This window comes from Peromyscus leucopus, chromosome 4 (assembly GCF_004664715.2).
Source record: "Peromyscus leucopus breed LL Stock chromosome 4, UCI_PerLeu_2.1, whole genome shotgun sequence".
Classification (NCBI taxonomy): domain Eukaryota; kingdom Metazoa; phylum Chordata; class Mammalia; order Rodentia; family Cricetidae; genus Peromyscus; species Peromyscus leucopus.
This window is the reverse complement of record NC_051066.1, coordinates 93,797,217-93,940,997: the sequence shown is the minus strand read 5'-3', so window position 1 is coordinate 93,940,997 and position 143,781 is coordinate 93,797,217. Positions and strand designations below refer to the sequence as shown.

General features: G+C 45.8%; 2 protein-coding genes and 1 non-coding gene across 6 annotated transcripts; 2 read left to right on the top strand and 1 right to left on the bottom strand.

The window, feature by feature from the left end:
- The first annotated feature begins 28,405 nt into the window (after positions 1 to 28,405).
- Positions 28,406 to 32,380, top strand: Srp14 (signal recognition particle 14). The gene is made up of 5 exons (XM_028888094.1): positions 28,406 to 28,515; positions 28,662 to 28,734; positions 29,205 to 29,317; positions 31,400 to 31,432; positions 31,865 to 32,380. The coding sequence occupies exons 1-5, from the start codon at positions 28,492 to 28,494 to the stop codon at positions 31,952 to 31,954; spliced, it is 333 nt and encodes a 110-aa protein (XP_028743927.1). The 5' UTR covers positions 28,406 to 28,491; the 3' UTR covers positions 31,955 to 32,380.
- Positions 32,381 to 32,904: 524 nt separating this feature from the next.
- Positions 32,905 to 128,077, bottom strand: Eif2ak4 (eukaryotic translation initiation factor 2 alpha kinase 4). Of its 4 annotated transcripts, XM_028888088.2 has the most exons (39): positions 127,848 to 128,077; positions 113,428 to 113,540; positions 108,547 to 108,649; positions 105,268 to 105,420; positions 102,888 to 102,968; positions 100,153 to 100,301; positions 95,110 to 95,225; positions 92,050 to 92,207; positions 90,191 to 90,726; positions 84,837 to 84,943; positions 83,824 to 83,981; positions 80,589 to 81,016; positions 79,416 to 79,485; positions 76,691 to 76,774; positions 74,845 to 74,967; positions 72,730 to 72,834; positions 70,160 to 70,217; positions 69,307 to 69,386; positions 68,213 to 68,314; positions 66,254 to 66,307; positions 63,684 to 63,920; positions 62,309 to 62,384; positions 61,238 to 61,359; positions 57,201 to 57,250; positions 56,123 to 56,291; positions 54,997 to 55,113; positions 54,333 to 54,398; positions 51,223 to 51,393; positions 50,750 to 50,884; positions 48,824 to 48,931; positions 47,393 to 47,521; positions 45,214 to 45,300; positions 41,618 to 41,730; positions 38,455 to 38,513; positions 37,826 to 37,923; positions 36,208 to 36,276; positions 35,454 to 35,498; positions 34,037 to 34,155; positions 32,905 to 33,147 (listed from the first exon to the last, which is right to left on the bottom strand). In XM_028888088.2, exons 1-39 carry the CDS (start codon positions 127,989 to 127,991, stop codon positions 33,090 to 33,092), a joined length of 4,950 nt encoding a protein of 1,649 aa, XP_028743921.1. In that variant the 5' UTR covers positions 127,992 to 128,077; the 3' UTR covers positions 32,905 to 33,089. The 4 variants fall into 4 exon arrangements, with proteins under 4 accessions (XP_028743921.1, XP_028743922.1, XP_028743926.1 ...); XM_028888089.2 differs by lacking the exon at positions 113,428 to 113,540 and having other exon boundaries at positions 127,848 to 127,955; XM_037205109.1 differs by lacking the exons at positions 32,905 to 33,147; positions 34,037 to 34,155 and adding an exon at positions 34,890 to 34,924 and having other exon boundaries at positions 127,848 to 128,067.
- A 2,788-nt stretch (positions 128,078 to 130,865) lies between these two features.
- Positions 130,866 to 130,938, top strand: Trnak-cuu. The gene has a single exon. It is a non-coding gene; the product is annotated as a tRNA-Lys (tRNA).
- Positions 130,939 to 143,781: the final 12,843 nt, after the last annotated feature.

Sequence of the window (143,781 nt, the reverse complement as noted above, 5' to 3'; positions counted from 1 at the left end):
GCTTCTTCTCCTTTCCAACACTGAGATGGTCCGAGTCATCAGGGACTCCTTGCGGGCACATGCAGAGGTCCATTTCTTGACCTTCTCTCAACAGTCTCTCACTGGCACTGCACAGAAGAACACCAGTTCCTCCGTGCCTTCACTCGGAGGTCAGGACACCATACTGGCCTGCTTTTCTCTCTCCGTGGCAGGTGTATGCCCCCTCCTTCCCTGACTCTCCCTCTTCTTGACCTCTAAATACGAGCATGGCTTGGGAAATTTCTTTCTTATTTAGTCTCTCCCTGATTAGATCCACCTAGGCCTCTACCCTTCAGTGGAATTTGGAAATGGGAATCTTTGCAAGCAACACAGAAGAAAGTAGGTAACGAAACAATGGGCTTTAAAGCTGGGTGGAGGTGTGCACGCCTTTAAACCCCACACTCGGGAGGCAGGTGGATCTCCATGAATCCGAGGCCAGCCAAGACCACACAGAGAAACCCTGCCTCAAACAAAACAAAACAAAACAAAAAACCAATGGGCATCAGCATGCCTGGCCAGTGGGAACCCCACTCCGAACTGAATGAGCTGTGGAGCAGCATTGTCTCGTGCCTCAGTGAGATGGCAATGTCCCTAGTCTCTCCCTTAAGCAGTTTTGAGAAATAGGCTTCATAGAATGAGCAGCTGACTTGGGGATGTGATGCCAGAGCAGGAATGATGGGAGGAAGAGAAACAGGGATATTGGGGCCCTGGTACACGGATATGTTAAGAAGTGAGTTACCTCTATTGGTGGCTGTTCCTTGATCCCTCTGAGATGTAGGCATTCCTGTATGTGTGTGTGTGTGTGTGTGTGTGTGTGTGTGTGTGTGTGTGTGTGTGATGTATGACATATGTGGGGACCATGTATCGAGACGCATATGTGGAGGTCAGAGGATAACTTAGTGGAGTCGTTCTTTTTTTTTTTTTCTTTTTCTGTCTGGCTGTCCTGGAACTCGGTAGACCAGTCTAGCCTTGAACTCAGAGATCCCTCTGCCTCTGCCTCCTGAATGTTGGGATTAAAGGTGCACCACCACCACCACCTGGCTCTTTCTGCCTTTATATGAGTCTCAGAGATGAAGCCATTCACCAGGCTTGTGTGCAACCATTGTTAACCGCTGAGCCATCTTATTGGCCCTTATTCTTGTAATTCTAGGGGGGTCATATGACAGTGTTTAATTACTGCCCCTGCACTGGGTCAGGAGGTGAGAGGCATCATAAAGGTCGAGTCAGGGGGCTGGCAGCAGTGGCGCACGCCTTTAATCCCAGCATTTGGAAAGCAGGCCAGGTGGATCTCTGTGAGTTCAAGGCCAGCCTGGTCTACACAGTGAGTTCCAGGACAGGTACCAAGCACCAAAACTACATAGAGAAACCCTGTCTCAAAAAAACCAAAAAAAGTCTCTGTGTCATGAGCTGGGCAATGGTGGCACAAGCCTTTAATCCCAGCACTTGGGAGGCAGAGGCAGGCGGATCTTCATGAGTTTGAGGCCAGCCTGGTCTACAGAGTGAGATCCAGGAAAGGCACAAAGCTACACAGAGAAACCCTGTCTCCAAAAACAAAACAAAACAAACAAACAAAAAAAGTTGGGTCAGGGTGCATTTATGTGACACTTACCAAGACCTGTGCAAAACTGTTCATTGCAGTAGTGACTAGAACAAGAGGTCGGGAACATTTGTTGGTTTATAAGTAAGGTTTTATGGTTTAGTTTTTCTTTTATTTATGTGTCTGTGTGTCTACCTGCATGAATATACACACCGTGTGATGCTGGTGCTTACCTGGGCCAGAAGAGGGCGCCAGATCCTCTGGAACTGGAATACAGGCATCGGTAAGTTACCTGATGTGGGTACTAAACCATTTCTCCAGCCCAGTTCAAAGACATTTGAACTAGTACATGTGTCTAGCAGAGATGGGAGAGCCCTGTGACATTTGCCTCATAGCATTATTAAGGTGGTTAAATAAATAGATGCGTATTCAGCCTTCAGCAGGGCCCATCTGCATGGTGGAGACCCTTTCCCTGACATCTCCTTTGCCTAGTTAACATCTTGGAGGCCCGTTGTGTCAAAAGTAGGGCTGCATCCCTCCCCTCACCCAGCTCTTCCTTCCACACTTCTGTCATGAGTTAGATGGCCTGGATTCAGCTCTCTTTCCCCGACTCCTTATACTAGCTCATTATCAAACTGTAACTACGAAGTACACCCCAGCCTGACCTCCTCATTAATTCCTATCACAGAGTGGCCAGTCCCAGCCAAGTCTCCATGAAGCTGTGCCTGGCCCCAGGCCATAGCCTCCCAACTGTTTTCCTGCCTCTTCCCCTCCTCTCCATTGCCGTTATAGTTTATTCTCCCACAGTGGCCTGAATGACTAAAGGGACTCTCTAATGGCCCGTGATCCTTCTTAAAATAACAGCTTTATTGAGATATAATTCACACACCATGTAATTCACTTGTTTAAAGTGTACAATTCAATGGTTTTTTGGTATATTCATAGGGCTGTGCAAACATCATCACAATCGGTTTTAGAACATTTCCATTATCCCTTCTCCAAAAGAAACTCAGCATCCATTAACGTTCTCTCCCAGTTTCCTCCCAGCCTCCAGCTCCAGGCAACCATGAGACCCTGTTTCAAAAAGACAAAACAAAAGCAATAAGATAAAATACAGCAGTGAGATGCTTGTCAAAGCTTTTCCCCCAGGTCAAGAAAACCCACCTTGTTATACTTTATAGTCATTCTCTGTTTTTTGTATGTATGTATGTGTGTGTGTATGTATGTGTGTGTATGTGTGTATGTATGTGTATTATGTTTGTTGTATTGTGTGTATGTATGTGTTGTATGTGTGTGTATGTGTGTATGTATGTGTATATGTGTGTATGTATGTATGTATGTGTGTATGTATGTGTGTATGTATGTATGTATGTATTGTGTATGTGTGTCATGTATGTATGTATGATGTGTGTGTATGTGTGTATGTATGTGTGTGTATGTGTATGTATGTATGTATGTATGTATGTATGTATGTATGTATGTATGTGTGTATGTATGTATTGTCCTTGCTCTTGTTAGTACAGAGCTCCGTGTATCCCAGGCCGGCTGGGGCACCAGGCCTCACCTATTCTCCTTATCTGAAAAAGTCTCCCTTGTTTGCTGCCCTGCAGCTCTCCAGGGCTCTGCGGTCTCTGCCTCCCTCCTGCCATAGGAGCACCGGATTACCAATAACTGCTTCCTTGTCCAGCTTTATGGGTGTTCTCAGGATTAGAACTCAGGTCCTCACCCATGCATAGCACATACTTTTACTCATTTGAGGTGTCTAACAGCCTGTGAAACTGATGTATAGCAAAGGTTAGAGCATTAGGAAGAAATTAGAAGAATTGCTTTCTCATTTTTCCCTCATTCTAGATGATCATTATGTATGTACAAAAAGCAAACCAAGTTAAGAAAAAAATCACCATCCTATTTAAGGAATTTATGGTTGTCTGAGCCCTTAGATTCTTTCTTTCCAGAGACTAAGAGCATCAGCAGTCACGCCTGGATGCCGAGTGTAACCCACCTACAACGCTGGCTGTGGCACTTATGGGTGGCCTGTCTGTCAGCTCTCCAAAGACATGGGCCCAGTTTTTTTCTTCAGAGTGTTCCCAGCACTGTCACCACGGATCACCCACAGTAGCCACTCACATAATGCTGTTGAATGAGATATGAATTAATGGATGAGCAAAAACACTTCCTAACTTTGCAATGGAGCCTGGTACCTTGGCAAAGGGCCTGTGCTGATTAAAAAAAAAAAAATAGTGTAAGATGGGTGTCTCTGAGCAAGGAGGGAAAGAGAAAGGCCATTTGGGAAGGCCAAAGAGCGCACTGTAGGTCCGGTCAGTAGCTCTCCCAAAGCAGGCTTTTTGTGTTTTTCTTGGCAGTAAGTTCCCAAGATCATAATGAGTAAACACTGGATAGAGAGCTAAAACAACCAGGAAGCAGGTGTAATCTACTGTGGACAAAGTCACCTCGTCATGGGCACCTGCTTCTCCAGAACTTTTATTTATTCATTTCTATCTGTCTATCTATCTATCTATCTATCTATCTATCTATCTATCTATCTATCTATCTATCTATCTATCTATCTATCTATCTATCTATCTATCTATCTATCTATCTATCTATAAAAGACACATTTGTATTTATGGGTATGCGTGTGTGCCTGAGGGTATGTATACCATGTGCATGCAGTACCTATGAAGGCCAGAAGGAGGTGCCAAATTCCCCCTGGAACTGGAGTTAAAGATAGTTGTAAGCGATCATGTGGGTGCTGGGAATCAAATCCAGGTCCTCTGGAAGAACAGCCAGTGCTCTTAACCACTGAGCCATCTCTCCGGCCCCTCTCTCATACAGCTTTGGCTCTGTACACCTGGAAAGAATCAGAACTTGGTGGTCACTTTTCAGTCAGAACTTTACACTCTTGGTGTACCATGGGGCACTGCTCTGATCGGGCCAGGCATGGTCTGGAGCACACAGTGGTCTCCTGACACTGGCCCTGGTCTGGTACTGGACATTGTTATACCCTGACAGGAAGGTGATATTAGGTAGAAGTCAAGACCAAAGCTTGCCCTGTGTTTACCCAGCATGCACTCTTGCCTCTTCCAGGCCCTGGCTGTCACCTTGCAGCTGGTCTATTCCTGAATTGTAGTTTCTGCCCGGCCTCTCTTTTCCTCCTTCCTACATCTGACCCAGGGGTTACAGAGATAGGCAGCTCTGTTTCCTCTCAAGTCTCCTTTGCCAAATGGGCCCCGCAACTGGGGACCGATGTGGCTCTGGGTCTGAGGCCACTGGGTTTGGTAGGGAAGTGCTGAATGGCAGCAGTCTGCCTGGGGTTGGCTGCCGAAGAAGCCAGAGCCTTGGACCCTGTCACCGTCCAGGTCTGTCACGTTCCTACTGTCCCATCCCTCCACGCCCTCTGGCTTTGGCACTAGGCACACATAGTATTCCTTGGTGGTGCCCTGGAAGGGGCACCCAAGTGTCATCAGCCAGCTGTCCCTGGAATCTGAGTGCGGGTTTTGCAGGCCAGAGATAGGGGTCTGGCGATTAGGCTGGGCTTTGGCTTCAGCTAGTGCTTGGTCCAGGGAGATGTCTCTGCAGGAAAGCTCCCAGCACCTGATCTCATTGTCTCAGCCTGTTTCGGGATATCCCTGGATCAGGGAAGCGGGTGCTTTGCCGGGACCCTATGGCAGGTTGACCTTTCTTTGGGCTAGAGAACAGGCCCTGCCAGAGCCCCAGCTGTGGGGGTTCAAGGCTATTGTGACCAGCTGACATAACTGTGCTTGCCCAGCCTCGCTCTTCCTTCCCACTCATCGGTCACACTCACTTAGCCTCTCTTCTGAAGCTTCATGTCCTCCTACCTCAGGGAACCAGGATGCCAAGCCAACACTAAGGAGGCCAGTCAGCGTCTTCTAGAAGTCAGCAGAGTAGGGCACACTAGGGGCCGAGGGACCTATGGAGAAGGGTTGCAACTATTTTTCCTTGGCAAGAAGCCCCCTCCATTTTCCAAAACAGAATCTCTGCCTTTGGCACCCAATCAGGGACCCCGGATCGGTCACAAAACCAGAACATTCCTTGTGGCAGCTCTCGCGGGCTCCAAGAGCATCCCATACCATCCTCAGCCGCTGAATGGAGGACGAAGAGCCCCTTGCAGGCGCCTCAGACTCTGGGCCTCTCGGGTTCCCTTGGAGGGAGGGGGCTGCTGCCAGCCAGCTGCAGCTGTGGGAAACCACACACCGCAGCCTGCAGGTGCAGGGGGCTGGGGGGAAGGGGAGAAGTTAACTATTTCTTGGGAGCAAGCCCTTTCCATCCCTTCCCCTCCCAAACTGTGGCTCCCCCCTCCGCTCCCCCCCCCCACATACTAGGAAGCACGCGCAACAGGAGCGTGGCGAGGGTAGCCAGCAGTCGAGCCCCAGGGGTGCAAGAGCCAAGCCCCTGCCTCAGCTGCAGGGCAACTTCTGAGCCACCAAGAAACCTCTTCACCATGTCCCTTTGTGTGTCTGGTGACTTCTCTCCTGAGCAATCCCTTGCCACGCAGGGAGGGAAAAGGAAGCCTCGTTTTCAGGGAGTGCTGCTCACTGCCACCTCGGGGCTACCCACTGAGGACTTTCAGAAGGTCCCGCAAGGGCCAGTGGGCCAACTCTCCCAGGGCAGCAGGTGGCTGAGCAGGCTGCTCTTACTCCGCCTGGGCTCCCACAATGCTGCTATCAGTGTGCACCAGCCACTCCAAGCTCGCCAGGACTTCGCTACTGCTCTGGGGCTGTCATGGGCTGGAAGCCACCAGAGGGAGAGTTTTCACACCGCTTCCAGACAGCTCTTTTCAGCTGGGCCGGTCCCCAGAGGCTGGCACGCTGCTTAATGCTGCCAGCTGCCTGCTCCGTTCTCATTGGTCAGATTCCTCATCCTGTCCATCCACCTGCCTGTTGGGGGAGCATCTGCCAAGAGATGGTCCGGAGGCTTAGGTTCCTGCCGGAGAAGGCTAGCCTTGACCTCGTCTTAGTCCTACTGACTCCCAAGTTCGTTTCCATTGTTCCCAGTAGAAACATAACCCACTACTATTCTTTTTTTTTACTCCCCTGAGACAGGGTTTCTTTGTGTAGCCTTGGCTGTCCTGGAACTCACTCTGTAGACCAGGCTGGCCTCCAACTCACAGAGATCCGCCTGCCTCTGCCTCCCAAGTGCCGGGATTAAAGGCGTGCACCGCCGCCGCCACCACCTGGCTAAAATTAAAAAAAATTTAAAACCTTTTTTAAGAGTGTGTGTGATGATGTGGTTGTCTCATTGTTCCCATGATGCAGTAAGGGACTGATTCAATGGCTTTCAGAATTTAGGGCAGGGACCCTTCCCATTGGGGCAATCAGGTAAGACTCCAGTAAGACTGGAGATTGAACCCAGGATTTCACTCATGCTAGGCAAACTCTCTACTGAATCCCCAGCCCCCATCTACCCACAAGGCTAGGGGTACAATGCAATATATTTTTAAAACTATGTTTAATTAATTAGTTATGTGTGGACATGTGCACACACATGCACATGTCATGGTGCTTGTGTGGAGATCAGAAGACACCTTGCAGGAGTCAGTTCTCTCCTCCCTCCATGTGGGTTCCAGGGATTGAATCCAGGTCATTCATTAGACCTGGCCGTGTGAGCCTTTAATGTCTGAGCCATCTTGCTGACCTCCCGACTCTGACTCACTTTTTACTGTTTTATTTTATTTTAGTTTTTGAGACAGGATGTTACTAAATTTCCCAGACTGGCTTTAAACTTGTGATCCTCCTGCCTCAGTTTCTGGAATAGCTGGGATCATAGGCCATTAGACTCTGGCAGTGAAGGTTACCAGAAGGGAAAAGGCCTTTGACTGGGAGCTGTCACTAGAGAGAGCTTAGGAAGGCAGACTTGAGTCATGGGGACCCTGGCACAGATGCAGAGATGAGAAGATGCCTCCTCCCTCTGGGGAGGAGACCGGAATGAAATGTGATTGTTAAGCACTTAAGGTAGATGAATTTTAGAGATGGATGGTTGAAGAACAGACAACGATTTGGGACCAGTTCCTCTGGGCGCTAAGCATGATGATGGCTTTCTGATCTCTTCCCCTGGTTGTTCAATCTTCCTTGATTAATGATGTTTCAGTAAAAAGATGGGAGAATATTGAATTCTTCCTTGGTGTGTCTGGTCTTTGGACAGATAAGGAAACGTCAGAGAAAGTGTTTCTAGGTGTTTAGGAGAGAGAGGATTGAGAGAAGACCTAGGGTGAGCCGGGGAGGTCAGAGGTACCTTAGGGCTTCAGCGTTAGTCATTTTAATTCAGCTCATGTCACGCTGTCGTGCTGTGGAGTGACATTCATTGAGCCTCAATACCATCAATTCTGACCTTATAAATCTGCCCCATTCTGCATTTCTGCCCCCAGGAGCCCTTTTCCCTAAAGAACTGACTAATCCAGTCTATATTCTTGGTCTTTGTCCCCCTTTTTTGGCACAGAGCTTCAAAAATACCTGGAATTTCCCAGTTGATAGGAACCCTTTCTTGTTCATAGGAATCCACCCCCACCCAAATTTTATGCTAACGAGGAGACTCCTGGTAGTCTTAGACTGTTTAAGAGTCTAGCCTTGTCCAAAAGACCAAGAATGTGACCAAAAGGTTAGAACTGTCTCCCTCATCCTGCAGCCAACTACACTCCTAAGCTCCAGGGAGGGCAGGAAGGGTGTTCTAGATTGAGGTCGTCCTGTGGCAATGGTCATCAGTCATGGCCAGCAGAGAGTTGTGAGCATGCAAACTGGCAGGAGCTTCCTGTTGGTGAAGATGGTGATGCTGGTAGGGTGAGCAGTGTATTCTGCAAGGAGGAGCATCCGCTTTGTGCTCTCCATTTGAGATGCTGTCCTGCATGTCTCTTTCCTTTAGCAGTGCCAGAATCTCATACACAATTTTATTTTATTTATTTATACAACTTTTGGCTATGCAGCCTGGGCTGGCTTCCAACTCAAGTGACTCCTGACTCTGCCTCCAGTCAGAGGCAGGCAGATCTCTGTGAGTTCGAGGCCAGCCTGGTCTACAGAGTGAATTCTGGGACAGCCAGGGATACACAGAGAAACGCTGTCTTGGAAAAAAAAATGAGGCGCTAGGGACAGACTCACAATAATTGTAAGGACAACACTTTCAGTGAGTTCTAGAAGTTATTTGAATAAATTGTCTTTTTTATTTTTATTTTATTTTTTTAGTTTTTTTTTTTTTTTTTTTTTTTTGGTTTTTTCGAGACAGGGTTTCTCTGTGTAGCTTTGCACCTTTCCTGGAGCTCACTTGGTAGTCCAGGCTGGCCTCGAACTCACAGAGATCCTCCTGGCTCTGCCTCCCGAGTGCTGGGATTAAAGGCGTGCGCCACCACCGCCCGGCTGTTTGTTTTTGAGACAGTCTTCTGTATCCCAGACTGGTCTCAAACTGGGTAGGTGGCTGAGGTTGGCCTTGAACTCCTGATTGTAGTCAGTCTTTCTTTGGACCACCAGCCCTCAACAATGACACAGAGACTTATTATTAAATTGAAACAAGCCCTTAGCTTGGGCTTGTTCCCAACTAGCTCTTAAGACTTAAATTAACTCATTGATATTAATCTATGTTCTGCCACATGGCTTCATTTCTTCTCCTCCATACTGTACATCCAACTTCCTCCGAGTCTAGCTGGCGAATTCCCCGACTCTCAGACTCTTCCCCAGAGATCCTCTCTCTCCCTGGAAGGTCTGTTTATCCTCTTCTGCCTACCTATTGGCTGTTCAGCTCTTTATTAAACCAATCAGAAGGTGCCATGGCAGAGACACATCTTCACAGTGTACAGAATGGTTATCCCACAACTCTTGATCCTTCTGCCTTAGCATCTAAATACTGGGACAGCAGGCGTGTGCCACGCTACTCAGCTCTGAAAAATATAAGGAAGGTAGTGTGATGTCTCTAGATTTGTAGCCACATCAGAGAGAGTAGAGGTAGCCTCAGGACCCCACTTACATCCAGCATCCGAAGTAAAGATGGAGTTTGCCCTCTGTCTTGTCGACCCAACACTATGAGCTACTGTGAAACAGCCGGCTGATGTCAGAGAATTGTCACTGTGTACAGCGGTGTGCTGGGGATGTGGCTCAGTTGGAAGAGCACCTGCCTAACATTGGCAAAGCCCGAGTTCTATTCTGGCACTGCATAGACCCAGCATGAGGATGCAGGCCTGGAATCCCAGCACTCGGGAGGTAGAGGCAGGAGGACCAGAAGTTCAAGTCCAGGAATTCCGTTCTTTCCTCTCCTCTGTCTACATCCTTCACCACCGGGAAGCAGCCTGTGGAGATCCTGCCTTATACACATCACTCTTGACTCTCCTTGGAGGAAGAAAGTTCTTTTGAGGAAAGAGGCCTGGGACTTGATGAATGTCTAGGACAAAGGAGATGCTCCCAGAGCGCTCTGCCCTGCTTGGCAGACAGAAGGGGAAGGTTGTGTTGGGGTGAGGAGGGCTGCTGGCCTGGCAAAGGTTGGTCCTCCTAGAAGGTCAAGCCCCTCCTTCAGCCTCTCCTCCTCTCTGTTTCCGGCTTGCTGAGATTGGCAGTGCCTGCGATGGGCCAGGGTGGGAGTGGAGCCTCTGATTCTGAGGCTTCCAGCCCCGTTGGCCTTGGTACCTCTGCTGAGGTTGCTGGTGCTCACCCAGGCCGACTAACACACACCCTTTTGTGTACACACGTGTGCACACACTGCGTGGGGCAGGAGCGCGTCCAGCTCCAGGCCTGCCTGACTTTGGGCCGCAGCTGAGAATCACCACACACGGCCCTGGCCTTGCTCTTCCTCCCTACTTCCGCTTTTGGCCAGCACTAGATTTGGCAGGGTGCAGGCCTGCAGACCGAACGCTGTGGAGAACAGCTTGTTCTCTTCTCCTTCCACCTCCAACACTGCACCCTGCCCCGAAGTTGCCTCCCAAGAGCCTAGAATTGTGACTCATTTTGAAACGGCTCTTGGGTCCGTTTGGCCTAAGACACCTGGGTAAGCTGGTGCGAGACTAGAGAGAGTGTGACCCTGTCCCCTCTTGCACACTGGAAAGGAAGCAGGCGCCAGATATTAAGTTGATTCTTCTTCCCAGGGGTTGCGCACACCTAGAAGGATATGCAGAGGACTGCAGAGGGACACAGAAGGTGATTCAGGGGCCGGGGCGGGGCTGCCTCCTCCATCACTACCCACAGTATGGCTCCAAAGAGCTAGCGTGGGGTCTGCTTTGAGAAAATGGTCCCTGTCGTCTCTGTCCCTCCTCTCAGTTCCTACCCCCTCGTAAGCATATCTTAGGATGTAGAAGGACAGAATGTTAGCTGTTTAAATCAGCGTGGGGACTTGAAGGGCAGTGCCAAGTTTTTGTTTGTTTTTCAGCTATAACTGCTGAAGGAGTTCAGGGGGCGCCACCCCTAAAGATTCCACTTTGGGGGCTGGAGAGATGGCTCAGGGGTTAAGAGCACTGGCTGCTCTTCCAGAGGTCCTGAGTTCAATTCCCAGTATCCACATGGCAGCTCACAACCATTTAGGACAGTAGCTCCATGGGATCCAGTGCCTTCTTCTGATGTGCAGACTCTAGACATGCAGACAAAACACCCATATGAATAAAACATACAGATAAATATATATTTTTGAAAAAAGATCCTACTTCGGTGTTCTGATGGCTTCAAACTATAGGACTTGGGAAACAGCTAATGTGTGGGGTGTGGAGGGACTTTCTCAGGACCACGCTTACCTGCCTTAAGACAGGCACTCTAGTAGAAGCCGGAGTGGTGTGAATCCCTGCCTTGAGTCTCTTTAATCAGGAAAGATTGTCATCACTTGAGAGGAGACTGGAGGACCACATCATGCTCGGACAGGCTTTGTCACAGGCTGCCACCTATTCTTCTGAGATCTTCTAGATCTTTCTTTGCTCTTGTTCTCCTCCTGGTCAAACATTGCTCTCCTGTGTGTAACAGATTTGCACACTTTTCTCCCCCTGATCTTTCCATGTCAGTTTAAATTTACTTATCAAATTCTGGGAAGGGAGCGTGGAGTTCTTCCTCTTCTACACTAAATGAAAGTCTTGGAAATTTTAAAGAGATACTCAAGGAGGACATAGCATTGGGAAGTCTGGGGTCTGTCCTTCCCTTTTGCTGTATCCCACTCAAGTGTGTCCCTCCCCCAGTCCTATGTGTGTGACTGAGGACATCAGGCTTCTGGAAACATTCCAGCTCCTCTACACCAAGAGTTTGGGAATTTTCAGTAAAACTGTCCATTGTTTTTTCTTTTCTTCTTTCTTTCTTTTGTTATTGTTGTTGTTGCTGCTTCTTGTTTGTTTGTTTTTGTTTTTCAAGACAGGGTTTCTCTGTGTAGTTTTGGTGCCTGTCCTGGATCTCGCTTTGTAGACTAGGATGGCCTCAAACTCACAGAGATCTGCCTGTTTCTGCCTCCTGAGTGCTGGGATTAAAGTTGTGCACCACCTCCGCCTAGCTTGCTGCTGTTTATTTATTTATTTATTTATTTATTTATTTATTTATTTATTTATTTATTTTATTTTATGGTCTTGCTGTGTAGTCCAGGCTGGGCTTAACTCACAATGTAGCCTAGAATAGACTCAAACTCACAGTGATCCTCCTGCCTCATGCCTCAGCTTCCCAATACTAAGATTATAGGCATGTGCCACCATGACCAGGTATTTCTTTTTTATAATTTAATAGTTATTTTATTGTCGTGTGTATGTGTGCACTATGAGTATGTGTGGGGACACATGTGACGGCACCCGTGTGGAGGTCGAGGACAACTCTGTGGAGTCAGTTCTCTCCTCCCGCCTTTACTTGGGTTCTGGGGGTGAACTCAGGTTGCCAGGCTCACGTGGGAAGCACCTTTACCTGTTGAGTCGTCTTACTGGCCCCTTCTTGGAGAGCTCTTTTTGAGAGAAATTCTCAGGCCGAGAGGTCCAGGTCAGTCTTAGTCTTCTCTCTCTCTTCTTTTTTGAATTTTATTTTTGAAGACATGGTCTTGTGTAGCCCAGTCTGGATTTGAACTCATGACATAGTCAAGACTGGCCTTGAATTTTTGATCCTCCTGCCTCTGGCCTCCAAGGTGCTGGAATTACATATGTGGACCATCATGCTTGGCTTCTTTATCTATTTCTGTTTATTTTTGTTTTATTTTATCTCACACTATAACCTAGGCTGTTCTGGTATTCACTATGTAGCCCAGACTAGCCTTAACCTCACACATCCTTCCCGTCAGTCGCCCGAGAGCTGAGGTTTCAAACATTGCCAACTCCTCTAACCTTCTTTGTCTTTTTACAGTGAAGATAGGAAGGATTCAATTCAAGTCCTGAGTTGAGTTGCTTACTTAAAAATAAGATGTTTGTTATGTTAAATTGTGTGTATATGTAAGTGTCTGTGTGTGGGTGTGCACATGTGAGTGCAGGTGCCCACAGAGTTCAGAAGAGGGTGTCAGATTCCCTGGAGCTGGAGTTATAAATGGTTATGAGTCACCTGATGTGGGTGCTGGGAACTGAACTCAGGTCCTCTGCAAGAGGAGTAAGCCCCTGACCCCTAGAGTGTAAGGGATCCTAACCCCTAAAGCATCTCTCTAGCTCTCCAGCCCATTTCTACTCTGGATCTTAGCGGAAAGCATATCCTGATTTTCCTCTCAGCGATCCCAGCTCCAGTCCCTATGAGCACCCTAAAGTGGCCTTAGAATGTTAGCACTGCACATTTTAATACTGACAGGGACCCTGGAATTCATCGATTCCAACTTCTCACAGTGCAGAGGAAGGAACAGAAGCTAGACATGAAGTGACTGGTCCAATATCACAGGCTGACTAACGACAGCGTGGAACTTAGAACTCAGTATTCTGACTCCTCACCACTGAGCAGCCCCTGCACTTCGGAGTCTGGGGTCTGGAGCCCAGGGCCTTCTTCAGAGAGGCATTGAAAGTCCCAGGAGGAGGCGTGACCGAGGAGGCACTGCCGGTTCCCCCAAGCTCCTGTTCTGGATTTCATCGCCCCCAGGGTACTGTGCTGGGTCTGGGGTGGGAGGAGGTGGGGGGAGAGGAAGGCTGCTGAGCCGAGCCATGGGCTCTGTTGGCTTCTCAGCTTGTGCTCAGGGGGGCTTGTCCAAACAGACCTGGGAGCAGGTGTGAGCCCTCTGTCCCCAGAGTTTCACGAAGAACAGTTTGTTCTGCGGGGGTGGGGGCGGGAGTGGGGGACAACAGTCGGTGGTGTAGGCGAGTGAGAGACATTAGTAGGGCCCTGGAGTCTGTTGCAGCTGCTTCCTGTTGTCAGAGCACTTCCGGGCGATGGAGAGGCTGGTCTCCCTGGCCCTACACACGCACACACACACACACACACACACACACACACACACACACACACACACACATCTCTCTCTCTCTTCTCTCTCTCTCTCTCTCTCTCTCTCTCTCTCAACTGTAACCTGCCTCAAGGACTTCTCAGGGTACGGAGGAGGCAGCCTTAGGAAGCAAGGGCTCACTGAGAAACTTTGGTTCTAGCTTCAAGGCTCACAGCCCCCTTGGGGAAATGGGTCTGTGTCCTGAAATGTGCCCCCCCCCACAGTCCTGTCTCCTCTCCCTCTTCTGTGTGAAAGCTCTCTGTCTTCTCTTCAGCGCCCGACTCTCTCCATTCTCTGTCCTTCTCCCCCGAGCCCCTTCTTCCTGAGGTTGTCCACAGACTGTCTCTCTCAGCTCGCTGGCTCTCCTTGGCGGTGTAGCATGCCAGTGTGGACCCAGCCTCCCCCTGTCTTGTCTTGTGGTTTGACATTTCACCTATTTGTTCTGTCTCTTCCTCAAGACCGACAGACAGGACTCTCTGGGTCCCTAACCACTGCCTCCTCCTTCAAACCAGATGCCGTGTGGAGCCAGCTCAGGGCCTGACCCTGTAACTGAGGGCACAACAAGTCTGCAGCGCAAGTTCTGTCTCTCTCAGGGTTCCTGCCTGAATATTAGTCATCCAAGATCAGTTGCCTCAGACCCTGGCATGTCGAAAATGAAGGGCAGCTTGCTCTCTTCGGTGGCACGTGCTGCTCGGCAGTGACATTGTCTCCTTACAGGAAGCTGACCAAGACTTTGCCTCTCTCCAGGTTTGGGGCCCCACGGCCTTCCAGAAGCCCCTCTGACTCAGCATGGGCGTCAGGGACCACCTGAGCTGACCACTCCTCCCGTGAAAAGATCCCTGCTGTGGAAGTGTTTGCAGATGGTCAGTTATGGAAGGGGGTGGTGGTGGTGGCCCATGCCTGGCTGCCCCTCCGGTGTTTTCCACGGGGAACCTCGAGCCTCGATCTCATTTCTTGCACCGCTCTTCCCTCTAAACCTGCAGCAGGGCCTGGATCCTTCTCCCCAGGGGGCCTGAGAAGGGCTGGAGCAGGGGGTGGGGAGAGCAGTAACCTGGGACTCTCAGCCCAGCACTCTTCCCCCAATTGTGAAATGGCCTTGGGTGAGAGCCAAGCCGGAAGCTGCCTCTAATCTGTGGCCTGGCGCCTGGGGTGTGAGGTCTGAGACGGACTCTTCCCCTCCCCAGTGATGGCTCAGGCTGACACACAGGCCCACCTGCCCGGAGCTGGCCTGAGCCTGCCTGAGCGGCTCTTTGGATAATCAATCAAAAGGAGCCTGAGCCTCCACCCTGCCCTGCTCTAAGCAGGTGGGGACAGTGTATGAGAGCCAGGACAAGGGAAGGCCCGGGGCTCAGGACGCCAGTGTCTACCTTCTCTTCCTGGCCCACTGTTTTCTTACTTGAGACTAACCAGGGGGAAGCTGGGTATAGTAGCTCAAGTCTTTGAATCCCAGCACTCTGGAGGCTGAGGCAGGCGGATCTCTGTGAGTTTGAGGTCAGCCTGGTCTACAGAGGGAGTTCTAGGACAGCCAGGGATACACAGTAAGACTCTGTCTCAAACAAACAAAAAACCAAACCAAACCAAAAAACCCAAAAAAAACCCACTCACCCAACCAATCAACCAACCCACTAAACACACACACACACACACACACACACACACACACACACACACACACGGAAAAAAAAAATAACTAGAAGGTAAAGGGTTGAACTAGAAGATCTGGAGAGGCCTTTGCTTTTCCAGGTCCATATTGTGACTCACTGGTCAGTGATCCCTTGACATAGTTACGAGGCTCGATCAGGTGGGCCGTCCGTTTGTGTGTCCCCCACATAAATCTGTGCCTGCTCATCTCCCAGAGCGGTGGAAAGGCTCCTTGGTCAGTCAAGGATGCGCGGTGACCTGAGAGCATCTCCAGCCTTGGAGGTTAGGACACCTGCTAGGTGGTCTGTGCAATAACTGTCCCTGGATTCTTTCCTAGTCGTTGACTTCCAAGTTTAAACCTGGGACACCCATGCACGGTGGCACACACCCTTAATCTCAACACTCAGGAGGCAGAGGCAGGTGGATCTCTGTGAGTTCCAGGCCAGCCTGGTCTACAGTAGTGAATTCCAGGACAGCCAGGGCTGCATAGTAAGACTCTGTCTTGAAAACCAAAGAAATAAGTTTGGGACCCCTAATCATCCTGAATGAGGGCCATGTCTCCCGCCCACTAAAATTGGAGGGAGAAGGGAGCAGGCAGGAGGAGAATGCCCTTCATATACCAGGACATTCTGGCTGGGACTGTCCTGGAACATCCAGGCATCCCTGTCTTGACCTCAGTGTCCTTTTGTACAGTGCGCATGGGGCCAGGGGCTGCTCATGGGGTACCGTCTATAGAGTACAGGGGATCCCATGTGTCTCTCCCAAAACCCAGCATCGGAAGTGCCACATTAGAGTCTTCCCTTCATTCAACGTTGCCTCAGTTTCCTCCAGAGATGGAGAACCAGGTGTGGTAGAGCATTGCTGTAATCCCAGGACTCAATGGCAGAGGCAGGAGAGTGATAAGTTCAAGGCAAGCTTGGGTGGAGTCCTCGCTCAGCCTCAGGGACTTGACCTGATGGGGACAGCAAAGGAATGAAGGAAAGACAGACACACAGACAGACATACAGGAAGCTGGATAGGGTGGATTGGGCTCTTGGATGGAGAAACCATGGTGCCCTGGAAGCTCAGTGTTGATCATAGAGAAGAGAACAGGGAGGCGGGGTTATTGTACACAGCTGATCTAGGAGGTGGTGTTAATATATACAGATAAAGAAGGAGGCAAGGTAATGTATGCAGCTGGATCAAGGTTTAGCAAATCTTGTTAGGTGTAGTCTCTTTAGGGGAGCAGTCTTCAGGCCCTAAACATGGTGGTCTTGGTGGGCTGAATCTCCGATGGACATTTCTGCATACACTGTCAACATCCACACATGAACCAGCGAGGAAAGCTTTGCCCATTTCTCTGTGGGCCTCACCCCGGCAGGAGATGGGGGAGGTGTTGCCATTTTCCCATGAGTCTGAGGCGATGGTCCTTGACATGGCTGTGCCCCCGTCAGCAGGATACGCTCACTCAGGGTTTCACTCACTTAGGTTTTCCTACAAGCATGAGCTACAAGCTACAAAAAAGAACAAAGAGAGAGAGAGAGAGAGAGAGAGAAGAAGAAGAAGAAGAAGAAGAAGAAGAAGAAGAAGAAGAAGAAGAAGAAGAAGAAGGAAAGGAGCGTGTGAGACACATGGTGAACATGTTAGGGTGAGGTAACTAACAGGCCCAGTGGTGAGGAGGGTGAGGTGCTTGGTCTCCATAGGGTGAGGAGCTGGACTTGGGAAGACTGATTGTTTGTGCTTTGGGTAGGAAGGGGTGAGAACAGTGACCCTGGCTTCTCTGGGTCTCGTTTGTGGAGTGTCTCTGTACAGGATCTCATTTACCTCTCCCCAGCGAGGAAGACCTTCCCATTTTCCAGTTGAGATAGAAGCTCTTAGAAACCAAAGTGACTCTCTTGGGCTGGAGAGATGGCTCATCACTTAAGAGCACTGGCTGTTCTTACAGCAGACCCAGGTTCTATTGCCAGCATCCACATGGCAGCTCACAGCCATCTGTGACTCCGGTTCCAGGGAGCTGATGCTCTCTGCTGGCGTGCAAGGGCGATGCACATGTGTTACACAGACATACGTGCAGACAAAACACTCATGCACAAGAAGGAGATAAACCGTTTTTAAAAGTGACTTTCCTTCAGAAACGTAACTAGAAAGTGCTGACTGGGGCCCAGAACGTAAGGATTCGAGGATCCAGGGATTCTGCCTGGAGTGCAAGGGAGGACAGGAGCTTGGAGCGGGGGTCCAGATCCAGAGACAGGAAAGATGGAAGGAAGAGAGTGGAGTACCAGAGCTGGCCAATTTCCTGCCTCCTCCCCCTTCCACCAGCACTAAGGCCATTTCTGTGGCTATCTAAACGGTCCAGTCTCCAGTGTGAGTTCCCTTTAGACTGGGCTTGTCCATGTGGACACTGGGCTAGAAAGGTCCAGTTCCTCTTGCTGTCATTTAACCTTTTGGTGCTCTAGGGACTGTTAGGAGGACTTGAGGAAGCCTGAGCCTGGCACTTAGTAACTTCTCAGTAAATATGTGCCAAGTTGTTCAATGAAATCGGTCCCTCCACTACAGACAGGTCTGTTTTGACTACCCACACAGTGAGTGTTTGGCACCAGAGGGTGCCTGGTTAGTCCCTGTTCAGGGAATGGATGAAAAATGATTTCCTTGTTTCGCAGAAAGCTCCAGCCCCTCCTGAAGCATGTTTTAAAGATAAAGCCCACAATCTAGTATAATGGCTGTCTAAGGCAGTGGTTCTCAACTTGTGGATCTCGACCCCTTGGGGGTCAAAGGACCTTCTCACAGGAGTTGCATATCAAATATCCTACATATCAGATATTTACATTACACTTCATAACAGTAGTAAAATTACAATTATGAAGTAGCAATGAAAATAATTTTATGGTTGGGAGTCACTACACCATGAAGAACTGTATTAAAGGGCTGCAGCATTAGGGAGACCCATTGGTCTAAGGAAATTATTGTCCAAGCTCTGGGAGCTCCTGGCCACCTAAGGCTACACCTGTCCAATGATGCTATGGCGTCCCCTGCTGGCTGTGAGCAATACTGCAGGTGGGCTTCTTGGAGGCTGAGACTGGGAGATGATGCCTGCCTCAGGGAAGACACTGAGGCCTCCTCAGCTTTATCTGTCTAACTTGCATCTATATTCCTGCCTCTGCCTCCTCACTGCCAGGACAGCAGGAACATCACACCAAGTCCTCTCAGTTCTCGGAAATGGAAGTAACTTTAGTAATCAGTGTAAGTCCTTATAAGAAAGCGGAATTACCTCCTTGCAGCTGGTACACAACCCTTTGGGGTAGGTCCTACGATCAGGATAAGGTCCAATAAATAATTTCCACCAAGTCTCACACAAAATTGACGTACCAAGATGACCACAGACCCTCTGACTCCAAGTTGAAGCTGTTCACATTGTCTCTATAGGGTACTGGGGCTGGGATTAAAATCCACCACTTCATTCTGAGGGCGAGAACAGGGTGGGCAATGAGTCCCCAGAAGTTGGGAGTCTCCCACCTGTACACAACAAACACTTATTGACTGGCTGACCGAGTGAAGCAAAGAGTGTAGGAATTGGCAGCTTCGTGTAGCAGCATGTCCAGAGTGTGTGCTGGCATGCCAATGTGGTTATTCCTTGTAGGAACAGCCGAGCTTCCAGAACACAGTCTCCCCTCCCTCTGGCTTTCACTAGGTTGCCTTTACCACAGCTAGGACTCGGCAGAGATCTAGGTCTCAGGACCTCACCTGTCTCCCTGAACCCAGCTCAGCCCAGCCCGGCCCAGTGTCATTTCTGACTTCTTTTTAGTCACTCTCTCTTCATCTTCTGCTCACTCCAAATTCAGTTCACTGAGCCTGGGTGAGGTAGCTTGGAACCCAAGGCCTGCTCAAACTGAACCTGAAAACGGTTCTCGTGGCCCAGAAGAGTCTCTGTAAGGCACGGAGCATCTGGGGAGGAACACACCACTGTGCTGCTCGTCATCATCTGCTTCTGAGCCTGCATCCGCCTTGACAAGAAGGGAACCAGAGCAGCCGCCTCCAGCCTGTGTGACTGGAGTCATAACGCTGCATGATCAGAGAGACCATTCACTTCTCTCCAGTGAGGCAGGCCCTTTCCTGTTTTATGACACCCCCACTTTGTGGTTGAGGAAATTAAGGTGCAGGGAGATTTAAGCAAAGATGGAATAACAAAAGTGGAAGAGAAATTCAAAGAAGAAAACAGCCTTCACCACACACATACACACACACACACACACACACACACACACACACACACAAGGGAGAGAGAGAATCTAAGAGGCTGGGACTGTAACTCAGTCAGTAAGGTGTTGGGTTTGATTCCCAGCATTGCATAAAACTGGGCATGTATTCAGAGGCAAAAGCTGGAGGGCTGGAAGTTCGAGACCATTCTCCACATTTAAGGAGTTCCAGGCCTGCTCGAGCTCCATGAGATCCTGTTTCTGTTATGCCCAGATCACGGGGACCCCCAAAAGACCATCACAGAAACCAAGTCCCGCATGTAAAAGCAAAGAGCCTTTATTCTCTTCAAGCTCCGAGTTTGGTCCCTCTGTCTGTCCGATACAGTGGTGAGAGCAGAGAGCCCTGAGCTCAGGTGAGGCAGAGTTTTTATCATAGTAGAGTTTGGGGTGAGAGGATTTACAGGGTCCAGGACCCTGATTGGCTGACAATTGTCTAGGGGTATCTGTAAAACAAAAATAGGTGTGTGTGCTAGACTCAAGGACATCTAGCCACCTTATCTAATGATTGGAATGTTGGGGATGTCAGGTGCTTCCTCATCCCTAGGTGGATCCCTGGGTGGTATCAGCTTGAGGCTTTTCCTGGATCTGGGTGTTGCCTGCCAATAAGTCTGTCACAGAAGCTGTGTCTAGGCCCCTAAGCCTGTCATGGCTGCTGTGTGGTCAAGCTGTTTTGGGGCCCCTCCACAGTCTCCATTCTTGCTTCCCTCAGAAAAACATGGAAGCAAGCAAAAGGACAAGATCTACGCCAAAGAATGAGCAATGTAACGCAGATCCTGCGCTCTGGCCAACCAGCAGATCTTGGTTGATTTGTGATCTCTTTGGTGGCTTCCTTTGTAGACATTATTGGCTAGCAGTTTATGACAGCTTCATGCCCTGCTGCATCTTGAATGGTCACACCACATTTGGTTGAGTGGGGGCAGGCATCTTGCTCTATTAGAGCAACCTGACCTAGGAAAGAGAGTGGGTGCTGGTGATGGGCGGTGCACCTGCCGGCAAGGAGTCCTGCGGCACAGCTTTGAGCACCACGAGGTACCTTTAGTGCTCTCCTACTTTTCAGAGAGAAACTTGTAGTATAAGGGGAAAAAGAGTAACTTGTTTCCCTAGTCTCCCCCTCCCCCCCAGACAGGGTTTCTCTGTGTAGCTTTGTGCCTTTTTCCTGGATCTCGCTTCTGTAGACCAGGCTGGCCTCAAACTCACAGAGATCCGCCTGGCTCTGCCTCCCGAGTGCTGGGATTAAAGGTGTGCACCACCACCACCTGGCTCCTAGTTCTTTTATATACAGTTTTGAAAATGTAATAAAAATCCAAAGCAAAACAAAAATTAGTGTGTTTTTTTTTTCAAAGGCTGCCTTGTTTAGAGAGCATACCTTGGGGTAGCTGGTTCTAGCCTGTTGTCTCATTAGGTCAAAGAGGAGCCACGGCAGTCTAGGTGACTCTTGTGCCTGGGTAGACAAACTCTGCTGAGTGGAGGGACAACTCTGGCACCCTCCTGTATAAATTCAACTTTGTTCTCTCTTACAAACTCATTTCTGAACTCCTGGTCTATAAATGTGTCTGGTCTTTATATTTTTTTCTTTGAATGAGTTGTTACATCTACTCAGTTCCCTTATTAATAATAATTTTAACAAAAATATGATCATAATTTCATTTTCTTAAAAAAATACATCTTAACAGGGTTTCTATAATTTGTCTCCAGCCACTTACCCAGGAGAGGTAGACATGAGATACAAATTTCACCAAGTAGGAAGTTGTCACTTGCTGTGGAATAATCCTTCTGTACACTGTGAAGACATCCTGCTCTTATTGTTAATAAAAAGCTGATTGGCCAATAGCTAGGCAGGATATCAAGGCAGAGAGAATGCTGGGAAGAAGAAATGCAGAGTCTGGGGAGTCATGAGCCAGATATGGAAGAAACAACATGGGAAGTTCATAGATGAGGTAAATGAGCCTGGGGTAGCACATAGATGAATAGAAATGGGTTAATTTAAGCTGTAATAGCTAGTTAGTGGCAAGCCTAAGCTACTGGCTGATCAGTTATAATCAATATTAAGTCTTTGCATGGTTATTTGGGTAGCTGCTGGTAAGACAGAAAAGTCTGGCTACAGTCACTATCTTTTTTGTTTTGTTTTTGAGCCAGGGTTTTGCTATGTAGCCCAGTCTGGCTTTAAAGTTGCAATCTCGCCGGGCGGTGGTGGCGCTCGCCTTTAATTTAATCCCAGCACTCGGGAGGCAGAGCCAGGCAAATCTTTGTGAGTTTGAGTCCAGCCTGGTCCACAAAGTGAGATCCAGGACAGGCTCCAAAGCTACACAGAGAAACCCTGTCTCAAAATAAATAAATAAATAAATAAATAAATAAATAAATAAATAAATAAAGTTGCAATCTCCTGAGTCTCCCAAGTGCTGGGATTACAGGCATGTGCCACTGTCATGTGATATTTTGATTGTGTTCTGACAAATAAAGCTTGATTGGAGTCAGAGGGTGGAGCTAGCCACTAGCTGACCACAGAGTTCTGGAGGACTGTAGAGAGAGGAGACAGGAAGTAGTAAGGTGGGGCTGAGAGAGGATCTCAGCCCTTTCGGTTGGAGAAATTATAGATGGATGTTTCTATCCCACCCGGTCCCACAGCTGTTCAGTCCCAAATAAACACACAGAGGTTTACATTAATTATAAACTGTTTGGCCTATTGTTCAGGCTTATAACTAACTAGCTCTTATGCTTAAATTAACCCATACTTCTTATCTATGTTTAGTCATGTGGCTTGGTACCTTTTCTCAGTCCAATATTCTCATCTTATTTCCTCTGCATCTGGCTGGTACTGCCATCTTCTCTTTCCTCTTCCCAGCCTTCTCCTAGTCTGGTCTCCCCACCTACGCTTCCTGCCTGGTTACTGGCCAATCAGCATTTTATTAAACCGATAGGAGTGACAAATCTTTACAGTGTACAAGAGCATTACCCCACAGCATTTCTTTCTTTTCTTTTTTTTTTTTTAATTACAAACTGTTTGGTTTATGACCCAGGCTTATTACTAACTAGCTCACTCATCTTAATTGACCCATTTCTATTCATCTATATTTTGCCATGTGGCCATGATGTTACTGATCTGCTGGCATCTTGTTCTTTGGGCTGCTGGATGGTGTCTCTCTGACTCTGCCCTTCTTCTCCCTGTATCTCTGCTTGGCTTTCCTGCCTGGCTCTTATCCTGCCTTTCCATAAGCCAAAGCAGCTTTATTTATTAACCAATGGGAGCAACACATGTTCAGAGTACAGAAAGGTATCCCACAGCAGTAGGAAGCAACTGTGGTTCCTCCCCTGTTTCTCTGATGTTTCAAGTTTTTACCCCGATAAATCTGACTCTTGATTTTTTATTGTTAAAGATTAATCAGATTAACGCTTCATGCCACCATGCCTGGCTTATGACTGGGCTTTAAAATTATTTTTATTTATGTGTATGAGTGTTTTGCTTGCCTGTGTGTCTATGTATCACATATGTGCATTTGTCCTCAGAAACCAAAAGAAGGCATTGGATCTCCTGGAACTGGAGTTACAGATAGTTGTGAACTGCCATTCAGATGCTGGAACTGAACCCAGGTCCTCTCCAGCCCATGCCTATGATTTTGTTCACCACACTTTCCACGTGCTCCCCTCTTAAGAAGGCAGGACCATTAATTATAGTCAGTAGTAGATATGAGCACGAAAACATGGAGCTTGTATTGATTTGAGAAGAGGCCATTAGCCAAAGAATGCCATTAACAGCTAGAAGGTTTAAGAAACAAATTCTCCCTGGAAGCTTCTATGTGGAAATCATTCTTAATAAATTCTGATCTTCAGAGAGATAAAAGAATAATTTAAAGAAAATTTCATTTAAAAAGGTTTATTCTATTTTATGATTATGAATGTTTTGCCTGTATGCATGTATGTGCACCAAGTATGTGCCTGTTGTATCCTCAGAATCTAGGGTTAAGGATGGTTGTGAGTCACCATGTGGGTGCTTGGGAATCAAACTCATATCCTCTGCAAGAGCAGCAAGTGCTTTCAATCACCAAACCATCTCTCCAACCCCAGACATAAAAGAGTAGATGTATGCTGTGTGAAGCTAGGTCTGTGGTGTTCTGTTAGGAAGCAGATACTGTCCCCTGGTTGGGTTCCCACTTCCCTCCCATTGTTAAACCTGAAAATTGTGAGGAAAAAGACCAAATTCATAATTTTCTAATTAAAGCAAGCTTTATTTAAAACCAGCCAGGATGACGGACACTGGCAAATCCATACCCAGAATTCCCAAAGAATGGTGCTGAAATAGATTAGTCAGGTGCTTATAAAGGCAAACCCACAAGGCTACATACTTCCTGCCTTCCTCCAATTGGGGCAAGCATACATCCTGACATACTTCCTGTCTAAGTACTTCCCTTCTATGTAACACGAATTGCTAAATGGTCTTATTAATAAAAAAATGGAGCTAGATATTGGGGTGAACGCTGAAAGATCAGAGAAGCAGAACAAGCCACAGCCAACCACACCTCGCCAACTCCTCAGCCAATCCTGTTTCCATTAATTCTCAGACCAAAAACCCTTGAGTCCTCACCCCTGAGGGTCTTAGTTGAACTGCTGCTTAGTTCCTGTCTCCTCAAGACTTATATACTGTTCTCCACCCAGCCATGTCACTTCCTGGGATTAAAGACGTGTGTTTTCCAAACAAAGGCATGAGATCTCAAGTGCTGGGATTAAAGGCTTGTGCCACCACTGCCTAACTCTATTACCAGTGTGGCTTTGAGCTCACAGAAATCCAGATGGATCTCTGCCTCCCAAGTGATAGGATTAAGGGTGTGTGCCACCACTGTCTGGCCTCTATGTCTAATCTAGTGGCTGGCTCTGTCCTCTGATCCCCAGATAAGTTTATTAGGGTATACAATATATCACCACGTTTAGGGTACACACCTCTACATGTGATCAAGTGCATCCTGTGCAGTTGGGACAACCAATCTTGTTTGCTGAAGTGAAAACATGTGGTGTGTTATCTTATATAAACAACAGACCCCAGCATTCCAGGAAGCTATCTGTCCTTGGGCCAGTGGGGCTGACAGGTTAGAGGTATTTTTGTTTTCTAGATCTCTTAAGCACAGTCATTTAAACTAAAACAGAACTTTAGCTCTCACATTGTAACCCCCACCACCTATTTTTTGACTGGGTCTCACTATGTAGCCCTGGCTAGTCAAACTTGCTGCATAGACCTGGCTGGCATCCAGTTCACAAACATCTGCCTGCCTTTGCCTCCCACATGCTGGGATTAAAGGCATGTGACATCATACCCAGACCTTTTTTTTTTTTTTTTTTTTTTCTGAGACAGATTTCCTAATGTAGCTGTTCTAGAACTCATTCAGGAGCCCAGGCTGGCCTCGAATTTACACCCACCTTCCTGCCTTAGTCTCCCTAGCCCTGGGATTATAGACATTTACCACCAAACTCAATTCTGCCTTCTTCCTTTGTAGTGCATTCTCCTCCACACCACAGATGGGGGAATCTTCCAAATATAAATAAGACTGTCGTTGTCCTGCTGTTGTGGGATATTTGTACACTATGTGAAGGTGTATTGCTGTGATTAGTCTAATAAAAAGCTGAACAGCCAACAGCTAGGCAGGAGGTATAGGTGGGACTTCCAGGTAGAGAGAGAGAGAGAGGAAGATAGTGTGCAAGGGTGATGCCAGGAGACACAGAGAGGAAACAAGAGGTGCAAGATGGAAGAGAGATAATGCCATTCGATAGAAAGTAGATTGATATAAATGGGTTAATTTAAGTTATAAGAACTAGTTAGGAACAAGCCTAAGCTATAGGCTGAGCTTTCATAATAAGTCTCCATGTTGTTATTTTGGAAGCTGGCTGGCGGGACAGAGAAAGACTTGTTATGTTGTGGAATAGAATATTTGTTTAACTATGTAAAGATGTGTTGTATTTGCTTGTGTTGCAGAATTATTGTTTACCTGTGTAAAGATGTGCTGCTGTTTCCCCTTTCCTGCCTAAAGCATCTGATTGGTCTAATAAAAAGCTGAATGGCCAATAGTTAGGCAGAGGAGGGATAGGCAGGGCTGGTGGGCAGAGAGAATAAGTAGGAGGAGGAATCTAGGCTGGAGAGAATGAAGGAGAAAGAGAGGGAGATGCCACGGGCCAGCCAGACAGGCAGCTGCCAGCCAGCCAGCCAGACACGGAGGAAGCAGGAAAGTAGGACATACAGAATGAAAGAAAGGTAAAATGTAGATGAAGAGAAACAGGTTAAAATAAGTTATAAGAGTTAGTGGGACAAGCCTGAATTAAGGCCAAGCATCTATAACTAGTAAGTCTCTGGGTCATGATTTGGGGGCTGGCAGTCCAAGAAAGCCTGCGCCGTTGTTACATCCTGCTTCAACCTTTCTCATCAAGAGCCTTCTCTTTCTGTTTAAATGTTTAAAGAATGTTGAATCCAGATACTCATGCATGCTGGGCAAATACTCCACCGTCGAGCCACCCCGACCTCTTCTCTTTATATCAGGAACAGAATCCAAATGTGCTAGTTATGGGCCCTGCATGGTCTGGCCGCTGGCTTCTTCTCTGTTCTCCTCCACTCCTCTTTCCACGGGGTTTCCTCTCCCTCTGAATAGGATAGGAAGAAAAAAAAAACCTGGGAGGAGCTGAGAGAGGAAAAAGCACCTTTCCCTGGGGCCAAGAAACTTCCACACCACTGATGAGATCAACGCTGCCTGCACAAGAGACAGTGCTCTTTCTAAAGATACCGCAAACAAGAACTCTGCTGTCTTAGGGTCAGGATGCCTTTTGCCTCTTTTATTCTTAAATGTAAACAATGTAACCCATAAAACCACCTTACAATTTCATTTACAGTAGAAATTTCTAAGCAAAGCAGGTCACTTTGTAAAATTTCTGTTTATTTTTGTTTTTGTTTTGTTTTGTTTCTGAGACAGGGTTTCTCTGTGTAGCTTTGGCTGTTCTGGAACTCACTGTGTAGATCAGGCTGGCCTCAAACTCACAGAGCTCCATTTGTCTCTGCCTCTGGAATGCTGGGATTAAAGGTGTGCACCACCACCTATCGCAAACTTATTTTTAAACCTTTAAAATTTTTAAATTTTGTAAATTATATACTTTGAATGATGTAACTTCAAAAATCACAAAATCATATATATTTTATATATTCATTGTAAAGATGCCCCCCTCCACCACCTGACCTTCCTGACAGAGCAGATGCTTTCCACTTTGGGATTTTTGCTCTAGACATTCATTTGGCCTGAAACACTGTCTCTGGAATCTTGGATGTCTGGTCCCTTTATCCTTCGGCTCACAGTCATCCTCTTCAGGGGAGGCTTCCCTGACCACCATTTGAAGAGGTTCCCGTCACTGCCCCTATAACCCTTCTTAGTGGTCTCTACAGTGTTCGTTATCTGAAACTCAGCCACTCACTTGTTTGGTTATTTCCTCCCTACCTGTAATCCCAAGTTCAAGGAAACCAGAACCTTAGTGTGTCTCTCGCACTGCTGTATCTCCAGACCCTACAAGTACCTAGTACAGGCTAACAAGCACTCACTAAAAGCCCATTGCAAGATTGAATACTTGCTCTTACAAAGGCCCAGGGTTCACGTTGGCTTTCACCAGAGCAGGGTCTAGAACCCTGGCCTCCTAACTAAATCTGGAGGTGGAATTGGACTGGACTTTAGTCATTTTTGTTAGAACTTGGGGTTGGACTTTAGGGCCACCTAGCCTGCTTAGAGGAGTTCACCTTTACTATTTGACTTAGGATGGGGATGTAGCTCACTGGTAAAGTATTTATTTGCCTAGCATACACAAGGCCTGGGGATCTAGGACTGCATAAATAAAATGTATTGTTTGAGAATGGCAATGGAAATAGCAATGATGTGGTGGAAATAAGAAGGGCCACCATAGGCTCATGTATTTGAGTGTTTAGTCACTAGGGAGTGACGCTATTTGAAAGGATTAGAAGGGTTAAGAGGTGTGGCCTTGCTGGAGGAAGTGTGTCACTGGGGTTGGGCTTTGAGGTTTCAAAAGCTCATGCCAGGCAGAGTCTCTCTGTTGCCTAAGCGTCAGGATGTAGAACTCTCAGCTACTTCTGTACCATGTTTGCGTGCGTGCAGCCATGGTCACTGTCGTGGTGATAACCGACTAACCTCTGAAACTGTAAGCAGGCTTCCCGTTAGATGCTTTCTTTTCTAAGAGTTGCCTTGGTCGTGGCGTCTCTTCGCAGCAATGGAACAGTGGCTGAGACAAATGGTTAAAGCTTAGCTAGCACTTGTATGTACCAGACAAGATTCTCTATTTCCATATAAATTCATCTATCTGCTCTTCACAGCCAGATTGTGAAAGGGGACACGGTCATCCTCACGTTAAAAACAAGAAAACCGAGGCAATGGACTCTTGGGTCACTCGAATGTTTCTATCAAGTCTTTCTTTTGCTCTCATTCCCTCCCACGCCCCGGCCTGGAGGAGAAGCAAGGCGTGACGGTCCAAGTTCCCCAAGTGTCATTCCTCATCCTGGACAGGCTGAAGAGGGGTGTGTGTGTGGGAGGGGGCGGGGGAGGAGTGGTGTCCGAGGGCGCATGCCCAAGGGAGAGGGAGCGGGGCAGGGATTGGCGGAAGAAGGGCAACTAGGAGCGGAAGCCCCGCCCATCTCGCAGGCGAGACTTCCGGCCGTAACGGCTTGGGCCGGCTTCTGCTGACGGAGTTGACATCGCGGAGACCGGGATGGTGTTGCTGGAGAGCGAGCAGGTATTCGGCCGCCCGGAGGGCCGGGGACTCAAGCCCGTGGGGTCGGCTCGGGTCGCGCTTCCCCTTTGCGGGCGGGCCGGGGCGTGAGGCGGCGGGCCGGGGCGGGGGCTGGAGGCGGCCGCCTCACCGGGCCTGTTGTGTTGCAGTTCCTGACGGAGCTGACCAGGCTCTTCCAGAAGTGCCGGTCGTCGGGCAGCGTGTTCATCACCCTGAAGAAGTGTAAGCAGCCGCCGGGGCCGCGCGGGAGGAGGGCTGGGAGCGGGCAGCCGGGGGGCCGGCTGCTGTCGGGGAGCACGGGCCACCGCTGGGGCTCCGGGGCGCGGCGGTGCTCGGAGGTGTGCCTGGTGCGGCGGTGCCCCCCGCACCCGCGCCCGCTCACCGTGACAGGGGCCACGAGCGAGCGTGTCAGACGCCCTCGTGCCTGCCAGGCGGCCCAGTCCGCGCTCCTTAGTGAGATCGAGGCTGCCTTGGGGTCGCACTGTCCAGTCGTGGCCCCCGCCTTAGTGACGGCGAGTGTGGGGAGTTGAGAGCAGTTTTGGTGGATTGGGTCACCCCTGTAGCCCGTCTCTGCGTTTTCCACTTTGGACCCAGCAGCAACGCCTGCGGTGGTGTTCACCAGGATGTGTTGTTGTTGTTGTTGTTGTTATTATTATTATTATTATTATTATTATTATTATTATTTTGCTCAGATGATGGTCGCACCAAACCTACTCCACGGAAGAGTTCCGTGGAGGGTCTCGAGCCCGCAGAGAACAAGTGTCTGTTGAGAGCCACGGATGGGAAAAGGAAGATCAGCACTGTGGTGAGCTGGAGTCTTTTCTGCTTTGTTTTCTTTTAAGTCTGTCTGGCCGTGAACTTAATCTTCTTCCAAGTAGCCGAGGTACAGGCGCAACCTATCCCATGGCCAGCTAATAAGCTGAATTTTTTAAAAATACAGGGTCTTGCTGTGTAGCTCAGGCTGACTTTGAACCTGTGATCTAGGAAGATCACAGCAGGAGCTTCAGCCTGTGCCTGGGTCACAGGTGCATGTTATCAGCTGAGATGGGTACAGTGATGATTTTGTGGGACTACAGATTGATGCCAAGTCATCACCCTGTTACCAAGCCCCACCACCGGCGCCCTGAACTGTATCTTAAACCGACATTAACCGATGAGGGGCGTGTCTGAATTAGGCTCCTCCTCCCTTTCATTTTGGCCTGTCACGCCCAGGCTGTTTTGGGATCAGGACCCACTTTTTTTTGGGGTGGAGGGGGTTGTTTCAGATGAGGTCTTGTGTAATTCAGGTTCATTATGTAACCTAGCATGGCCTTGAACTCCCAACTCTGTTGTCTCCAAAGTGGTGGGATCACCTTCCCAATTACTATTCATAATAAACGTTTTTTGTTTTTTTTTTCCCCCAGACAGGGTTTCTCTGTGTAGCTTTGCGCCTTTCCTAAACTTACTCTATAGACCAGGCTGGCCTCGAACTCACAGAGTGCTGGGATTAAAGGCGTGTGCCACCACTGCCCGGCTCATAATAAACTTTTAAAACAAAGTAGAGGCCAAATGCTTGTTCTGCTAAAATTTCTGTGGGAGTAAAATGAGTATATGGGTCCATTCTCCCAGTAGTTGCTATGAAGAATGATTGACGTATTTCTTGTCTGTGCTGGGCCTTCAGTAAATCATTTCTGGGTGTTAGATGACTTATCCGCCTGCCTCTGTCTCCTGAGTGCTGGGATGAAAGGCGTGCGCCACCACTGCCCAGCTCGATGATTATTTTTAAGCTGATTTCCCCTTGTTTTTGTGGTTCATTTAGCAAACATGTAACCACAGGTTAGGCTTGGTATTTGGAATTATAGTCCAGAACTGTGGTCTTTCTATGAGAGGTTGAATATGGCAAAACAAAGATTCCCTGATTCAAAGTGAATACTACTTAATTCTACAGACTGTCTGTGATCACATTAGTTGAGGATACTCATGAAACTGCCGACAATAACTGATGTCTTCCTTTATGAGTTATCTTGAGAAGACTTTTTTTTTTTTGAGACAGGGTTTCTCTGTGTAGTTTTGGTGCCTGTCCTGGAACTCACTCTGTAGACCAGGCTGGCCTCGAACTCACAGAGATCCGCCTGCCTCTGCCTCCCGAGTGCTGGGATTAAAGGCATGCGCCACCACCGCCCGGCTTTGAGAAGACTTTTAAAGTAAAGCAAGTTCATGTGGCTGTCACAGATATGAACCTGAGGATTCTTCCTAGGTATTATTTCTTTTGTGTCAGCTTGAATTGTGTCTATATCAGTCTGAAATAATGGAAAACAAAGTTTTTTTTAAGACAGGTTCTTGCTTATCTAGCCCAGACTGGCTACTCATTATCCTCCACCTCAAGCCTCCTGAGTGCTGGGACTCCAAGCCACTGCCAGCATGCTCAGTTGAGGGAGTTGGTTTAATGTATTTTGCATAAAAAATTCTCTTAGGATCCAAGGAAAAATTCAGGGGCATCTGGATAAGGTTTTTTGTTTTTGTTTTTGTTTTTTCCCACCTTAAATTTAAAGGCTGTCTGCCATCTCTGCCTCACAATTGCTGGGATTGGGATTACCAGAGTGGGCTTGTCTGAGGGATTTTTAAGGGTGAATAGGTTTGGTGCCTTCCCATCCTAGTGCAGCTCTCATGTGTAAGGCGGCACAGAGCTACTTTGCTTGTTGGCAGGGTCTCTCTGCAGTCCTGTAACTTGCTCTGTAGACCAGGCTGGTCTAGAACTCAGAGATCTGTCTGAGATCAGACAGTGCTGAGATCAGAAGGCAGGTGTCCCACTGAACCTGGCCTAGGTGGTGTTTTGATGAAGCATTCTGAGGTCCTATCTGGGTGAAAAGGGTGTCTATGTCTAAGAGGTGATCTTTTGCCTTTCCAGGTGAGTTCCAAAGAAGTGAACAAGTTTCAGATGGTAAGTTCCATTTCCTTGTGTTCTCCACTCCTCCTCAAGAGGGTGGGCCCTGTCCAGGGTGGGACTGTCACTGCTTGCCTTGTGTTTTATTTTCTATTATCCAGCAGTGTTCTCTTCCCTTCAGTTTTTAAGGCCAGTTTTGTCTTAAACTTCAGCTACACTCTATAATATTGTTGAATAGGAAGTTGCATGAAGTTTTCCTTTTTTGCTTAAAAAGAGTGCAAAGCCTGCAGCTCCCTGTGAGGAGTGTCTCAGGAGCTGCTAGCTGCTGAAGGGGTAAAAGCTTTCTGTGGCATACCAGTTCCCAATGCAGGTGTCCCATGATGCCGGAGTAGGCTTCCTGGTGCCATTTATTCTTCAGTGCACTGTGGAAAAGTCAGCTGCTTCCCTAGTTTGTACCTTTTCCTGCTAAGTCCATGTTCTGGCTTCCAGGCCTACTCAAACCTCCTGAGAGCTAACATGGATGGGCTGAAGAAGAGGGACAAGAAGAACAAGAGTAAGAAGACCAAGCCAGCACAGTGACAGCCTGGCCATTGGCAACAGCTGGAGGGCCGTTTCCTGTGTTTGCTGCTTTTGGCGCCCTCTGATGTAACTGTTTTCATGGAAGGGTCGTTCGAGAGAGAAGGGTTGGCTGATCATTGGGTAGTTGTGGTCAGAAGCCGTTTGTCTTAGATCTTCACTGTATGGCTGCATATTCTTTGATTCCAGTCTTAAAGCGTCTAGTCATCTTTGAAGAGCTGCTGTATGTCATTAAGTCCACCCACGCTAGCTGTTTCTTTGCCTACCCTGTTTCAGACAGTAACTACTAACTCTAGAACGATACAGTTACTCAGTGGTTTGTTTTTTTGCCTTGTCTTTGAGAATACTGTAATAGAAATCTGACAGTTTTATTAAAAGTCATGTTATCCTATGGGTGGGTTGTATAATTAAAAAAAATTAATTACATTATTTTTACGTGTGTGCACATAATCAACTTGTATGATTGGTTCTCTCCTACCGCATGGATCCTGGGATTGAACTCATGGTTGTTGGACTTGGCAGCAAGCACCTTTACCACTGAGCCATCTCCCTGGACCTTGTTGTCTAATCTTAAGATTCTTTCAGCAAGTCTGAGTTCTCATACTGAACAGGAGTTCACTTAAGACAACAGAATAAATATTAGAGAATCAAGAATCAAGATTCTGCCTGGTGTGGTGGCACAAGCCTGTAATCTCAATGGTCTGGAGGCAGGCTGAGTTTGAGGCCAGCCTGGGCTGCATAGTGAGACCCTGTTCGGTACTCTTACCCCCAACTAAAGAGGCAAAACAGATCACAAGGGATGATTTTGGATCTCTCTGCCTTTTTATTCACTTGGAAAATGCTAGGGCATTTTCATGTGCTTAGTGTTTAGGAGCAAGGGAAGACAAAGGCTGATCTTCTCCAGCTCCATATAATCTGTAGTGTTGGCAGAATTCCAAGTGGAAAGCAGAATATATATATTTATATATGAAAGCATTTATTATATCCAAAAAGATAAATTTATAATATACATGAAAAACCGACAAAGCTCAACTTTGTAGGACAGCTTATTAGAATTTTAAGTTAAAATAAATTGAATGTACAACATTCCAGTGTACGCCCCTGTCCATTTGAACAGTGCAGCAACACTTCTTCAAGGTCAAAACAGGATTCTGTAGTAGTCATCTCTGTAGCTGTACAGGAACAACACCGACACCCTGCAAAGGAACGGGACAGACAGACTGATGGCAGACTCCACCAGTGGGTAGAGCACTGATACTGAAAACACTAGCTGAGTGTGATGGGAGACTGATGACTGGAAAGAGTGCCCAAGCTTTCCTGGAGCTGTGACTGACAGTTTGCAGTTCAAGGTCTGATGCAGAAGACAGCCATTCACTCCCAGCTTCCCTGACACCTTCAAGTTACATGAGAACATGAATGACTGGCATTTTTACATACACAGCAAAGGCTGTCACTTTTTTTTTTTTTTTATAAAATGTTGTTTTGCTTTTTTGTGATAGAGCCTCGTGTAAGCCAGACTGGCTTCAATTTTGCCTTTAAGGTAAAGGATGACCTTAGTGCTAGGATTATAGGTGTGCGCCACCACCCCTGGCTTCCTTCTTTACACAGTTTCTGGGGCTTGGGAGATGGCCCAATTGGTAAAGGGCACGTCAAACAAGCACTGAGTGTGGACCCCTAGAACCACCATTACAAGCTGGCCAGAATGGTGGAGACAGGTGGGTCGCTAAGCTCCTTGATGCCAAGTCAGCCTAGCTAATCCATTGAGCTTCAGGTTCAGAGAGACCCTACTTCAAAAAGAAAAGGGGGGAGAGTGTTCAAGGAGAGTGACATGAACCTCAGGCCGCCACATGCCACACCCATTTCCTCTCCCCCAACAAGAAGTGAGGTGCCTGGATGGACCTTAATTGGGACAGCTACACTCAGGCCCACAGTGTTTTGTTATGGACAAGATTTTTACTGTGATTCAAGATCTGAGTAGGACTTACTGGCTGTCAATCACATTCTGAATTGTCAAACCTTAAAAGACAAACATGGCACTCGGACCCGTCCCTGCTTTTTAACCACATGAAACCTGCTGTCACTTACTTCTTTTCAACTTTGATGTTATAAATCTCATCGCAGACGAGTTTGAGGTATCTCTGCTTTGGCAGGCGTGACAGCAGCTGCTTCACAGTTGTGTTAAATGCCTGTTCATCAGCATCCCACTAGGAGAGATGAGAGATGACAGGGCAGAGCAGCAGGGTTATTATTGCCTGGCCTTTTCTGGGTCAGAAGAGTGGGTTCTTCCTTTGAAGCATTGATTTTCTTGAAGACCACAGGTGTAGAGGCGTCTTAACCTTGCCACAGGTGTGCTAATGTGATTTTAGGTTGCTTTTCCTCGATACTTACTCTGTTTTAGGTGGAGATTGCTGCCTTTAATGTCTACTCACTGGACTGGATTACAAGTCAGCAAACCGCCAGAGTGGTGTGTGCTTATTATTTGTATGATCAACAGGGAATGATGAGACAGTCTGACTCTCTGGCACTGTCTGGCCCTGAACTGAGGACCCTCCCACTTCCAGTTCTTAGTGCACAGCTTATTTTATTTTTAATCTGTGACTAAACAGTATGGAAAGACAAAAAAGTTATTTGATGTGAAATGTTCTAAAAATTACCTGTAGCCTGTAATCTCTGCTCCTGGGAGCCTGAGGCAGGAGGATTACTACACTTCAAGGCCAACTTGGGTTATGTGCTGATTTTTGTTAACGACACAAACTAACCTGGAAAGAGGAACCATCAATAGAAGAACTGGCTTAGCAGATTGGCCCCTGGAGCATCTGCTTGATTTATGTGGGAGGGCCCAGCCCGCTGTGGGTGGTGCTACCCTGGGCAGGTGGGCCTGAGCTACACCAGCAAGCCAACAGCAGCATTCCTCCATGGTTCTTTCCTGCCCTGGAGTTCCTGTCTTGGCTTCCCTCAATAATGGACTGTAGCCTGTAAGAGTTACGATAAACCTTTTCATCCCCAATTGTTTTTGGTTGATGTTTTATCACAACTACAGAAAACTAACTAGGACAGGCTACCTGGTAAGATCTTGTTTCACAAAAAAAATAAAATCACTCATAGCTATGGTTTTTTTTTACTTCAAATGGGAAACTTCAAGTTTTTAAAAATTGGAAAAAAATGTATAGAAGTATAGACCTATAAACAGACTAACTGAATCTTCGGTGTAGTTGTGCCTCCCTAGCTGGGATGAAGGTTTGCTTGGGAAACAAACACATGGCGCTATGGGTAAGAACCTAGATTATACTAGTCCTCTAAGCTCCAGTCCTGGCTCTGATACTTTGTGGTTGTGTGATTCTGATTCAGGAGTGCCTCTGACACATACTAACAAAAGACCAGTGTTACTGCTAAATTCCCACTGTTGCCAGACAGACATAATTACTAAGGACATTTAAGACCTTTTCCAGTTTTCCTTTGACAAGACTGAAAGTCACAGTGCAGATCAGTTCCCATTGCTTACCTCTAATGATAAAAACTGTAAGATTGTTTCTTTGGGTAGATCCACCTGTTAACACACAGAAACATGTATCATTTACCGAGAACTCTTAAGCAGCACACACAGACTAGGGACCATGTGTCACTGTGTGGATGATGTGAATAGGGCTGTTAATGCTGTGAGTATGTGTGTGTGTGCGCGCGCGCATGTGTTGTAGGCACACATGCGTGTATGAAGGCTCAAGGTTGATACTGGACTTATTTTCAACTGCTGTTCCATCTTTGTCTTTGAGGAAGAGTCTCAGTGAAGTCCAGAGCTGGCTGACGTGCCTAGTCTACAAGCCAACTTGCCGCGAGAATGCCATCCCTGCCTTCTGAGGCTGGCATCGTAGGCCTTTATGTGGACTCAGGGATCTGAACTCTAGTTGTCATGCTTGTGTGGCAAGAGCTTTACCATCCTCCCAGCCCCTAGAGCAGACTTCAAATGGACTGGGCACTAAGAAGCACTTGAGGCCGGATCTCCAGATTTCACACCCATACCCTAGAGGTGCAGACCCCACATGTGCTTAGTAAGGCCTGAAGAAAGAAGAAAAAGGAGAAACACCCCAACCACCTTCTTTCCCCCCAGCTCTGTCTGGCTTCAGGCTGCTTGTCACTCCATCAGGGACGGCCAGGTCTGACTCCAGATACAGCCGATAGCAAAGAAAGCCTTGCATTCTGGGGCCGCACTAGACAATGCAGACAGACGCCAGCTTCAAATTGTTAAGAAAGTGACTTACAGCCAAAATTTCAATTTCACTGCTTTTCTGATGTAAATTGGCAAGGGTAGTCTGAAGTCGGGTCTGTACCTAGTAAGGAAATGGAGTTCAGAGTGTTAAACCAAGCCATCTTATTTCCCACTCCAGAAAACAGCAGGCAACAAAGCCTTCCAAACAGAACATAAGGGTTTGATATACAGTGAAGGGAGTTAGAGGTTGATATACAGTGAGGGAGTTAGAGGTTGATATACAGTGAGGGAGTTAGAGGTTGATAAACAGTGAGGGGGAGATTGGCTTTAGGACTTGTTATGTTGGCCAGGTTAGCCTCACACTTGTGATCTTTCCAAGTAGCAGAGATCACAGGTACACACCACTACATCTGGTTTACAGATGTTCTTAACAGCTTTACTGTGGTGGCACATGGCTTTAATCCCAGCACTGGGGAGGCAGAGGCAGGTGGATCTCTGTGAGTTCTAGGACTTCAGCTTCCATTAAAGCTTTGTAGAGATATAAACAAAATGTAACACCTCAGAGACTTTTGAACATAAAATACTACTTTTCAAACAAATTATTATTATTATTATTGAAAATAAAGTTGTCTGGGTGGTGGTGGTGCATGCCTTTAATCCCAGCACTCAGGAGGCAGAGGCAGGAGGATCTCTGTGAGTTCGAGGCCAGCCTGGTCTACAGAACAAGTTCCAGGACAGCCAAGGCTACAAAGAGAAACCCTGTCTGAAAAACCAAAGGGGGAAAAAAAAACCAAACCAAAAAAACCCCAAACAGCAACAACAAAACCCTCAGATGCGCTTACCATCCTCTCCCATTATGTTCCTGGCCACTCTTATCACTCACATTCAACACACTGAACTGCCATTCTGTCACTTCAGTTCCCTTAACTGCACAGTGCACATGTGTCTAAGGTCACACACACACACACACACACACACACACACACACACACACACACACACACACACACACGGCCTTAGCACAGGCACACAGCAGACACCGAAACCATGTTCAGAATGAGAACCTCACTCTTGTGAGCGGCTAAGATGCTCTTCTTTAGAAGAGATACAAGCCGCTCCAGCTGTCACCGGCCATCTATTGACAGCCACTGCTACACACTAACATCTCTGTGGACAGATGGGCTGAATTACAGCACCAGAGACCTTCTGCTGACATCTTCAGAGGCCACCAGGGGAAGAAATCCTTATATTTCTTTCCTGTTGCTTTCTTCTCTATAGCTCTTATTAGAAAGCCAAGGATGCGGTTGGGGATTTAGCTCAGTGGTAGAGCGTTTGCCTAGCAAGTGCAAGGCCCTGGGTTCAATCCTCAGCTCCAAAAAAAAAGGAAAAAAAAAAAAAAGAAAGCCAAGGGCACAGGGCTGGAGAAGTGGCTCAGTGGTTAAGAGCACTGGCTATTCTTCCAGAGGACCCAGGTTCGATTCCTAGCACCCACACAGCCACTCAAAATCATCTGCAACTTCATTTCCAGGGGATCTCATGTTCTCTTCTGGCCCAAGGGCATGAGGCATACATGTGGTACACAACATACATGCAGGCAAACATCCATACACAAAGTAAAAGCAAGCAAAAAAAGAAAAACGGAAAGCCGAGGAAAGGTGGAGGTGAGGTACCTGAATCTCGTGCCGCCTCCTGGTGCTAGCCGACAGCTTTTCTGGGGATAGAATACTCACGGTGGGAACTACCGTTGTTCCGTGGATTTCAAACAGACCTGAGGCAGAGAATTTCAAGTTACAGCCTTTATCTGGGCCCAGTTTCTAGAACACGCCAACCATAAAGAGCAGTTCATTAGTGTACATCCAGTTATGATTCTTGGGGACAGATCCTGTCTGGGCCTTCTTTTGTCTCTTTGAGACAGGGTTTTGCTATATCAGACTGCACCCTTTTGCCTCAGACTCCCGAGTGCTAGATTACAGGCATGTGCCACCCTATCTGCTTGAGATACATTTCTTCAATCCCTTCTATGAGGGAAATACCCACGTTTCCTATACAGTAAGCCGAGTAAAATGAAGGGTAAATCACATGCATGGATGCAGCAGTGAGGCAGACTCGAATGGAGGGTGTCCCAGCCCAGGCTGCAGTCATGCTTCCAGGACGCTGGGGCACATCTCCTGGGACACAACACTGTTGACACGTTCCTTTACAAGCTATTTTCAGTGTGAGACGGCGTCAGCCTTAGTTCCTAAGTGCTCAGTGCAGACAACATAGCATTCTCAACGCTGATTCCGATTAGTGATTATACCTGAAGCACTAGAAAACGACCCCTTCAGAGCTTGTGCAGCAAGATTATCAGAAGCGTCTCTAAAAACAAGCAAACACACAATTAGGAAACTGTCAAGAGGCAGAAAGCATCTCAGATGAGGATGCCCTCACCACGTGCCACCTTCCTACTAATGTAAAAATATTGTCCTCTTGGTTATTAGTTGGAGGAAAAATCAAAACAGCAGAAAATGCTTTTAGTGATCCTTTTGGTCATGAGCAAGTAAAAAAAAAAAAAAAAAATTAGGAAGGACATGATTCAAGTTAACAAATGCCTAAGAAAACATTCTGATTCATTCAGCTGGGTCTGAAATCCTGGCTCCATATAGGCAGCTATTTTAGTGAAATGTAATGAGTGTTCTTTCAGCTCCCTCATAATACAAAAATTCAAGTCCCAAACTGACCTTGAACTCCTGACCTTCTAAGTGTTGGGAATACAGGCATATGTCAGGATTACAATACTTGGATCTGTTGTTTTGATACGAGAATGTATACAAGATTTGCAAAGATATGTCTAAAAGTAATTACAATTAAACATCTGTACAGTTTTCCAGACAGTTTCTGTATACAGATTGCATAGTTTTGGTTTAAGAAAGTAGGATTACATGATCTATCCTATTTATGGACATCCTTCCACTGAAGCTTTGCAGAGATACAGACAAAATGCAACACCTCGGAGATTTTTGAACATAAAAACACCACTTTTCAAACTGTAATTATTATTTTGGGTTTTTTTGTTTGTTTGTTTTTGTTTTGAAAATAAAGTTGGCCGGGTGGTAGTGGGGCACACTGTTAATCCCAGCACTTGGGAGGCAAAGGCAGGTGGATCTCTGGAGGTTAGAGGCCAGCCTGGTCTACACAGGAAGTTCTAAGACAGCCAGGGCTACACAGAGAAACCTTGTCTTGAAAAACCAAAAAAAGTTGTTTTCCATGAAAATATGTTATCGAGGTCAGCATGACATGGGTTATTACCTTCATTTAAAATGATTAAGTATTTTTAAAAAATGTTTAAGTGTCAATTTCTAATGGATTTTGAAATTTTTGAGATGGGGTTTTAGGGTGTTGCTAAGTTCAGGCTGGCTTAATTTCACTTGGCAGCCCAGACTGGCCTTGAACTTGTGATCTTCCAGCCTCAGTCTGCTAAATGGTGGGAATCACAGACCCATGCCATCATTCCCACCTCAGCTAGAATACACTGATGAATATAACCCACACATTTCTGGGAGCTTCTCAAGTAATTGTGAGGGTACCAGAGGTCTGACACCCCGAGTCTGAGCAGTGGTGTCGTTTGTGTCTTGACAGAGGTTCTGACCCACACACACCACAAGAGGTGGTGCTGTCCACTGGGTGCAGCTGCTGAGTCCACACTTCCTTTCTTTTTAAAATTTTGTTTAGATGTATTTATATGTATGAGTCTTTGCCTGCACACACATATGTGCACCATGTGTGTGCCTGGTGCCCTTGGAGGTCATGCTCTTAACCACTGAGCTATCTCTCCATTCCCCAATTACTTTTAGTTTTAATGATTTTACTTTGCTAAATTAATATCTAGGTGATTGGATCATGTGTATATGAGCTCTTTCCCCAGGACCTATTATTAATGTATCTTTTGATTTGCATAGATAAAATACTGCCAAGAGTCACTCATTAAACAGACTAAATGAGATAGAGGCAGACAGATTTTGACCTTTTAAAATGATTTTTAAATAGCCAAAGGAATGGAAACACATGAACTATGAACCAATGGCTGAGAGCCCCCCCCCCCCCAGGTGGATCAGGCCCTCTGAATAGGTGAGACAGTTGATTGGCTTGATCAGTTTGGGAGGCAACTAGGCAGTGGGTCCAAGTCCTGTGCTCACTGCATGAGTTGGCTGTTTGAAACCTGGAGCTTATGCAGGGACGCTTGGCTCAGTCTGGGAGGAAGAGACTGGACCTGCCTGGACTGAGTCTACCAGGTTGATTGCAGTCCTCGGGGGAGGATTTGCCGTTGAGGAGGTGGGAATGGGGGGTGAGCTGGGGGTAAGGGGAGGGGGTGGGAGGGGGAAGAATAGGGGAACCCGTGGCTGATATGTAGAACTGAATGGTATTGTTAAAAAACAAAAACAAAAACAAAAAACAAAAACAAAAACAAAAAACAAAAAACCAAATAAATGATCAATAATAAAAGAAAAAAAATGATTTTTAAAAATTGTGAAAATACTACTGGTTTGATATATCTTAATAGCTTATAATATTTTGTATTAAACTATTTTATTTTATATATTTATATAAAATTTATATATAAATAGAATGTATTTTAATTAATATAATACTAATGGTTTGATATAATTTAAATGTGTTTCCAAAAGTTCATATGCTGGCAGCTTGATCCCCAGAGTAGAGATATTGAGAGCTGGGGGCCTAGTAGATAATAATTAGGACAGAGATGCATGGCCTTGGCCAAGATTAACAATGGTCCTACGGAGTACTCACAAATTCAGTTTGTTATGAAGTGTTTGTTTTCTTCTGTCTATGGCTGTTTACTGTTCCTCCTCTCTGCCATGTTATGGCATAGACAAAGGAGCCTTCACCAGAAGAGAAAGAGAGGGGTGGGGCCACCCAATCCAGGACTTTTGGCTTCATAGATTGTCAGCTAAATTACTTTCTTTTCCTCTTTCTCTTTCTTGTTCTCTCTCTCTCTCTCTCTCTCTCTCTCTCTCTCTCTCTCTCTCTCTCTCTCTCTCTCTCCTTCCTTCCTTCCTTCCTTTTTTTTTTGAGACAGGGTTTCTCTGTGTAGCCCTAGATGTCCTGGAACTCAATCTGTAGACTAGGCTGCTTTGAGCTCATAGAGATCTCTGTCTCCCGATTGCTGGGATTAAAGGTGCATACTACCACCACCCAGCAACTTTGTTTTCCTTACCCAGGCTTGGGAATTTCATTATGACCAGAAGAACCATCATACAGAAAAACAAATGTTGAAAGCGATATGTGACAAGTCTTGTTCAAGTGACATAATTAAAATGTCGATTGAATTATTCAGAAGCAACAGACTGGTTTAAGTCAATCCAGATTCATCTGTACCTCACGAGAATTGGCTTTAAAACTCAATTTATGTAGGTTCTATGCAGGTAAGTGCAGTTAGTCTTCTGGGATATGTTCTAAGTTACCTGATGTTCCTTTCATCACTGACTTTGGTCCTCAGTTTCTGCATAACATGATCCACAAGATCCGATTCCAATACACGCTTCTCTGTTTGCCTCTCCTTCTCAAAGGACTTGACCTGGAAAAGAATGGAACAGTTATATGGAGGTTTCTGAAGCCAAAAGGGTGGTTCCTTGTGCCCTAGTGAGGGGACTGGGTCAACAGTTTGTAGTCAGTGGGTCTTAACTGGGGGTGGTTCTGTCCTGGAGGACATTTAGCAATTTTTTCTTAAAGTAGCACTTTAAGAAATGTTATATATTTTGTGTGTATATGTGTATGTATATGGGTGCATGCACGCCATGGTGTGTGTGTGGAAGTTAGAGCACAACTTGTAGGAGTGGAGTTTCTCCTTTTACTGTGTGAGTCCTGGGGATGGAACTTAGGTCATCAGGCTTGGTGGTAAGCGCTTGACTCACAGGCTCTGGAGATGCTTTTATGCCACAACTGTGGGGTGTTCCAGCATCTTAACACAGACTATAACAAGGTCAAGGTCAGAGATGCAGCAGTAATGAACCACATGGCTCCAAACATTAAGTGCTGTTGCTGAGATATATTGGTCTGCTCAGGAATGGTTAGAGTTGAAAGAATGAAAACAAACAGCCATGATGGACAGGTCCCATATTCCTCCATTGCTCTCTGAACACCCAGCCAACCCCCTTACAAACCAGCCCCACCACCTCACTTTCCCCAGCTGTGGCCTGGCTAGCCTGATGCTGTCACATTGTTTTCAGTTCCCTCAGTCTGCCCAATAATATCCCTGCAAGTAAACATTTTCCAATTCAGTTCTGATGTACCCTTTGTCCAGATTTTACTGGCTTCCCACTGGCTGCTAAATCACATCCAGACTCCCTGATCTAGCTGAAGGGTTCACAACACGGTTACATTTATCAGGCGGACACTTCCGCCTAGCCATTTCCGCATCAAGAGCGTCCCATAGCTAGGATACCTGATGGGCCCGGATATCTCAGCCTAGCAAGTTCCGGGCCAAGGGGTCTCGCGTGATCAAGAGTCCGTGGCATTGCATGGTTATGTAAGCGCGCAACATGACCATGTGATCTACGCACACGCGTAGAGTAGTGACGTGACCTGGCCACGCCCCCAGCCGGTTTTAAAAGTCCGGCGCGATATTCCCCATTCTCTTCTCCACACACGTGTCTCTCCCACAGGCCTGCACACTTTCTGTCCTTTGTTTTCTAATAAACTCTATAAGCGGATTCTGTCGTGTTTCGTGACGTTTCCTACAGGGTAAGAACACAACGCAGCCAGAAAACTAACACTAGCTATGACCATTCTCGCCTGCTGAAGTAAGTAGCCTTCATCCAAAACAGACTGTTTGGGCATAGTGGCACTCATCCTTGGGCATGTCAGAGCAGCTGATACCTACTCAAGATGCTCACAGGTTTGGGGCTCACAGGGTGGACCTGTTCGCATTCTCAGAAGGGTGCAGAGAGGGTCATCAGATTTTCACTTTCCATTTCCACCCCTCACCCAGCACATGCACTCTGTCCCTGCCGCACGTGCTCCCGGTTGTCAGAGTGCACAGAAGGTGGACGGGCTGGGCCTCCGGAGAAGCCGCTGTCCTGAGCTGTGCCCTGCTGGGCGGGGCTCGATGCAGCGGCCTCTCAGCTACCCGTGCTTTTGTAAGCAATCTCAGTAAACTCATCGCTCTGCCAAGCTGGACTCGAGGGAAATAGTTTGTCTATCTGTCCTCTCTGAGGTATATGAGTACTTCTGTACAACTCCCTGGGAAAAGTCACACATCAGGGTAGAATCATAATCTTTTCTAAGGATGTGTCCCTATCTTTGAGACAACCTACTACTAGAAAACACCCCGTGACCTTTGCTGTGCCCTCATTTATAAGGCCCTTTAGCACACACCTATAGGCTGCCTGTCTGTGCATCCAGAAACCCCACCAGCACTTGAAGATGTCCCCACTACCTGCTACCACCTTCCAGGCTGAGATTGTTCTCTGCAGGATGCTGATTAGCATTTTCTAGCTCATAATCATGCAAAAAAGTTTTATGTCCCCCATAAAATTATATTTGCACATCCATGTTTATTACTGCCCTAAGCACAAACAGCTAAGAAATGGAACCAGCCGGGATTCCATTTCATCATCAGTAGCTGAATGGATAAAGGAAGTGTGGTACATAACACACAAAGCCATTTTTTTTAGCTGTAATAGAAATGGAATCATGACATTTGTAAGAAAATGGATACAACTGGAAATTATGATGCTAAGCAAAATGAGCCAAACACAGAAAGACAAATGCTATGTGTGTTCTTTTATGTGGAATCTAGATGTGTGTGTGTGTACACTCAGGCTCACACACATTTTAGAAAAGGGGAGACATGAGAGAGACAGATCTTAGGGGGTATGGGAAAAGGTAATGGAGTCCAAATGACATGAAAGCAAGAGGAAAGACTATTTAGAGGCAGGAAGGGGGGGACCAAAAAGAAGAGGGTAGGGAGGTGGGGGGGACCATAGAGAAGAGGGTAGGGAGGTGGGGGGAGCCAGGTGGAAGGACACGAATACAACCAAGTACAATGGCAAGAATGTACGAAAATGCCACTTTGAAATCCATCGTTTGTAAAGTTAGTTTAACAATAAAATGATCTGTGAAATTAAATATGCTGTGTTAAAATGAAGAATGCGGGAAGACACAAATTACTAATATCAGGAACCAAAGCAGGACCATCCCCCCAGAGCTTAGAGACAGTGGGAAAAATAACCAAGGAATACCTGAGTGGTCGCAAAGGAAACTATGATGGCAAAGATGCAGTTCCTGGCTCATCCTGAAGGAGCCAGCTCAACCACTATGAATGGAGGCCGCTGTGGGCTTTGTTTACTTGTTTTTTCTTTTTTTTTAATTATGTGTATGTTTGTGTGTAGGTATGTGCACATGAGTGCAGATTGCCTGCAGAGGCGGGAGGTATTACATTCTCATGGAGCTGGAGCTCCAGGTGGTTGAGTCCTTATGTGGGTGCTGGGAATCGAACCTAGGACCTCTGGAAGAGTATTATTATGTGCTTTTATCCACTGAGCTACCTCTTCAGCCTGGCCCGTGTGGTTTTATATGATCATACCACACATTTGAGGTGCAATTCTAATTGTAATCGCATACAAACTCTTACAGAAAACACAAGTCCAATTCAATTTATAAAATTCTGCTATCAAAACCTGATAGCATTACGAGAGAAAATAAAGAGAATGAGGGATATAAAGGTCAATTTTTTCCCTTTAAAAACAGTATTTAAAAAAGGTCATGAGGTGGTAGGTTTATGGACACTTTGTTAGGTACAACAAAGTAAAATTGTTTAGGAAGACTCAGAAGGCATGCTGGTGACAGGTACAGCTCTCCTAAGAAAAGAGCCCAGGGCTGGGGGATGGCTCAGGGGCTCGGCACACGGGCTGTTCTTGTAGAGGACCTGCGTTTGATTTCCATGGTCTCACTGGCGCATGTGTGTGCAGTTTTACTGGGGACTGAATCAAGGGTCTCACCCATGCTGGGCGAGTACTCGGCCACGGAGGTACATCTCCAGTCCTCCTACGATCGTTACCTTAACATGGCTTCCTTCTTTATCAGAGACCAGGGCCACATAGGTGATTTCATGATGTCTGCAGTACTCCTGTAACTCTTCTTGAGACTGAAACAAAAAGTGAGACAAATGAACATGTGTGCCTGGAGTCCCTTCAGGTCATTAAGGACAAAGAAACACTGCTTCCTATTGTAATCGCAAAGTGAGTTACTAAATACGCTGACTTGAGGGGATATGGATGTTAGGGAGAGGGGTACCGAATTCCAGGAAGGAAATCTCATGTGCTTTCTCTGCTCTCATGATTGTTCTGAAGGACAGCGAACGAGCAATGTAGTCGTGACAGGAAGAGATTTTCAATGGCTTCAAGTCTTAACAAAAGGTGCCAAGAACTGTAACACACACACACACACACACACACAGCCTTTTAGGAAAGCCAAGGCATTAGGAAACAGTGAAAGGCAGAAAGTAGAATTAAACTGGGTGTTCTGGCTGTCGCCAGAGGAGGCTAAGAGGATGGGCTACACAGTGAGATCCTGTCTCACAAAACAGAAACAAAACAACAGAATACTTTTCTAACATGAAACAAGCAAACTGATGCTCTTTCTGTCACATGATTAAAAACTGATGGTTGGCATTCTGACAACAGTTTTTATATGAACACACAGCACAGCCGCAGAAGGCTGATGGCCAGAGAGTTGGCCTGTCTGTGTTCCTGGTCATTGCAGAGCCCTGGGGTGCCATTAGTGTGGCATCTAGAAGTACCCTCCCCCCACAATCTGTCTGTGATAGTGCAGACACCGGGTATCTGAAGCTCCCACCCCCAATTCTGAAGGGCAGGCCAGTGTTATGGGGTACCACTTTCCTTACCTCCATACCCGTAGCAGGGACCAGGTCTACACACTGGAGGTCTTAAGACTTACAGAAATCCAGACACACCAAGTCCAGAGTGCCCTCTGCAGTGAGCCAGCCCTGGCCCCATGCAGATGTCCACATCCTAGTCCCTGGAACCTGTCAATGCTTGCCCTGGGCCATCACCGAGCAAGACAGAGCCTCAGTGAAGAGGAAGCCTCGGAGAAGACGCCACACTGCTGAGTTTACAGGGAGGAAGGGACTGAGCCAATGCAGGAGGAAAAGGCAGGAACAGACCCATCCCTGGGCCTCAGGAGGGGCAAGCCCTGCCAATCCAGCCTAACCCAGGCCGCTGACTTCCAGGAACTTAGGCAAACAAAACCACTAAGCCCCGGGCTTGTGGTCATCTGTGACAGCAGCAGTCAGAAGCTAACGCCAGAGGTTAAACTCCATCCGATAGACTCGGTGTAGACTCGCAGGCACATCCAGTCTTTTTTTTCTTTTTAAATGTATTTATATTTTGATGCATATGTGTGTGTGTCTCTGTGTGTATATACCTACATGTGTATAGGTACCTGCGGAGGGCAGGAGGGGTTGGACGCCTGGAGCTGATGTAAACCACCTGACATGGTGCTGGGACCAGAACTTGGGTCCTCTGGGAGAGCAGCAAGGGCTCTCAACCACTGAGGCCTCTGCAGCCCCTGTGTCCAACCTTTGGACACTGCGACGTGAAAGTGGAGTTAGACAGATCCCCGAGGCAGAGAGATGTGGAGATGGCACACTTCCCTTGCTCACACTCCTGAACTGAGACAAAGACCTAACTAAGGCTGGGCAGCTGCTGCTTCTGTCCGAGGCCCGCTGTCATGAGACTGGTCTAAGGAGTTCAAGGCTAGACCAGCACACAGTTACCCCAAGTTTTGGGCCTGTCAGCTTCCCTGTCTTTGTTTAAACTGACCAACCCTAAATACAGGGACAAGGAGGGCTCAAGGACCCCTAAACTCCCAACCCACAAGGAGGCCGGACTTGAGGCTCCGAGTTGCTCTGTTGAGGGTCTGTCTGTCTCTCTATGTGCCTTGCTGTGTCTGGGGTTTTCCCTGCTGCTTCCGGTGTGCTCTTGTGTTTTTCTGCCTTTAACTCTTTACCAATCTTGACCCCTAGACAGTACCATTATCACTACAAAGCTCACCCTTGAGAAACGCCACTGAGTTACAAATGAGAAGTAACAACAAAAGTCTCAGCGTTGTAAGTAAGTTTAGGATTTTGGTTGGGCCCTGTGGTTCCATGTGGCCTGTGAAGGGCTGACTTACCCTCATAACTATTTGCTCTTCATTCACAACTTTCTGTCCCTTACCTGTGACCAGTCATACATGATCTCTGCAGTGATTCCCGCTGTCCAGAGTTTCTGGGTTAGGTTGATGGCTCTGGACATGGACATCTGGCCAACACTGACAACCAGGAGGTCACAGGAGCTTACTGTAACCTGATGAGAAACAGCAGTTACACCAGAGGGGGACACTGCAGCTGTGGGGGAGACAGCAGCACCCCAGAATTGTGAACAGCCACACAGTGCACAGATGGCTTTGGTTTAAAATGACATCATGAAAAACAGAACAACACAGTTAAAAGAACTTTCTATTCATTCTCTCTCTTTAACAGTCCTGGCTGTCCTGGAACTCGCTTTGTAGACCAGGTTGCCCTCGAACTCATAGAGATCCTCCTGCTTCTGCCTCCCAAGTGCTGGGATTAAAGGTGCGTGCCACCATGCCTGGCCAACATTCATCTTTTAACACAGACATTATTTCAGCTATCCTTCATTATTAGGAAGATATACGTTTTCCCCTCTCCTGGAAAATGGATCTTGCCTGAAATAGGGGAAAGCCATTTTTTAGCTTTATAGACTATAGCTGGGTTTTTGAGCAAGAGGCTTGATAAAAGTTGTTAAGAACCAGAATATTTTATCTATACAGTGTATTACAGATGTGGAGCGAGGTGGGACAGGTGTCTGAATCAGCAGCAGCCGGAGAGTAGAGGACCAGCAGCTGTGTGCTCTTGGTCCCCATTTCCTCAAAGAGATGCTTTTTTCTATGCTAATGAGATGAGCTGACACAGAGGCCAGCCCTTGGGTAGACTGAGGCAGGATAAAGGGTTGGGGCCATCAGACACAGCTCCAGTGCCAGGAGTGGGGGGTGGGGGATGGTAAGTGGATCCCTGTCGACATAATCAATCCTGCTATGCAATGGAGCCTCCACCAAGCCACGAATGGTAAGGTTCAGAGTGCTTCCGAGTGGCAGGAAGGAGGCTCCGGGAGGGCAGCCTCAGGCCAGCCTGTAGAGAGCCCAGAGGAAGGTGCATCAGACACGGCAAAGCACCTCAGCGTCCCTTCCTGAAGAGCCTAGACTGCCTTCCTCACCCCTCACTCTAACATCCTTTATATTAAACGGGTCAACACAATGTGTCCTGAGTTCTGCCACTTGCTCTAAGAAACGGATCAAACCCAAGGAGGTTAATGAACGCTGAGCTACAGCGAGTCAGGTGCACAGACAGACAAACGGGGCTTCAGCTGGCACTGGACGTGGAGGGGCAGACTTGGGGACCGAGTTCTCAACCTGTGGGTTCTGCCCTTGTCTCCAGGTGGGTGGCTAGAGTCACAAGTGAGGGAACCGTGCCCAGCTTTGTCTGCTCTGGTGGCACGCCTCACTTGTCACGTGCTGAGCTCCAAAGGTTAGCAGTCACGCTGGGAATGGAGACGGCTCCAGGCATGCTGGAAGGCAGCAGGACTTACAGGCTCTTCCATGTTGAGGACGGCGGCGAATATCTTGTCTATGGCTATGCTGACGCCGACAGCAGTGGGCACCGGCCCCAGAGCCTGGGGACCTCGGAACTTGGGAATCTGTGGATAGACCAGAGGGCTGGTTATAAGACAGAGACATTGCGGAAAGCAATGGTGAAAAAGCAAGCTCGCAAGAGCCTGGCATGATGGTGCATGCCTGTGATCTCAGCACTTGGGGGCAGAGGCAGGAGGAAGATCAAGGGTTCAAGACCAGCCTTAGGTACAGGGAGAGTCTGAGGCCAGCCTGGGCTCATGAGACATTGTATAACAAACAAACAAAAAAGCTCCCATAAACAAACAACAAAACAAACAAAACCAAAAAATCCCATAAATAAAACCAAGTTTTGTGTCAGTAATTAAAGGATCCAACAACAACAAAAAAGTGGAATGTGTATGTATGTGCAGATGGAGAATTGAGTATGCAGTCAAGTGCTTTGTCTAGATCTGCATGGGTCACTGTGCTAGCCACTGGCTACATGGAGCTACCGAGTATCTGAAATTTCCAAATTGAAATGTGCTGTGTGTCTAAAGCACATGCTTGCTGCAGAGACTCAGAATTAAAAAAAAAACAACACAAGTTTTAGAAGTTTCAGTACCTGTTGAAATAATATTTAGGACATAACAGGCTAAATATAAAACTGTTAGTAAAATTAATCCTGCCCATCCTATTTATTTATTTATTTATCTATCCATTCACTTATTTATTTATTAGTTTTTCAAGACAGGATTTCTCTGTGAAGCCTTGGTTGTCCTGAACTTGATCTGTAGACCAGGCTGGCCTCAAACTCACAGAGATCCACTTGCTTCTGCCTCCAGAGTACTTGGATTAAAGGCATGGGCTACCATTGCCCAGATACTCATCTCTATTACTTACCATCCCTAGGTAATTTAACATCACACATGTGGGTTCCAGACTGTGATAGAGTGCATCTCTCTACTGTTTCTACTGAGTATACTGAAAACCCTGACCATCATACAGCATCAAATGAGAAGATCTTGAGAGTGTAATGAATGGCTGTGTCTGACTGTGGTGGCCTACGGGAGTCGACATGATAAACAGTATAACTCAGTGTGCCCATTCCTACTTTTGACAGTCTATGCTAAGTGATATGGATTAGGGAAGAGAATGGGTAAAGGTCCTGCAGACCTATTTGTACCATCTTTGCAGTTTCCTATCAGCCTCAAATTATTATTATTATTACTACTACTATTACTACTATTCTGTAGTGTGTGTATGTGTGGAGGTCAGAGGACAACTTTGTGGAGTCAGATCTCTCCTTCCAACTTTATTATTCACAGAACTCAGTCATCTACATACAAACCTTTACCATCTACAGTCCTATTGGTTTTTTATTGGCCTACATTCATTGTACCTAGTACTGCCTTCCATAAGGACATTTCATACAACTATATAATATACTTTGACCATCTCCTCTTTGCCTCCCTTCTCTCATCTATTTTTTGTTTTTTAAAGACAGAGTTTCATGTAGTCATGGTAACCTTGAGCTTCACGTGTAGCTGAGTCTAGCTCAATCCCGTCCCTGTCCTAAGTGCTAGCATCCCACCTGCACATTCTGTTCTGTTTTTGAGACAGGTGTCCTTATATAGCTCTGGCTGGCCTGCAACTTGCTATGTAGCTCACATTGGTCTTGAATTTGCAGCAATCCTCCTGCCTCTGCCACCCAAGGGCTAGGATTACAGGCGTGCATCACCATGCTTAGCTCCTCAGTCCACTCAGTATTCCTAGATGGATGCTAAGAGGGACTGGATAGGATTTACTGGTTTACCACTTAGCATCACAGCGAAAAAATTCAAAATAGTAAGTTGAAAACTAGAAGCCAGCCAGAGCTAGTCCATACCCAAAGAACACGCTCTCACCAGCAGGTCATATCTGCCGCCAGCTGCCAGGATTTCAGGCACAGCCCTCTGCCTGCGTCTGCTGAATGCCAGGAACTGGAAGATGATGCCAGTGTGCTGCTGCACCTTGTAAACCAAGCCTAGGTTGATGGAGACCTGTGGAGGGAAGGGCAACACGCAGGGTCAGCAGCCTCAGTTGTGGAATGTGGAGTACAACTCTGTTTCAATTATTCTGCATAAACAGAAACTTTTGAGAGATCGGGCAAGAGCTATGTACTGGAGCCTGCCAAGCTCTCTGACAATAATCCCCTCTCTGAGGCATACACCACAGCGTGGGTGTGTGACAGAAACAGTGATGCTTGCAAAGAAATCCCAAGCAGAGTTTTTCTGGAAAAATACAACACTAGCGTTAAGGAAATAACACCCCATCCCCGCCCCCGGAGCTACTGTGGACACTGCTGGCCCGCACCGGCGGCACAGAACAGCCTTCAAACCTGTAACTTCACGCCCAGTTTCTTCAGCAGCCCGACCACTTCCTCTAGGTCTTTCAAGCTATACTTCACCAGCTGGGCCACGCCTGTTTTCTGTTTTATGAGTGAGTTGATCGTTGGGGTTAGGTCTTGCAAGTCCCCCTTCTGCTCGATGAACTTGTAGAGGCGGCAGAGCTGGAAAGCAAAGAGGCCCCGTCAGCTGCCGCCCTGCAGAAGGGCGGTGCACAGACCTTCCACATGCTGGGGACCCATGGAGCCTGGGCAGCCCCAGGACTTTGTGGTCAGGTGATCCCAGACTTTGCTACAATCCTAAAGATTATCCTTTCCCCCCAAACCCCAGTGTGAAGCAGCCCACAGAAGCGTGAGACATACAGTCCACTCATTCAGTGGTGAGCACTGGCCAGAAGTGACCCCGCCCCTGCAGAGCCTCTTGGGCATCTTCCCCTGTAAACCTTGTTTCCCTTGACCTTCCTCATCCTCATCTCCATTACCACAGGGGCACAACTCGTTCAGATAGTCACAGTTAGCCAGAAATCCTCTCTTCTCCCTTTGCTAGAGTAATCCCTCCTGGGAGCCTGGGACTGCCTCCGCCTGCTCCCTCAGCTCACAGTGGATGTTAGATGCACACTGTTTCCATCACTGCCTGCTCCTGAGAAGACCAGTGCAGGGGATGGAGGACTGTGCCTGAGCGCAGTGCCCAGCACACAGCAGAAGGAAGAGGGGGTACCTATGGATGTGGTGCCAGAGGCAGAACTACCAGGAGCCGAGCTGGAAACAAGACCAAAATTATAGCTCGCTCCACTGCAGGCAGAATCAGGCCCACCTCTATACTGGAACACAAAACCAGGAACTCAACGATGACTCAGCTTAATGCAGTCAGTTAAGTATAAGTCACTTGCACCTTAGATCCCAGAGTTAGTTTCTTTCCTTTTCATCTATCTATCACCTTCCTGTCCTGTCCTATGCTATCCATCCACCCACCCATCTACCTATTTATAGCCCTGGAACTCCTTGTGCAGACCTGGCCTCAAACTCAGAGATCTGCTGATTCTCGTCTCTGCCTCCTGAATGCTAGGCCACTGTGCCTGCTTGAGTATTTCTTTTCTTCCTCCCTAGGGCTGGCAATCAAGTCTCCCAATTAAGAACTGCCAGGGGCCATGATGAAGACTTTGCACCCATGTGAATCTGGATGAATCTCAATGTCTCTTGGGTTTCAAGATGTCACTGTGAATTAAGACGGGTTGGACACTGGCACCTGACCTGCTTCTTCCCTCTCTAATGGACCTGGAGCACCATTTAAAAATAACCAAGTACTGAATGTCATTATTAGATCCCATTTTTTCCTTTTAAAACTAGCCAAATACATTTCTTGCTCAGCATCATCACAAAGAAAAGTTGACATTTTAGCAACAGTGTTTAACATCTGTGAGACATTTTCAAATGTGGCATTAGTTTAAAGAGCCTTCTGGGAATGGAGTCACTGATCTGGATGGTTTCAGCCAGATTCTTGGCTCCGTTTTATTCCTGGGGCTATTTCTACACATAGGAAGTGGCTTTGGGCATCTTTAGGGTATGTGTAAATGTGTTCTTCATGCCTGAACCTTAGGCTATTCAGTCACTAATATCTCCTCCAATATTAAATATTTAAGGTTTAACTTGGCTCAGTTTCTAGTGAGCCCTGTGCATCTCATTTACTTTCTACACTGGAAGAGGGACCCTCAGTTGAGGAATTGCCTCCATCAGGCTGAGCAAGCCATGGGGCTGGGGCAAGCCAGTAAGCAGGGTTCCTCATGGTCTTTGCTCCACCTGTCCTGACTTCATGGAAGTGTAAGCCAAATAAACCCTTTCCTCCCAAGTTGCTTTTGGTCTTGGGTGTTCATCTTGGTAACAGAAAGCGAACTAGTATACCTTCCCTAAATGAAAGTGGGCGTTTCTTTCAACCGTGGTGTATGGGTGCCCCGTGAAAGTTGTTTCAAAGAGTTGAGGGCAGACATACGCTGTGAAGGTCCTCTCTCATTCTTCTATGTTCAGCCATGTACCAACCATACAGTAGGTGTCCAGAAGAGTCGGGGGATCTACTTGGCTTATCTACAATCATATTGTAGCCTACTGAACCTGTCAATTTTGCTGACACTGTAGGATCATGTAATGAAGTTTCAGATCAAGGGCTGTAAAGCTTCTGGGAAAGTTTTATTTTTTATTTTTTTAAACTTATTTTTATTTCTCAAGACAGGATTTCCCTGTGTACCCCTGGCTATCCTGGAACTTGCTCTGCAGACCAGGCTGGCCTCTAACTAATGCCTCTGCTCCTGAGTGTGGGATTAATGGTGTCCACTACATGCCCAGTTGTTTCTGGGAAAGTTTTAAACATAAAAAACTCTTTTCTTGGGGCTGGGGCTGTAGTTTAATGGAAGAGTGTGATAGCCTAGCATGTATGAGACCCTAGGTTTAATTTTTAACACTGCAAAAAAAAACTAAAACCAATTTTTCCTTATATACATATGGAGGAAAATACACAAAATTCTGTTTTCTCCTGTTGTCCAGCCATTCAGTTAAATGTGGTCTATTGTGCCAAAGAGCTGGATTAACGGACATCGGTGGAGAAATTACAGCTGACCTGTTTACCATTCAAGAGTCTCCTATTGCTGACTGGATCCAACAGGAGGATTTAGAGGTAGGAATTTTCTAGGGAAGTAGGAGCTCCAACTCAGTGCTAAAGAGGAGAAGACCTGGGGTGAGCATAGCACTATCCAGAAGGATTGTAGAAGTCTGTGCCCTGGTTCCACATGACCTGTTTCAGAAGAGGGCAGCTTGGTGCTGGGCTTGCTCAGCAGGAGGCTGTGCCCAGCACAGGCTTTACAAGGGTGATAAAGAAAGGCCTGGTGCTCAAGGAAGAGTAGGCCAGGCAGCAGGTGGAGGACGCTCAGAAGGGCTCTTGCATCACAGCATTGGGTCCTCTCTTCTAATCTCAGTGGTTGCCATGGCACTAACACTCAGGGGGACGCTGCATCTGTGAGTGGCAGATGTGTGTTGCTTGCTACAAAAATCTGGTGACATTTTCTGACATCATAAAATGACAGACAGTGGCAATCACGCTATCAGAAGGTACTTACGCAATTAGAAGACAACGACAGGTTACAAAATTTAGCTTCCACCTCTCTCCTTGTCAGCTTCTCAGTCTGATGGAGAAGAGAAATGGAACAATGAAAGACACCTAGTTCCTGGGAGGCAAAGGCAGCCTTCTGTGAATTCAAGGTCGGCCTGGTCTACATAGTGAGACCCGGTCTCAAAAAACAAAACAAAACGAAAAACCTCCTAAAAACAAACAAAGAATGAACATCAACCCTCTCTCCCCAGGCCCGGGGCCGCTGCCAGTGCCCCATCTGCATTCTGCTGCACCCCGCACGGCCAAACAGCAGCAGCACTTTGGGAGGAAGAGACAATCTCTAGAGAACAGACAGTAATATTGCAACTCCCAAAGCCAATCTGCCAGATGAATGAAAAGCTGGCCAAGGCCTTCATGTATTGAAAAGTAACAATAATGAATGTCACAATTCATTCTGCATTAACCACAGATTGCCCACACTGTTACCTCCCCTACATACACATAATTAGAAATAATAAAAATAAACCTTAACCACAATTGGTTCTGTCACATTAGAGCAATGAAGAAAGGAGATGAAATTCTCAATGTAGTTTTATGGTTGCATGAGTCAGAGAATAACCATGGGCTATTTATTGTCCTTCAACATCAAGTCAAAGTAAGTAAATGCTCACCACAGCATCATACAAAATAATGTAGACCTGACTAAGTTTATCTTCTGGAATCCCACAGTGTAGGAGAATTGCCTTCAGCAACATTGTATGGTTCAAGTAAATGCTGTAATTTCTTTCCTAGGATATAGAGAAAAATGCAATTATTTTCATTATAAAAGCAATACAGGTATGTGGCCAAATCTGATATCTAGTAATTAATTTATTATCCTAACACCACAGAAGGGCTTAAATGTAGTATCTTCTCTCCTGGTTTATTTTTCATATCCATTATCTTCACAGTGTTATAGTTGAAGGATGTAACACTTTTATAATATGCATAAATACACTGGCTGATCTTTAGCTAAGTTAAAGAGCCTCAAAGAGCTCATGTGATTGTGAAGCAAGAAATCCGTCCAATGGTAACTGACTTGCAAGCAGAAGGTGGTTAGTGGTTATCGTTACTTTTGGCCACAGCAGCCAGTTCCTGAGTTCTTACGGGTGTGCTGGGGCAACTGGAGAATGGCCCAAAGGCTCTACCTCCATAAGTACAAGTGCTTGGAGAAAAAAACTCAAGTGAGCACCAGGATCCTCATATCAAGAGCTGAGGGCTGAGACTAAAAGGTGACCAGCCAGCCAACCCTGAGGGACTTCCTGGGAGAAAGGGTGCAAACCATGGCTGGGTGAGGAAGACGTTCTAACACGTGGGCATCCATGACTGACAGTGGGGGATGGCAGGGACTGTGAGAAGCAGGCAAGCAGTCCCCATCAGTGAGGGAAGAGAACGGGTGAGAAGGGGCATGGGGTGCTGGGGAGGTAATAGACGAGATGAAGAGGGGGCACGGAGGTATGATGAGCAGGTAGGGATGCACGAGAGCGTCATAGGAAGCTTAGCCTCATTCTTGAATTTTCCCAAGAATGGGTAGAGAAACTACATTCACCCAACCCCAACACGCCAGCTCTGTCAGGGGAGAAGCGAGCCTAAGATGAAGCTCAAAGCACCACCCTCAGACTCTTTGCAGTTGGCTTCAGAGAAGCTGTGATCTGCGCCAGCACCAAGCAAGAGGTGGGCAGTGGGTGCGGATTCCTCACCACACTTAGGGAAGGAGGCTAGTGGTGCCATTTAACACGTTAAAGTGCAGAAAGGAACCTGAAGCGCGGGAAACTCCTGGATGATTTCATAGATAGTGTAGATGGTTTCGGCAGTGGGCAGAGAGCTGTTGGTGGTGGACGTGACGATATCAAATGCACATTCCAGGAGTTCTTTGGGGTGAAACCGGTCTAACTTGCGAGGTCTGAACACCCGCTCTATGCAGTATCTGGGGGAAGAAAAGGCTTTCTTAGATGGCTACTTATTGAAAACAAGTATGTATGAGGAATTACTGAGCAAAAGAAATGTAATGAAGATGAAAAAAAAAATCCATATGATACTCAGTGGTTCAAAGTCAGATTTGAAGCAGACCTCATAATCTACACCCCAGTCCTTGCACTGTTAAATGTTTTTGTTGTTGTTGTTTGGTCTGAGAGAGAAAAGTTACACCACTTTTACCTGAAGTGATAGCTTTCTACACAGAACCACCCCCACTTTGTGGCTGAGTGGTAACTGCGGACGTACAGCACTTATTGCTGCGGGTTCACTTGAAGAGAGCGGCTGTGAGGTGGCGTGCCTCACTGACAGCAGTACAGCTCAAACTCATGGAGACCCCGGAGTCTGACCCCTGCGGTAGGTATCAGAGTGGGCACAGAACCTGTCCCTGCTGCCAAGCGCCTGCATCTCAGCGCTGGGTGCTCTTGCTGACTTACCCTGTTCTCTACAGCGGCTTCTGTTCCGTTACCTGCACAAGGAGCTTTCAGAGACCACTGGCCATTTGTCCTTCCAGTTAAACCTTAAAAGGGGCCATCTGAGTTCAAGAACAGCCAGACCCCCTCCCCCCAAGCAACCTTTTGAAAACATCATTGGTTCTGTTGCCTGGGGACATGTAGAAAGCACAGAATAGATGGCAGGCCTGTCACGTGACCTGAGCGCTTCATTTCTTCTAAAGGTAAGATGTCTGGTGACATTCTAGTCATCTGAGGACAAACGGGCCCTGGGGCTGGGCTTCCCAGCACATGCTGCTCAATACTTCAAGCCCAGAATTCTTCCCTCTGTGAAAGTTTCAGAATAAAAAGCCCTCTCTTCTCTTACTTCGTCCCCATGCCTCCCACATGCAGGGAGTAATGTGACTCACCGTTTTAAATTCAGTATGTTATTTCTTGCCACATATCTTGCAAAAGGGACCTGAAAGAAGAAAATTTTAAAGATCCCCGTCAAGAGGCGCCAACTACGATGTTCTTTTAAAACAGCTTTACTGGGCTGGAACTTACACATCATTTTAAGGTGTACAACTCAGTGGTTTTGGGGTAGTCACCTGCTTAACAGTGAGGTCAGAACAGACTGCACCTACAACAGCAGCTCCATAGACTGCTGCCCAGTGATCTTCCAGCCAGCACACTCTATGACGTCAGCACAATGATGAACAGCCTGTTGATGCACTTCTTTAAAACTATCCCCTAACCGTTAAGTGACGCCTGATGGCACCCGAGAGCATTCTCCCCTGACATGGTCATGAGTACTTCAGCAGCAGACGCCACTGCTAGACTCTGGTCACTGTGGCATTTCTGAGGTCGGAGAAAAATTCTTTCTTGTTGAAAATATAGTTGTATTTTATTCCGTCCATTTGAAATCTGCATAGGTTATTGACTACCTATGATTTTTAAGATGTAGTTTATGGGTTAGGGAGATGGCTTAGTGTGTCAAAAGGCTTACCCTGTGTGCTGGCTAGCTTTATGTCAGCCGACACAAGTTAGGGTCATCTGGGAAGAAGGAATATCACTTAAGGAAAGGCCTCCACAGTACTGGCCTACCGACAGGTATATGGGTCATCTCGTGACGACTGGTGTGGGAGGGCGGGCTCAGCCCATTGTGGGTAATGCTCCTATGGGCTGTGGTCCTGAGTGCAATAAGAAAGCAGGTCGAGCAAGCCACTGCGAACAAGCCAGTAAGCAGCACTCTTCCATGGCTGCTGCATCAGCTCCTGCCTCCAGGTTCCTGCCCTGCCTTCCTTTCATGATAGGCTGTGATGTGGAAGTGTAAGCTGAAATAAACCCTTTCCTCCCTAAGGTGCTTCTGGTCATGGTGTTTCATCAAAGCGATAGAAACCCCAAGACACCATGTAAGTCTAATGACATGGGCTGGGAATCCCAGAATTCACAGTAGAAGGAGAGAACCAACTCGCAGAGGTTGGCCCCTGGCCTCTGCACGCACATTTCTCTTTTTCTCTCTCTCACACTCTAATTCAGTTTTCAAAATTCTCATTATTACAGTAAAAGTGAGTACTTTCTCTCAGGGTGAATTTCCCAAGTTCCATATCAGTCTCTTAGAGGAAATTCTTACAAACCACCCACAAATAATCAAACTGGTGTTAGACTGCCCAGAGATGTGACAGTATTCTTAATGGGCCAAACTTGCAAAATAGAGCCTCTCACTTTTTTTTAATTTTTTTTTTTTTTTTTTTTGGGGGAGGAGGGTTTTGAGACAGGGTTTCTCTGTGTAGCTTTGGAGCCTGTCTGGAACTAGCTCTGTAGACCAGGCTGGCCTCGAACTCACAGAGCTCTGTCTGCCTCTGCCTCCTGAGTGCTGGGATTAAAGGTGTGCACCACCACCACCCCGCTGCCTCTCTTATTTTTTGCATTTGAGTATCAGTGTATGGAAAGGGAGGTTAACTATCTGCCCTTACCAATCCTCTAGTAACCAGAGAGTAAGAAATCAGTTGTAAACACAACTGTGTAACCTCTGGACTTCTACTTTTTAACAGGGCCCAAATGGTGATAGGCTGTTTATTCATCTCTATCAGAAAATAATTCCAAACTACTTTACTTCAAAGAAAAATAGAAGCCAAAACTAGAGAAGGAAGGACGGGGAGCGGAGCTCACCGGCGGAACCCTGGCTTCGTATCACTGAGGCCCTGAACTCTACTCCAAGTACGCCCCACCCATGAGCATGTATGTGCACAAGGTCTCTTGGTCTTTCCATCCCCTCACTCCCCCCACCACATACACATAATGATTTGGAAGGAATTTCCTTTTACATCATAAAAACAAAAGTTGTTTTTGAAATAAGCCATAAAAAATAGACATAAAAAAGAAAAGCCAAAAAGTTTTGGTTGTATTCCTCCTCTAAGAAAGTAGGTGGAAGTTTTGAGGTCCTCCTTGACACTTTTCGGGGATGCCAAGACAGGCTGGTGTGCATGGCGGCTCACACATGTAAGAATGTGCTCATCTCACATGTACACCAAGTGCATGCGACACACACAGCACTTCATGAACACGCAAGTTCCTGTTAGAAACCTTTGTAACAAAAGTGGGACTTTAGAGTTCCTTTGGAACTTAATTCTTAAGCTATCAATATGTTTTACATGTTTACAGATAAGATATAGTAACATATATAAATATATATGTATTTAACCTTACATATATGAATATTTAATATATGGACAAGTTTGGCTCTAATTTTTTGTTTTTTGAGACAGGGTTTCTCTGTGTAGTTTTGGTGCCTGTCCTGGATCTCACTCTGTAGACCAGGCTGGCCTCGAACTCACAGAGATCCGCCTGCCTCTGCCTCCCGAGTGCTGGGATTAAAGGCGTGTACTCGCCCCCCCCCAGCTCTAATTTTTAAATAACTTTATTTTACATGTATGTGTGTGTCCCTGAGTGTACACAAAGTTATCATGTACACGCATGTGCCTGCAGAGTTCAGAAGAGGGTGTTAGATATCCTAGAAATGGAATGACAGGCAGTTGTGATCCACTCCGTGTGGATGCTGGGAACTGAACCTGGGTCCTCACCAAGAGTAGTAAGTGCTCTTAACCACTGAGCCACATCTCCAGTCCCTCTAATTTGTCCAAGATGAGTCCAAGCATACAATCTGGACGAGCCTCAAACTTGTAATCCTCTCGCTTTAATCTCCATGTGCTGGGATTCCAGGTGTGGGCCACCATGCCCAACTAAATGTTTTAAATAGCTTAATATTCTTTAATATCAATGACATATATTTAACCACTCTCTTATAGACAAACTAATAGGTTTTAAATCCTTTTAACATTCATAAACTGTGTTATTTAAAAAAAAAAAAAAAAAGCCCTTAAATTATATTGCCATTTCATAGAATATGGAATGTGTATCAGGAACTTAAAATTTGGGGGCTCAGTGGTTAAGAGTACTTTCTGCTCTTCCAGAAGACTGAGTCCTGTTCTCAGCACTCATGATGGATTGCTCACAACTGCTTGTAACTCCAGGTTCAGGGGATCTAATGCCCTCTTCTGGCCTCTGTAGGCATCTGCACACATGTGGCATACACTTACACAGATTTACACACAAACATTAAAATTTTTTTTTAAATGTTTGATTAACTTTCATTACTTTTCTAAAGACTAGCAATTAATATTCTCAACAGCAATTTCCCTGGATTCTGGTCATCTCTGGATAATGTAATTCACACATCTTTGCAGTCTGCGAGTAAAGTTAAGCATGTGTGCACAGCCACATATATCTTGGCATGTCCTCAACACCCTGGGAAATTACCAGTGTTATTCGTTTCCTGTCTACGTATTGCCTGGTTACATGTTTTCTTTATGTCTCTGTATTTTCAAAAATGTTTTTGGTACTGAGGAGCGAACCCAGGTATCACACATGCTATGTACACACTCTCCCCTACATGTTTTTCTGAAGTACCTTCTGTACCTCAGGGATGGGACCCTGTCTGTCTTGCTCACTGCACGTTTCCTTCGAGTTTGTAGTGCAGTTACCAATGGGCTCGTCAGCAGTCAAGGCAGCAGGGGTGAGGGACTGAGGCTGTCGTGGTTAAGGGAGCCCTGGGATCCCATGGAGAAGAACATGGGCAAAACTCAGCACAGCCAATTAGCTGTTCCAAGTAGTAACTGCCTAAAGAGTAACACTGTGGGATTTTATTGAAGATCTAGCTGGGAAGTAAACAATATCCTACATTCGTTTGTCTGAGTTGAGGTTACCTTGCTATAAGGTTACTCTGTGGACCTTAGCACCTGCAACACAGGATCAAACATTTACTACTCTAATGCTTTTACTCTGATTTTTCTTTTCCTTAGGGTGACACCCCAAATATAAGCCTGTAGTGGGGGTGTCTGGAAGGAGCAATTCTTTAACAGAGCAGACATGGCACCCAGGCTGTCAGAGGAGCATCCCAACTCACCCGCAGGTCGAAGGGAAGCATCACCAGCATGCCGCTATGGTCCATGAACACAGCGGCTTCATTGTGCTCATATATTTGCCTATTTCGGGGAAGCAGCAGCGGGGTACACAGCTGGACAGCTCCTACACCAAAATACAGAAAAAGCAGCAACTGAACCTTGGGTTCTTAGACTTCCTAGGAAGAACCCAAAGTGTACGCAAACCCAACAGGTGAATGGCCTGTCCTTGAGATCACCGAAAGCCCATCACCAATTTCCCCTCAGTTTTCCTGATGGAGAACTGAGCTAGGGCTAAGTCTGCCAGTGTAGTCAGATTTCAGACTCACAAGCCAACTGTATTTTAGTAGCAAGGCTGGAATAGTCAAACCAGCTTCTCTTCACAAGCAGAGCTATACAAATAAACAAATTTCATGTCAACTGCTTACAACTGGATTTAATATACAGTCATACTGAAATCCACCAGTAGTAGTTTGTTTTTTTTTTCTCCGCCTTTCCTTCAGACATGACCTCACTATACGCCTCGTCTAGCCTCAAACTCATGATCCTCTTGCCTTAGCCCCTGAGTGTTGAGGTTACAGGTGTGGACACCAATAGCTGGCCTTCCTTTTTCTTCTTTCCTTTGTGTATGTACAGCCATGTGGTATGTTTGTGTTGGTATGTGCACACATGCATGGGTTTGTACATTATGTGTGCAGTTATGCTGGAGGTTGATGCCAGGCCTCTCACTGAGCCTGGAGCTTATTGACTGAGTTGACTGTCTGGCCACAGGGATCCTCCTGTCTCTGGGGCCCCTGGCTCCTGCTTGGGGTTATAGATGCATGCAGTCATATCTGGATTTTTCCCAAGGGTGCTGAGGACCGAACTCAGGTCCTCAGGCTTCTGTGCAGGCACTTTAATGACTGAGCCCTCTTCTCACCCCCTCAAAGTATTTTCTAATGATTTTTTAGAAAATTGTTTGAGAAGGAGTGGTTTTTAGAAAAGCACATACCAGGGGTTGGGGATTTAGCTCAGTGGTAGAGCAAGCTCAAGGCCCTGGGTTAGGTCCTCAGCTCTGGAAAAAAAGAAGAACATACCATGCCTTTTAAAGATGCGGATGATGGTTTCACATACAAGCTGCTGAATCTTGGCTGTACGAATTAGGAAGTTGCCCTAAAATGAGATCAATTTCAATGTCATCACCAAGCCTACTCCAAGAGTTCCTCAAAAATGTTTGCATTTGGCACTGCACAGCTCAGTACCAGGATCATAGCAGAGGTCTCCAACAAGTGTTTCTTTGAGCATATTTAGAGAAGAAACATGTATATATTTCCTTTTCATTCCATTTTATTATAGTAATTTTGGAAATAAAAAGTAAGCAAAAAGACCTGTAGTCTTACAAAGAGATCTTTCTAATATTACCAGACAGTCAATACTCTGCTCTTTATCTCTGAGACAGGGTCTCATTGTGTTGCCCAGGCTAGCCTGGTCACAATCCTCTTCAGCTTCCCAAGGAGTCACAGGTGTGCATGACCATATACACTTAAGATCTATACTGTTTTCCTCTACTATTCTATCATCTAAAATTATACCACAGGTTAACTACATAGAGATACACAGCAAACATAAGCAATATTGGTTAGCTATTTATTCACCCAACTTTTTAAAAATTTCTCTAAATTGTTTCAAGTTCTTCTGTTTTATATTTTTAGAAATGGAATAATAAAGGCTCCTAAAATTGGCTTCTTGACTACTCTTCAGAAGCAATCTGAAAGCTTTTAAAGACTCTTGAGATGCCTCACAGCTGGGGAGCCAGGGAATCTTCATGCCTCACAGCCATGTGCCAGTGCTGGGAACCACTCTGTTACCCGCATGGATCCGACTGCTTGCATGTCCCTGGCTGGGCATCTGGGATGGGCTCTGTCTCTTAGTCTCCTGGGTGGGCGTGGAGTGGGAAGGGTCAAGAATCAAGTTGTTGGTCACCAACACGGCTCTTCCCTGGACTGTGCACAGTCAAACTTCATGCATGTGCTTTTGGGGCTCTTTGGAACTGAAGTCAAGAGCTTCCAGTGGAGGAACAGCTGGGTAAACCCAGTGTATCAAAGTAAAACCCAGACCAACCAGGAAGTGGGTGGCTCAGCAGGTGAAGGTCCTTGTTGCCTTGGGTTCTATCCCCAAGTCACAAGTGTGGGAGGAAAGAACTCCTGCAAGTTGTCCTCCGACCTCTACATGTGCACCATGACGTGTGTGTGCCCCACCCTACAAATAAGTGCAATTAAAAAAAAAACCCTAAAAAACATTAAGTCATGAAGGCTAGATAAGCATTTAGTAGGGGAGAGGGCTTAGGACGGGAGGAGGGTAAGAAAGGGCAGAGGGATGAGTGCGATCAGACTGTATCACAGACATGCATAAAGACTGTCGAGGAATAAATTAAAAAGTCCAGAGAAACACTCTGTGCGAGGCTCAGCCCACCTTCAGGATGTCACTGTCGTAGGTGTAGTCTATGGCAGGGGAGATGCGCTGGGAGAAGATCTGGCCCATCATGGTGCGGTAGGCCTTCCCGTCTATGTTGGCCAGCGTGTGATGCAGCACCTCATGCAGCTCCGACTCCTCCATCTGTGGCGGGGGCAGCAGCTCACTCTTGAGCAGTTCTGTGGCTGTGGGCCGTTTTGCTGGATCATGGTTCAACAGCCAGGAGATGACGGATTTCTGCAGCGTAACAGGCACACAGCTGGTGAGGATGCAGCAGGTCAGACTCAGGAACTTTACACTTGACATTTCTGAGAGCTCTGATTGTGCCATTCATACCTCATGACCACAGACTTGTGGATAACTGTAACTGGAGTATTGCTCAAAAGGGAGAGGCCCTTTTTATATCTCTTGTCAGCAACAATCAAAATCATCCTTAACTCAGCAAACCATGCAGTAGCTGAGCTTAATTCTTATAAACACATATTACTGTATAAAAGAAGAGTTACAGAGAAAATATCAAAGACCCGATGCCTAATGCTAGCACTTAGCATAAGGCACACGGCAGCTAACACCCTTAACGCTCACCACATTTGTCTTGGCTCTTCTCCATTTACGTCCTTTATGATCCCATTCCCGGAATTCTCTTACTTTGCATTGTGTGTTATGCCTCCATCGTACAGAACCCTCTAAAGCAACATGAGCCTTTGAAAGGTTCTGGAAGGACTCTTTGTCTTTTCAGACAGAGTTTCACTATATAGCCTGCCTGGCCTAGAACTCACTACATAGACCATGCTTCAAACTCACAGAGATTCACCTGCCTCTGTCTCCCGAGTTCTGGGATTAAAGACATGTGCCACCACACCTGTCCTTTCGTGATTCTTAATCCTGATATAAATTCTTAGAATATGGTATAAATCCTTAGAACAAGAATTTATATAAAATGTTAGTAGAATATTTGAGAACAGAAAATTTCAATTTTTAGATGGATTTTATTAAACATCTCTAATGTACTTTTAAAATACCTTTCTCATGGGGGTGGTAGAAGCAGAGGCAGGTGGATCTCTGTGAGTTCAAGGCCTGGTCTACCTAGTGAGTGCCAGGACAGCCAGGGCTATGAATATAGACTCTGTCTACGAAGTGAGCATTTCTAGTTATGATACCCAGAAACACAGCAAATGACTAATCAAACGAAAAATACCAGCCAACAAAGTAAGTAGAAGAGATAACAGCCCGTTTTCTAATGGCTCTTCACTAATTAGAGGTGCTTGAATAGTGTCCTGCTAAATGCCATTGAAGTACAGGGGCTCATGTGAACAGAAATAAAAAGATACTATTAGTCCCTACTGCACAGGGAAGACAAATTAGTCTTAGAGAAGTGCAGCGGTGTGGCCGTGCGCCAATAAGTTGCAAATACTGACATGCTCTGTTTATGCTCCTGTTCTCAACACTGATATGCTATGGAATAGTCCTTCTGTACACTGTGAAAGTGTGTTGCTCTCATTTGGCGGCAGCTAGACGGGATTTTCGGGGCAGAGAATGCTAGGAAGGAGGGCAGAGTCAGAGCAGTCACAAGAGACACAGAGAGAAACGAGATGAGGGAGCCATGTTGAAAGAAGGTACAGTCAACTGGCAAAGGGTAGATAAGAAATATGGGTTAATTTAAAATGAAAGAATTAGCTAGTAACCAGCCTGAGCTATCAGCCAAGCATTTATAACTAATAATAAGTCTCTGACTGGTTATTTGGGACACACAGAGAAATTCCACCTACGTTGACAGTTTAAATAAGAGACTTTTGCCCTGACTATCATTGTCAATAAAAGTCAGCGTAAGGAACAAATTTCCCTATGCTGAAAATCAGTGAGTGAAGGTTTCACCACAGCAAGCTCTTTCAGCAAGAAGAAAGGAACACCAGCTACAGCACACAGCTCACTGGTAACTCTCGTATTAGCTGCGTACCAATGTTAGCCTGAGACAACCACAAATGTGCCCTCGGATAGTTACGGTAGATGTGAGAAATTATCTTGCTTTGAAATACTGTAGCATCAGCTGCAGGGATAGTTCAGTGGTGGAGCACCTGCCTAGCATGTGGGGGGCCTGGGCTTGATGCCCCAGTACTATAAAACCAAACAATCCTCTAAACCTGTACCAGCAGGTCACCGGAGAGTGCAATCCTTCCTGCAAAACCTGAATTATTTCAACCACAAAACAGACTAAGATTATATTTAATTTTTCCCTTCAAGTCCTAAGTTTTATCTAAAGCAGTTTGCTGTAAAAGCTTTCCTTCCCCACCTCCCACAGCCAAGCCAATGGTCCAAGAAACACTTCAAAGGCACAATTAAGCACACAAAGGAATTCTGGAGTTTGCTAATTGGCTCTGTCAGACCTTGGCCTTTTTATAGTGTAGCTCAAGTCTAGTAACATTTTAAGAGCTCTGTCTTTTGATATTTTCCCCTCACATTGTTCTTAAAACACAAGGGAATGAGTGGCAGAAGATTACTAATTGAATATGAAGAAAAACAGTAATTAAAACTCAAAACTGAAGACAGCAATTAAAGCATCAGTGAATTACCTGCTTTGTATGCTCTCCATCATCGAAGTCCTCTGGAAACTTGGGCGACGTGGGCTAAAAGAGTATTATATTCAAATCAGCAAGCGCTTGGCAGACTGCCACAGGCAAAGCTTTTATTCATCACAGAAGGCTAACCAGAGAGCAAATTAAATTTTGCTAACACGACACCTTCCCACGCCCTGTGCTCAGTCTTCCAGTACACACAGTCTGCTAGCGCAGACTTCACGTTATGGAATGTAAATGAGAGAGAATTTAAGTAAGAGACCTTTGCCCTGACTCTCACTGTCAATAAAAGTATACGGAGCAAATTAAATTTAAGGGTTTTATAGGAACACTAAGTAGCTTAATGGGACGCATAGCGAAAAAAGGCAAAATTTCATCAAATCATCAACCTAAGTTAAGAGAAAAACTTGGCAGGTGGCGGTGGAAGGAGCAAGGGCAGCCTCAGACACACAGCGAGTTCGAGGCCAGCACAGGCTACATGTGGCGCGCTCTCTCTTTCTCAAAAAGAGAGACAGAAAAGATTCATACTGAATGGACAAATTTAGTTAGCACCAATCCCAATCATTCCCCCCAATCCTCCCTTTTCTGATAAACAATTACAAGATTAACTGAGTTTAGATATTCCTGAAATAAAGGAACAAATGGAATTTCAGACAGGCACTTCCTCAAGGACCTGCTCATCCAGGAACACCCCAGCTGGGGTGAATGGCAGAATCACCCTTGGTTCACCAACACCTCCTGAACTCACACGCTGCTGTCAAAAATAATTCAACTACTGTCCAAAGTATCCATAGGTTTTAACATTCACTAACATGACACCTTCTCCACACCCTGTGCTCACTTCTTCCAGTACACAGTCTACTAGTACAAACCACCCAAAATGACTACCTAGGTCGTGAAAACCACCTCCCTTAAGTTTAAATGAGCAATAATTTAAATGCATCTCAGTGTATGCACTACTGATTTGTTCGCCTGTTATCTATTATGGGGTTGTTGACAGGATCTTGCTGCATAGTCCAGGCTGGCCTTGAGCTAGCTCATGGTCCTTCCTCTCACATGCCGGGACTATAGGTGTGCACCACCATGCCGAGCTTGCTGTATGGGATTTCATGTGCTTGTCTTGCTCCCTAGGGATGAGAAAGGCTCTCCCGATCTGTGGCTCCTGAGTAACTGTGTCTGAACTGCCCGGGTTTTTTTCTCCATTCTCTTAATGCCCTTTTGTCATGGGCCCTGGAAACAGCAACAGTGGCAAGGCTGAGTGGAAGTTTCACCGGGGAAAACCAGCTCAAGTGACTTATGTTTTTGAAAGCCATATGTGTGCAGGCTTGGAAAGACTCTCCCACAGAGGCCTGTCTCCAGACTTCAGAACCATTTTAACTTCTGGTCATTTAGACCTGCTTTAGGCACTACAGGACCAGGTCTGTTCAGGAATCTTTATGTGTTTGAGGGAGGACAGAAGCTAAGGTCGCAAGTCTCATGTAGCCCAGGCTGGCTCATCTCAAACAAAACTGTTTTTCATCACTGGGCATGTGGACAGGCGTGGGTTTTCCTCTTACTAGAACACAGAACAACAGTCTATAACGACAATCCCTAGTTATCAAAACTGCTATGTTAACATCTGAAATGAGGCGACTCTCCTTGTTCTGAAGACATGTCACTAAAGATGACAGAGCTGATTGTCTTACCAGGTATCAGCCAAAGAGAGTCATTAAACTGACAGGAGGCAGCTAGGCTTGGTGCCACACACCTACATTCCCAGCGTTCAGATGGTTAAGACAGGGGGTCTCATGCTTCAGGCCAGCCTGGCTATAGGCTAAGATCAGCTTTTTTAAAAAATCAACAACTGATAGCCTCTTCTATATTGTAAATACCAGGGAAGTCCTGCTTTTGATTTCTGATCTCCACACGAGACTGAGGATACAGGAAATTTATGTATCAAACATATTTGACACCCACATCTCGAAGCCGGGTGAGAACGAAAATTCTTTCCGAGGCTGTCACCATGGGGTGATAGGACATCTCAAAGAAGATAATTCCCAGGCTGAAGAGATCCACTTTCTGTGGGGAAAACAGAATTGCCTTTAGAGAGTCTGGTATCAAAGCGAATTTCCAGGAGCTCGGGGGTTTGCAAGGAATGAAGTTGAGAAATCTGTTCTAAAACAAGTCTTTAGACCTGTAATTTTAAAAACAATCGTCAAAGTTTTCACTCAGATATGACTGTCACAGTCAAGCTCTCTCTGGTAAGAAGATATGAGACATTGCTAGTCTCTTGCAATGTTGGAAATTCTTACTCATTGTTATAAACTGCAGCTACCACGCTGTACAGAATGCATTCACCTCACAGGAACCTTTTCTTGACACTTTCTGCATCCACTGCTTCATCCCTTCCCCTCCCTGGCATGCTCTAGCCATGCCTGTCGGTGCTGACAGGACCCAGCCTTTCACGAGCCAGGCAAGCACTCTACTGACTGAGCCACATCCCTAGCCCTGGCCTGCCTGTTCATCCTTTATTCTAAATGCCATCCCTTTAAGGGTCTTGGGTCATGGCTCAATGGTAGGTAGAGCATCTGCCTAGAATGCTCAAGGTCCTTAGGGCTGGATGCCCAGAACCGAAGAAAACAATTCTGAATGACTGTCAGGCCCCCACTTCTTCATGGGCCTCATCACATTTGGGCTTTTCTCTCATTTCTTCCCTGCCCATTGCAGGTTCCATCATCCCCTGGTCAGCTCCCTGAGGGCTGGGAACACAACTGTCTTACTCCTGTGACTGCCTTGTTCCCTGTGTTCCTGACCTGAGGAGGGGAATAGCAGAGGGTGGCTCACATATTCCTAATGGAGAGAGACTGCAAGCTTCTGCACCAATGAGGCCAGCTTCAGTTGCTGCCCTTGGGCACTGCTCATGTCCTGCCCAGAATGGAGTCAGTGGCTGTCTCTTTTTCATCTGGTCACTAAACCCTACCTGTTACAATCTTGATGTTCTTACTTGTAACTTACTCTGGAGACCCTCTCCTCTTCCCCTGACCCCACACACACTCAAACACACTCTCTACCTGGTTATATGCTGACTTGGTGCTTCCTTGGACCTCAGGGCTCACATAGAGAGCAGTGCCAACCATGCCAGTCAGATGGCCTGTGAAGGGAAACAGGAGAGCATTGCAGCCATGGACTAAGTTATTACCGTTGTTGCTGTTTCACAGTGATAAGTATTGAACCCAGGGCCTTGTGCATGCCAGGTGAGTGGCAGTGAGCTACACCCCCAGCTTTGGATAAAGAAAACTGAAACCAAAGGGTTTCCTCCCCACCCCGGCTCACACTTATTTATTTGGGTGTGGGCGTGTATCCTGTGGCATATATGTGGGGGTCAGAGGACAACTTGTGGGAGTTCACTGTATCCTTCCACCATGTGGGCTCCAGGGTTGAACTCAGGTCATCAGGCTTGGTGGCAAGCACCTTTCCCTGCTGAGCCATCTTGCTGGCCCCAAACAAAAAGAGCTTCTTAAAATCAAGGCCTGGTCTGTCTCCTGTGTGTAGTACTCACCAGGAGAAACCATGAGCCCTAGACTGCCCGGGACTGCCTCACATAAGGGTGTCTGCTTACACAGGAAGTGAGGACTAGATAGGATGCCAGATGGGCCAGGGCTTGAGGAAGCCTTACAGGACCAACTAGGATTGGTCAAAGCACAGCTTTGGGCCCCTAGGAGGCCATTATTCTACTAACCAAAGCTCTATGTTTCTGAAGAACAATTAACATAGTGAAAAAGAAAAACTTAAACTTCCATAAAAACTATTCAAAGAATAATTTTAATTTGCTTTAAAATAAAGTCTTTACAAGTAAAAGGCAGATTTCAGGCTAAGAAGTTTTAAGGTCTGTTTTAAAACACATGGATGGAAGAGAGGCTTTACCTGAAGGGTCTGACTTAATCCCATGATCACCTGCCTGGTCGTCCTGTTTACCATCAGCCTAAAATACAATCGAGTACAGATTAAAACCTTAGAGTATTCCATGGGAATGGCTCATCCGTTTCTAAATGAAGACTGAAAAGCTAACATGGAAGTCAGAATAATTATCACCATGCTTTTTTGTTTGTTTATGTTTTTTTCAGGGCAGAATTTCTCTGTGTAACCCTAGACCAGGCTGGCCTCGAACTCTGAGATCCACCTGCCTCTGCCTCCTGAGTGCTGGGACTAAAGGTGTGCACCACCAGTGAGTGCATGGCTATCACCAGGCTTTTCTGAGTTATCGCCTTTACTTATTTTTTTAGACTTAGTTAACACATTCATGCAAAGGCTCAAAGGAAACCCCATGGAAACAAGAGGAAGAAGAGCACATCACTGCACAGCTCTCTTCAGGATAGAAATGCCCACCTCTTAGAGAAACCAACTTATGTTCACACCACAAACACCAAGAACAGAATCTGTTTACCAGGAAGTACAAGACTAGGAAAAACAGCGACAAAATCCTTGTTCTACCTTTTCTAGCCCTACAACTTTTCCAGGTCATTTTTGCTATTTTTCCCCCCTAAATAGGCTGGTCACTAACTTGGCCCCGTTGTCCTTTGCTGAAACACTCACTGGGCATTCTCATCCTCTTCCCCACACCTCAAATGGTCACACCCTAAACAAGGGTGGTGGTTTAAGTGAGATGTCCCCATAAATCTTGGGCATTTGAATACGTAGTCCCTAGTTGGTGGCTGTTTGGGGGATGACCAGATGTGGCCCTTGCTGGAGGAAGTGCCACTGGACCAGGCTTAGCGGTTTAAGATTCATGTCCTTCCCAGTGTGCTCTGGTTCCTACTTGCCTCAGATGCCAGCTACCCCAGCTCTGGCACCATGGACTCTAACCCTCTGAAACAGTAACCCCCAAACAAACTCTCTCTAAGTTGCCTGGCTCACAGTGTCTTATCACAGCAACAGAGAAGTAGCTAATACACCCAGACCACGGGAACATCCTCCAGGTGCTTCTGCTTGCCGTCGGTTCTACTCTGCTGATGAGTCTTTGAAGAAGGTCCCAGAATACACGCATTTTACAGATGAGACACGAGTTCTGCCGAGCCATGCACAGGGCAGTGATAAGGCTCTGTCCGGACCAGTGAGACTGCGATCCTCTCCTATTACTTCCCAACACCATGCTGGGGACAAAATATCCCATCATGAGGTCTGTGCTCCGTCTCTGCACTTTTCAACACCCTTTCCCCTTTCTGTTCAGGACCCGGACTTTATTGCTCCTCTCCCACCTCTTTTCAGGAGTGGGTGTTAGAATCTTGCTCCACAGCTCTGGCTGGCCTAGAACTTGCTATGCAACCTAGGCTGGTCTTGAACTTGTAGCAGGTCCTCCTGCCTCTGCCTTCTGTGTGCTGGGGTAACAGGCACTCCCTGCCACTCCCAGCTCTTTTCTGCCTCCTCACTCTCCTCACTCTCCACTCCTAACTTCACTGCTAAGTTAGCCCTGGTGGTTATTCTTGTCATCATCTAAATTCTATTTTCCTTCTCTGACCAGCCTTGGAATGAGCTGTACTTTTACAGATCATGGTACCTAAAAGCTGGCTTATGATATTAAGTAGAGCCTGGCACTCAAGTCTGCCCAGCTGTCCAAAGACTTCCTCTCTACATATCAGCCTGTCTACACGTCACAGTTTCAGCCAGTCAGAACATGGGGCATTCAGACAACGAGGTCTGCTCACCCTAGGCCCTTAGCATACACTGGTGGTCCCTGCCCTGGTAGTCCTCTGCTCTGCCCTTGACTGGCCTGCTACACTCCTACCTACCTTTTAAGGACCATCTGGAATGCCACTGTTGTTATATAGTCTTTTATTCTTTTTCTTTGGGTGACAGGAGTCTTATGTGGCCCAGGTTAGTCTTGAACCTGGGTTTAGCTGATTCTTTTGCCTCCAGCATCTGAGTAGCTGAGACTACAATATGTGCCGTGGCACTGGGTCACAGCCTTTCCTGATCCTCACCACCCCGCGTCCTCTCCTCCACTGCACTGGGTCGCAGCCTTTCCTGATCCTCACCACCCCGTGTCCTCTCCTCCACTGCACTGGGTCGCAGCCTTTCCTGATCCTCACCACCCCGCGTCCTCTCCTTCTCACTCTCACCGTCTCACCGTTTCTCCACCTCACGTTAATTAGCTCTGTATGCTCAACTAACCCCCAGTGCCAGAACAATGTTTGTCCCGGGTCTGGGTCTCACTTTGGCAAACCAACTAAAGTTCCCCAGATGTAAAGCATCTTGTCAAATGCTCAGCAAGGGAGACCAAAACATCAAATCATTTCATAAAGTGTTGCATACCTCCTACCTAAACATTGTTCATAAACCAAGCCTAAGGGGCACTTCCAACTTGTTCCCTCAGACCCAGCTCCCAGCAGAGGGTGACAAGGCTGTGCACAGGAGGCTCACTATCCTTCTCTTTATTTCCAGGATTATTAAGGCACCTAGGTCATTTTCAGGCATAGCCTGATTTTAAAAATACTCACCGAGAAGGCTAGATGGTCTGTCGCCAAACCAAAATCACCTATTTTCACATGGTCATCGGAATCCAAAAAAATGTTGACAGGCTTCAGATCCCGGTGAATCATTCCCTGTTGGAAGACAATGAAGAATCCAACAATTGCTTCCCACACAGAGTTTAACACTGCATGGTTCCTAATTTTAAATGATGGCACCTGGAAGAGGCCTTCTCCTGTGGTCCACCTGGTCCTGGATGTCTGGTCTCTGGAATGACCTCTGAGGGTCCTGTGACCTCCTCACGGGTGGTCCTAAGCAGGTCCTCCCAGGCTCCCTCCACCAGCTCCCCTCAGAGACTTCATATTACCTTTCCCTCGCTGCACCACCACAGCCAGGGCTGGGCAGGCCCCACCCTGCTTTCTTCCCTCTCCTGGTACTTTCTTGGCACTACTTCCGCCTCGGGCACTCTGTACTCCTCCTCTTGTTCTGATTGTGCCAACATCTACCTGTTCCAATCTTTCATGAGCCTTGCACACTAGCCTAACAACTGAGTTTATACCGCCAGCTCCTGGGAGGAGCTCAGTGATGGTATCCCAGGAATCCTGCTTTCTCCTCCTAAGGGCTCAGCATGCTTCCTCTTTCACTTAGAAGATGCTAAATGTAATCAGAACTCTTCCTTGTCAGATCTTTTACTATGATATAAAGGAACTTCCGGCTCTGAGAACAGGAGTCCCGCGCAAACATGGATGGACAAGTCACATGCTTGTGTCCCTGTGTATGCAGTTGATGCACAGAGCTGGAGGCCCCAGCAGCAGTCTGCAGATACTGAGCACATAGAGCACAGTCCCAGGACCCCAAGACAGCACCACAGGGAAGAGTCTAAAGGCATCCATTAGAATTCCCTTTGTTTTTCACCTTATAGATTAGGTAGATTACAGTCCTGGTTTCTCAATATGAACAGGGCACACTATAAACATTTTGAAGTTCCAAAAGTTAAGGCAAAGGGGAAAAAAACCTACCATGTTTTCACTGTCTGATGCATTTAAAATATATAAAAACTATTCTTAGTTCACAGGCCATAGAAGAACGGGTGTGAGTTAGAGCTGACCCATGGGCCGGCCGTCTTCAGCGTCTCCTACAGGAGCTGACACTGGCTGCTGCCCTATCTTTTGGCACTTTGTTCTGTTACCTGCAGAAATCCATTAGTTCAGGCCAGCTAGAGGGCTCAGCAGGCAACGCTCCTTCCCGCCAAGCCCGATGACCTGAGTCTGATCCCGGAATTCACATGGTAGAAAGAAAGAACCTTGTCCTCTGGCCTCCGTATGTGCACCGTGGCATTCACTGGCCCACACACGTCCACACAAATAAACAAATACATGTACATAAAGGTAAAAAGACTATGTCGTCATCTGTATAGTTTCTTTCCTATATATAGTTTTGTATGCTGTTTTCTCCATCTTCCTATTTGATTTTTACTGTGTTATTATAAGTAGGGCTGGAGAGACAGTTCAGGAGGTCAGCATGCGGACCTGAGTCCAGATACTCAATCCCCACATAAAAGCTGCGGACAGAGGGTGGCAGACAAGCAGATCCCGAAAGCTGGCTGGCTAGCCAGATTAGCTGAAATGGCAAGCTTTATGTTTGGCAAGAGACCTTGTCCAAAAAAAAAAAAAAAAAGAGCAATAGAAGACAGCTGTCTTGTTTGTCTTATTTACTTTTCTATTGTTGTGACAAGACACCATGCCCTAGGCAGTTCACAGAAGGAAGATTTTATTTGGGCTTACAGTTGCAGAGGGTGAGTCCATGACCATCATGGTGGGGAGCATGGCAGCAGGCAGCAGGCAGGTGCTGGAGCAGTAGCCGAGAGCTTACGTCCTGATCTACAAACTCCAAGGCAGAGAGTGCTAACCGGGAATGGCATCTTCACCATTCTGGAGCTCCACCTACCGGAGACCAAGTATTCAAATACAGGAGCCTCTGGGGCCATTTTCACTCAGCCTACCCTGTGTTGACCTCTGACATCCACAAGTACATTTGTAGAGGAGCTTATCCCTAATCTCCACAACACATGCACAAATGTTCATGCAGCACGCACACAATTTATGTAAATAGAATACATGGACATGGGATGTTACAAAGCTTACTTTCTCATGGATATAAGCTAATCCATCCAGAATCTCTCGAAAAAGCCTCCAAAGCCTGATGGTGTCTCGAAACAGTCCCTGGTCAATGGTGTCACGAAGAGTGCTCTTTTCACAGTACTCCATCTACAGAACAGAAGGAACAGGCAGGACCTGATCACATGAAAAGTTCAGTATAAGGAGCATAACTTGCAGTCAATGTAACCACTCATTAAAACTTGTGCCAGGGATTTTAAGCAGTTTTGGAAAGAATTGTTTCTTTTTATGCTAAAAAAACAAAACAAACAAATAAGAGTAATATAAAAACAATCTTGAACAGGGAACGTAGCGAGAACGTAGCTCAGTGGTAGAATGCGGTGCATTTTAAGTACGCATGAAGCTCTGGAGTCAATCCCCAGTACTCCAAACACTCCCTAAAACCCATAGAAGTAAAAATGTGTTTAATAGATTTATTAATCACAGATTAATGTGATATTAATAAGAACAGTACTGAAGAATGCATTGGGGCAAATAAATATAATATTAGCAGCTAAAAAAAACTTTTCTCAAGCTGGGCGGTGGTGGTGCACGACTTTAATCCCAGCACTTGGGAAGCAGAGGCAGGTGGATCTCTGTGAGTTCGAGGTCAGCCTGGGTTACAGAGTGAGTTCCAGGAAAGGCGCAAAGCTACACAGAGAAATCCTGTCTCAAAAAACCAAAATAAATAAATAAAATCCTTTTTTCCCAGTGGGATTGAACCCAGGATGTCTTGCATTCGAGGCAATTGTTCTACTTCTGAGCTATACCCCTAGCTCCTACTTAAAAAAATATATATATCAGAGCATTGGCTGCTCTTCCAGAGGACCTGGGTTCAATTCTCAGCACCCACTTAGCAGTTCACAACTATCTGTAAATCTAGTTTCAGGGGATCTGACACCCTCACCACAGACAGACATGTAGGCAAAACATCAATGTAAATAAATAAATAAAGCTGCTTATTTTAGAAAGGTTTTACTTGTTTAAAATTCTTGTTACATATATGAAAATTGAGATTGCAATAAAATGTTATTACATTACAAGATTGCTTCCAATCTCAAATTTCCAAGAATAGCTAATTAGCCTAATGATGTCCTTGGCTTTATTTGTATACAAATAAATACTCTTTGAATCTAGAGAAAAACATTATGCCTATGGAAATATTCAAGCAGGGGCTCTGCTTCACACCCCCCCCTTTGGGTGTACTAAGAGAGAAAACAATGGAGCATCATTTAAGACTTAGTCAATATGTGAAACTAGCTTCTGGTTCCAGCCAGGGCCAGAGTGTGAAACTCCTCATGCAGAATGTTGCACTGTTTCGCAGGTCAGCCTCATCTCATCTGCAGTCACTTCTGGCACATTCTGAATCAGCCTCCAGGCCTTATTCAGGTCCTCCCCAAGCTCCCATGAGTCCCACTCACTTCACATGTTGTTTAGAGAATGGACACAGGCAGACAGTTAAGGCATGCTACTCTTGCATTTATGGGATTCAGACATGGGTATAAGCACTTCATCTTATGAGGCACAAAAGATTAAAGAATCTCATCTGAGCTCATACAGTGGTGACAGGTAGGTCTAGGATGTGAACATGCACAGCCTGGGTCCAGAGCTGGCCCCAGGTGCCTCCTGATAACACTGTGGAAAAAAAAAAAAAAAAAAAAAGCGTTCAAGGCTGGGGACTGGGAGAGGCTTCCATGCCATAACTTTCCTGGCTAGTTAATCTCTGGCAATGCCACTCAGCCCCTTTCTGTCCATTACCTTGTGGTACGTCATAAAACACACTGCCAACCAAAAATGAGAGGTGCACATCACCAACTGTCCACCAGGGTCTCACCTGGATATAAAGGTAGTGCACAGCGCCGGTTGTCACTGATGGCTCAATTTCATGACATCTGTCCTTCTCATTGCATTCTTCAGCCTGAATCAAGAGGAACACAGGAACTCAAACTGAGGGCCAAGTTCAACAAGAGCATCCCCACCGTCAAGAACTTGTGTCTGGGACCCCAACTTCACCCCTGGGCATGGCTTCCTATTGCTTTGAGGGCCATCAGCAGAGCAGAACACAACACTGTCCTTTAGAAGCCTGGAGCACTTCTCCCAGAAATTCAGCATAGCTTACAGACCTGCTAGTACAGAGAACAATGAGAAAATGGGGAACAGGTAAGATGTGCACTAGCAGAAAGTCTTCTGCTCAAGTCCTACCACTGAAGGCCTAAGGATATGAGGTCCAGTGTGAACAGGCTGTCTTCCTTTGGTGGGATTCAAAGAAAGCAGTTTAGAGAATATTGTTGCCCTTGGGGGTCACACTCCTGAACAACCACTTAGCTGCTACAACGTGTCTCCCAGAAGTAACTTTCTTTCTAATGCATGATACCTTTAAAAAAAAAAAAAAAAAAAAAAAGAGTCTTTTCCAGGGTTAGAGAGCCTGGGAAAAGGTTAATGGCTCAATGCTCACTCCTCTAGCACAGGACCTGGGTTCTGTTCCCAGCACCAACATCAGGCAGCTCACAGGGGAGTCAGTGCCCTATAGCCTTCCATGGGGGAGCCACACTCTTATGGTGTGCATAACCCCAAACAGAAACACATACAAATGCATTAAAAATATTTTTAAAGTTTTTTCTTCTCAACAGACATATTTAAATACTTTTAACCCCCAGTAGGGAAAAAAGTATGTTAGTTTCTGATTGTTTTTGATTTACAGGGGTTTTATTAGATTTTATTTTTCTATTTTTAGTTATATCTATGTGTGCATGCCTATGGGTGGGTGTGTACATGTAAGTGCAAGGGTTCATGGAGGCTAGAAGAGGTCGTGGGATTTCCTGAAGCTGGAGAGCCAGGCAGCTGTGAGCCTCCAGACATGAGTGCTGGGAACCAATTCTCTGTAGAGCACCATGTGCTCTTAACTGCTCTCTGGCCCCCTGACTCCAGTTTTTATGAGGAGGGATGTTTTTCAATATTTTCCCTTTAAAAGAAAAATAAAAAGTTCTGCTCTTCAAATAACTGTATTCAACTACTGAGTGACTTATATTCTCTGGAGAGTATCTATGAAGATGATTCATCTCTTGGGGTTTCTACCCACCAATCAGAACATTCATGGGATATTGTCTTTAACTGAGCCAAACTGGAAGCATAAATTTGATGCTCTTAATAATTAAATGCACAACTAACATCAAAAGCAAGTATAAGTTTTGCTTCAGCAGTTTAGATTATTTATGCTATTATTGTAGCTAAATTTATAATTAAAAAAAGAAAACAAGAGGATCTTAAGTGATTTTTAATTGACAAGTACTTACTAAAACATACTGGCTAATTCATTCAAATCTTCAAAACAAGTGAACTGTGTATCTAACAGGGTCTACATGTGTACATCCTGTGAGTAAACTCATAAATGCTGGTGGTTATCCTTTTATCAAGTAATAAAGTTATCATTGGCCACATCAAGTTACAGAACACTCATTCTTCTGAATCTACAAAGGACAGCCCACTGGTTTTACTCTGAGCTCTAGGCATCAGCCTGGAGCCCTGCAGCCTGACCAGAGAAGAAAGCAGGGATACATGGAATCTAAGGTGTAAAGAGTGTCTGTTGTCAAGCTTTTAAAACCATGTGCTATGGAGAAATGTGTTTTACACACCTACTACACATGCCCACAAGAGACAGTTCTTTAAAAAAGATTTCATTTGTGTGTGTGTGTATGTAAACATCTGGAACTGGAATTATAGACAGCTGTGAACTTCCTTTTCAAGGATATTTTATTACTTGCTTTCAACCACTGAGCCAACTCTCCAGCCCCCAGAAAGGACATATTCTATCAAGAAAATTTACTTTTACTAAAAGTAAGATGAACTCTGGTATTCTCTCCTCTTGTCCACAACATCAGAAATAAAATAAGGCTGGCTGTGATCCTTTAAATGAACTCATCAAACATTACAGGACCATGCTGCATAGTTAAAACACTGTCCCAGAAGATGGTTTATCCAAGTGCACATCAAGGTGAACTGGTGTGGGGAGACTAGGCTAACTCCATGATGAGACCAGTTAATCTGCATTCCATCCTCATCCCCAAACATAGGAAGCATGTCCCAATCCTCTAAAACAAACGTATTTCTAAAGTGTATTTTATTTATTTTTATGTATGTGTGCCTGCTTGAGTTTATGTTCACCATGTGTATGCAGATGCCTGTGGAGGCCAGATGACGTTGGATCCCCTGGGACTGGAGTTACAGGTGGTTGTGAGTCACCATGTGGGTGCTAGGAACCAAGCTCAGGGCAGCAAGAGCCTTTAAGTGCTTTTAACTGCTAAGCCATCTCTCTAGATCCTCTGTGATACAGTGTGTCAGTTTTTCTGTTTTATATGTCAGTATAAAACTTATGATAAATTTATATATGTATATATCAGTATAAATTTCAGAAGATTTTAAAGAATGGGTGTGTTTTAAAACTGATATTCACATATCAGATTAATGCTCTGGCATTCTGCCTGATGTTTCTAACATCAAATGTCATTTCCTTACACACCACGCTCTGAGTAGAAGTAGGTGACTTCCTCTTCCATATTTACCTGGTTCTGACTCTTACTGTTTTCGTCTTCATTGTCAAAGATGATGTCACTGTCAGAGTCTGAAGCAGGTCTTAAGAAAAAGAAATAAGAAATGTTAAAGAAATGGGAAAAAATGCTAATATTCTTTTTAGTTCATCAGAACACCAAAGAAGCTAGAGCATTATACCATGTGGTGGTCTGAAAGAGAATGGCCTCCATCAGCTCATTGATTTGAAAGCTTCATCTCCAGTTGGTGGATGAGGAGGTATGGCCTTCTTGGAGGCAGTGTGGCACTGAGGGTAGGTTTTCAGGTCTGTCAGTCTCTGTTTCTCTGTGAATCATGCCTGCCTGGCTGCCTGCCTGCGGCCAAGCTTCCCACCAACATGAAAATGGACTAATTCTCTGAAACCATAAGCAAGCCCCTAATTAAATGCTTTCTTTTATAAGTTCTTTGGTTATGGCATCTCTTCCCAGCAACAGAACAGTTACTCAGACACACCATGACTCTGCAGCATCAATACAGATTGGCTGTTGGCTTCTCTTTTCTGTTACTCAAACTCAGAGCTTTTATTTATTTTATTAAAAAAGAAATCGTTATTTTATGTGTATGGGTCTGTGCATCGTATGTATGCAGTGCCTGCAGAGGTCAGAAGGGGGCATCACCCCTGGGACTGGTGTCACATGGTTGTGAGCCTTGCTGGGCATTGAACTCAAGTCATCCGGAAGAGCAAAAAGCACTCTTAACCACTGAGCAATCTCTCCAGCTCCCAACAAAGAACTCTTTAAAAAGTAGCTATATTGTTTCTCAAAGTAGTTAACTGCTAAGATAAACTGTATCCAACTGAGTCCAGTGAAGTACATCCCTAAGGCATATGCCCTTGGGTCATAATTACGGGTCTCAGGGCAGTTAGGACTACAAGACTCTAAGGCTCTTAAGTGGTCCACAGAGTTGGAACCTGTGATTAAAGCAGTGCCCTCTCACAAATTCTCCTAAATCTATCGAGATAGGTACTGGAAATCACTTCTATATAATTTTTCCTTTCTCCTGGCCTTGGGGTGGGAACTCTTTAAAATTCCTGTGGGTTGCATTTGGCTACTCTCTGAAAGAGGTTTCCACCAACTTGCTTCTTTCTTGTTCCTCTGGCGTGGGCTTGTTGGGTTAGGCATCAGGGGTCCCCTACTGCTTGCACTTACAGGAAGGACTGTGAGAAGACACCATCGTGCTCATCCTCGTCCTCTTCATCGCTGCTGGAGCCAGGGCCGGTGACAGGGAAGCGCGCGCTGGTGGAGCGCTCTGCGGATGTGCTCCACTCCACGGAGCTGCTGAGGATGGGGGGCGGTGCTGCGGCCTCCACGCTGCCCAGCTCCTCTGTGTCGCCTGCTGCTTTCCCGCAGGCGGCTGGGCTGTCCTGGGCCTGGGGTCTGCAGTCTGGGGGTGGTGTCCCGGGCACCGCAGGGCGCTCATGCCGCTCGATCCAGGCGTTGTAGTAGCGCACAATGTTCTCATGGTGCAGGCGCGACAGCAGAGTCACCTCGCCCTTGATCCTGCGGAAGTGCCTGCTGGCGGGGTTGATTGGGATGCGCTTCACTGCATAGCAGCAGCCGTCCAGCTTGTTTTGCACCTGCCCAGCAATAGGAGACAGGACCTGGTCAGATTTGTGGCCCAGGATCTTGCACGTTGGCATTTAGACTGGCATTTACACGGCCCAGCCCTGTTAGTTCTTCCCCAGCAAAATCTGGAATTCTGAGAACCCACAATAATAGCTGAGAGCCACAAGGCTTGAATTCAAACGGAGGAAAGCCTTGGTTACCCCCAAACTAGGGGAAAAGCTCAAGGCGGCGGCGGCGGTCTGCTGGGGAGGGAACAACCTTCACCTCCGCCTCCTTGTTTCCTTCCCTTTCTCCTTGCCCTCCCTTTCCTCCATCTCTTGGGGACAGGATCTCACTATGTAGCCAGGCCTGGAACTTGACATCCCCCTGCTTCAGAGCTGGGATTACTGGAATACACATAACCTCTGTTTTAATCACTACTTTTCTTTCTTTTTTAAGGCAGGGTCTCCTATAGCACAGGCTAGACTCAAACTCCCTATTCAGATTGGCTAACCTTAGACTCTGTAATCTCCTGCCTCCACCTTTTGAATGGAGCACCAGGCCTATCTCAATAATTTATTTCTTTACTGATAAGTGTAACATTTTCTTTTCTTTAAAAAGTTTAGGCTAACATTAAGTAATGAGTTCCATTAATTACTTTTCGTGACATTACTTCCCTTTTCTTCTCATAACTGATAAATAAATATCAAATACATTTTCGTTTTAAAGTAAAATTAATTTTCTAAAGCCAGTGTAAGTTTTCATCTGATGATTTTATTTTCTTAAAACTTAAAGTCACTAAAGATGAATGAAATTCCAGAAATGTTAACAAACCTAAAATAAAATGCTAATTATTTTACAAAGACTGTATAAGGCCATGTACTTTTGGGAGAGAGACTCAGTTTTCTTTCATGACTGGCCTGAATGGGGTCACTGAGGAGATGAGAACATAGAGGAAGAACACCGTGCCGGCCCTCGAGGGGCGTGCTTAACCAACAGCAGCGATGACCATCTATGCACGTGCCGCCCACTGATGATGTCACCCAACCAAGATTCAAAACTATGCTCATAAAATAGGACAATAAAGATAGGAGCACAACGAATCCACAGAAAAAGTCTCAAAGGCCAGTGTGCTTACAGACCATCCCTATCCTGAGGTTTTCACTGGCCTGACTGGATTAACTATACCAGTTTCTCTTCCCCTCTACCTAAGACCTGATACCTGACTAAAACCCAGCGGCTCATTGTCCAAATGCACAAGTGCACAGATGGTGGGGGGGCCAGCTGCTGAACACCCCCAATCCTGAACACCCCCGATCCTGAACACCCCCGATCCTGAAGCCGACTGCACTACTCAGAAGGCAATGTGGGGAAGGAAGGGTGTGAGAGCCAACAGGAGGAAGCAGGCCCCACAGCTGAAGACGCCCTTGCCACAGCAGCTCAGGAACTGTCTTTAAGAACATGTAAATAAGGAAAGTTACAAGGGACCCTGTCGAGAAAGAAAAGAAAGAAATGAAGTTTAACAAGCTACGTCCATAGTGTTTTAAATTCAAGAATCTAAAAAAGACACGTATGGACTTAATAAAAACAACACTGAATTAAACGCCGCCTAGAACCGTAAGCTTTCTTGTGGGATGCCTGCCTTGCTGAAGGCGGCCCCTCTTTTGCTGTGGGGAAATTGTTTTGGTTGAGACTATTCTGCAGTAAGAGTGGTGCTTCCAAGCCGGGTGTGGCAGCACGTTTTTGTAATCCCAACCCTTGGGAAGTGGAGGCCACAGGACCGGGGTTCAAGGTCATCCTTGGCCACACAGAGTTTGAGCACAGCCTACACTACATAATACTCTATCTCAAAACCCTGCATGGGATCCAGCTCATTTAGTAGAGTGCTTGCCAAACATACAAGGCCTGGGTTTGACCCCCAGCACTGCCTGAAACACAGGGAAGAACAGCCTGAAATCCTAGCACTCAGGTGTTAAGTAGGAAGATGAGAGGTTCAAGGTCATCTTCTGCCACATTGTGAGTTGAGGCTAGCCAAGGCTGCAGGAAACCTTGTCTCAAAACAAGCAAGCAAGCAAACAAAAAACAACCACAACCTAACAAAACAAAACAACACCCCCTAAAAGCCAGATAAAAGTCAACCAATAAACAAGCGTGACACCTTCCTCCTCATACTCTCAGAATCAAACACAACTATGTCCCACCACTAGAGGTCACCTTCATATGTAAAAGATGGCATGTACCTCAGCTGTTCTTCATACATTTCAATCTGCATCGTCTATGGTTTGCAACATACTTAAATTATGTAAGAACAGCAGAGGCCTCTTCCTACATTCACATAATAAAATTCGCCCCAGACCAGAATGAAGCGCCCTAACAGCAGCACACCTTAAAACACGCCATTAATTTCCCATCTTTGTAAGCTAGAAAATGAGAGCCATCAGGACCATCTCCCAGTGTGAATGCCACCTCTGTTCTAACTTTGGAACCCTTTTCTCTATGGCAACTCCACCAAAACTGGGGGGAAGTGGAAAGGACAATCCCTTCCTGAACTAAAGCACACCAAAATGTTCTTCACGCAGAGATCTTGACCACTCAGGATGCTTATAATGATGTATTTTTCACATCATTGTTCTGAGCCAACCAAGGACCCAGGAATAGTGCATTCTCAATGCATCCAGTGTAACGTTAAAGCAAGCTTTAGCTCCAGGAGGTGGAGGTGCTCACAGCTTCAAAGTCTTACTCACTTTCCTTTCCACTCTCAAAATGGAAACCAAGGCTGGGAGGCCATGGGAATGAAAGAGAAGGGGCTTTAAGGGGGAGTGGGACAACTCTGTCACACCTTGATGACGGCTCCAAAAGCTCCTTTCCCTAGAAGTTGTAATTCTTCAAACTCAATGAAGTATCGGGAAAACTGTCTCTGTGTTTCACTGAAGAACGCAGCACTGGGCAGCTGGTTGCTGGGAATGACGGTCTCAATATAATCTTGTCCCCCTGAATCTAAGACGAAACAAAAGCATTAGAAATACAGGAAGACTGGGCCAGAGAGATGGCTCAGTGGTTAAGGGCCCAGACTGCTTTTACAGCAGTTTGGTTCCCAGCACCCACGATGGGCAGCTCACAACTGTCTATAACTCCAGCTCCAGGGAATCTGATGCCCTCTTCTGGATTCTCTGGGCACTACATCTAAACGTGTATATACCCACCCACCCACCCACCCAGCCACATACACACTTAATTAAGAATAAAATAAAAAGTGCAGGCAGTTCACAGAACCCAACAACGTAAGCATGAGAGGAAGGGGCCCCACTAGGGGTCTAAAAAAGCACTTCTTGTACTCTGACATCTTTTCTCACCTTGTAATCTTTAAAGTAGGCAGGATATATAGTCAGCCCATTGTACAGGAGAGGGTACCAGGGATGGAGAGGAAGAGACTGAACTAGATAGCCAGAACCCAAACTCAGGTCTCTCAGTCCATCCCAGGCTCTAAGGCTGTATGGTTATGAGTGGCACAGTAAGCTGAGGATGTCCACTCCAGCAACAGGAGCTGAAGAACCAGGGCCACAAAGCAGTCCCGCGCACACAAGGCCCGCACAGAGCAGATTATGTGTAGCCTGGCATTGGTAAAAGAAATAATCCACGAAAACGTTCTCACCTTCAGGCTTTGTGTTTTCATAATAATAATAAAAAAAGGATGGTAGTCAAGTACAGTAGTGCATGCCTGTAACCTTAGTACTCAGGAGGCAGAGGCAGCAAGACCAAGAGGTCTAGCCTGAACTACATAGTGGGACCCTATTCAAACAAACAAACAAACAAACAAACAACCAAAAGGAAAGGCAGGTAGGCAGAACTCACCTTCAGGACTTTGCTCCACTAAGGGCATTTTTGGCTGAGGGTTTATAAAGCTGTGTTTCAGCAACTGCTGAGGGCTCCATCTTTCCTTGTCGTCCAGGCAGACACACCTCAGTGGGGGAGGGAGAATCTCAGCAGTGTATAATATAAACACCTTCCTAGTTCATCTACCCTATTCAACTACGGTCTGCTTTCCTTTTAGAATACACACTAGCAAATTCATGCTACTTATGGAGCAATATGTCCTTAAAAGTGAATTTAAATGAGTAAACACCATTTCAGGTTTGCATGTCCCACAGCAGACTGGATGTAAGTAGAAAATGAGAAAAAAAGAAACAGGACAAAAGAACTGCATTGTGCCGACTACAGCGGCATGGAGTGACTTGAAATGCTCTCAGACCGCAGATGCCAGCTTTGGGTTTCCACGTCCATTAGCAGCTTGGTCACTTGCCCTGTTGAACTAAGCCTGCTGGGGACCAGGCGTAAATTAAGTTTTACAAAGAGAACAACCAGATGCTGATGAACCTGAAATACACTGAGCAGCACTGTTGAAAAGTCCCACATTTCACCACACACCTTCAATATTCATTCCTTGAGCTCACATACTTAGCATTTGATGTTCTAACAAGTCAGTTTTGTTTTCTTTTCGATGAATCACAAAAAGCCATACCAGGAATTCTCAAAGTGGGATCCCTGACCACATTTGACTCTGTTTCAAGTGACATCTTTTAAAGAATCAACTGTCACTGTAAGTTCCAGCTTTTGAACATACACATACGAAGTAATAACGGTAGCTATCATGAAGGATCACTTAGTTTTTATGTTGTAGCACGAAAGGTAAAAGACTAGGCAAAGGGCAAGAGAACATCATGTGTATAAGATTATATTTTCTGCTACGTTTAAAATAAATTTCAATTATACCAGTAAGAGAAAATTCTTGCAGATATTAAAAATATTATTCTTTTTTTTTGTTTTGTTTTGTTTTTTTCGAGAATTTTTTGTATTTGCATTTTGGGCTCACTTGTAGCTAGGCTGCTGACTACAGAGATCCGCTGCTCCTCCGATGTGATTAAAGCATGCCACCACCGCCGCTTTAAAAATATTATTCAAAAATTATAAAGTATTTTATTTTACTTTTGAGACAGGGTCTCACTATGTAACTTACTATGACCTGGATGGAACTCACTCTGCAGACCAGGCTGGCCTAGAACTCAGAGATCTGTCTGCCTCGGCCTCTGGAGTGCTGAGATTAAAGGTGCGCACCACCATGCCTGGACTTATTTTATTTTCAGATTTATTTTGATTTTATGTATATGATTTTTTTTTGCCTACATGTAAATATGTGCACCATGTGAGAAGTTAAGAGGGTGCCGCACCCCTTGGAATTGGAGTATGGATAGTTGTGAGCCACCCTGTGAGTCTTGGAACCAAACTCAAGTTTTCTGTAAGAGCACCAAGTGCTCTCAACTGCTTAGCTGTCTCTCTAGCACCCTTACTGCACATCTGAGACAGGGTTCTACTGCATATTCCAGATCGGCCTTGAATTTGCAATCTTCTTTTCTCATTCTCCCAAGTAAGATATAGGCACGTGCCACCCACATCCGACAAAAAAAAAAAAGAGAGAGAGAGAGAGAGAGAGAGAGAAAGCTAGTCTTGTAGGGCATGTGCACACCTCTAATCCAAGCACTTGGGAGGCAGAGCAGGAGAATCTCTGTGAGTTCAAGGCCAGCCTGGGCTACATAGCCAGTTAGAAATATAAAGTGAGACTCTGTCTCAAAACAACAAACAAACAAAAACCAAAAACGAAGTTCTTGCCTCTGATTTCTCCTCCCTCTTAATCTCTTAATGTGCATTACTATAGACCCTTTCCTATCTATTTCCATATATAAATGCACAAGAACCCAAGCATGATGCTGTCAAGATTATTGAAGCTTAGACAACATTATCTTGTACGTATCAGTTTTTAACTTGCAAGTGGCCTTTTCAGCCAAGTGTCAGAAAAGATCCTTCCAAACGCCTGTGTCAGCTTGGACCTACTGGAATTAATTTGTATATTCTCCTAGTTCTGTCGGGGTTATTCCCAGGTTTGCACACTCAGTGTACTGGCCATCCCTACACACACTGTTCTAAGTGCACTGTCTCCTCTAAGTCTACCGTGACATTAATGTGACTGACACAGCACATCTGGATCAGAAAAGGTTTAGAGCTTGCTGAGAGCGAACTGCACTCTTCAGTGGCTCTCACTTGAAAACGTTACATTCTCAGAATCAGTCATTTTGGCAGTTTGGTGGCTACCAGCAGCAGAGGCAACGCTAGCTCCAGCTTTGAAACCAGAAGGGATGCAGGCCTGGAACCTTCTACAGCTCCCACTGCTGAGGTGGTGAGAGGTACAGTATTGACTCCACAAGGGCCTGTGGCAGCCCTGCTAGGTGTCAACTCACTGAACCCCAGAAACAGCCAGGGAACTACCAGAAAACTACACAGAATTTATTTTATTACTACACACACACACACCTCCTACTGCTGGGATTGTTCCCAGTTACACACACACACACACCTTCCTCATGCTGTGTTAGATTACTGAAGGCACACACACACACACACACCACACACAACACACACACACACACACACACCTTCCTCATGCTGTGTTAGATTACTGAAGAGCACTATCAACTCTCTCTCAACTGTGACATTAATGTGACTGATGTGACAACAGATGTGGATCAGAAAAAGTTTAAAGCTCCTGAGAATGACTTGTATTTCCAGATATGCAGAGCTACCAGGATCTTGTTGGCGGGAGCCGATCTGCCATCTGGCTCAGCTCCTGAGCTCTCACCGGCCTCATAGCTGACTTCCTAAGGGTGTTACTAAGGATGGCAGGGATCACAGATGGCAGCCACTGGGCTTTTGCTAACTGGGGTGAGAGCAAAGCTAATGATCCCACACCCCAACTGCTATGTGGTGGTAATCTAATTGTACTGAAATGTGATTTTGATTGTATGTTAATAAATAAAGTTGTCCGGGGGTCAGAGCTATTAGAGCCATAGACAGAGTGTGGCGGTGGTGGCACACGCCTTTAATCCCATAGATCTCTGTGTGTTCAGGGATACAGCCAGCATTGGAGACATATGCCTTTAAGACCTGGGGGGCTCTACATACAGACAGTGACGAGGCAGTCACGTGTTTGGGTTTACAACCAATGAGAAGGCAGAATGACTGTGAAACGACTTACACACAGGGAAATAGCTCTCTTTCGGGAAGCTAGGACCACCGCAGAAGGAAGGGTGAGATTTTAGCTCTGAGCTCTGATCTCTTGGCTTTCTCTTTTACATTGGTTCTGTGTTTCTTATTTAATAAGACGGTTGGTTACATCTACACTGCTATCCACCCCCACCAAGCAGTCCCTCAGAGCCCTCCCAGAAGAGAGGAGCACACACAGCACCTCAGGTGACCGTTCTGCTAAGAGAGTCAGAATAAACCTCAGCTCTCAACTTCAGAAGTGACAGAGGAGCTGTTTCTATAAGGGGGACCAGGAGAGTTCAACCCTCCGACCCAGCGCTTGCTACTGAGGTGAAAACGCCTTTAGCGTAAACCTCCTGTCGCTTTTTGAATCCATTAGTGCCACCCTTGACTGAAACACTCCTGAGCAGCAGACAGGAGTAGAGGGCTCAAAGTGACATGGGAAGACGGAAGTAAGATTTTCCACGGAACTCAACATCCTACCTGTCATTGCGGCCACCTTCATTGTGGAGTGCATTTAAATAAATGGTTTTAAAAGTTCTCTTTCATTGAAAAGAAATAAGAGATTTCTCTGGAAATCGTAAGTTTATATACTTTAAAGAGAGAATGTTACATACAGAATCAAAGTTGGCCCCTTTCCTCACAGGAATGATTGACTGTGGCTACTTTTTGTGACATATCAACACCCTTGTTTAAATGCTACCTGTTGCTTGATAGATGTCAGGGCACAGCCTGAGCATGCGTCATCAGGTGGTTTATAGAGCGTGCTGCATAAATGAACCCAGCTCCAATGTCACATCCAGTCTGTGTGGACGCCGTCACCTGTGCAGAACATCACTGACAGACACTGACGTGTGCAAGATGCTCAAGTTCAGGAACTTCCATACTAGTGACCAGCAAGGTGTCAAGTGACAAGAGGTCACTATGGGTCAGGTCAACTGGAGATGGGCAAAGAGAAATGTGAAGGCCAGAGAAAAGAATGCAGAGATAGCCGGGCGGTGGTGGCACACACCCTTAATCCCAGCACTCGGTAGGCAGAGCCAGGCGGATCTCTGTGAGTTCGAGGCCAGCCTGGTGTACAGAGTGAGATCCAGGACAGGCACCAAAACTACACAGAGAAACTCTGTCTCAGAAAAAAAAAAAAAAAAGAAGAAGAAGAATGCAGAGAGATGAAGTGAGCCAAAGTGAACGGCTAGGCAAACAAAGGTGAGAACCAGGACAGTGAGGGGAGGGAGAAGCTGCTGCAGGAGGCTGGACCAGGGGAGTGCTGGCACAACCCACACTGATGGGCACTCCTCCTCTGGTTAGAAACCGAGAAGGTAGCACCGGCTTAGACTGAGAACAGTCAGGGTTAGGGTAGAAAACACAGAGGGGGATGACCTGGACAAATACTCTAGGCCCGAGGAAAGCCTTTGTAGTAAGGATCCTCTCCAGCTAGACAGCCTGATGATTTGACAACCAGAGTTCGATCCCTAGAGCCACCGTGGAAGGAGAGCAGACTCCAGACAGTTCTCTGACCTCCACATGTAATGTCAGTGAGTTCTTGTATTCAAAGACACGGAACACACAGACACAGACAGACAGGCACACACACACACACACATTTTTTTAAAGCTGGCTTTGTAATGATTATGTACCTGTGAGTCACAAATACGGATAATCCTCTGGCTGAAACAGGCGGTCATCTGATCCTCTGACCTGGCTGAGGAGACAGCCACTGGAGAGGAGTAGTCAGGAAGAAAGGGGCAGAACCAGACTTCTCAACTGGTTTCCTGCGGCCTCCTCTCTGGTCCCTTAGGATTCAGCAGCACAGTGCGGAGAAGGTCTATCATATGAACACCCTGGGCGGGCGTCTCCCTCCCTACTGCCCACCCTCGTGTGACAGACAGGAATGGGGAAAGATTCTAGAGTATTCCAGGCAGTCTCCCCAAAATAGTTTGAGAATCAATTATTAAGCTCAAGTGGCTTTAGGAGAATGTGGGAGACCGTGACAAGGAAACAGAACACACGAGCCCGGGAAAGGAGTTCACCCTGGCTCCTCTCCTCAAGTCTCGGCTTCCCCATTCCTTAGACGCACGGAAGAAAAGTGCAACTGAGCGGTCAGTGATACTCACTTCTTCAGGAAATCTTGGAAGTCAGCTGGTAAGTCACTGGGGATGGTCACGGGGTACTCCCCACACTCCTGTCCTTGGCTAAGAGACAGCAGCAGAAGGCCAAGACGCCACACATCCCCTTTCTTCCCTGTTTTATAAGGCAGGGCACTGTCACTAAATCGAACCCGAGTTTGCTCAAAAACATCCTCCTTGCAAATGTCTGCCAGTCGCTTAGCGATGCTGTAGTCCGTTATCTTTACGGTGCCCTCGGCGTCTACCAAGACACTGGATGCGCTCAGAACCTTGTGCACCACGGAGTTGCTGTGCAGGTAATCCAGGCCTGCCAGGAGCTGAGCTGTGTACTTGCGCAGCTGGTGCACAGGAATTGGGCCGGAGTGGCGCAGGTGTGCAGCAAGAGAGACCCCACTGATGTGCTCTGCCAAGATGTCTACCACGATGGAGTCCTCCTGCTCTCTGGAGTTCATCGCAAAGTAGCGTACGATATTTGGATGGCTCAGTTTCACCAGGGAGCTGAATTCTGTTTCTGCTCCTTGAATCTGAGAAGAGCATTACGCAAATGGCATTAACTTGTGTTTCACTACAAAATGAAGGAGTGAGATAGAAAATATACTTTCAAAGACAGGAAAACAAGATGCCATGACCTGAATCTTCCCCTAAACTGGTGAATCAAGCTAACTGATAATTTAGCTAATTATCAACTTCAATGTCAAAACTGAGTGTCCAAATATCATAAAAATTGCTGAGGGGCTTTTAAAATCAATTTTATTTATTTTTTGGATGATATGGCTAGCAGAAAAAAAAAAGAAAGAAAAGGAACATCATCATATCTAAGACAGCACTTTCTGATTATAATAAGGGTTATTGTAAAAAATGTAAAATCTCAGTGGTAGAGCATCTATCCAGCAGGCAGGAGACCTTAAATTTAATTCCCAGCACTGCAAAAAGGAAATATATATATATATATCTCCACTGTGGCGGTTTGAAATAAAATGGCCCCCAAAGGGATGGCACTATTAGGAGGTGTGGCCTTGTTGGAGGAAGTGTGTCACTGTGGGGGCGGGCTTTGAGGTCTCTTTTTCTCAAGTTTCCCTCAGTGTGGCAGGCAGTTGACTTCCTGTTTCCTGCAAGACGTAGCACTCTCAGCTCCAGCACCATGTCTGCCTGCATGCTGCCATGCTCCCCTTCATGATCATAAAAGACTGAACCTCTGAAACTGTAAGTGAGCCATCCTCAATTAAGCGTTTTCTTTGTAAGAGTTGCTGTGGTCATGGTGTCTCTTCACAGCAATAGTAAACCCAAACTAAAACACAAAGGGAAAAAATACTCAAACTTATTTATATGATCACCATCCAAAAATAACTACTGATTTTGGTGTGCTTCAGAATTCTCCTGCTCTGGTTATTTACTAACTTCTTCATTAAGTCAAGACAACATACAATACTAAATGCTACCCTGAGTTCAGCATCATATACACACGTAAAATTCTTTTCTCATTCCCAGCACTGCACAAAAACAAAAAACCCTCAACCCTCAAAATTCAGTTTTAAAGCAGCATTTTAAAAGAACAAAAAATAATAAGTGATTGTAAACGGCAAAGCTGTGAAGAGGTAATGGATCTCAGCCAGGCCGAAGTCACAGGGGCTGAGACGGGAGAGCATGTGGCTGTGACAGGTCAGAGGTGGGAGCAGGGCTGAGGCCTGGCGGAGGTATGGGTCTCCCACGTTCCTCACACTCTGTGGACCATCCATCTGTGGGAACCAATGGAACACAGGCTTTTTGCTTCATCATTCACAGCTTGCGGTTAGGCCTTTGGCCAGCCATGGGAATTACAGGTGTATGCTATCATGCCGGTTACCTACTTGCTTTTTGCACTTATCGATCTTCTCTCTTTCTTGACTGGTAAGGAATGGGCCCATCTTTTTCTGCCACTGAAGGACCCACTCATACAACAAGACAAAGCTTCCCGTGGCCGTTTCCAAAGCATTGTACACCACCTTCCCCAGCTGCTCATCACTGCCTGTAGAAAGACAGAAAGGTCATTGCCCATTCTGTAAATATGTGTGCAAGTGTGTGTGCATGCGTGTGTGCATGTGTGTGTGTGTGTGTGTGTGTGCGTGTGTGCATGTGTGTGTGTGTGCATGTGTGTGTGTGTATGAGAGAGAGAGAAAGAGCATGAGAATATGTGTGCATGGCTTGGGTGATGGTCCTCATGCTGTTTTTGAGGCAGGGTCTCTCATTGGCCTGGAAGTCACCCAGTGGCCGGCCAGTGAGCCCCAAGAATCTGCCACCTAGGGCTGGAGAGATGGGTCAGCGGTTAAGAGCACTGGCTGCTTTTCCACAAGACACAGATTCAATTCCAAGCACCCACATGGTAGTGCACAACCGTCTGCAACTCCAGTTCCAGGGGATCCAACACCCTCACATAGGCATACATGCAGGTAAAACACCAATGCACATAAAATAAATAAATAAACCTTAAAAAAAAAAAAAGAAAAAAAGAAAGAATCTGCCCACCTCCCAGCACTTATATTACAAGTACATGCCATCATGCTTAGCTTTCTTTATTATTTGAAATGTCGGTTCTGGGGTTGAAGTCAGGTCTTCTTGCAAGCTACTTTACTATCCAGCTATCTCCTCAGCCTAATCCTTTCCTCTTAGTAAAAAATAATCCTTTCCTCTTAGTAAAAAAAAGACCATTTTTTCAGGACATTATTTCACTTTCCTAATGAAGAAAAATCATTTAAAAGCCACTGATAATTATGTTTTCATTTGAAAACTCAGAAGCAGAAATAACCTGCATCTAGAAGACAGTTTTAGCAAAGGTACTTTGGAGAATTATGGCTGAATTAGCTTACCTAGACTCTGCATTTGACAATGCAGCTTTTACTTCAGAGAAATTCTGGCAGTTTAGAGATTTTAATTACAATAATCTAATTATTTGCAAGTCATAATGACTCCTAAAAGTCTTAGCCTAAGAGGGAAAATCCAATGTTTGGAAACTTGTCAACTAAGGAAAGCAACTTTAAAAACATGTATTGAGCATTTCATTGGAGATAGTGACACTAAGTTTATGGGATGGAGGATGACATGATTCACATGAGGTCTCATTCAATTTGTGTGTTGACCAGTGCATTGTCGTATATGTATATATGCATATATAAATAAAACATTTATTTATTGTATGTGCATCACATACACATATATCTAAGTAAAACATTTATTTATTGTATGTGTACGCACGTACTACACATGTATATACATAAAACATTTATTTATTGTATGTGCATGCACGTACACGTATATGTGTGGGGATGAGAAGACAACTTCCTGGAGTCACTTCTTTCCTTCTACCATGTGGTTTCTGGGTACCAAACTTACGATGCCAGGTAAGTGCCCCTATCCACTAAGCTACCTCGCTGGCACTGTAGAGACATTCCATAATTGCTAGGGATTTTATATTCTAATTTCATTTTGCTACCCTCCTAGCACCTTTTTCTTGGTGGAGGCAACCCAAGGAATCTTGTTAGGATAACAAGACAGAGCTGAGGAGAAGGGTTGGCAGGACACTGACTGCAGCTGTCACCCACCAGCCACTCACTTGTCCAGGTGAGTCAGGGCCTCAGCCATGAGCCATTCTCTGTTCTCTAGCTCCACCAACTTTAAATTCAAAAACAAACATTAATCTGTTGCTTTTCAAAATAAAAAATATTAGTTGATGGTTACAAAAAAATCTTTATACAAACTTAGGGACTATTTACAATGCCAGACCCATTGTGAGAAAATAATAATTTACTTTTGATAGTTAACACGTGTCTCCTGAGGAAATCACTGAAAGTGACTAATAAGCACCAGTGAGACTAGGAGTCTGAGTACTTTGCCTTCCCAGATTATTAAAGCAGGGAGTTTCATGTTGATAGTTCATGAACATGAAATGTCTGAGTCAAGGGCAGTCTCAGGTCCAAGGCCAGCCACCTCCACCATGGTCTTGACCCTGCCTAGCGGCTGTTTTGAGTACGTCAGCCCTGTGTCTGCAGAGTCCTATCTGTCTAGGCTGCTATCACAGTGGCCAGGGTGAGTGGCCAGATCACAGACTCTTCCCCTCCATCTGCTGCCCGCTCATTAGCTGTTCTCCGGCTTATTCGTACCACCTTAAAATGAAGAAAAAGATGCTGCAAGCAAGCAAGCTTGATTTTTGACATACTGTCCATTGATTCTGGCAAGAATATTTATAGGATTGAAGATAAAAGTTAATCGTTAAATTCACTACTTGAAAGCAAGCCCTAGCAGCTTGTCTATATGGCTACGAAAATCAATACAGAAAACTGGATTAGAGAAAAAATTAAAATCCTGACTTGCAGAGAAAGGTTCATTCCAAGTAGCCACCAGAGACAACTGCTAAATAAGATGTAGAGAAAATAAAGTGTTTTTTCCTGGCCAGGTACAATGTGCCATGCAGGAAAATGCCAGGCAGATGGATACTAACTTGAGATGAGGAGACAGGGCCAGGGATGTGACTCAGTGGCTGAGTACTGGCTCAGCATGCACAAGGATCTTGCTTGGTTCAATCCCCAGCAGCGCAGAGGAAAAAGCAGCGATTTGGTTATTAAAGATCACACGTATCAGGCTCATTTTGTGTATACACATTTCATCAGTACCAGATGCACGTGATGCACCATTTAGGACTATTTGTCCCCTATGTATTTTCAAGAGCATGGTTTTACTTCCATGTTACATTAGAGGAGCGGAGCAGCTTCTCTCCCAGGCGTGAGGAACCGGAGCAGAACTACAGCTTCCTGCTGGGGAGGGCGTTCTTCCTCCTTGGACTATGCTGGTGTAGATGCCAGGCTCCGGTCTGCTCTGTTACACAGGGTTAACTTTTGTCACTAAACAAATGTAATGAACTTGTCTAGTTTACTCACCGACACACTTCCCTTTGTGCACCATGAGCTGATCAGGGCTACCCACACAGAAATACAGCATTTCACACGAGCCGGGAGAGGCTTCTCCACTACAGACAGAATACTGACGTTCTCGCCTTAAAAATAAATTTGGACAATGTTTTTTTCTTTAACTTACAATTCACATAGGAAATTCTTGCCTCTCCATTCCTCTTAAATTATCAGGCTCTTCAGTGCAGTCTCTGTGTCTACTAGGGATGGAGTTGAAGGCTCTAATGGGAAAACTATTTACTGCCCACCTCCCACTGTGCCCTTTTACACAGGAATGTCATAAACTCCATTCAAGGTGAAACTCTAATTCAGATCTTGACCCAGCAAGATGCCTCAGTAGGTAAAGATGCTTATCTCAAAGCCTGGTGACCTGAGTTTGACCCTAAAACATGGAAGGAGAAAACCAACTCTACAAAGTTGACCTCCACACAAGCACAGGGCACCCACACATACCATACACGAAAAATATAATAAAATAAGTTCTTCTGCCCTTAATCACCTGGAGCTGGGTGGCTTCTGTATGGACAGTGGCGACACAGAACCTTTCATTATCAGAGGAAGTTCACCTGGCCGTCCATAGCTATAAGAAGTTCACCTGGATGTAGCAGTTTACATTCGTCCCTCGAAGATCCCCCCATCTTTTTATTCCCAGGCACAATTGCATCTGGAGAACACTCAGAGCAGGGCTCAGAGTCCTCACAGTCCCGGTCTGGGCCTCCCCTTCTTTCTGTCTTTGATGGACACTCCCTATCTATCATTCCCCTCCATGACTGTCCCAAAATACTAAGCTCTCTGTTTTCTGTTTCTTTTTCCTGTTATCTCTCCCCTTTCCTCATCTCTCCTCTCCTTTCCTTCCTCTACCATGGGTGGGGAGCACAAGCTGGGAAACTTGAATGTAAAAATAGTTAAAAAGTTGGGGGACAGGGTTACAGTGAAGCAGTGAAAGCGCTCATAAGTGCTTGGACACTCATTAGAAACCCCTGATGGCATCTGCAGCGGATCTCTAAAGAGATCTCTTAGGCTAAACACAGCCTGTGATACTTTGCTGAAAACAAGGAGCACAGAGGGAAATCCATGATCCCGAGGGCCCCCCCATAAAGGAAGCTGGCGCTGACAGCAGTCGACACCGAGGACAGACTGTAGACAGCGCCTCAGTTCCATTCCCTATAGTCCTGTCTGAAATCTTGGTCCATCAGCTAGTCCTTCCATCCTGAACGCTCACCGTCTCTGCCTCTCACCCCCACACTGCCCTCTTGGGCTGCACTCCCCACACACTTCTCTTGGCTCTCCTAGTCAGACAACGCCCTTGCCATCTTCCTGCAGCCTCCACCCAGTCACTCCCCATACCCCTGCAGCCACAATCAACCAGCATCGTCTTCCTCCGCTGTCAAATTCAGTTTTATTTTCCTGTGGTTCTTTGACTTTGGTTGGTGGCATGGTCACTTACTGGCTTTCACTAGTCCTACATCCCCCTCATCTCTCACTAGCTCCCTGTCCTGTTTGGACATCTCCAACCTTTTCCCAGATACAAACACTGCTCAGTCATACCCAGTGTCTCTGCTTCCTTACCTGCAATTTGTGCCCTTCCGAGACCTCTTTCCATAGAGGTCTCTTATATATAAGGGTCCCTTATACCACACACATCCTACATGTTCTAAATGCTGGAGCACATCCAATATATTGTAGTTCTGTCTAAGTTTCTTCTTGTGCAAAGAGGAGCGCACAGGTTTGCAGAGTAAAGGACACAAAGTTCCAGAGCCAATGACAGACTCCCATGAGGAATTCAGAAGCCCTCGGTTTGAGCTCTGCCCAGCAGAAGCTGGTGCTACACAGTCCTTTTAGTCCAGGCCATCCCAATGTCCTTCACTGGACAGGTTTGAAGGTGCTTTAGAATATTCATCACTACATACTTCAGTCACAGAACATGGAGATATCAAGCTGGTACTGACCTGTAAGCTTCATCCCTACCGGCTAAATTTCAGAGTACTAGAAGGAGCTATGTACACTACAAGAGGGTGACGTAATCATTGACCTTGCCCAGCTGTGAACCCTGTGAGCTACAGTAAGGTCAGCCCTGACAAGATGTGCCTACTGGTGTAATAGTGGCATCAACAGCATGGAAGTCCCCAACCACTCTGACTGGATTTAAGTCCCACTCCACAAGATGAAACCCATACCTGGCATCATCGTTGACCCAAGAACCTGTGGCTAGATAGGCCCCAGACCCTAGAAGAGAACTTACTGCGATGATTTAGCTAAATGGACATTGTATTCAACTAATTCCTATTGACATCGCTATACCCAGATGAGTGCATTTCTAAGCCTTCTCAGATTGCAGCGGAGAACACAGAGACAGCTGGCCACGGTACAGAGCATTAGAGACCATGGAAGGCTCAGCCCTAACTGGACATCCATATCCCATTCTCCTCCTCCTAAGGCTCAGGGATCAGTGTAGAAGAAGAGGGGGACGTGGTGAATGGATACAAGGGAACTACTCTGGATAAACAGGGCAGCTGAACACGTGAGGTCACAGTGATTGTGACGGCGGCATGCACAAAAGCTGTGCAACCTCAAGCCAGGCTACATCCCAGCATGGAGAGGGGAGGTGACATGCAGTTCCACCCCCAGCTGAGACACTAGCAACTGCTAGCGGCTGGGAGAAGGGCAGTTTTCTTTAAGAGTTTAACCTTTGGTACGTAGACCATACTCCAGTGGAAACCATACTTCCAAGAACACATGGGCAGCACAAACTGGACCTGACAGATTGAAGAACAGAGGACACAAAAGGGAGGACACAGAGTGGGGTGGGGAGGAAGCAGGGATTGAATTTGGGAGGAGGTGGGGCTGATAAAACACACTGTATGAAATTCTCAAAGAACTGAACAAAACCTGACCACTGCAACAGTGTTAGGGCTGCAGATGTAGCTTCATGGAAGAGCATTTGCCTAGTATGCACAGGCTCTGAGTTTCATCCCCAGCACCTCAACAAATAAGGTGAATGACACAAATAAATAAATAAACACACATGTACATACATACGATAAAAGTGTTAAGAGGGTAATCAGGACTAAAGGATAAGTGGAGATGATTTTAAAAGTGCCAGTGTCAATCAAATAGTAAGTGTGGCACAGGCCAGCCAGGAGAAACGGACACTGAGAACGATTATGGAATGAACAGAATTTAAAAGCCAGCCAGCAATGCCTACTGTTTACTCGGGATGCATGCCAAACCAGGCCAGCAGAACCTTTCAGGACCCACTCTGCTCACAAGACAGCAGCTGCTTCTGAACTCTCACTGACACCACCTCCATGAGGCCAGCAGCGTCTGCAGACAGTGACATCAGTCTAGGGTCTGCTCTGGTTATGGAGGGCTAGAAGTCCGGGGAAACATCACTTCTGTTAGTAGCTTTGCTATGTAGCTGGGGCAGCATTGAGCCTAATAAGACGAAGGTAGTTTCAAACCAAACAGCCAAGAACTAACAATCAGGTCTCACCAAGGACAGCGAACCTAATGCAAGTCTATTGTAGGGACTCCATTAGGAATGTAAGGTCTTAATACTGAAAAAAAAAAAAAAAAAAAATGAGGGCCGGTAGGATGGCCCAGCGGGCAAAGGCATTGGCCACCAGGCCTGACAACTTCAATCTGCGTATCTGTGTGGTAGAAGGGGAGGACTGGCCGCCACAGGTTAGCCCTTCATCTCCGTATGCAAGCACACACACACAAACAAACACACACACACACAAAACACACACACACAAAACACACACACACACACACATACACACACAAAACACACACACACACACACACATACACACACACAAAACACACACACACAAACACACACACACACAAAACACACAAATACACACACACACACAAAACACACACACACAAAACACACACACACAAAACACACAAAACACACACACACACAAAATACACACACACAAAACACACACACAAAACACACACACAAAACACACACACACACACAAAACACACATTCACAATAAAAATAAAACTTTAATTAAAAGTGAGCTGAAGAACCTATAATATTTAATAACCTCTCCACTCATGGCTTCTGCATTCAAATTCCTTTCTGGTTTTCAGGGGGCCACACGGACAGAGAAAATCTTTAAGTAGGAAAGGACATGGAGAAAGCAGTGTTCTTTCTGTGGCCTCTGGTACAGAACCCAGGAGCCTACCTCATAGGGTGGGGCTCCCTACTTTTGGAATGGGTATCCTATACTATGCCCACTTTGGAAAACCCTACACATCTGTCTGTGTTTAATCTAACTACAGCTGGCCATGTAGTTAGTTGATGGAGTGCTCACCCAGTGTGCACAAGGCCCTGGATCCAACCCCCAGGACCCAGGAAACCAGGCACGCTGCAATCCCAGCACTTAGAAGGTAGAGGTTGGAGGGCTGGAAGTTCAAGGTTATCCTTGGCTACATAGCAAGTTTGAGTGAGGTCAGGACAAGTTATATGAGAACCTGTTTCTCCCCACCACCATCACAAAAAAATTACAGGCTCAAACACACACAGCATGAAATATGAAACTGGAGTGGATGGTGATGACTCAGATGATAAAATCTTTAAATCATTACAAGTCAAATAAAACTGCACTGAAGGTGAGACTGGAGTGTCACAGGCTGTTCTAAAGGGGCACGGGCTGGGTAACTGGCTCCATTGGGTACCTGGAGCCAGGCAGGAGGTTGAGGCAAGAGGTCAACCTGGGCTGTAAGTAAGATTTGCTTCACAACACGATGAAAAGAGGGTTGGGAGTGCAGCTCAGTGGTAGAGTACTTAGCCACAAAAACTAATACAGGAAATTACTTAGAAAGTGTTCAGTAAGAACTTGGCTTCATATAACTAGCTAACAGATTGCGATAAAAGTGCTAAATAATGTATTAAGATTTCTATCTGAACATTCCAGCCACGTTCACTGCCGGTCATTTTTCTCCTTCCACATCTTTCACCCCCTCACACGAGAAGTCGGAGGGACTGACCTGGACCTTCCTGAGGAGTTTGCCCGGGCTTTACCATTTCCTACGAAGTCGGGAGAGCCTCCCTGGAGAAGGGCGGCTGCTCTGTGTCCTGCTGGGTCTCTCTTTGAGACAGGATCCTGGTTTGGCAAACTAGTAATTTCCAAACGTTCCTAGAAAAGGGAGAGTGAGACCCACATCAGCTGTCTGCACAAGTGGATGGTAAGCACGATATGGAATCACCCGCTCAGTACAGAAGAAACATTTTATTTGATCAGATGTTTTAGTTCCCTTCCTGTCGCTGTGCTACAATACTGTCAAGAAGCAACTTGGGGAGGGGGGCGGTATTTCAGCTCACAGTTCTGGTCACAGTCCACCACTGTGGGGAGTCACCGTGCCAGGAGCCTGAGGCAGCTGGCCACATCCATCTACAGTCAGGAGCAGAGGGATGGATGTCAGCGTGCCTCATACCCGGCTAGCTTGCTCTTATGCCGAGGAACCTGCCGGACTCCATTCTGAAGGCAGGAGCCATTCTGCTGTATTTTAAAGATAAACTTCTATTTACTGAGAGAGCTGAGTTGCTCTGTTTCCTGAGACCTGAGTCTCCCCACCACATGATGTTTTTTAAGGTTTTTGTATTTCCTTATTGCCCCATTGTCTCTCTTGGAAAAACTGCTTGTGATTTTACTCCTTAAAAGGGGCCCAAGAAGTGGATTTGGGGCTGCTCTCTTTAACCCGACTTAGGAGGCAGTTGCTGGCCAGCTCTTGGGTGCACCCCAATATAAATCAAGCTTGCTTCAAATTTGACTCAAATCATGATAGTGGTCTTATTCTCACCGTTGGGATTAACAACAGCCCAGCGTCCAAAACCAGGGAATTATGCCTCTTACAGTGGGCTGGGTCTTTGGCAATCCAGACAACCCCCCACAGGCCAAACCTAATGTATACAATCTCTCCTAAGACTTTCTTCCTAGTGGGTCCAGGTTGTCCAGTCGGAAAAATCAGAGCTTATAGTGTAACAGACTCAACTTAAGAAAGGTAATGTGCACCAGGGGATTGGCTGGACAAGCAAGCGCAGGGAGCCGGATGTGGTGGGGTGTGCCACCAGGAAAGCAGAATCAGGAGAACCCTGGAGCCTCACTGGCCAGCCAGTCTAGAGAGCTAAATTCAGTAAGAGACTCTCTCAAAAATAGGTGGAGGGGGCTAGAGAGATGGTTCAGAGGTTCAGAGCACTGGCTGCTCTTCCAGAGGACCTGGGTTAGATTCCCAGCACCCACATAGCAACTCACAACTGTCTGTAACTCTGATCCCACAGGATCTGATGTCCTCTTCTGAAACTGTACACTTGTGTCACATGGACACGTGTGCACACAAAACATGTACTCATAAAAAAATAAAAATAAAAAGAGGTGGCAAGCCACTGAGGAAGCTAAGTGGGCCCCAGCCAGCACCCACAGGTGTACACAAGAGTGTGTGCATATATATCAGAGTGCATCACCCCAAGCTGACCCTGGATCATGAAGTGAAGTCCAGGTCACAGCTTTAAAAGAAAGAGATTTTTAAGCTGGGTGGTGGTGGTGGTGGTGGTGGTGGTGGTGGTGGTGGTGGTGCACACCTTTAATCCCAGCACTTGGGAAGCAGAGCCAGGCAGATCTCTGTGAGTTCGAGGCCAGCCTGGTCTACAGATGGAGATCCAGGACAGGCTACAAAACTACACAGAGAAACCCTGTCTTGGAAAAAGAGAGAGAGAGAGAGAGAGAGAGAGAGAGAGAGAGAGAGAGAGAGAGAGAGAGAGAGAGAGAGAGAGAGAGAGAGAGAGAGAGAGAGAGAGAGAGAGAGAGAGAGAGAGAATGAGATTTTTATGTGAAAGGTCTTAGACTCTTCATGGAAACAGGGCTAGAGGAGAGGATCAGAGATGGGTGGTTAAAACAAAACAAAACAAAAACTAAGAATGGCTGCTGGGAGGCAGCCCAGAGGCAAGATGTGAGGGCTGGAGGCAACAGAGAATCAGATTTGTATGGGGCATTACCCAGGGCTGTCAGCACTACAGACCTTTTGTTTTTAACATGAGAAAAGACAGTCACCAAAAGTGTCTTCTCTAAAGTCACAGTAGGCAGTGGAAAATAAAAGCTTGAATAAGGTCCCTGCTGCATGGGACCCTTGCAGCAAACTATCTGAAGGACAGTGAGGAGTGCCCCCATCACATCAGCTGTTTGTTCTTTTTTAATTTGCTGGTGAATCATCCTTTCTACCACCAAATTAAGTTTCAGGCAGGTGTGTAAGGTCTCCACTCGCTCTTTATAAGAACAAACTATTTTGTTTGTTTGTTTCATAAAAATTCTATTCCAGGATAATTAACAAAACTCCAATCTCCTCTTTGGACCCATTTGATAAATTACTGTAATCATTTACAGACAATATACAACACTGAATTTTGTCACCTCTTTGGGAAATCTAAAAAAACACAATTTACAGAGCACAGTGCTTACGTGCATGCTCTCAGAGTTAGGGAGGCTGAGGCAGAAAACTGTCATGAGTACAGGCTAGCCTATGAAATATTATGAGTTCAAAGCCAGCCTCAGGCTCATAATAAGAGCCTGTCTCAAGCCCCTCCACCACAAATATGAAAATAAAACAAACAGCCAAAACCATAAGGAATGAAAATTTTCGATTTTAGCACGGGAGGGCAGAGTGTCTCCAAGGGAGATGGAGACACTTTGCAGGAGGAAATGCAACCCTTCACACAGAACGGACGGCACCTGCTTAGCCAGCTCCTTCCTCTTCTTCTCCTCTCTGATCTCCTCTTTCCTTCTCTGAATTTCATGGAGGATTTCCCGTTGCTGAAACAAATCAGACCAGGTCAGACACCAATCTCTGAAACGCACTCAATGGAGAAACTCAGGAATCACGCAGCTTTTGAATTTCCATGCCCCAAAGCCCTTGTTTCCTGCGATCCACACAAGGAGCTCAGAGGACCCCACCTCCTCTGTGCTACCAGCGTCCCTGGGAAGCCGGCGTCCCTGCAGGGTCTAAGTCTGTGTTTTTTTCCACTTCTCTAGCCTTGCCATCTGCCTGTGTGCAGGGACCATGATGGAAGCTGGATGTCCTCAGAGCCTAGGCCTGGGGTGGTAAAGGCCCAGGTACCATGTCTATCCCCCATGACCTTAATCTGCCTTCTCCATCATCCCTTTAAGTATTAGATCTAGTATTTTGATCTTTATCAAATTTTCTTAGTTCTTACAACTCTAAATTACATCCGAACTATTAAGGAATTCATCAGAAACACTAGTAGTAATAATATAAAATGTGGGAACATAACCTATACTTACAGGTAGCTACAGCAGTACACCAAAAAAGACTGTTAGTTAAACACACACTAACTTCTAATGATGACCAAATATTCACTCTAGATGGTGACTAGACACACTTTAGTGGGAGCCAAGCAACAGTGGATGAGAGAACAGAAAAGAGAGATGGAGAAGGGAGGCCTGCTCAGTCAAACATTAGAGCCTTCTGTAGATGCGACACACAGAGGGTGTTAGCACAGCACAGGATCGAGAAACCGAGGCAGGAACAAGAACCAGGCACAAGAATCCAAAGCAGGAAGGGGCTGTTTGGGAAGAGGAAGGAGCCAGAGGACGGAGAAAGGGAGGAGTAGGAGAGGGTAGCAGGAGAGGTGAGTATGACCAAGAATGCATAAACATGTCACCATGAAACGTATAACAAGTTAAAGAGGGAAATCCAAGTCTTAGAAGTCCCAGTAGTAATAGCTCTAGCAAGAAAACCGGACTTTCTTACCAAGAGATAGAAATAAATCCAGGTCTAGATAGGAAATCTAGTGTGGAGGAGACACCAATGCTTCCTAAATGAATATGCAAACTTCCTCCAATTTCAATCAAAATCTCAGGAGGCTTATATGTTTTGTTGAAGCTGAAGGAACAATCTCATAGTTCACTGTGAAACCAGGTATGTGGCACATGCCTGTGGTACCCACACTGGGCTACACAGTGAGACCCTGCCTCAGGAAAAAGAAAGAAAGGAAAAAGAGAAGAGGTACGAGAGGGAGAGGATGCTGGGCGGTGGTGGCACACGCCTTTAATCCCAGCACTCGGGGAGGCAGAGCCAGGCGGATCTCTGTGAGTTCGAGGCCAGCCTGGAACTCAAGTGAACTCCAGGAAAGGCGCAAAGCTACACAGAGAAACCCTGTCTCGGAAAACAAACAAATAAAAAACCAAAGAGAGAGAGAGAGAGAGAGAGAGAGAGAGAGAGAGAGAGAGAGAGAGAAAGAAAGAAAGAAGAGAGGAAACTGGGGAATGAGAAGGCAAGCAAATGGCTGAAAAACTCTGGAAGGTGAAGATGGGGAAGGATAGGCTGGCCTGTCAAATATTACAAGGATTCAAAGATACGAAACTTCAGAGTATATGACGACTCAAGAGAAAACCGGATGAAATAATAATTTACCAGTAGACTCTAGCATAGGTCAGTAATTAAAACCTACTCAAGAGGAATCCTACAGACCACTGAATGAGGACTGGCTGTTAATGTGTTAGGGAAATGTCTCTTTCTATAACCTGCACCCACCTAAGTTCTCACTAGGTGGATCAATCGACTAAACAGAAAACAATTTAAAATAAAATCCAGAAGGAAATCCAGGGTACAAAACATCTTCAACTTAAGGATTTTTAGAGGCTGGAAACAGCTCCTGCTCAGGACAGATTAAAGGAAGAATAGAGATGTTTAGTGAACATGAACGTCAGTTGAACTCTTGGCTCTTCTACTCACTGGGCATTAGACACACCTCTCAGTCAAGAGAAAAACAGTTTCCAGATTCAGTGAACTCCGGGACAGTCTGGCAGACTCAGAGACACAGGAAGCCCAGTCACACGACCCTTATCCCTTTGTCCCTGTCCTTGACGACCGGGGAAGGGCTCTCAGGGCAGCAGAGACAGCTACAGGAGGGAGCAGGCAATGATGCTCAGCGGACTCGTCCGGATTTCTCTCACACAGATGCACATCTCTTCAATCAAATGCTGACCAAACTCACAGCCACATTCACAGGCGGAGATGGAGTAGATACATGAATGTGTGCGCACGCCTGCGGCCTCCAGACTGGGGCCAGCACCAACAGGCCATTCTTACCTCCTCCTCCTCCTTCCTCCTGGCCTCTAGCAACCTCTGCTGTTCCTCCTGAGCCTGCCTTTCCAGCATCTCTTCATGGAAAGACTTTGGCGGGGGCTTGTTATGCTCGCTGAGAAATGATTGCACGTGGTGCGCGAGTTCAAATATCATCACCTACACATGTGAACAAAAACAACCACAAATGATGAGATGACGGCAGGGGCGGAGCCTGATGAGGAGCTGCCACCCAGGAACGCGATGAACAGGCAATCAGACTCACACCTGCCACGCCAGCGTTCACGCGGCTCGGACACGTTTGGAATCAGGTATACGACAGTCACAGCAGGAAAAGCTTTGAGAGGTTCACTGAGTCCATGATCAAGACAAACTGCTTCTTAGAGAAAGTAAGAGCTTCTCTTCTTGTGCGCGCGTGCGTGCGTGCGTGCGTGCGTGCGTGCGTGCGTGTGTGTGTGTGTGCGCGTGTGTGTGTGTGTGTGTGTGTGTGTGTGTGTGTGTGTGTATGGGGGGGTGTTAGACCTACTCAACTTTACTGTCATTTCCCTGACATCCAAACATCTGTGTAAATAAGCTGACAAATATCTAAAACGGCAGGAAGGGAAGGGAATGGCTACCTCCCCAAGTAGAGAGCCTATCTACATGACAGCTGTGCAGAACGCTCCCGAGCATCAGCACGCTGTCACTTCTTCACACAGCACAGTGATCAGAGGCCCCAAAGCAAGATTACACAGTCCTCACTTCCTCCCTCCTGGCAATGAACCAGCAGGAGGCTGATCAACTCCTTAAGAGTCAGCCAGACAGAGCCAGGAAGGAAAGGCCACCTCAAACATCACTGGGGGATAGAGAAAGCCGCTCTAACCACTGGACTAAGCCAAAGGCCATACCTGGGGTAGGAAATCAATAATACAAGGGTTCCGAGACCACACTGCCTGGCACCCAGCCCAGGTACAGAGGCCAAACTACTCCTGCCAATGAGGAATGTGGTACTGTGGTTCTTTCCCCCACAATTTAAAATGTCTTATTTCTTCGTGCTTCTTCTAACGGGGCCTGAGTGTTGGTAACACAGTCCCTCAGGAAGACCGAGAGTCTGTCATTTGGCATTCCGCCTTCCAGGAAGTGAGTGCTGAGAAAGTAAGCCTTCGCTGGGTGGAGTTGATTTGGTTTTTGTTATACCAGAAGCTGTGGTGTTTGCTGACCATGTCTTGACCTAGAGTTGAGAAATGTCAGTCTAGAGACTAAGAGGCAAGTGCTAAGAAAAAGACTAAGGAAATCTGGGGAAAGCAGGCAATTTGAGAGACCATTTCGAGAGAGCATTTCTAGAAAGAGGCAAGACCAGCGCTGTCAAAGGTTTGCTGTCACTGATTTAACTTCCCGGCATTTTCTGGTTGGGTGAAGTCTGATAGTTTGTAGGACTGGATGAAGGCAACTGTACTCCAAAGGGTTCTTGCTCTATACATCTCTTCTGTCCATGCAGCACGGTTCAGGATTTGCCTCAGACTCTGCTTAGGGGCTTCTCTTGCCCTCCTTCCACTCTGGACCCCTCACCATAACCCCCCAGACCGTTAGTGTCTCCAGTCTGTCATGGTCCTTAGCCATGCCTCGTCTGCGCCCCTCACAGTCAGGTCAAATGGTCTGCTCACTGTGGCTTCCTCAGTACCAGGCAGTCCCAGCACAAAATGGACAGGTGGTAAACAGCTGCTGTCTCATGGAACCCACGAGTTTGATTTTACTCATTAAAAACAAATAGAATCTCTGCTACATTTTGGATTACTTTCCAGGACTGATAAAGATCTACTAATACACAGCCAGGTGTAGTAGTGCACATCTTGACTAATCCCAGCACTCGGGAGGCAGGAGCAGGTGGATCTCTGTGAGTTCAAGGTCAGCCTGGTCTACAGAGTGAGTTCCAGGACAGCCAGGGATACATAGTGAGATCCTGTCTCAAAAAAAACAACCAACCAACCAACCATCCAACCAACCAACCAACCAACCAACCATCCAACCAACCAACCAACCATTCAACCAACCAACCAACAACCACCACCAACCAACAACAACAGAAAATCCATGCTAATACAGATTAAAAAATCAGCCGGGCGGTGGTGGCGGTGGTGGTGGTGGTGGTGGTGGTGGTGGTGGTGGTGGTGGTGGTGGTGCACTCCTTTAATCCCAGCACTCGGGAGACAGAGGCAGGAGAATCTCTGTGAGTTCTAGGCTAGCCTGGTCTACAAAGTGAGTTCCAGGACAGGGTCCAAAGCTACACAGAGGGACCCTGTCTTGAAAACAAACAAACAAACATAAACAAAAGATAAGAAAAAAATCACCAGGCGGCGGCGGCGGCGGCGGCGGCGGCGCACGCCTTTGATCCCAGCACTCGGGAGGCAGAGGCAGGCAGATCTTTGTGAGTTCAAGGCCAGCCTGGTCTACAGAGCGAGATCCAGGAAAGGCGCAAAGCTACACAGAGAAACCCTGTCTTGAAAAACAAAAGAAAAAAGAAAAAAAAAAAAAAAAAGAAAAAAATCATTCAGAGGAGTGTTGAGCATGTTGGCACACACCTCTGATCCAGGCCAATCAGAGCTATAGAGTGAGACCCAGTCACCTTACAACGCCCCCCCACCCCACCCCAAACCACCACTCCAAGGCAAATGGGAATGTTCCTGAGCATTGTTTTTGACAGCCGGTTATGAGGTAATGCCCTACCTTGATGAGTTACAAAGCTTCTGCTAACACTTAATTACATCCCATTTTACTTGAAAACAAAATCCAATTTTTCAGAATGCTAGGACTTCAGACCTACGGAAACAAACTTTAGACAAACAAGACGGACCTGCACTGTACAGCCCCACACTTTATATCCCTCAAGTTTCATCCCATGAGGATGTCTCAGGTACAGTTTTTTCAGTGTGTGGGGAAGACTCAGGTAGCCTATTGTCTAGCACTGAAACATGAAGTAAAGATGCTGGGTGACCATGATCTGCATCCATCACCGTCTTCTATTTCCAGGACTTTCCAAACTGAACCTGCTCCCACCACACTTCCCGCTCCCTGCTCTCCGACTCCTGGCAACTGCCATTCTACTGTCTGTCTCTGTGGATTTGATTTCAGAGTACCTGGTACAGTCACAGAATATCTGTCTTACTCCAACAGCTTGTTTCCTTTATTACAATGGATTGGTGGCTATAATCCTGTACTTGGAGCTGTAAATGTTGTACTGGGGCAGACTGGGCAGAGGCGAATGGGTCTTGTGTATTATTTCCAGAGCTCTAACTTAGCAAGCCTTACCTCCCCACGTTGCTTTTTGGCCAGTTCTTCCAGGTGCGATTTTAACAAATTAACACTTTCATTTGACAGACCTTTAGCATTCTTTAACTCTATTTCGGGAACTCTGAAAAATAAAAATAAATAAAACAAGACAGAAAGGAGTTACTTGCGAAGGAAGTCTGCTAGGTTCCCAGCCCGTCCCACACCTGAGGACTCCATGTGCAGACCTCCTGGCTGAACCTCTCCTTGTGACCCGCCATGTATCCCTTTAATCTCAGAAGGTCTTCAGCTATATCCCAACAACTCCAGCTCACACAGTGCTCAGCACGGAGGAGCCTCTACCCTGTGGAGCAGGGAGCAGGCCCAGCCAAAGCCTCACCTCTCCCCGACTAGGCTCCACACCTGACTCAGGTATCAGTTTAATGAACTCATTAAAATGCCCCAACATCAATTACTGCCTCTGATGCCCCACATAAAAACCCTTCCTGTGAACGTATATCCTGAACACCAGTCAAGTGCATCATCTAAACCCAGCCTGTTCCAAAGAGGCCTGGTTCACTCGCTGTTTCATCCCTCAGAGCTCATCTAAGAAAATACTTTAAACTCGAGGAAATTACAGCCAGCCTTAGGGTTTCCTTTTACTCCTAAACAAGAACATTCACGAATAGCTCTCTGGGATTAAACAGAATTTATGTCATTTTCTCAATGAGAAAATGATTCATCACTTCCTGTTAGGCATTTCTAAGTACTTCCTGGCATTTTACCTGGTGAAGCCTTCTTGAGTATTATTCAACTCCCTGTGCATTCTCTTAGCACTTCATTCCCACCCTGTGGGACAGGATGCTATAGTCATCATCTGCCTGGACAGATGAAATCTGGGAGATCTAGTTTATCTTTTAAAAAATGCTTAGTAATGCCAAACTGTCTTGAGTCCATATAGCCTACCATACCCAAGATTCTCTCTCATGGAGACATCAAGGACTACTGTGCATAAACCAAAGATTTCCTACGTCACATCATTTAAAAAGGGCCAGAGCAGTCCCCAGAATCAGGCCTTACATAAGTGTTTTTCTGTGTGTCTTTGAGCAGGTGCACATGTATAGGTGAATGTACACATGTGTGCCTGTGCATGTACAGGTATTGCCCCTAGGAGTTTTCCACCTTATTTTTTGAAGACAGAATCTATCACTGGGATGTGGGACTCACTCATTAGGCTAGGCCATCTGTATCACCAAGCCCTAGGGACACCAGCATTGGGAGTACCATGTATACCATCATGGTCAGTTTTTCACATGCCTGCTGGGGATCGAACTCAGGTCCTTGTGCTTACACAGCAAGCATTTTACTGATTTAGTGCTGTGGGATGTCTTTCTGTATGCTGTGAGTATGTGTGGCTCCCATTGGATAATAAATAAAGTTGTTTTGGCCTATAGCAAGAAAGCTTACAGCCAGGTGGGAAATCCAAGCAAAGATAGAGAGAGAAGGGCAGAGTCGGGAGAGATGCCAGCCGCTGCCCAAGGAGCAACCAGATGCCAGCAGACCGGTAACACCTCGGCCATGTGGCAACATATAGATTAATAGGAATGGGTTAATTTAAGATGAAAAGAGCTAGCTAGCAAGAAGCTGAAGTCATTGGCCATATAGTCTATATAAGCCTCTGTGTAATTATTTTATAAGCAGCCGTGGGACCGCAGGTGGGAGAGATTCGTCTGGACTGTTGGGCAAGGCAGGACTGGAGAAACATCCTGCTACAAATTATCTCCCCAGAACTTACATAATCAAAAAACAAGATTTACCTATTTTTATTCTCTGTGTATGGATGGTTTTTTCCAGCATGTATGCTGTGTACCACAGCGTCCATGAAAGCCAGAAGAGGTTATCAGTTAGGGTTTTCATTGCTCTGATGAAACACCATGACCCAAAAGTAAGTTGGGGAGGAAAGGGTTTATTTGGCTTACACTTCTACACTGCTGTTCATTAGTGAAAGAAGTCAAGGACAGGAACTCAGGGCAGGATCCTGAAGGCAGGAGCTGATGCAGAGGTCATGAAGGGGTGCTGCTTACTGGCTTGCTTCCCCTGACTTGCTCAGCCTGCTTTCTTATAGTACCCAGGATCACCAGCCCGGGATGGCACCACCCACCATGGGCTGGGCCCTCCTCCATGGATCGATCACTAATTAAGAAAATGCCTTACAGTTGGATCTCATGGAGGCATTTCTTCAATTGAGGCTCCTTTCTCTCTGATGACTCATTTGTGTCAAGCTGACACAAAAAACCAGCTAATACAGATCCCTTAGAACTAGAGTTACAGACAGTTGTGAGCCACCATGTTGGTGCTGGGACTTGAACTGGGTCCTCTGGAAGAGTAGCCAGTGTGCTTAATCACTGAGCCGCTTCTCCAGCCTCTCCTGCTCTACGTAATTTTTTGGCCAGGTGTAGTGGTACACACCTTTAGTCCCAGCACTTGGTAGGCAGAGTTGGGTAGATCTCTGTGAATTTGAGGCCAGTGTGGTCAGCATACTGTGTTCTAGGCCAGGCAGGGCTACACAATAACACCTTGTCTCAAAAAAAAAAAAAAAAAAATCTAAAAAAATAAAAAATAAAAAAATCATGTGCTATACAATAATACTAATTAATGTTTTATGTCCTTGACATGTTAGTAATAATTTGTGCAGTTGATATGATTACTTTTTAACTTTCTAAGTTCTAAGCATTTCTATATTGTTTTAAAACGCCATCCCATGTTGTATCAAATGGATACATAATCTATCTGAATAGTTCTTTGGAACTAGTAGCCTTTCAACAGGCTAGTTTTATTTTTCCAGGAAACATTTATCAATAACTGGAGACTTTTTGGTTTTCACAACCCAAGGATGGGTTGTTTGGCAGACAAGTCAAGATTATGACTTATCTTTCCATCATGCATAGGAAAGCTCAACTAAAAAAGATCTTCTGTTAAACATATCAGTAGCTCCAAGGCAAGAAACTGTGCTCTTTTGTGGCCTCAAACTCACGATCTTCCGGACTCAGCCTTTCAAATACTGGGATCATAGGCACGAGCCTCCTGCCTGGCTCTAGTCTATTTATTTTCAGAAATTAAGCTATAATTAACATTTTAGCACTCACATATCTGGGTTTTTCATGTTGACTTTTCAAGAACAAACATTTGATTGTTTGAGTCTGTGCTGCAATAAAGAATATGTTACCAGCGACCTTTGGCCACAGCTTCTGGCTCAGAGGCCCCGTCACCCTTGGAATTCCCTGAGTGACAAGCTCAAGGGAGCTCAGAGGCCCCATTACCCTTGGAATTCCCTGAGTGACAAGCTCAAGGGAGCTCATACATTCTTAGTCACAAACCCTTTCAACCAGACCAGAGTTTGTGAGGCGAGGTTAGCTCTTGCTAGATGCCTGCTTAGTGTCAGGATGGAGGTGGTCACAAGTAGCTCAAGCCTTGACTACGGGATGAGGCATTCCAACCATACCCCCGACCTCTGATGAGGAGGAGGGTGGTGCTGGAGACAGAGTTCAGGTACCAATGGTCAATGACTTAATTACTGCTCAGTCATGCCTATTGAGCAAAAGCTCCCTCACTGCCATGAACAGCAGGGTCCAAGGATACAGTGAGCTGCTGAACCCACGGACGGACGTGCTGAGGATGGCGGCCTGGAGAGGACATTCCGGTTCCTGTCCTTCCCCATGCTCTGTCCTGTGCAGCCTTATTTGCAGCTCAAATCCTTTACAACAAACGGGCAAGTCAGTTTTCCTGAGTTCTGTGAGTCTTTCTAGCATAATATCAAGTCTGAGGAGGATGTGGCACTCTCCAAATTTATAACCACAACTTCTAAGTCAGAAGCACGGGGCTTGTATCTGACGTTTTAGCAAGAACTATCTTGAGAAAGTGAGCCCTTGACCTAAGCAGTCTGTACTCAGTGTCAGTACCATGTACACCACCACACCATGAAACACAAAAACCCAGAGCACTGTCTTAGTTTTATTCATAAACTTAATTACTTTTCTTTTGAATTCGCCTCCCACATGCCTACTATGCACGCTCCCTCAACACTGTTGGGAGCACACAAGTTACTGACTTCAGGAAGGTCAGACTTGACCCGACTCTGACAGATTCTTCACCACGTCTTAAAATCATAGACTCCACTCATGGCCCACCCACTGTGGAAAAGCACACTACCTTGTAATTGCCACTCTCCTCCAAACCCCTCATGTGTCCCTGCACAGGAAGTCAGAACTGCTTGACACAATCCCAGCCAGTGTGGAGGACCTGGGGAACATTCACAGAAGAGCCCGCCCGGTCCCAATGGCTCATGATTCTGTTTGAGCTGTGATGAGATGTTTATGGTTTGTGGTTGCCTCTACCACTGGAGAATACCCCGGGCATTAGCGGGGAGGAGCTGGGATAGTCAAGGGCTGTGGTACCAGGACAGCCCTGGAGACAAGGGACAACCCTGTACCATCTGGTCAGGCTCACGCTGCTCCACTAGAGACAGCAGCTCCAGCCATTCCTTCCTTTATTCAGGCAGTAAAAGGCCAGGCAGGACGGAAGGCCACATCATTTCCAATAGCTACGAAGGAGGCTCTTTAAGTGCTCGCCACACCTTTATTCTAGGCATCCAGATCTTCCTTCTTTCTAGATTACAAAGAATCAAGTATTAAAATGCAAAAGCAAAAAGGTAGCCAATGAGTAAATACTAGTGTGTGTGTGAGCAGACTTAAGAAGGCTTTTGTGAGACTGTCGGCCGATGTAGAGCTGCCATACAGATGACAGGAAGTGAGATTTTACTGGGAGACAGAGAAGGAAAGAGAAAATACTCCTAAACTGTAAGGTTTCTATGGTGTCAAAACAGACAACGGAAATTACATCAAAGCTACTAGTAAAGGTACTCACACATCTGGGTATGTTGGGGGGCATTTAACCCTCAGGTCCACCTTCACGTACACTTCTTCACCAGTTAGGCCCTGAGGATACAGAACTAAATTGATTTCAGGAGGCTCTTTTACCTAAAAGAGAGGGGGAAAAAACCACATCTGTGTTTTGTTTTGTTTTCCTGGAGAGCCAATATTTTTGAATTTTATTATTTTATGTGTGTGGGTGTTTTTCCTGCACATATGTCTGTGCCTGGCACCTGTGGAGCCTGGAAGAGGGCATCAGATCCCCTGGAACTGGAGTTACAGATGGTGGTGAGCTGCCATGTGGGTGCTGGGAATCAAACTCAGGACCTCTGGAAGATGCTCTGAAGCACTGGACCAAACAATTTTTTTTGTGTGTGTGTGTGGGGTGTTCTTTTGAGACAGGGTTTCTATGTGTAACTGCCTTGGCTGTCCTGGAACTCACTCTGTAGACCAGGCTGGCCTCGAACTCACAGAGATCTGCCTGTCTCTGCCTCCTAAGTGCTAAGATTAAAGGTGTTTTGTTCAACCCTGCTAGGCTTGAACAAAACAATCTTAATGAGGAAGATAATGACCACCTTAGTTGAAAAGTTCTACTCCCAAATTTTGTAAGTAATTATAGTTTACACAGGTGTTGGGTCATATTTCCAAAAGCACAGTTTAAAAACAAAACTCAGGCCAGAAGAAATACATTTTCCCTTTCAAAGGTATCACAGGACTGAAGAAAAAACCCCGAGTGGTTTCCACTGTTGGACGGCACTGGGTGTTAACTACTGCTCAGCACTGGCCTGCAGCTGGAGGTGAATGTGTACAGCCCTGGCCCCAACTGGCAGATACACACTAGAAGGCAGACGAGCAGCGAACAGTGTCAGAGGACGGCGGAGGTGGGGGGTGGGGGGTGGGGATGGGGGGTGGGGAGTAGGGCTGAGTGATGGGACAAGGTGGTGAGGGAGAAGCTATCTGAACAGGCAAGGGACGGCAGGCCTCTGAGCAGGGGATACAGGCAGAGCATCCCCTGCCTGAAATGCCTGGGGTGGCTTTCAGATTGTAGAGGTTTGGGATTTTGAAATATTTCCAGATCTTTAAAACTTTCTTTGGGGAGTATTTTAGAATTCAGGTTTCAGGTTTTGGCTGCTCACTCTTGTATCTGGATTGAAATCTGAACACTGAGACATTCACAGGGGACCCTTGGTTGGCACAGGGGAGTCCCAGAGTGTCTCTGAGGTCACATGTACTTTTCCAGTCAGCTGCTTTTTACGAAATCACCAGATCCTGTGCTGTTCAGCCATTCCAGATTCCTTTCTCCCCATCCCAGCCACCACGATGTAGCTGCTGTCTTTCTTGGTTACTCCTTTTTAGCTTTGTAGACGGGGTGGTCTGTAGAAGTCTCGTTAGCGGCTATTCTTACTTACGGTCAAATCTATTACAGCTAACTGAACTGGAAGCAAGGCTGTCTGGAAGGACACCAGTGCCCTGCATGTGCCCTCAAGGGCATCGCAGCACTAGCTGGCAGGCAGGCACTAGCTGGCAGGCAGGCACTAGCTGGCAGGCAGGCACTAGCTGGCCTGCCATCGCTGGCCCACAGCTGTTCTTGCTGCTGTCTACTTCGGACACCTCACACCCAGTCATCTCCCTCAGCGCTTCCTTTGTACCCTGAATGCTGATCATCCTGGCTGCCTTGCTGTGTCTGGGATCTTCACTGTGCCAGCCTGCCCTTCTAAACTGTTCCCATCAACATCCTCACATGCTTTAGCATCTTTGCTGTCTTTAAAATCAGAACAAAAATCCCCCCTTGATTTCACATCCTCTCCGGCTCTCTTTAGATATCTTTACCCTTAATCTTCCTTTTAACTCCAGCCTGGCCTCACCAAAACAGACACGAGCAGCTTGCCATTGTCACGCTGGGCAATTCTTTCTGATTATGTATAAGAAGCTAGCTCCTGCCACAACAGGCCTCCCACATGAGTACTCTGGTCACTTAATGGACAGTGTTTGAGGTGTAAGGGAGGCACACTCAGATGTGGTCACTGGGGAACGCTTAGGTAAGTAAGCTGAGACTGGCAGAGATGGGTGCCCCCAAAGGCCAAAAGGACACCAGTGTGCCTGGGGCATCTGTGAGAAAGGAGACCAAAGAAATCAGGTGTGATGGGAAATGAATGGGCCATGTAGGGCTCTGTCAGCCAGGTAACCGACTTAGCAAGATTTAAAGATGGCGATGACAAGATAAAATACGTACCTTAAAAGACCACTTTGGTTGCCGAGTAAGGGATGAATGGGGAAGACTGAAAGCAGGACTAAAAAACAAACTAATATGCTGGGGTGTAGCTTGGTGGGGGTGTTTGCCCAGCATGTATAAGGGCCTGGGTTACTTCCCCAGTACTGTGTTTCAAACAAACAAGAAAATGATTACAACAATCCAGCCAGGGTGGGATGCCCAGAGGAGAGGATGTGGAGGAGGGAAGAGAGAATGGATGTGAGATCAAGCTAAGAGAGCCCTGGCTATGCAGGAGAGAAAGGAAAGGGTCACGTCCCAGTCGTTCCCTGAGGTGGTGGAGGATGAGAGCAGAATTGATGGCTGGGCCCATGAGGACCCAGCAGGTTGTGACCTTGCCAAGATCAGTGCTGTGGGCACCTTACACAGAGCATGTGCTGAGGAATGACAGCTAGGGAGCAAGTCCAGACAGCTCCTTCAAGGTCTGAGTTAACGGGGACAGGGGACAGGGCCAGAGGAAGGTGGGCTGGGCGTGGTCAGGAGAGCCGGAGAGGATGTGAAATCAAGGGGGGATTTTTGTTCTGATTTTAAAGACAGCAAAGATGCTAAAGCATATGAGGATGTTGATGGGAACAGTTTAGAAGGGCAGGCTGGCACAGTGAGGGTCCTAGACACAGCGAGGCAGCCAGGATGATCAGCATTCAGGGTACAAAAAGGGGGAGGGCGGTCTGGAGGAGAGGCTGGGGTTTCCCTAGAGGAGCCCAGAGGGGTGGGGTGGAATCACTAGGTGCGGGTCCTCCCTTTTCCTCTTCAACCACAGCAGGCCAAAATTGTGGCTTTACAGGCCAAGAGAATTCCGCATAGGAGTTATTCTGTTGTTAGAAAGGACATGGAAATCTGATACCTTAATCATTCTCCTTAAATAGCCCATTTCAAAGTTATCATTGTTTTTAAATTAGTGTGTGCTATGTGTTGTTTATGTGAATGGATGCCACCTGTGGACAGGTACCTAAAGAAGCCAAAGGGGGGTGCTGGATCCCCTTGGAGCTGGAGTTGCAAGCAGTCAAGCTGGGAACTCAGGTCCTCTGGAAGAACAGGAAGCACTCTTCACTGCTGAGCCCCAAAGAGCCTCATTTTTTAAAAAAGTTTTTAATTAGGGGAAATTTCAAATGAAGGAAGAGATAATAATGATATAATAGAACCTTGAACTCACCATGAAGTTTCTACAGTTATCGATTACAGTCCATTTTTTTAGCTGAGGCTACTCCTCCTGCAACCATCTGCCATAGCTTATTCTAAGTCCTACCAACCAGACTTTGCTGATATTATTGCCATTTATTCTCTGACAACTGTCTGGCAGAGTTAGATTATTTAGCTCCATTTTAGAGATATATATAGAGAAAGCTAGTCAAGATTTTACCTGTGCTTTCTATACCAAGTCACATCTTTATAGACTATTGTCTCACTGGACATAAATGTTAAAAAGACATTATAATCACCTATTAACATTCTGTTAAGAAATTATTTTCCCCCAATATGTTACTTTATTTTTTTTTTTATTTATTTTTTTGGGTTTTTTCGAGACAGGGTTTCTCTGTGTAGCTTTGCGCCTTTCCTGGAACTCGCTTTGGAGACCAGGCTGGCCTCGAACTCACAGAGATCCGCCTGCCTCTGCCTCCCGAGTGCTGGGATTAAAGGCGTGTGCCACCACCGCCCAGCTCAGAATATAGTATTTTAATATCCAAAGGACAGCCAAGAAATGTGGCTCAAACCTTTGTCCCATCATCTGGGACACTGAGGTAGGAAAACTGCACGTGAGGTAAGTTATTTCTGAAAATGGTTTAACTTTCCTGTCAGTTTTCTCCCAAAACGTTGAGTGAATATTTGCTGATAGACAGCATTCCCATGGTCATCTTACTGAGTAGGAAAGGGATGCTTATGACATCCATGTACTGGATTATCCATGAAAATTAACATTGTAGATCCTGCACTATGAATAATTCTAAGAACACACTCTTCTGCATCTTAGAAAATGACCTTTCCAGTTGTAACAACATCTCCAAAAGAGTTTTCACTTGACTTTGTCTAGGTTTCTGGGCCTGGGCGGAGCTGAAGGTGCACACGCCTGCATGGACAGAGCACCCCAACCAGGGCACTCTGGTTTGTGAACGCAAGCCAAGGACTGACTTGTGTAAATTCACACAGAACTAGGTCAGGATTCCTCGGACTACTACCCTGGGAGCAGGCCAAGGGTGAGGGCAAAGCCAGATGTCGTAGAGCACTGAACATTCAGAACTTTACCAAACACTGGGGCCCTCGTGGTCTTCTGTACTGATCCTGACTCTCTCTATTAGATAGAAAATGAGTCCATCTGGATGCAGCTAACCTCCTTGGGAAAGGGTCTAGGGAGGCCAAGGCTAAAGGGCTCTGACTCACTGAAGCAGAAGCAAGCTTCAGGAGACAGCAGCTCCCTAGAGAATCACACAGCACTAAGAAAGACATTCTTCTGCAAATGAGTCCATGTTAAGGATTGCCAGCAAACTACAGGAAAAGAGGCCTCTGATAGCCAGCTCCTGGGACCACTGGGGATCATGGAAGGGGAATTGCTGTGGGATGTTCTGTATGTCCTGTGGGAGCCCTTCTTGGGTTCTTTGTGGCGTTACCCAGCAGGTCCGTATAGAGGATGATTAGGACCATGGGCCTGAGTGCAGGTGTTTGAGATGGTCTGCACTTGGCTGTGCTGGGGGATGGTCTGTATGTCAAGTTGTTCTGATTGGTCAATAAATAAAACCTGATCGGCTGTGGCTAGGCAGGAAGGATAGGCGGGACTAACAGAGAGGAGAGATAAAAGGACAGGAAGGCAGAAGGACTGGCAGCAGCCGCCGCCATGACCAGCAGCATGTGAAGACGCTGATAAGCCACCAGCCACGTGGTGAGGTATAGATTTGTAGAAATGGATTACTTTAAGATATAGATTTATGGAAATGAATTAATTTAAGCTATAAGAACAGTTAGTAAGAAGCCTGCCACGGCCATACAGTTTGTAAGCAATATAAGTCTCTGTGTTTACTTGGTTGGGTCTGAGCGGCTGTGGGACTGGCGGGTGACAGAGATTTGTCCTGACTGTGGGCAAGGCAGAAAAACTCAAGCTACAGGGAATGGTATGCAGAACTCTGGGCTGAATAAAACACATCCAGCAAATACTCCCTGGCTGGAGCAGCCATGACCCCCAGGCAGGTTTTACAGTCTATACACTTCCACAGCGTGGCAACACCAGAGAATTGGTGGGGATCAAATGGCCAGGCCAACTAATACCAAAATGAACGTTTAAGAACAAGGATAGAACATGAGTTGAAGTGAGGAGACACCCGAGGCATAAAGGTTTCTACTTCAAGAGGCTCAGGAGCCCAGTGATGGTGGCTTACAAGTAAGAACAGACCACAGCCACTCAGGAATGCCACAGGGTGAATTTAAGCCTAATAACTTGTCAGGCTGTGAGTTCCAAGTGAGGACCACCCAAAGAACAGAGAACAGCCACTGAAGCAACAGGCTACTGGCTACGTTTAAGGCCCTTATTTTGGTGGACAGAGTTACATGGTCACTGTAGTATTTCTCCCAAAGATTACAGACTTCGGGGTATTTCTCAAAACAAAACAAAAAAACAAAAAAAGAAAGAAAGAAAGAGAGAGAGAGAGAAAGAAAAAGAAAAAAAAGACTACTAGTTATCCTCAGTACCCAGTCTCCCATTTAGAACCCCTGACAGTTTAGCTAGATACATTTCCCAGGCTGCTTTGCAGCTAGTTTAGCCACCGAATTTCTGGAAAACGAAGGGAATGGAGACCTGCTGTATGCAGGGCTAGGGATGGAGCTGTTGTATGGCCCAGGTGGATGAGGCCCTGGTTTCAGTGCCCAAAACCACAAGGGGAAAAAAGAGAATGACCACGTGCAATAAAAGGGTACAACAACTTCTGGGGTTTTGCTATTTTACCCAGGCTGGCCCTGAACTCACAATCCTCCTGTCTCAGCCTTCTAAGGGCTGGGATTACAAGTCTGTGCCACCGTGGCAGCTTCATCTGCAGTTTCTTCACCTATTTCATCTTCAAACAGGTTGGAATAAAGCACCGGAAGCTGGAGTTTAGCCACCTGTATTAGACCACTAGGGCACATTAAGGGCAGACCATCTTTAGCAAGACAGAAGAGCTCCTGGACTCTAGGTTTTATGTGCAAAAACTTTGTTGTTAGGTTCTTTGGCATTATGTAGCTAAACTTAATACTAATCATCACAAGCTTACTGAAAGAAAAATATCAAAAGCAAAAATCTACTCAAGAAAGAGTTCTTTCAGAGATAAGACCAAAATATTTGCTAGGCTTTGCTTGAGCAGTCAGAAAAATGTTTTTGTTTGTTTGTTTTGTAATATAGGCTCAGAACATGAAGAATTAGCTCATATTGGGGCATTCAAGGACTCCTGGACCTGGACAGGATTTGGTTAAAAAGTATTTAACCATCTCTTGTAACCAGGCAAGACTTCCAGTGGAGGGATTAGGACACCAACCCAGCCATATAACCTTCAACTTACAATTTGTCCTGCCTATAAGATGTGCTGGGGTAAAGGTGGCACAGAGATTGTGGGAGTGGCCAACCAATGACTGGTCCAGCTTGAGACCCATGCCATGAGAGTGAGCCCACCCCTGACACTGCCTGGAGGGCCAGGACACAGAGGCTGGATGGCCCAGAGACCTAGGATAGAACCAAACATGACTGGCAAAACAAAACAAAAAACAACAACAAACCAAGGAAATGATTCCTAATGATAGTCTGCTCCACTCATAGGCTGGTGCCTGGCCCAGTTGTCATCAGAGAGGGAGGCTTCATCCAGAAACTGATGGAAACAGATGCAGCCAAACATTAGGCAGAACTTGGGGAATCCTGCCAAAGATGGGGAGGAAGGACTGTAGGAGCCAGAGGGGTCAAGAACACCACAAGAAAACTCACGGAATCAACTAACCTGGGCTCATAGGAGCTCACAGAGACTGAACCGATAACCAGGGAGCCTGCATGGGACTGATCTGTCTTCTACATATATGTGACAGTTGTGTAGCTTGGTCTTCTTGTGGGAACTCCTGACAGAGGGAGCAGGGGCTGTCTCTGACTCTTTTGCTGGCTTTTAGGACACTTTCCCTCATACTGGGTTGCCCCGTCCAGCCTTCAACTAGATATGCCATGTTTTACAGATATCCATGGGAGGGCCCTCCTCTGAATAGTAATGGAGGAGTAGATGTGGGTGGTGCAGAGGGGAGGTGGTGGTGGTGGGGGATGGAAGGAGAGGAAGGAAGGGAAACAGCAGTCAGGTTGTAAAATAAATTTTAAAAAAAGTATTTAACAACTATATGCACTGGGTATGAGCTGGTAAGGTCTCCATCCTTACAGAAGACATCAATGATCATAAACATTGGACGTAACCAATCCAAAGGAAGGCTGCATTTATAAATATGTGCATATAAACACAAAGTAATAAGCACCAGGGGAGAAGAAAACTATGAGGATTTATCATTTCCACAAACCACACAATGTGGGGCTGGAGTGATAGCTCAGCAGTTAAAAGCACTTGTTTTTTTTTTTTGGTTTTTCGAGACAGGGTTTCTCTGTGTAGCTTTGCGCCTTTTCCTGGAACTCACTTGGTAGCCCAGGCTGGCCTCGAACTCACAGAGATCCGCCTGCCTCTGCCTCCCGAGTGCTGGGATTAAAGGCGTGCGCCACCACCGCCCGGCAAAAGCACTTGTTATGTGTGCAGAGGACCTGGGGTAGATTCCCAGCACCCACGCGGCACTAACAATGGTCTGTAACTCAAGTCGGATGGGATCTGACCCCTCTTCTGCTCTTCTTGGGTATTAGTACACGTGTGGTACACAGACATAAAATAAGTAAATTTAAAAAATGCAAAAGGTCTAGCTAAGGAAAAATATTTTGAAGACTGAAAAATATTAGTGATATGAAAGTGGTACAAGACCACCTGAGGTCAGGTGTGGTGGTGCATACCTGTAATCCCAGCACTCAGGAGACTGGAGCAGGAGGATCTCCACAAGTCTGAAACCATCCTGCTCTACAGAACTGAAGAGAAGATAGTTGAGAGAGGCCATGTGTCACTATAATAGAATATGAACTAGACATGTTCCTTAAAGTGACAATATAGTTGGATACTCTTCCTTTAGCAAAACATCTAAACAGACTCAAGCAAGAGATACAAATTCAGCCCTCTCTCAGGAGAGGCCAAGCTTATGTGAAACTCACAGAAAAACAACCAACCAACCTCCTAGCTCTTCAAAAAACAAAGTAGCCAAGATCTTAAACCCTAGGAACACAGAACACTACAGGGACCTCCAGTCAACCCCATGCACAGAGAGCTCCAGGCCGAGCCTCAGAAATGCCTACTGTTTCGTTCAAACCACTTTGCCACAGTCCGCATCCTCAATGCACCTTAAGGGCTTACCTCCAGTCTCCACTCCCAGTTCAGTAACACCGGGAAATTAACTTGTTATTGTTTGTTTTTTGAGACAGGGTCTCTGTGTAGCCCTGGCTGTCCCGGAACTTGCTTTGTAGACCAGGCTGGCCTTGAACTCACAGAGATCCACCTGCCTCTGCCTCCAGAGTGCTGGGACTGAAGGCATGTGCCACCACTGCCCGGCTGGAAATGAACTTTTAAGAGATGGGGTCTAGTGGGAAGTCTTAGGTCTTTTGGGGTGTGCCTGAAGGAGCTGCCCTTCTCTTCGTCTTGTGTGACCATGAAGTGAATGGGCTACCTCTGCTACATTCTCACAATTGTGCACTTGCCTTGACAAAGGTCCTGGCATGCCAATCTTGGTTGTCAACTTGACTACATCTGGGATTAACTAAAACCGAAATGACTGGGCACACCTGTGAGGAAGTTTTTCTTAATTAAATCGTTTGGAGTAGGAAGACCCACTTCACTCCAGATCTTTGAGGTGGGAAGACCCACCTCTAATTGGACGACACCTTCAGCTGGTAGCCTGTATAAAGAAAGGACATGGAAGAAGGAAGCTTGCTCTCTTTGCCTGCTTGCTCTAGCAAGTCCATTCCCTTCACTAGCACCAGCGCCTACTTCTTCGGGATCCTGGCATATCCGGAAGACCAGCTGAGACACCCAGCCTTGTGCACTGAACAACTACTGGATTCTTGGACCTTCCGTTCACAGGCAGCTATTGCTGGATTAGCTGGACCATTGCCTGTCATTCTAATAAATCCCCTTTCTCTATAGAGAGAGAATACTGTAGAGAACCCTGACTAATACAGAACCTAAAGCAAAAGCCGACTGACCACGAAACCTTTACAACTGTGCCAAGATAAATCTTTCTTCTTTTAAATTATTGTCTGAGGTATTTTATGTTAGTGACAGAAAGCTGCTTAACAGGGTTTTTCTCAGGCCTCTACCTCATAAACGCTCAGGCCCAGTGAAATGGGATGGTTTAGATGCGTGTCTGTGCTTGTTGAGAGTACTGCAGGGAAGGAAGGGTTAAAGAGCCTTAAAACCTGAGGGTCTTCCTTCATGAAGCTGAAAATCTTCAGGTTCCAGGACTCAAAGGCTGAAGTATGAGGGTGACAGTCCCATTATTACACTTCACTGACTTGTAAAACAGGCACCAAAGTGAGGAGGGGGTTTGGGGAATTCATTTGTTATACAAATGTCCACCAATCACAGTGTGAATAACTACCAAGCATACCTACAAGTCCACAGTAACTGTGCATGCATACGCAGCTATCGTAATCTTTAAAGAAAGAAGGCACATAACTAATCAGTTTGAGGTATCTGGTCTAGAATTGTTACCCGGGTTCCTATACATCCTCCTTGCATTTGATGGTCGAACTTCCGCTCAGCATACCTTCTTGTTCTTCTCTCTCTGATTATAACACTCAGATGGAGTAATTTATATGAAAACAGAATAAAGCCACGGGGAAAGATGATCTGGGCGGTCTGCTTGTAAGTCTGTGCAGAACCAAAAATGGAGACAGTGGCCTGGAAGGATGGCTCGGTGGATAAAAACGCTTTCTGTATCAGCAAGAGGACCTGAGTTTAAATTCCCAGGACCCACATAAAACCCATACATAACCACATGTCTGTATGTGCCTATCACCCGAGCACTGGAGGGCAGAGGTAGGTGGATCCTAAGAGCCAGCCTAGCCAAAATGGTGAGCTTAAGGTACATTGAGAGATCCTGTTCCAATTAAAACAAAACAAAATACAAGGGGAAAGCAATAGAGGAAGATGTCTGATGTCCTCCTCTGGCCCCACACATATAGGGCACAGTACAAGTACTGCATGAATGCATGCACATACATACACATAGACACACACACACACAGAGAAACCCCCCCCACACACACACACATCACATCGGGGAAAAATGAAGACAGTAATAGCCAGAAAGATACTAATTGCAAGTGCTCAGGAAATGGAATTAGGTGACATTCCTTTAGATTTATATGAAATGCCTTAAATATTTATTTCCCTCATTCCTCCATCTCTAACAATGAATACTTTCTGCATAGTCACCAAATTCATCTTCTTTTCTCAAACGTTTGCCTGCTGTCAAGCTGGTGAAAATTATAAATACAAACATTAGATTCTTTAAAACTTAATATAATCTTCAGCTCTATTTTTGAATAAACATTACAACATTCAGAATCTGAACTCTCCTTGAACATAAGTACTTGTTCTAACAGAAATTAGAACAGGATTGGGCACGGTGCTATGGCTTCATGTGCCCTTCAAAAACTCATGTATAGAAAACTAACCTGTTTATATATTAATGTACTATTAATATATTCTGATGATATTTAAAGGTGGCACCCCATGATGGGATCAGTGGCTTTATAAGATGACAAAGAGAGACAGAAGCACACGTCTGTCCTCTGCCATGTCACACCTTCTGCCATTTATGATGCAGCAAGGCCCTTACAAGATATAGTGCCCTGATTTTGGACTTCCCAGGCCCCAGGACCGTTTTGTTTTTTAGATAAAGTTTCCAATCTATAGTAGTATGTTATAGCAACAGAAAGTGAAGGCAGGCCCATTTGAACATTTATATTGAAAAACTAGTCAGGAAAATTCTGCACAGTGAATAGCAACAACATTGAACACCGAATCTACAACAGTTTAAGTAATGTTAAAGAGACAATGGCAAGGAACAGATGCAAATGACATCTGGGATCTGCCACTGGCAAGTCTAGAAGGCCTTAGGTCAAGCTCTGGACGGAAGGCTTGGCAACTGGTAAGCAGGCCTGAGCTTGCTGTCCGGTAGTCTGGGGGCCAGAAAGGCAGCACTTCAGATTGGCAGTAGAAAACTCTGGAAACTTCAACCATTTCTCAGACTGTGAGATTGGATAGCACATGAGGAATGTGATCTAGACCCTCATGAAGATAGAGCTTTTTTAAAAAAGCTATTACTATATTTACCTGATGGAAGGGTTTTTTGTTTTTTGCTGTTTTGTTTTTTAATGAAATCATGAAATAATCAAAAACATTGGAAGACTCATCTCACACTGGGGCAGGGAAGTGCCTTCCTTCTCTTTTTCCCTCTCTGTTTCTTGGTACTGAGAAACAAACCTAGGGCATGGTGGGCAAGCACTCTACCTCAGACTGGGAAGCACGTTCTAGAGGAAAAATAAATAAATAAGCAAATAAAAATATAAAGATAAAATATCCAGGTGGCTCATAAAATAAGTCATTCATTTCGATTCTGTTAAAATTTTAATCACATAAATTACATAAACATGTCTATGCTTAATTAGAAGGAAATAGCTGTAGCATGTCACCACAAACATTAATTTCCCTAACATAATTCTACTCTTTTACCATTAAGAAAATAGACCTTAGGGAGAAAAATAAATCACTGAATATGAACAGTTCGGAGAAAAAGAAAAAGAGTTATTTACAAACAAAGGTAGTGGACATGACTTCTAACCAAAGAAATAAAATAGGACAGGTTTCATTCATTTACTGGCAAGTTGAAAAGTGTGACTCAGTCCATGTTGATGAAGAGGCGAGGACACACACACACAGCCAGGAGGCCCAGGACACACACACACAGCCAGGGGGCCCAGGACACACACACACACAGAGACACACACAGACACACACACACAACACACACACACACACACACACACACACACACACAGCCAGGGGGCCCAGAGGCACCAAGCCACGTGATAAGTGAGCAGACCCTTTGCTGTTACAGAAAGCTAAACAAGAGAAGCCACGTAATACTTGTTTAAATATCCTTGATTATAAAATATATCTTAGATGATTGGTGTCCAAACCTTTTAACATATAAATTAATTTTTGATATGCATTCTAACATGTTTGGCTATCTATGAACGATAAGCTCCAAACCTGAAATTTAATCCATGAACTAACCCCCAAAAGTTAAAAAACAAAACAAAACAAAAATCTGATCTGAATTTATTGGTAGTAAATTTGGCCTAAAATGAGAAGATGTAATTTATTGCCTTTATTCTGTACAGGCTGAAATTTGCATACTCATACATTTCATTGTGTTTCCATTTTGGACACACCCCCCAGGCATGGAGGCAGGTGGACAGGTAGGTACCCATGTCTGTGACTAAGAGCACTTCTCAATTCAGAAAACCACTAGGCCTCAAGGGTTCTGGATTCAGGGTAATGAAGCCTGAGAACGGCAAGTAGGAGGCACTAATGAGAGCTTGTTCATAGAGTGGCCTCTGATTCATCAGGCTGAGCATCAATTATTTGCCTGAGAGGCCTATGAAAGAAAGTGTTGGCTGTATTCCTTGTGATCCAGGGCCAGAGAGCACTACTGAATACCTCCACCTGCCCTTACGGTTTCTGTGTGCAGTCTTCTTGGTTACAAAGACCACCAGCTGTAAATCCTTGGGTTTACTGGGTTCATTACCCTGAATCCAGAACCCTTGAGGCCTAGTGGTTTTCTGAATTGAGAAGTGTTCTTAGTCACAGACATGGGTACCTACCTGTTCCACCTGCCTCCAGTAAACCCAAGGATTTACAGTAAACCCAAGTAAATTTTTAGGATTATCAGCAGCACTACCTAAATGCAGCTACTGGTTTGTATTCCATTTTCCTGCATCTTGGGAGCAGAAAACTCAAGCACAATCAGCCGGCTCTGAGTCCCTGCACATTCTCTAACACTATTCTGGCCGCTTAGGTCCTACTTCCTGGTTCCCTGGAAACAGAAAAGTTGCCAGATGACCCATAGGTTCTCTCTACTGTTTACTAGGATCGTGTATAAAACTGTATGTAAAGTTACAAATAACTGTTAAAAGACTAGAAAAGTAAGCTCCCCGCAGGTAGCAAGGTTTTTGTGTCTATTTTGTTCCCAGCGTCTGAATCGTTAGATATTTAATGAAAAAGCAGATCGATTAGTGGAAGAATCTTGACCATGACAGCTCCAGGAAAGCCTAGTTCATAAAGAAACGCTAGACAGAGAGGTTAAGGCAGATAATACTGTGAGTTACAGAATTAAGGCAGGTGGGGGGTAATCCCAAAATGGCAATATTCAGGATCATTTTAGTTCGCAAGATAAACTATTCAAGGGTAGGGAGGAACTGTCACTGTCCCCGCTTAACTTGACACAAAAAGAAAAGTAATACTTCAAATAAAACGGACTCGGTAAACACTGCATTACAGGGACAATAAATGCGTTCTATACTTATTCTTCCTCAAATGCTTCAGAGGAAGGTACAGAAAGTTCTTCCCCACCGGAAACAGGATTTACAAAGTGTGACCTGGCATTCTGTTTGCACAAGGCCTGGACCCACGCCCCCTAAGCATCCCCAGCACAAAGTAGCAATGAGTGACTCGGAAGGTACGGTTGTAACCCACCTCTAGGGCCTGGGGCAAGTTGGGAGTGGGGAAGAAAGGTTGGAAGGACAGCAGGGCTGTTAGGGCATGTCAGCGGGAATAAGAAGCAGGGCTGAGTGAGGAGCCGACTTGCGGGGGTAAGAGAATTCAGCCCAGGTGCTGCCTCTGGAGACCAGCGGCGGTGCAGAGGCAGAAACTAAGAGTGGTGGAACTGGAAAGATGAAAAGCCTGCAGGATCTACGTGGTCGCCCCAATCTGGAAGGGTTCTGGCTGGGTCCCTAGACCGCCCGGCCGGGGCAAGTCAGGAGCAGGCCAGACCAGCCACGTTCCTACCCGTCCGCGCGCATCGGGCCGCAGATCCTGGAAGTCCGGGCCGTAAATGGCCTCCAGGGCCTGCAGCTCGTGGTCCTGTCGCTGCGAATAGCTCTCCTGCGGCTCGGCCCGGCCGCGTCCAGAGGCCCCGCGGCCCCCAGCCATGGCGGCCGGGGCGGGCGCAGCGGCCTAGGCGAGGTAGCGGTGGTGCACGGGCGGGCTACAGAGCTCAACCGGCGTGGTGACCGAGCTGGGGGCGTGGCTCTACGCTGGGGCGGCGCTTTGAAGACCGGACCTCCAGTCGGAGACCAGCCTGGGGGCGGAGCCTCGAGCCGAAGACCAGCCCGGGGGCGTGGCTCTGCGCGGGTGAAGGCGGCTGGGGCGGAGCCTAGAGCAGGAGGCGGGTCTGGGAGCCCGGGATCTCCCGGCTGACCCGTTTGGCCCACTCCCGAGAAGGCCAATGGGCGGGGCTTCGCCCCAACTTCCCAAGGCCAGAAGACTTCTAGTAGAGCCCGATTGGGGAAAGTACCCTAATCCCGAGGGATGGGATTGAATCAGGAATTGCAGGAACACGTGGGAGAGCCAATCACTCAGGCTGAAGTGACGAAGACATACTAGTGTTCACAAAACAAGCTTGTAGCAGAAACAGGCGCTAGAACTCCACCCTGCCTGGCTAGTGAGAAGTTTTTAAAGGTAGTCCGGTGAGTTCTTAAATCGCCTATTTTACCCGACCTTCCCAGAATGAGACTACTGGGAGTAAAAACCATAAACCCTTTTCTTCCCCCCACATTAGTACCTTTCAGTCATCCCTTGAACCATTAATTTAATATATTATGCATGCTCTCTGGCCTCTCTGAAATTCTGTCTTTGCATTTTCCACTGAAAAATTGTGCATTTTAATGAGCTTCACTCTCAGGAAGAGAATTATCCGACCAGTTCGTTTAGTGAAAATTTCATGTAACCTGGACAGTTCATCTGATGTAAAATTGAGCATTCTTTCTGTTGCATCCTACCTTACATGTACAGGTGGGTCTATGTGTCCTTATGTGTATATGCATATTTTGAGTCAGGGTATTACTCGTAGTCTTCCTGCTTCATCCTCCCCAGTGCTAGGATCGTGCGACTGTACCACCGTTACTATCTGACCATATTTTTTTCAAATATATAAGTAACTTATCTATTCAGACATTGCTATTGCTTTGGTGTCCACAAGCTGCAGCTCAGTTCAGAAAAGTCTCATCATAGCATCTCAAGCTAGGGACATGCCTCTCTGTCCATCTTATTTGCGACTATGTGGTTCACTTAGTGAGGATTACTTAGGCATCTCAAGCTAGGGACATGCCTCTCTGTCCATCTTGTTTGTGACTATGTTGTTCACTTAGTGGGGATTACTTAGGCATCTCGCAGTTATTTTCCCACTCTGTTCAGACCGGATAACACAGAGGCCTCTTAAAAACCGTCTTCTCCCTCCCTCCACCAGAGACCTGTTTCATTCCCAGTGACCCCTGGCTGGGGACATGGCAGCACTCAACAAAACAGTGAAGATCTGGATTCCTTTTTTCGGCTCTCACATTCAAATTGTCATCATTTCCTCAGTTTCCCCCTAAGCTGCATCCCATTTCTACATCCTCTCACTGGCTCCCCATTCAGCCTCTTCGTCCTTGCACACACACACACACCCATTAAGCAGCTCTTCTTCCTACTGCTTGCAAAGTAAAGTTCCTATATCCTAAGTATGGTCACATCACACCAGTCTCTAAAATTCTTCCATTTTCCATTAAAAAAAAAGACAAACTCATTATGAAAATTTTCCAACACAAAAGCAGGGGATGTATTATAATATTATTATAATAACCCTGTATATTTGTCTCCCAAGCCCAACAACTTCAAATGACTCACCAACATTGTTTCATTTTTGCCTCCCCTAGGAATGTTTTAAATATCAAATATTGTGGTTTTTCTATAAATACACACATGTGTGTAACAGAAAAGGACCTCTGAGGCCAATATAAAGTACTCCTTACACCTTAAAATGTGACACTTTCTAGTTGGCAAGATGGCTTAACAGGGAAAGACACTTGCTGCCAAGCTTGAAGTTCCAACTCCAGGACCCACACGGTGGAAGGAGAGAATTGACTCCCACACGTCCTCAGACCTCACATGTGCCCCATCCCAACAAACAAACAAACAAACAAATAAATAAAATGTAACTTTAAATTTTTTTTTAAAGTTTATTTTTATTTTATGTGCATTGGTGTTTTGCCTGCATATCTGTGTGAGGATGCCTGATCCCCTGGAGTTACAGACAGTTGTGAGCTGCCATGTGGTTACTGGGAATTGAACTCAGGCCCCCTGGAAGAACAGTCAATGCTCTCACCGCTGAGCCATCTCTCCAGCCCCCAACTTTAAAATTTAAAAAAATGAATTCTAAAAATGTAACAATTTCTTTGGTGGTGAAGGAAGCTGCTGGGAATTGAACCGAGGCCCCTAGGGATGCTAAGCATATTGTTTACTACTTACTGAGCAACAGGTTCAGAATGACATAATATTTTTTCGAAGATTTACATTTTTTTTTCAAGTTTTTGACTTGTGAATGCCTGGTGCTCTTAAGGGTCAGAAGAGGGCATCAGATCCCCTGGAACTGGAGTTATAGAGGGAGCTGGCATGTGATGCTGGGAACTGAACCTGTGTCCTTTGAATAAGCAGCAAGTGCTTCGAACTGCTGAGCTGTCACTCCAGATCCATACAACAATTAAAAAAATAACACCCAGTCTATGTTCAAAACTTGCCATTTGTCTAAAATTAGAATCTATACTGGATGACAGACCTATAAAGGACATAACCAAAACAATCAACAAAAATTATAAGGGTGTAGATGAGATGAAAGTATTGTATCAGTGTTCATTTCCTAACTTTAATAATTGTACCTTGGTGATGTGTGACAGTCTTTTCCTTCCTGGGGTGATACACACACACACACATGTAGTGGGTAGCCATTCCAGGTTGGATCTGGAAGCTCCAACCCCCATTGAGACTCTGGCCCGGCTAGCTCAGTCGGTAGAGCATGAGACTCTTAATCTCAGGGTCGTGGGTTCGTGCCCCACGTTGGGCGCCAGATATTGGGGAAAATTATAAAGGCCACTCCACGTAGTTAAAAGGAAGATTTATTTAGTGGATGACTTACAAATGAAGGAATGGATAGGTCGCGGGGGTCTGGGGAAAATGTATCGCAATCCAGCAGTGTTCTCTGGAGCTCTGCACAATCAATCTCCACTATCCAGGGTCCAGGCGCAGAGAGAGCGCGCCCAGCGTGAGCGCTTGCCCATCCAGCTCTCAGGTTTCCAGCACCTCCCCTCGCCCCGCCTCGTAGGCGTGACAGTTGCCAGAGTCTCAATGGGGGTTGGAGCTTCCAGATCCAACCTGGAATGGCTACCCACTACACACACACACACACACACACACACACACACACATTTAATTCACCCCCAAGTAATGAATGCACCAGTGTCTAACTTGGTGAACCAAAAGTGCTACTAATAGGAGTATGGGTGAGGGGTTATTCACAAGGACCGGGGATGACTCAAAAGCAGCTGCATCACCCAAAAGCCCACCCGAGCAAGAGTGAAGACTCATGGAAGCTACTACAGGAGCTGCCCGAACACCTTGCAGTCACCTCCACACTCCACAGTCCCAGAATCTCCTCTCTGCAGTTCCACAGGTCTGTCTTCTCCCCAGAGGTTGTTTACTCCTCCTTTTTTCTACTACTGAGAAAGGGCATGAGAAAGAATCATTGACCTGGGGCTCCTGATCCTGGGGGTGATGTTTCAATTCAGAGGGGACTCATAGAACAAGATATGTCCTGATTATTAAGAAAATTTCACTGTAATGGATAATGGAATGTTAAACCAGCAATTTACTCCCAAGTAATTAAAAAAGAAGAGCGTGATAAGTGTAATTAACGCCCAGTGTTGACCCCTGGAGAATTTAAGTGAAAGAGCATGTGAGTTCTTTGAATGATTCTTGCAACCTTCATGCAAGTTTGAAATTAGTTTAATGTCAAAATTTCAAAATAAGAGACTAGACATTCCTAAACTGTATTACAAAATGGAAACTTTGTATCACCATTAGTTCCCCAGAGCTCCAGTTCCTTGTCCTTGACAGGAACTTGTATTGTTAGTCTTTAAACTTTAAACATTGTGACAGATGTCTCATTTTGTTGTTTTGAAACAAAGCACCCTTATTTTTTTCTGAGACTTTAAATTTACAGAGATTAAGGCAGGTAGTTCAGAGGGTTCCTATGTATCTTGTCTCCTTCAGAGCTTTCCTCAATTACATTTGTTATTATTGTCATCCAGGGTTACAGTTGAGAACAGAATTCCTGGGAAGAAGCTGTGTCTGCAGAGACTCAGTGACTGATTAAAACTGCACCAATGTGGTGAAGTTGGGATGTTACAAGTCCAGAGGCTAAATATCTAATCTGGGCTAGCTTTAGCTTCCTGAATAGTGGTCATTTGCCCACCTCTGGGTTAGAACTAGCACCTGTGACTAATAGATAAAAACCTTTTCTATTTATTAGCCTAGGAGATAACCAACCCAAAAGCTAAGGATATCATCAGATAGCATCTGATGCCTATAAAAAAATCTTCCTCTATCTTGTTCTAATTACTCTCTGCTAGGGAATATTTAACTATGCAAAGATATGTTGTGTTTTTTTAACTCTGTAAAGATGTGTTGCATTTGTTTATGTTGCAGAATATTTGTTTAACTATGTAAAGATGTGTTGCATTTGTTAAATATGTAAAGATGTGTTGCTATTTTACCTTGCCTCCCCAAGGCACCTGACTGGTATAATAAAAAGCTGAATCTCCAATAGCAAAGGAGGAGGAGTAGGCAGGACTTCTGGGCAGGGAGAGTAAGTAGGAGGAGGAATTTAGGTTCAGAGGGGAAAAGAAAGAAAAAGGGACCCTAGGGAAACACCAAGGAGATGCCAGGGGCCAGCCAGCCAGCCACAGAGGAAGCAAGAAAGTAGGACATACAGAATGAAAGAAAGGTAAAAAAAAAAAAACCCTGAGGCAAAACGTAGATGAATAGAAACAGGTTAAATTAAGTTAAAAGGACCAGTGAGACAAGCCTAAGCTAAGGCCGAGCATTCATAATTAATAGTACATCTCCATGTCTTTATTTGGGAGCTGGTTGGTAGCCCAAGGAAAATTCCAACTACACCTCTCTGATATACCCACCAATGTATTTTAAACTCGTCTTGATTTATGTGACTTCCTTTGTGCAGTAAAACTATAAAACTTAAGGAAACTGCTTCCAGTTGGAACATAGAACCTAAATCTGTTTTCCTGGGCAATGATCACTCTATATGGCTTCAGAATAAACTATCTCTTATTCTCTTTAAGATGAGAGCATAGACACCACGTTGTTACTATGTTCATAGTTTATATGAGGGTTCAGTGTCGTACAGTTCATGGATTAGAACTAACACAAAATAATTTATCCAGTAGTTTCATATACCTAAAAGACCCCATGCTCAGCTCACTCATCTCTTAGATAATTCTTTTTAGACTTTGATAGTTGGTGTCTTAGTTACTTTTCTATTGCTGTGACAAAACACCATAACCAAGGTAACTTATAAATGAAAGCGTTTAATTTGGGCTGAGGGTTCCAGAGGGCTGGAGTCCATGATCATCACAGTGGGCAGCAGGCAGGCAGGCAGGAACCTGGAGTGGTAGCTGAGAGCTCACGTCTGGTCCATAAGTATAAGGCAGAGAGAGCTAACTGGTACTGGAGTGGGCTTTTGAAACCTCAAAGCCCGCACCTATTGACACACTCCCTCCAACAAGGCCACACCCCCTAATCCTTCTCAAACAGTTCCACCAAGTGGGGTCCAAGCATTCAAATATATAAGCTTATGGAGGCTATTCTTACTCAAATCATCACAGTTTGATGCCAATTATTTGTAAGAAACACCAAATGGCACAAACATTAAGATGGGAATCCCCAGTACAAGTAAGAAATTCTCATGTGACAGTTTTGTAAAGAGAAAGAGGCCCAAGGGGCTTTAGGGCTTGTTGTTAATGCTGCTGTTACAGCCTTTGGATGGAGCCAAGCCCAACACTATTATAAATGTTGCAGTTATACTATAGCAAGCTCATCCTCTCTCTCCAAGCCAGTTGAGTCTGGATTTCTATGAACTATCCTAGTAAGAAGACCATGTGAAATAAGTTTTAGAAAATTAGAACAGGGTGAGTGTGGTGATATTTTGTTTGTGCTTTAACAAATAAATCCTACCTGGAGATCAGAGTGCAGGGCTAGCCACACCTAGAGTCAGTGGCACACACCTTTAATCCCAGCACTTGAGAGGAGGAAACAGGAAGTGATATAGCTGGGCAGGAAGCTAGGTAGGAAAGCCAAACTGAGAATGCTGGGAAGGAGGGTGGAGTCAGGAGTCACCAGCCAGTCCCAGAGGAAGCAAGATGAGAATGTCATTTTGAGAAAAAGCACCAAGCCACGTGGCTAAACACAGATAAGAATTATGTGTTAATTTAAGTGTAAGAGCTAGTTAGTAATAAGCCTGAGCTACCAGCTGAGCATTTATAAGTAATATTAAGCCCCAGAGTCAATTATTTGGGAAACAGCTGCTGGGTGAGAGGAATGGGCAGCCAGACCAGATCCATGACAGGTTTCTAATAGCCCTGCCAGGGACCAGGCAGGCATTAGTTTCAGTTTAGTGGAACTGGCTGGAGCTAGCAAGCAGTTCTTGGGAAGACCACAACTCAGGGGCAACCAATCAGCAGGTGCCCCACAACCTTCTGCTGGCTCAGTAGGCACCCCGAAACTCCTTCTGCTGGTTCAGCAGATGCTCCCCCAAATTTCTGCTAGCTAAAGATAGCTTTTCCTACCCTCCAGTCAACAAGCCCTTAACCACTACAACCTCCAACCAATCAGCTCCCAGACTAATCTTTCCTCCACCAATCAGGACCAGATTAATCCCTCCTCCCTGGAATTCCTCTAACTCCACTTAAAAGTTTGCGACCTCCCCTTGGGGTCGCTATTTGCCACCCCATCATGCTGGAAATAAACGTTCTTGCTAAATTGCATACATGATTGCTTGTCTTTCTTGGGGGCTTCTCTTGGACCCTAACATGGGGAATTTGGGAACAAGCAGGTAGGAGAGAAATGTCTACCTACAGGTAAGGGTTGCAGTTCAGTATTAAAGTTCCTGACTCATTGCATGGGGCCCCTGGGCTACACGTCTACCATTGTCTTAGGGTTTCTATTGCTGGGAAGAGACACCATGCCCACGGCAACTCTTATAAAGAAAAACATTTAATTGAGGTGGCGGCTTACAGTTCAAAGGTTCAGTCCATTATCATCATGGCAGGGAGCATGGCAGCATGCAGGCAGACATGGTGCTGGCTACATCTTGATCAGGAGGCAACAGGAAGTGGGCTGTGACCCTGGGAGTAGCTTGAGCATAGGAGAACTCAAAGCCCGCCCCCACAGTGACACACTTCCTCCAACAAAGCCACACCTCCTAATAGTGCCACTCCCTTTGAGCCTATGGGGACCAATTACATTCAAACTACCCAAACCATCTTAAGTGATGAAACAAAACCTGACATCTTAGGAGACAAGCAAGTGGGGCTAGAAAGATGCAAAACGCACCAAAGGGCAGGCAGCAATAGACAATGAAAATTACATTAGAGGTAGACGATGGAAACTATTTTTCTTTTCAAAAGGCCTGCTTCATTGATGTCACTGTTGGGGCTTGGACGATCTGAATGCTAGTCAGTGGTCTTGTCTGATGGGAAAAAGCATGCATTTCAAAGTCTGCAATTCAGCTCTCTTTCTGCAGTACTGGGGCCTTGTGTGTTCTAGGAAAGTACTCTACCTAACTATAGCCCCAGTTCTCTCCCATCCCCCCATTTCTGAGAGAAGTTATCCTTAAGTTGTCAGGCTGATCTGGAACTCATTATGTAGCCAAGGTAGTTCTTGAACGAGTAATCCTCCTGCCTCAGCTTTCTGTAGAGCTGGTATTAGACATGGCACAATTCTTTTACTTCTGATGGTTGTCAAATTGCTTTACCTTCCTAAGCCTGAAGTAAGAAATATATTTCTCTCTTACAGTGGTCAGGAAGGTCAAATGCATTGTTTATTTAACTGTAGTGCAGTAAGTGGGTGCTCTAACACTGAACCACGCCCCTAGCCCAACAAAGAATCTTAGCACAGTGGTCTATCCCACAGCACTCATCAGTTGCCGCTGCTTTGCTCCTAGTTCAGATACCAGTGCTTAATATGGAACTTTGACTCTTCTGTGTTCCTATGACAAGCATGTTACCCAGAAACTGACCAGCACAATTTCTTTCTGCTGAGGAAAATCTGCAGTGCCATCCCTGGGCAGTCAGTCAGGCCGATCCTGCACACAGTATAGAATGGCTCAGTGCATATCCCAAGGTCAAAATGTTGGATTAGAAGTCTTCAATCTCAGCACTCTGGGCATTCATTCCAGATCAGAAATTCTGAGTTGCAGGTTGCTACCCTGCATGCTGTGGGATGCTGAATTATGTCCCTGGCTCCTGTCTGTCATGAGCTCACTACATAGAGCAAACTGGTCTTGAACTCACTCACTGTGTCTTAATTTGCATTTCTCATGCTTAAAGATTTTGATCATGCTTTCCTGTGCTTATTTGCCATCCCTGTATCTTCTTTTCAACCTGGCCCATGATGCATTTAAAATATGGACTTGTCCTATAATTTAGTTTAGAGAGCTGTCTCCATATTCTCAATGCACATCCTTTGTCATCATACATGCGATTGTCGGCACACCTTTTCATTCTCTTGGCAGGGTTTACCAGAGAACATAGTTGTTACTTTTGGAACCATTTAATTATCTGTTTTCTTTTGTGAATCATATCCTGTTGTCAAATCTTTAAAACCTGTTTTTTATGTAAATTTTATAGACTTCATTTTTCCATTTGGGTATACCATCCTGTTTCAGTTAAAAAGTTGAGGCTGGAGTTCTATTGCTTAGCATGCACAGTGCCTTCCCCCCACACACACATACGTTAATCATATACACTTACCATCTATGCAGTTCTGCTCCAAGATGTCTGCCACATTTTAAATGAAAGCATATGTCCATACAAAGTCTGCTATATGAATAAAGAAGTGAGATGTAGTAATGTATCAACCATGATTTCATTTCTGTAATGTACTAAGAAACACAAATTTAGTAATAGAAAGAGGACAAGTACTTGTCTGAGTCTAAGGATAATTGAGGAGGTAGAGAGAGGGATCCCAGAGAAGTTAAATGTCCATTTGGGGGTGATGTATGCATTCACGATCCTGTGGTGCTCCTCATCAGGCTTAGGGTTATAGCTTAGCAGAGCACCTGCCTAGCAAGTACAAGGCCTTTAGTTCTATCCCCAGCAAGGCAAAGCAAAAGAAAATACGGTTAAAGTCCCACACTAATCATTAAAGTGTCATGTGTCATATATCTGCTGTACCTAAATAGAAGAAATTCTTCTATTTGCAGTGGTTTATTAATCCAAAATCTAAACAAGTTCCGTATGTTGCTGCTGTTTTGGTTTCTATATGTTCTGTAAAGTTCAGGGTCAACTCAACAGGTTTAGAATGTATGAACATACATTTCCAACAGGATCCAATTTGATAAGAATGTTTTTGTTTGTCTAAAGTTCACAAGCCAGCTTGTGAGCATACTTCAAGATTTCCTTATCTGTAAATCCTCTCCTTCCTTCTGTCTCTTCCTTCTTTTCTTTGTGGGATAGGATGCTGCATGTACTCTGCAAGTACTTTACCACTGAGTACTTTCCCAGACCCTCCATGAACTTTTTTTTTTAAATTTTTTGAGACCGGGTTTTTCTGTGTAGCTTTGTGCCTTTCCTGGAACTCACTCTGTAGTCCAGGCAGGCCTCAAACTCACAAAGATCTGCTTGCCTCTGCCTCTCGAGTGCTGGGATTAAAAGCATGCACTACCACCACCCGGCCTCCATGAACTTTAGAATCAGTCAAAAGAGCTCCTGTCTTGCTACTTGTTGATGACTTCCCGAGGACAAAAATACCCACATTTTTTTGGCCATTATCCTCCAAAATTCTTCATTTCTGAAGGATATTGTCACTGGATAGAGAATTCTGAACCAATCATTCTTTTCTTCCTACAATAATGAAAAAGGTCTGCCATTTCTTTTTTTAATTCTTTATTGGGATTAAATAGTTGTCATATTTATGGGGTACAATAGGTGATACTGCTACACATGTATGCAATGTGTGAAGACCAGATCAAGGTAACTGGCATATCCACTGTTTTAGTTTGGGTTTCTGTTGCTAGAGTTTTCCGCCTTGCCACATCAGGACAAATTTTGTCACCGCCAGTCCACAGCCTCAGACCAACAGTAACACAGAACTTATATTGCTTACAACTGTATGGCGTGGCAGGCTTCTTGCTAACTGTGCTTATAGCTTAAATTAGTCATTTCATAATCTACACCTTGCACGTGCTGGTGGTTACGCTCTTCACATGCTGCTAGTCATGCGGCATCTGGCGTCAGTCTTCTGCTTCCTGTCCTTTTATTTCTCTCTCTGTTAGTCCGCTATCCTTCCTGCTAGCCACAGCCGATCAGTTTTATTTATTGATCAATCAGAACAACTTGACATACAGACATCCCAGCACAGTCAAGTGAGACATCTCAGACACCTGCACTCAGGCCATGGTCTAATCATCCTCTATGCGGACCTGCTGGTAACGCACAAAGAACCAAAAAGGTACACAGGACATACAGAACATCCCACAGCAGGTTTCTATTGCTGTGAAGAGACACCATGACCATAGCAACTCTTACAAAGGGAAAACATTTAATTGGGGTGGTGCCACTTAAAAATTTGTCTTAATTACTTTGCTATTGCCATATAAAACACCATGACCAGGGCAACTTATGAAAGGAAGCATTTTCAGAAGTTTAGTCCATTATCATCATGATGTGACTGGTGGCATGTGGGCAGACATGGTGCTGGAGCTGAGTTTTACATCTTGACCTGCAGGCAACAGGAAGTGGTCTGTCTCACTGGGTGTGGCTTGAGCATATATGAGACCTCAAAGCCTGCCTCCACAATGACATACTTCCTTTAACAAGGCACACCTACTCCAACAAGGCCACACCTTCTAAGAGTATCACTCCCTTTGGGGGCCATTTTCCTTCAAACCATTTCCACCATCTCAAACACTGTACAGTTCTTTGTCTTGGAAACATTCAAGATCTTCTCTATTAGATATTTTGGAAACACACAATTGTTGCCTATCTGAGTTAATCTATTGTGCTGTTGAACACTAAAAGTCGTTCCTCCTACCCAGCTGCACTCTGCTTTTGCACAGTATGTTGTGTGCTATTTGTGTGCATGTGTATATTCACCTGTGTGCGAGGCCTGAGGTTAGGTGTCTTCCTTGATCAGTCTCCTTCACCTTATATATTGAGGAAGGATCCCTTGCTGAACCCAAGAGCTTGCCATTTTGGCTTGTCTAGCTAGTCAACTTGCTCTGGGAATTCTGTCTTTGTATCCTGCATGTTGGGATTACAGGTAGACCCCCACACCCACCCAGCTAGACGTCTCCCAGCTTTCCTATTAACACTCGTCTTAATTACTTTGCTATTACCATAAAATACCATGACCAAGTAAACTTATGAAAGAAAGCATTTAATTTGAGGATTCATGATTCCAGATGGGTAGAGTCTATGATCATCACGGTTGGGAGCATGGCAGCAGGCAGGCAGACAGGGTGCTGGAGCAGTAGGTGAGGGCTTACTTCTTGAGATAATGTGTGTGTGTGTGTGTGTGTGTGTGTGAGAGAGAGAGAGAGAGAGAGAGAGAGAGAGAGAGAGAGAGAGAGAGAGAGAAGCTGAGCTCTAACTGGGAATGGAATGGGCTTCTGAAATCTCAAAGCTCACCCCCCAGTGACACTTCACCTCCCACAAAGCCATACCTCCTAATCCTTCCCAACCCATACTACCAAGGAGAGACTAAACATTCAAGCATATGAGCCCATGGAGGCCATTCTCATTCAAACCATCCTCTCTATCTCCGCCTTTCACCTTTCCCTGCCTCCAGGAACCACAATTTTACTCTCTACTTTGGTGAAATGAACGTCTCTAGCTTTTTCATATAATAGAGATAATAGATGTGGCATTTGTCTTCCTGTTCCTTATCTCAATGTCCCCCAGGCTCATTCATGCTGCTACAAATGATAAGATTTCATTATTTTTATGTTGGAATAAGATTCCATTATATAGCTATTCCATGTTTTATCTATTCATCCATTAATGGATGCTTTGGCAGACCCCTTATCTTGGCTATTGTGAACCAGAGTGGCAATAAGCTTGGCAGTGCAGGTACCTTGAAAGAGTGGCTTATTTCATTCCCTTTAGAATCATGCCCAGTAGTGGGATTGCTGGATTTTACAATAGTTCTATTTCTAGTTGGGTTGTTTTTTTAAATTGCCATACTGTTTTCCATAATGGCTGTACTAATTTATATTCCCACTGACAGTATGGAAGAGTTCTTTCTTGGTATACCCTCCAGCAGTTTGTCTTTTGGTAACAGCCTTTTAACTGGGCAGGATGTATGATTGTGGATTTCCCTTGCATTTCCCTGATTCTGCTGAGCAGATCTTACATCCCTGTTTGTGCCACTTCTTTCTGACCTATGATGGTTTCGGTGAGAAACTTGATGGCATTCAAATGATTTTTCCCCTATAAGAAGTTGTGTGTTCCTTTATCTGCTTTCAAGATTTTTCATTTTTCTGTGTGTTGGATTCAGAAGTTTAGCAATGACAAGGCTTAGTGTGGATTTTCTCTAAGATCCTGATGTTTTGCTTGTTTGTTTTGTCAATTATAGAGTTTTTAGCCATTATTTTTCTGGATACCTCTTTGGAATTATTCCTCCCTCTATCTTTTGGTAGGTAAAGGCTCTCTGTGGCCAGGCAGCCAGGAGCAGGAGACACAAGGCTGTTCTTGGTGTTCCTAAAGTATGAAGTAAAAATGACCTAGAGACTTTTTGTCACTTTGATATGTGTGGGCACTTATGTATTTATGTGAGCTAGGTTTAAACTCATTAATAATAAACTCCAAGTCACCAATAATATATTGGTATCACATTAAGGAAAGAAATCAAAACACTTCTCCCAGGTGTCATTCACCAAGAGCGAGCCTAGATTTGAATTCTCACCTTCACACTTCCTGTGTTCTCTGTCCTCTGTCCGTTATGTGAGGCTGAATCTGTGTCTTCCTGAAGGTCTTATGAATCTGTCTGTGTCTGTCTGAGTGTCTGTTACTCATCAAGGGCTTCTTTTAACGTTATTGATGAGCGCAGAAAGCATCACATAGGAAAGGAATGAGAGCTACTTTACAGAAATCTTAATAGAGTTTTACAGGGGATTAAATCTTCCTTGTTCCTCCCTCCCTCCCTCCCTCCCTCCTTCTCTCTCCTCCTTTACTTCCTTCCTTCCTTTCTTTCTTTTTTTTATGAAATACAGAGTCTGCTAAGTAATATTTCACTGGAGCCTACAGGAGAATGCTTTAAAATGCTGGAAGGGGACCCCTTTTTGGTGTTTGTTTTCTTTAAACATCAAGAAACAAGACGATCTAAAAGTGAAGAAGTTCAGCATTGTTGTGGAATATTTGTTTATACTGTGAAGATGTGTCTTTGCCAAGGTACCTTCTAAGTGGTTTAATAAAGAGCTGAATGGCCAATAGCTAGACAGGAAGAGGTTAGGCGGGACTCCAGAGACAGAGAGGACTCTGGGAAGAAGAAAGGCAGAGTCTCCAGCCAGACATGGAGAGGAAATGGGAGGTACAAGATGGAAGAGAGGTAACACCACGTGGCAGAACATAGATTTAAAACTATGGGTTAATTTAAGTTATAAGTGCTAGTTGAGACAAGCCTACACTAAAGGGTATGAGCTTTTATAATTAATAATAAGTCTCCATGTCATAATTTGGGAGCTGGCTGGTGGGACAGAGAAAAGCTTGTTACACAACATGCCTGATGCTGAGGTTTTGATTAATTCAGTATTGTGCTTGCCTCAAAAAGCCTCCCCAAATGACTTATCCACCTTATGTTTATCTGATAGAGGAGGGCACTGAGTTTACTGTTGGGTGTTCTGTGTTGTGTCAGTTGAAGGAAGAGGTCACTCCAAGGTGAATTTTTAGGCCTGTGTGGTAGCAGGGAGGCAAAGCCTCTGGTGGATTGAACCTCAAACAGCCATACAAAGGCATATTTATTGATTGTGACACAAAGCTGTTTTTTTTTTTTTGACAAACAAGTCCCTCATACCAAAGCCTGATCTAATCTGTATGTTTTTTCTAAAGGAAAGCATCTAGCTCCTGCTACCTTAGTCCTTATTGTGTACCGTTTGCTGTACCCAAGGATTCAAGAGCTTCAGGTGTGCCAGAAGCATCTGGTGACCAAAGTCATGCAAAGGCTATAAAGCTCCCCAAGAAAAACAATTACTGATTTCCACCAAGATTTCTTCAAGGTTAAAGTTCTTCTAGAAAACAGCTATTCAGTTATGTTTACTCTTAATACAGTGACTCTGCTAGATTCCAACAACAGTTTACAGAGGTGAAGAGGCCAAGAAATAGCATGGGCATGTACATACAGAATCGGGAATGGCACAGGCATGCACATACAGAATCGGGAATGACACAGGCATCCACATCTACATATACACAGAATCGGGAATGGCACAGGCATGCCCATACAGAATCGGGAATGGCACAGGCATGCACATACAGAATCGGGAATGGCACAGGTATGCACATACAGAATCGGGAATGGCACAGGCATGCACACATAGGTTTGAGAGGTCACTATTCATGCTCTACCTCCTCTGCCCCCACTGCCACGCAGGTTATATTGGACTCTGTAATCTTGAGAGTATTGATAGGTTTGCCTGTGTAAAAACCAGTCTAGGTTTCCAGAAGAGAAATGGCTTATCACCTATATAAAGGTTAATTACTCTCTAGAAAGCCATTTAATCAAAGTAAGTTTACCAGAGACAGACACAGTTTTGAAGATGAAAAGCCCAATAGTTCAATTCAAAGGTTCCCAGAGGCTCTATAATCTGTTACCATGTTCATTTCCTAAAGACCAAGGTGTTCTATTTCTACCAATATACACAGAAATTAAAAATCCAACTTACTACCTTCTATTCACATAAAGTATGTTTTCTTAAATATGCAGGCCTGTTGCCATGACTATCTGCCAGTATATAGACAGGGCTGTGCGGTGAAAAGTAGTAACTGTAAAGATATTTGTAGCTTAGCACAGAAACCGTTTATTTCTCGCTCACACAGAATTCACTGTGGGTGGCTCTGACTCCAGGACATGAGTCCTCCCATACGGTGCCTCACGGGCTGCTCCTGTGTTTAGGCAATTCCCTTCAACACAAGGCTCCCTTCCCCAGTCACTGTAGCAGGCAGAGGAGGGGCTTGATAATCTCAAACAGCAGTTACTGTCTCGGCCTACAGATGCCTCATCATTTCTGCTCACATTTCATTAGTCATAATAGTCACACGGCCCTGCTTGCTTGAAAGGGCAGTTGAGAAAACCTGTTTTCTGGGTGTCTAGAAGAAGAGAATGAGATACTTTCAACACTAGTAATGTCTGCATAACTAACAAAGCACTGACTACGTCTTTCATACGGGCATAGATAGGACTAGCCACATAGAAGTACCGAGCTGCCTTCTTGTGTGCCCTAGAGATTCCCTTCTCAGCAGGCCTTCTCTTCTCTCTCCCCCCAGTAAAAGCCACATAAGAGCAGGGGGATGTGATGTGAGGTGCAGGAGGAAGGAAAGGAAAACACAACCCATAGGATGCATCTTACTGACCTACCACTTTGGTCTTTGCAAGTATCTGAAAATCCTATTCCACCTTT

What these genes read in the sequence shown, in the direction of transcription:
- Srp14 (XM_028888094.1), top strand. Translation starts at nt 28,492, where the DNA reads ATGGTGTTGCTGGAGAGCGAGCAG. An exon ending in AAAGGAAGATCAGCACTGTG is followed by an intron (nt 29,318 to 31,399) that starts GTGAGCTGGAGT and finishes TTGCCTTTCCAG; the next exon opens with GTGAGTTCCAAAGAAGTGAA. An exon ending in AAGTGAACAAGTTTCAGATG is followed by an intron (nt 31,433 to 31,864) that starts GTAAGTTCCATT and finishes TCTGGCTTCCAG; the next exon opens with GCCTACTCAAACCTCCTGAG.
- Eif2ak4 (XM_028888088.2), bottom strand. Translation starts at nt 127,991, where the DNA reads ATGGCTGGGGGCCGCGGGGCCTCTGGACGCGGCCGGGCCGAGCCGCAG. An exon ending in GGAAGGAGCTGGCTAAGCAG is followed by an intron (nt 100,302 to 102,887) that starts GTGCCGTCCGTT and finishes TCCCTTTTCTAG; the next exon opens with GAACGTTTGGAAATTACTAG. An exon ending in GCACAAAGGGAAGTGTGTCG is followed by an intron (nt 92,208 to 95,109) that starts GTGAGTAAACTA and finishes GTCTTTCTACAG; the next exon opens with GCAGTGATGAGCAGCTGGGG.